Here is a 144179-nt window from a genome sequence, read left to right as displayed (position 1 = left end):
TACAAATAAAGGTATTTCTTTTAAGAATCGAGGAAAGGTACAATGACCTCCAAATCAACTGTTCAGTCCCTGAGTTTCTTACAAGAACACTGGGGAGATGCAGGAGAGAACATTTGTAACAGAAGATTTTTCCTTTTCACGCTATTTTCATTTCTCAGCTGTCATCATTCAAAGCAGTACAGAGTAGAAGGCTGGTTGGATTTTTCAGAAAATGGCAACTTCTAAGCTAAATAAAGCTTGGGAGGCACCATGCTATATTCTAATGATGTAGAATTATTTATTTAATCAAGCAAATATAAAAATTATTTTCTGATTCCCTTCATTTAAGTGAAATTCTTTACTACATTCCTGAGTAAAACAATATCTTTGAGCTTGACTTTCTTAAGATGTTGTTTTAAATTTTAAAAAATCCCAAAAGAAGATGCATTTTCTTTAGTAAAAGCACAGTAATTGATGCTAAGTTATTTTACAATGTTCTCAGCCACTGAAATTTATGCTAGTGCCATATTATAATGTTTTTTATTCGATTTTTATTAGAATGCTAGATTTAGTTATAATTGTTTTATGAAAAAAATATGGTCAATAACACTGAAATATATCACAAGCATAGAAAGTAGTATAAATAGTGTCAAATGCATTATCATTTAAAAATATATTACTCTTTCATTTTGTTCTTGATCAGTCTGGATTAAAGGATACATGAGTGTTTATTCTGAGTAATGCTACTAACAGCCTAATAAAGGAAATCTTGTTTAAATCACAGATTTGTACATTAATTAAAAATACCATTGTAAAACAATGCTCTCATCGTTTCACATATATTGAGAAAATTTTGCAGTGATATAGTTTTTATTAGAGGAAAACTATAAACATTCAAAAAAATTACTTGAAGGCACTGGAAAGTGAGACACAAAACAGGCAGATACTGTGTGGAAGGCACTGTGTTGGAGCAGGAGATAACATAGACTTGGAAAAGGTAATGGCATAGTAAGGCTCTGGTCAATGACATGTGAGCCTCTACAACTCAAATACAAACCAGCAGTTTTACTGCCTTGAAAACTAGAGCATCAAGTTTCAAGTGCACAAAACAAATGGGAAGATAGTGAGAATGGTGAAAAGGAAATAGAGAGGAAAATTCCATATTATGGCATAAACTCTGTCCAAGCTCCTGGCTGATACATTGAGTGGGACAGACCCCAAGCAATCCAAACAAGACTGAAAACAATGCACTGAGATTCTAGCTATTACAATCACAAAGTAGACAGGCATTTAGAATTTGATTTAGCCAAATTAACTGTTTTCTTCAATATTTGAAAAATACAATAGAATGCAGACTATATTTGACAAAACCAAGGATAAAATTAAAAATTTAGATGGGCAGAAAAAAGAAACCATGGAATGTCATCAAAAGCAAATTAATCCTGATTGGCCTTGAATGTTGACTTAGCAGAAGAGAATTTTAAAATAGCTAATACCAAAAGCACAAGTAACAGAAATAAAAATGAACAAGTTATATCCAACTAAAAAGCTCCTACCTAGGAAAAGAAATGATCAACAAAGTAAAAATGCAACCTACATAATGGAAGAAAAATTGCAAACCACATATCTAATAAGGGGTTAACATCTAAAACCTCTGAAGAATTATACAACTCAATAGACAAATAAGAATAATCTGATTTAAAAATAAGCAAGGGGGGCACCTAGGTGACTCAGTCAGTCAAGTGACCAACTCTTGATTTCGGCTCAGATCATGATCTTGGGTCATAAGATGAAGCAACCCTCCCTCTCCCCCATCAGCTCCATGATCAGCACAGAGTCTGCTTGGAGTTCTCTCCCTCTGCCCCTCTCCCCACTTGTGTTCTCTCTCTCTCTCTCTCTCTCAAAAATAAATAAAATCTTTTTTAAAAATGAGCAAATGACCTGAATAGCCATTTTCCCATGGATGATATTCAAATGGCCAACAGGTACATGAAAAGATGCTCAATATCATTAACCATCAGGGAAATACAAATCAAAACCACAGTGAGAAATCTTTCCATGCTTGTTAAAATGGCTACTATCAAAAATAACAAATGTTGGTGAGGATATAGAGAAAAAGGAGTTCTGGTCCATCTGGTGGGAATGTAAACTGGTACAGCCATTATGGAAAACAGTATGGAGGTTCCTTTAAAAATTAAAAATAGAACTACCATATGATTCAGTAATTCCATATATGGATACCTATCCAAAGGAATGAAAACACTCATGCCAAAAGATACATGTATCTCCATCTTCATTTCAGCATTATTTATAACAGCCAAAACAGGGAAGGAACCTAAGTACCATAAATAGATAAATAGATTTTAAAAAGTCTCTCTCTCTCTCTCTCTCTCTCTCTCTCTCACACACACACACACACACACACACACGAAATATTATTCAGGCATTAAAAGGAAGGAAATGTTGCCATTTATTTTTTGAATGGACCCGGAGGGCATTACGCTAGATAAGTCACAGGGAAAGATAAATACTGCATCATCTCACTTATATGAAGAATCTGAAAAAAATTAACTCACAGAAACAGAACAGATTGGTGGTTGCCAGAGATGTGGGGTACAAATCAGGGAATTGGGTGAAGTAGGTCAAAGGGTACAAACTCTAGTTATAATTAAGTTCTGGAAATGTAATATAGAGCATGACTATATTTCACAATACTGTACTGTATATTTGAAAACTGCCAAGAGAGAAAATATCAAGATTTTACCACATACACAAAAAGTGTTAACTTATGTAAGGTAATACATGGTAACTAAGTTTTTTGTAGAAATCCCTTTGCATATATACATATATCGAATCCTTACACTGTATACCTTAAATTTATGCAATATTTTACATCAATATTATCTCAATAAGGCTGGAAAAAAACACTAATATGTGAAAAATGATATGCTTACAGTTTCACAGACAGCTATAAAATAAATTCAAAGTCAATTGAAGGACTTAACAAATGCAATGCCTTTATTACAAGGTGATGGTCTAAAGCATTTTACTTATTTGTCATTTAAAGCCACACTATCTTCAGCCCTAACTATCCAAGTTCTACAGCACTTCCAAGAAACAAGAAATAAATTCTTCCTATAATGCATTTTATTCTTCTTATTATTTTTATTCTTATTATTTTTTAAATTCACATTTACACTGTCATCACTGTTAGCTTTTATCATTTCACAGAGTCTTGCTTGTGCTCTTATTCAACTCCTATCTTCCCCAGATATTTCCTTCATATTCTGGACTAGATCATTCTTTATAAAATATGGCTCCATAGAGCTTCAATTTTTTAAATTAGTCAACACATTATTCTTAAAATAATATTCTACTGAATGTCTAGAATTCTCTTCATCTGCAATCTGATGCCTGCAACCTTATCTCCTGTAGCTCCTTTATTCTAGGCCTCAGAAAAGAGAAAAAAGAAAGGCCGTAATTCCATATATCTAAATATTTAAAAGATGTAAATTAGGCCATACAGTAAGTAAAATATACTTTATGCCTCTAATTATACTTTCATACCAATAAAATAGAAAACTATACACAAAGCTACGTTTTTATGACTTGAAGTAAGCAAGTTATGTTAAAAATAGCCAGTGTAACTATGCTAAAGCTCACATAGGAAAATACGCACTTAGCAAATGAACAAATAGGAAGAGCCAAATGGGAATTTGAGAATTAAAAATACAGTATGTGGGGCAGCCTGGGTGGCTCAGTGGTTTAGCGCAGCCTTCAGCCCAGGGTGGGATCCTGGAGACCTAGGATGGAGCCCCACGTTGGGCTCCCTGCATGGAGCCTGCTTCTCCCTCTGCCTGTGTCTCTGTCTCTCTCTCTTTCTGTGTGTTTCTCATGAATAAATAAATAACATCTTAAAAAAAAGAAAACTAAAATAAATAAATAAATAAATAAATAAATAAATAAATAAATAAATACACAGTATGTGAAAATAGTTAATTTGGTGAGGTTACTGCAGATTGGGAAACATAAGAGTGCCTTTGGAGACCAATCAATTGAAAACACCTAACTGTAAAAATAGTGTGGGGAGGGATAAAAAAAAAATCATACAGCCTCAGAGATCTTTGGGATAAAATAAAATAGTCTAGTATACAGGTAATTATAGAAGAGAAGATAAAGACTGCAATGCAAAAATAAAGAAATAATGGCAAAATTTTTCCAAAATTTGGTCAAAGGCTTAAATTTACACATTTCAAGAAACATAGCAGATCCTAAGAGGAATAAGTACAAAGAAAATCACTCCTAGTCACATCATAATCAAATTGCTGAAACACAAAAATGTCAAAATCTCAAATCAGCCTGAGGAAAAAAACATCACAATACCATTTATTCATTTCTCATTAGAAAAATGAAGTCCCAAGACAGTAGAATGACATCTCTAAAATGATGGAAGGAAAACAAAAACTGTTAGCCAAGAATTCTATATCTAGCAAAAATATTCCTCAAGAATTGAAACAAAAGGGAGTTTTAGCTAAATAAAAATTAAGAATTTGTCATTAGCTGAATTGCATTACACAAAATGCTAAAGGAAGATCTTCAAGCTAAAGGTAAATGTTCCTTGGACCTTTAGAAAGGAAAGAAGAGTACCAGAAATGTTAAATATATGAGTAAATATAAAAGAGCACTTTTTTCCTTCTAATTTAAAACACAAGGCTCATGAAATTGTAGTTTGGGATCTATAATGTATCTAGATGAAATAAATACGGAGGGCAACTAGGGAAATGAATGGGGAGTAATGGATAATTGGAGCTCTACAGTAGCAAAGTTCTTCCATTTTATGTGAAGTGATACAATATTAGATGTGAGTTGATGGTGACAAGGTAAAAAGATACATATTTTCACCCCTACAAAAACTACTAAAATAATACAAAGAGGTATAGTTAAAAAGACAGCAGATAAATGAATACAAGAACAAAGAATCCTACAATATCAAAGATGGAAGAGACTGTAGAGTACAATGTTTGATCCAATGTCAGAATCCCTTTTATAAACATTTGATTGCTCGTTTAGCCTCGATACTGCTCACATACTTCCAAATGAGAAGGCTCATGAAGCACCCCATTGCCCTAATGTTTCTGGTTCTAAGTTACACGTCTATAGAAGAAGGTCTCTTCCTTCACAAAAAATATATATGAACTCTTAATTAAATACCTAAACATCCATTTCTTCTTCACAGTCTCCCCCACCTTATGGCTAGAGAAAGGTTTTTCTTTTCTAGATGAGCTCCTAGATGACTGTATGTTCCCTGTGTCTTCTCCTAGCATCCTATTTGTTTCCTTTGTAACCCTTGACAAAAGTGTAAAGGACATGATTATCTATTAGTTTTATTTGTTTACTGAATGTGCCTGACACCTAATAGGCGCCCAATGAAAATAAAATGAAATGAAAACAAGCATGACGGGACAACTGTGTGGCCATTTGGCAAAAGATAAACTTAGATTTACTTCTCACACCATATGGAAGAATAATTTTCAAAAGGATTAGAATTCTAATATAAAAAAGAAAAGAAAAGAAACCAAACAAGTATTTGAAAACATGAGTAAATTTCTCTTTAACCTTGGTGCAGGGAAAGGTTTTCTAACTATTACTTAAATTTAGAGGGAATATAAAGAAAGAGTAACTTTAACTTTTCTTTATTATTATAGACAAAAATCCACCAAAAACAAAATCCAAGAACAACTGACTAAATGGGAGAAAATATTTGCAATGTATACCACAGAAAAAGGACTAATGGCATACATAAAAACAATCAAACATAAATCAGAACAAGAAACAAATATTCAGTGGGTGTGTATCATGAACCAGATACTCTTTTATGTGTTTTTTACAGGTACTTTTTTTTTTCCTAGAAAGAGAGAACATGAGAAAGCACATGAGTGGGGGAGGAGCAAAGGGAGAAGGAAAGAGAGAATCTCAAGCAGACTCCATGCTCAGGACAGAGCCTAATACAGGGCTGGATCCCAGGACCCTGAGATCATGACCTGAGCGGAAATCAAGAGTTGTATGCCTAACAGACTGAGCTACCCAGGTGCCCCTACAGGTATTATTCTATTTAATTCTCACCTTTAAAAAGTTTATTGTGTAGATAATGATACTAAGGTACAGAGACATTAAGCAACTTGCCTAGGGTCACAGAAACTGGTAAATAGAGTTGAAATATGAATCAAGACCTGAAGGAGTGAAGCATATAGCTGCTCTTAGCTCTCTATATGAATAAGGACTACTGTTCTGGTATCTTGGGGCACAGGACCTCTCTAGTTTGCTTGCCTTTACACTAATTTTCCCCTTCACTGGCCTCTCCATACATCCCTACAGGGATTACCTCTTGTCTTTTCTGATTATTCCTTTCTACAGAAACCTACTCCAGCTAGCTTCAGGGTACCTTCCCAGTTACCAGTCCCATCCTGATCAGGATCCTCATGGTTGCCTCCTGTTGCAAAATGGAATCAATAAAATAGAATTTTTTCAGTGATTACCAATATTTATTTAAATAATAAAATATAAACAATAATCAAAATTATCATTACATATTACTGAAATTATATCCTGGTTGTAAGATAGTTCCCAATGTGTGAATTTCCACATTTGAGTTAGCTCTGTCTGAATTATAGTCTGTATTGATCTTGGTGTATATTCCTGGAGTATATCTTGTGAATAAAAGGGTAAAATGAAGTATCGACATGTTCAGAGCAGCAAACTACCAGCTTTGTTGATAAGAATTTACTATTCTTTTTTTTAAAGATTTTATTTATTCATGAGAGAGGGGAGGGGGCAGAGACACAAGCAGAGGGAGAAACAGGCTCCATGCAGGGAGCCTGATGTTGGACTTGATCCCAGGACTCCAGGATCACACCCTGGGCTGAAGGCGGTGCTAAACCGCTGAGCCACCTGGGCTGCCCAGAATTTACTATTCTATTAAAAAGTTAAATAACTTACTTTTATAGGCCATTGTTTGAAAAAGTCTGGGTTTCTTAATCATGATACAAAGTGGAACACACTGTGGCAATAACTCATAGTATTCAACTTCATATTTCATGTCTTATAATTTCATTGTTCACATATATTGAATATGTATTTGTTCTGTCTTTATCAAATCTTAAGTCATGGGCAGCCCTGGGTGGCTCAGTGTTTTAGTGCTGCCTTCAGTCCAAGGCCTGATCCTGGAGACCAGGGATCGAGTCCCACATCAGGCTCCCTGCATAGAGGAGCCAGCTTCTCCCTCTGCCTGTGTCTCTGCCTCTCTCTCTCTCTCTCTCTCTCTCTCTCTCTTTTCTCTCTCTCTCTGTCTCTCATGAATAAATAAATAAAATCTTTTTGAAGATTTTATCTTCATGTTGAAGATACCATTTAAGTGTAAATTAGTTTCATTAGCGAAGGCATAAAGATCTAAAATGCAGCTGCTATGATCAAGTGGGATATATTCCTGATTTGCAAGGGTGGCTCAATATTCACAAATCAATTAATGTGATACATCACATCAATATGATAAAGGCTAAGAACCAAGGGATCACTTCAATAAGTTCAGAAAACAACAAAGTATAACATCCATTCATGATAAAAATCCTTAACAAAAAAGGTTTAGAAGGAATATACCCCAACATAATAAAGGCCATATATGAAAAAAACGCAGCTAAAACCATTAATGGAGGAAAACTGAGAACTTTCCCTCTAAGGTCAGGAACAAGACAAGGATGCCTACTCTCGCCTCTTTTATTCAACATAGTACTAGAAGTCCTAGCTACAGTATACGAGAAAGAAATAAAGGCATCTAAATTGCCTAAAGTGAAACTTTCACTATTCATAGAGGACATAATACTATATATAGAAAATCATAACAACTCCACCAAAAAAAAAAACCCTGCTAGAACTGATAAATGAATTCAGTAAAGTTGCAGGATACAAAATTAATGTACAGAAATCTGTTGTATTACTGGTGTATGCTAATAATGAAGGAGCAGAAAGAGAAATTAAGAAAACAATCCCATTTACAACTGCACCCCCAAATAATAAGATACTTAGAAACAAGCATAACCAGAGGTAAAGACCTGTACTCTGAAAACTATAAAACACTGTTGACAGAAAGAAATTGAAGACAACACAAAGAAAGACATTCTATGCTTGTGGATTGGGAGAACAAATATTGTTAAAATCTGTATGCTACCCAAAGCAATCTACACATTCAATAAAATCCCTATCAAAATGCCAACAACAATGTTTCACAGAACTAGAACAAACAATCCTAAAATTTGTATGGAACCACAAAAGATCCTGAATTGTCAAGGCAATCTTGAAAAAGCAAAGCAGGGATGCCTGGGTGGCTCAGCAGTTGGGCATCTGCCTTTGGCCCAGGGCGTAATCCTGGCATCCTGGGATCAAGTCCCTCATTGGGCTCCCTGCATGGAGCCTACTTCTCTCTCTGCCTATGTCTCTGCCTCTCTCTCTCTATGTCTCGCATGAATAAATAAACAAAATCTTTTTAAAAAAATAGACACATACATCAACAGAACAAATAGAAAACCCAGAAATTAATTCACAATTAATGAAGTAGTAGTAGTCAATCTTTCTTTAACAAAGCAGGAAAGAAAATCCAATGAGAAAAAGATAGTGTCTTCAATAAATGGTGTTGAGAAAACTGGACTGCAATATGCAAAAGAATAAAATTAGACCACTTTCTTACACCACACAAAAATAAGTCCAGAATGATTTAAGACTTAAATGTGAGACCTGAAACCATAAAAATCCTAAGAGAGAGCATAGTGACCTCTTTGACATTGGCTGTAGCAATATCTTTCTAGATATGTCTCCTGAGGCAAAGGAAACAAATATAAAAATAAACTATTGGGACTACACCAAAGTAAAACCTTCTGCACAGCAAAGAAAACAATCAACAAAAGTAAAAGGCAAGCTATGGAATGGGAGAAGATATTTATAAATAACATATCTGATAAAGGGTTTGTATCCAAAATATGTAAAGAACTGATACAACTCAATATCCAAAAAACAAATAAGCTAATTTAAAAATGGGCAGAAGACATGAACAGACATTTCTCCATAGAAGATATACCGATCACCAACAGACACACATGAACAGATGCTGAACGTCACTCATTATCAGGGAAATGCAAATCAAAACGACAATGAGATACCACCTTATACCTGTCAGAATGGTTAAGATCAACAACAGAAGAAACAACAGGTGTTGGGGAGGATGTGGGAAAAGGGAAACCCTCATGCACTGTTGGGTGGGAATGCTAACTGGTGTAGCCACTGTGAAAAACAGTATGGAGGTTCATCAAACTCAATTTAAAAATTGAACTACCTTATGATTCAGCAATTACTTGGTATTTACCCAAAGAATATAAGAACATTAATTCAAAGGGATACATGTAGCCCTACATTTATAGCAGCATCATTTACAATAACTAAGCTATAAAAGCAGCCCAAGTGTCCATCAGTTGCTGAAGATGTGTTGTATATATGCAATGGAATATTATTTAGCCATAAAGAGAATGAAATCTTGCCATTTGCAATGACATGGATAAAGATAGAGAATATAATGCTAAGTGAAATAAGTCAGTCAGAGAAAGACAAATATCATATGATTTCATTCATATGGAATTTAAGAAGCTAAATAAACAAGGGAAAAGATGAGAGGGACAAATTAAGAAACAGACTTAATTATAGACAGACTGATGATTACTGGAAGGATGGGTTAAATAGGTAATGGGAATTAAGTGCATTTGTCATGATGAACACCAGGTGATGTATAGAAGTGTTGAATTACTAATTATACATCTGAAACTAATATAACACTATGTTAACTAGCTGGAATTTAAAAACTTAAAAAAATAAATTAGACACAGCCAGTATTCTTTTAACAAAAATTAAGATTCATTGATTTTATCCTGAGGGGTTATTTATAAGACTGTGCTAAACAATTCAAGAGAGGGTTGAATAGGTTATAGGCTCACTTCCAGTAGCTCACAGTTTACTTAATGAAGACAAATACATATGCAAATAACTAATAGAACACATCACAAAAGTTATTTGGTTGCTTTAGCTTCATATTAACAAACTGGATACAGTGAGCTCCTTGGAATACCCCAAAGCAGAGGTTATAAATTCACCTTCCATTACTCTATCTGGGACAACTAGTTCACTCCAGTTCTTTACATCACTGTCACTCACAGTGTGGTCCACAGACCAGAGTGTGTGTGACTGGTCCTCGGTGAGATATAGACAAACATCAGGACAAGCATTTAGAAATATCTATAAAAATTTGATAAGGCAATTCTTTCTGATAAATAATAAAACATTGAGGCTTGTATTTATACTACTAAAATTGATATTAACAATGAATTATGGATATTTTATGTAGTTACATTCATCAGTTCTGGAAAACCTTGAAAACTAAGCCAATTATTACATTAGCTCTCATCACAACAGTGATGAATTTGCAAGGATTCCAGCATTCGGTTACCTAAACTGTAAAAATTAAAATGTTGGATGAGCTGTCTTCTTATGTTGACATTTCATTCTATTCACAATTTGGAAAATAAATCTAATAGGAACTAACTAATATTTTCTAGAAAGCTTTCAATTTCTTCATCATTATCTAACTTCTTTAGAATCTAATGTTTCAATTTTAAGGTTGAGTCTACATTATTACATGGGTTTTAAATAGCTTTATTGAGGTATAATCTACATACAATAATCTGTACACTCACTGTAGGTATAGCTTGGTGAATTTTGGTAATTGGATATAGTCATATAAGCTCCACCAAAACTGGAAATCATGAGAATTCAACTATAACAGCACTCCTTGGTAGGGACCCTTTTCCTGACCCTCTTGGGGAGCAAGACCCAGAGCCCAAAGTGAAGATGAGGAGGCATCTTGGCCTTTGCTTCCTTCCCTACGGAACCACCAGAGCTTCAGTGAGCCTTGCCCTTGCCCTCAGCCTAAGCCTTCTTAAGATGTGAATTGTAACTCAGGGACTGTGGCTCATGGCTCCTCTCTCCCTCTTCCATCCGTGACTCTCGGCCCTTTGCTCTGGCACCATTTTCTCAACCCTCCACACCCCATGTCCCTCCATACCCTGTGTCCCAGTACCAGAAAGCCAAGCCAAGACTTCTCAGTCTTTGTGAATAGAGGGACTCAAGCTGTTGCTTAGGCCTGGTTTTTAAGGTTTTTAATTTTATAAAAGAACAAATACAATAAACTTAGCCATGGGACCAGAGGGAAAAAAAAAACTAGCTAGCTAACTCTGTAGCTAACATCATCCAGTCTGCAGGTAATCAAGAAATGTTACAAACCACTACATTCCTTTCACTAATTAAATCCCTTTAAAATCTCTAGGACTGGCAGAAACCTCAGAGCTGGCTTTGGACAGGAGTCTGCCTTCTCCCTAGGTGGCTGGCCTCCTGGATAAAGCTCAAATTCCTTCCCAATCAAAACTCATCTCTTGAGTATTGGCCTATCAAGCTACAGGCAGCCAAACCTGGGTTTCAGTAATACAACTATATGAAGCTCAAGGGTAAAAGCTACAAAAATGGGGAACTTACTTCAGCTAGCTCCCTTCCGTACTTTGACCACATACTCCTGATCAGAAGCTGTCTGTTTCTGATCACTCTTCAATGCCTCTGGGTTGTATAGTGTTTTCTGTGTGAGCCCTCTGGTAGGATCTTAGAGTCTATCATTCCCCAGGGCTAATGTTTTATATTTGTTTTTAAATTTCCTTTTTAGAAATTATTTCATTTTACAAAAATCTTAACCTATGATGACTGGAAATTAATCAAAAATCTGGTTCATTATAGATAGTTTAAGAAGCACAGCTCTAAACCAGAGATTCTCAGGCCCTGCTGTAAACTTATCTGAAGAACTTGGTAAAAAGAGAAATGCAGGGCAGCCTGGGAGGTTCAGCAGTTTAGCACCTGCCTTTGGCCCATGGTGTGATCCTGGAGTCCCAGGATCGAATTCCACATTGGGCTCCCTGCATGGAGCCTGCTCCTCCCTCTGCCTGTATCTCTGCCTCTCTCTCTGTCTCTCAAGAATAAATAAATAAATAATCTTAAGAGAGCGAGAGAGGAGAGGAGAGGAAATGCAGGCCTTATACTAATTCAATGAGCCTGGCCCTCTGTTTTTTTCTCCCTACCCCAGGTAATTCTGATTCACACAAACTGAGGATCAATCACTTAATTAATCCCTATGTAACCTTCAAAATTCTAGGTTTAACCTTGTTCCATTCACTAAAGGCTGCACAGTATACAGAGTGGACTAACCAATCTAACCTTTTACTGGCTGAAGAATTTTTGATGATATGACAGATGTTAGTTTATCACTAAATGTGGTCTTTTCATCCAAAGATTATAATTTGGATAGAGAAATGAATGAGGCCATGTTCTGATAGTACTTACTGGTAGAAACACAGAAAACCTTTTTATATTAGCCATTTAAATGGGCACAAAATATGAGGAACATAATTTTCCTACTGGTAAAATATTTTTTGTATTTTTTTTTCATTTTTTTGGTATATTTTTTATTGGAGTTCGATTTGCCAACATATAGCATAACACCCAGTGCTCATCCCATCAACTGCCCCCCTCAGTGCCTGTCACCCAGTCACCCCAACCCCTCACCCACCTCCCTTTCCACTAACCCTTGTTCGTTTCCCAGAGTTAGGAGTCTCTCATGTTCTGTCTCCCTCACTGATATTTCCCACTCATTTTATCTCCCCTATAATCCCTTTCTCTATTTTTTTATATTCCTCGAATGAATGAGACCTACTGGTAAAATATAAACATTTTTTTCTAAGTTGCTAATATTCTCTCAAATACAACTTCTCCATTTTCCTCTCAATTTAAGCTTCATGCAATGAAAAAAATCTGAAGTCCTATGTGATCCCAGCAATAAGCCGTATGCTTTTCAGTACAATGTACACCCTTTCCTTCCCCCCCTCCAAATGCGTCCCAGTTGCCTACCCAACAGTGATATTTCTACGGTGTGGCTTCTAAACCAGGAGTATTAGAATCATCTGGGAAATTCTTTGACCTGCAGGTCCATAAGCCTTGCCCCAAACCTGCTGAATCAGAAACCCTGGAATGGAGTATTATAAATAAGAGGCTTCCTGGTGATTCTGATACAAACAATAGTTTGAGAATCACTACATTTAGACCATATACCAACCCTTACTACTCACCTTATAGGTGGACTTAAAGATACCTTTAGGGTCCCATTAGGTCCCTAATGCCACTCAAATTACTCATGTTCTCTTTCTAGTCCTCTCCACTTACATGCCAGTGCTCCTGTCACATTTACCCATTTTGACAAGGACAACCTAATCTCCCTCCTAGAAATGTTAACACTGTAAGGAGAGTGGCTAAAGAAAGCAAGCTTAATTAATTAACAATTTAAAAACTTCTTAATACTGGGATTTGGGGTACCTGTCATGTATCTTTATATGCCATAATAGAAGAGAAACTTCTGTGATTCACATTTGAGATTGACCCTAATATAGAGTATTGAGAATTTCTCTCCTGCAACTATGTTAATTTCCTCAGGAAAGTATATATTTCCATCTACCTTTATTTTCCCCTTCTTTCCTTTAATAATTTATCATAAAATAACTACATGGCAAGATTAAAAGAATAGATGGATAAATTCTGTTAACTTAATTCCTAGATTTAAAATAAAACTTCTTTCCTACCTATTAAAAAAACTGTGGTGTTTAGCTAGGATTATGCCTATAGCTATAGAGCACATAATATCTTTTTTTTTTAAAGATTTTATTTTCAAGTAATCTCTACACCCAACATGGGGATCAAACTTATAACCCTGAGATCAAGACTTATGTGCTCTACTGACTGAGCCAGACAGGTGCCTCAAAGCACATGTCTTAGTTTCCTTTAGAACGACCAAATTCTACTCTAAGTTCGAACATACTCTCAAATCAATATAAGCAGGATATCAAGATGACTACAAATTTTGTCTAAATCTTTACTTAGAAATTCCCAAATGCTTCTTTGTATATACATAAGCTGAGCTTTCATCTCAGAAGCCAATTAACATTACACAGAGTTGTGTAAGCAACTGGGGCATAAAACAAAATTTAAATTATATAGTTTAGAGTAAAAAAAGCAAAATTGCATCTATCAATGTCCCTGCTTCCTTTTAATAGAAAAATGATTGAAAGGGATCATCTTAGCATTCACTCCAGGAACCCATGAAAAGGCTGAATTGTAATTTAATTATTTTCCTTTCTAGTAATTAACTGAGAATTTCTAATCATTCAATCTGAGTATGTTTTGATTCATTAAGTATCCTGTGCAAATTTTATTTTCCCCCGATCAGAGTATTAAATCCTCTTAACAGCAAGCACGTGGAGAAACTGATGATTTGATTCCAGTCCATGGTTCTGGCTGCATTGCTTAGGCCAAAGGGAGAGGACAATTTTTGAGCAAAATTGTTTAACAATTGCCTGATTTAGTGATAAATTGGCAGGGTGCTAATTGAGTTACACCTAGGAGGCAGATACTACATGACTCAGGAGAGATTAGGATAGGTGTCCATGAAAACCACAAAGTGAAAGTAAAATAACAAACCCAGATGAATGCTAAAAACACACTAAAAAATGCCATGATAGGAAGTGCTCAAACTCATGTTTATTTTGGCAGAAAATGGAAAAAAGTTTGCTTTGCAGCATATATAACCATATACTGTAAACCTCAGCACTAGGAAAAATGTCCTTCAAGCAGTATTTCTCTGATCAGCTGAAAATCCCTAATTTCTCATTCTCCATCAAGCGTGTTACATATCTCTGAAATAGTAGTATGGAAATCAGTGGTTTGGTAAAAGGATGCTTTATACTTGGATTTTAGTTGTTCTAGAAAGTGATAAAATAATACATAATTATTTTTCTAGTTGTGCCCGTATGTTTTTTTTCCCAAAAGTCTTTGTTACTGAATATGTATTACTTCCAAATAAAATTTTTCTTGCATATATGGAGATTTATCATTTTTATGGTTCTATTTAGGTCATGATATTCTACATATTAGCTGTACGGGACTTGAAACAAACTCAAATTTTAACTGTGTCATTGCAATATACAGTGAGCCAAACAGCAGTGGGAAGCAATGAGAGAGGCACATATGGTCTCTGTCACAAGTCAACTCCATAGGACAAAAGTAGCCATAGATAATATGTAAATGGACAAGTATGGCTGTATTCCAATAAAACTTTAGTGACACTGAACTTAGAACTTCATGTAATTTTCAAGCATCACAGAATATTATCCTCCTGAATTTTTAAACCATCTAAAATGTAAAAACAATTGTTTGTGCACCACACATAAATAGGTGTTTAACTGGACCTGGCCTGTGGGCTATAGTGTGTGGACTTCCGGGATAAATGCAGTGTAATTTAATCCCCTACTGATGGAGAACTGGGTTGATTCTAAGCTTTGCTATAAGAAACAATGCTTGAATAGAGAACAATGAACACATGACATTTATCATCTATAAAAATATCTTTGTCTAATTTGCTCAAAGTAAACTCTTAGCCTAAAGGGTCTTTGCTTTTATATTTTTGATGGATATTCCAAATTGTCAATTTCTCATTGAAGTTGTATCAATTTACACTCCCAGACAATGAGTAAACCTGTTCTCCATTCTCTTGTGTTAAGCTTCTAGGTTTTGTCAGTCTGATAGGTAAACAATAGTACATAAGTATAGTTTTAGTTATATTTTTCTTACTAATAGAATTGGGCTTTTTTGTTTTATTGGTTAAAAGTTGAAATATTCTTTGCTCTGAACTACTGTTATCTTTTTCTCACTTTTCTATTAGGTTGTTGCTCTCATTCTTAATTTCTAAAGGTTATTATACATGAGAAAGGCACAAGTGGTTAACTACAATGTTAGGTATAAGACAACAGAGATTTACTCAGTTTTAGTTACTGGCATTACACTTGCTCTTAGAAAAGTGGCAGGTATAAGTTAGTCATTATCTATAAATGAATTAGAAAATGTTTCCTACTTAGTCATTTGTATTTTGACTTTGCTCATGATCTTTGCTATGCACATCTTTTATTCCCTCCATGTATGTGGTTGAATTCATCCATCTTTTACAGCTTCTACATTTTGAGAGGTATTTAGTAAGACCTTCTCTACTCCAATCTTATGAGATACTTATTTAATATTTTTCCCTACAGTTTTATAATTTTTTCCCTAAATTTTTAACACATTGGGTTTTTTTTCTTGACACATGGTAGCAGAGATGGATTTGACTTTTATTTTTTTCTGGAATACAACCCAGTCTCACCACTTGTATTACACACTCCATCTCTTCCCTTGCTACCTTCCTGCCTCCAGTGTGAAATGCTTTCTTTGCTTGCTCTTTCCCTATATGAAAGCTCTTAATGCCTGCACATCAATAGTATACTCTTGTATCTAATTCAATTTGATAGTTTCATGATTTTAATTTACCCTTAAATGTTTCAAGTATGTGATCATATTAATATATATCACCTAAAAAAGAGTTACTGTCTACCACTTCCTTTTTAAAGAATAATGTCATGTGGTTATAATTCACTTATCATAAAATTCATCCGTACCACCTCATTTTAAAGTTTGTTAAGGTGTAGTATGTTTCTCTCACTTATTATTATACATCTAATAAATGTTAAACAGTGGTGGTAAAAGAGAACTTCCTTATTTCGTTCCTACCTTTAGTCAGGAATGAAGCTAATATCCTACTGGGTTTGATGCTGATTTTGAGTCAAAATAGATGTAGTTTTATGACATTAAGAATGCATTTATGTATTCCCATGATAAATTTGCCCAATGTCTTAAGCATCTATAAATATGATCATGAGCTTGACTCCCAGCTATTACAGTAATTGTATATATTCTTTTTCCCTTATTGTATTTCACTTTTTAGCCCCTCTCCCCCAACACCATCCTAATGAACCTTGTGTTACATATTGTCCCACATGGCTTCTGTGGTCATCTTAGCTGCTTCAGGCACTTTGACTCAGCATATTATAGCTATCATCTACTTTTACTCAAAAAGGAGTTTTCAGGCTTTTTCTCTTTCATTGTTATGGTATAGTATGATGTCCAGAAGGAAAAGGACATTGGCTCACTCTACCATCTGCATATAGGGACTAAATCCTTTCTAAAATACAAGCACTGCTAGACAAAGGTTATATCACTAAATTCCTTGTCCTCAAGTGGACACCGATCCCATTTTTCTCTAGCAGGGAAGGATGTTCTGCTACCCTCAACAATGGTCACAATGAGCCCTTCCTCATTTTCCCTAAATAATAACTTAGGTTAATTTTATTGTTCTCTTGCTATACATTCTTAGTGCTGTTCTTAATACTTCATAAGTAACACCTCACTGTATCTCCCTACAACACTTAAAAGGGAGGCACCAGGGAGGCAGGGGAGAGGGATCTAAAGCCTAAAGATGGGCTCTAAAGCGAGACAATCTGGTTTTGAATCCCACCTTTATCACCTATTTTGCCTTTCTCTTACTGCATCTGGAGCCAGAAGTTAAGGATGCTAATAGAACCTACTTCCAGGCTTGTGAAGAGCAAATGAGAAAATAGACTAGCACCTGTGACATACAAACAGAAGATGAGATGCTATGTAATAGACTAGTACGCAAAGCAAGCTCTTGCCAAATATTTCCTATTATTATCCTAACTTTAATGATGAGAACAGAGTTAAATGGCTTACCCAATGTTCTATGGCTACTAAGTGAAGTGAAGCTACTAAGTAGAGCTGTGATTCAAATCAAGCCAGATGTTCTCCAAAGACTCTGCCCTTATATGCTGTATTAGTTTGCTAGGGCTTCCATGACAAAATACTACAAACTAGGTTGCTTAAACAGAAATGTACTGTCACACACACACACACACACACACACACACACACACAATCTCTATCCGTCTATCTGTTCTTTTCTTTCTCCTCACAAAATCCTATAAGTTCTATTGTTAAATCTATTTTATAGATAAACTAAGTCACATATGGGGTATACATTCTATCATTCTCTACCATCCTCATGCCCTCTTTTTTTTTAGATTTATTTATTTGTTTATGATAGACACAGGGAGAGAGAGAGAGAGAGAGAGAGAGAGAGAGAGGCAGAGACACAGGCAGAGGGAGAAGCAGGCTCCATGCCGGGAGCCCGATGTGGGACTCGATCCTGGGACTCCAGGATCGCGCCCTGGGCCAAAGGCAGGCGCTAAACCGCTGAGCCACCCAGGGATCCCCATGCCCTCTCTCTTTAATGTTTGGTCTTGCACTTCATGGAGCCAAGATAAACCATCACACAAGATTCCATCAGGTTCCTACCTGCACCCATGCACAATCTTCTCTTCCATTTCTGCCCTTGCCATGGAGAGAGCATCTTGACCTAACTTAGTGGGATCATATTTTGAAAATCACCATTTTTCAGCATCAATAAATAATCATAGAAATAAATACATAAAAATTAACCTCAGTGCCATGAAAAGAAAAGAGGTTTGAGAGAAATAATGAGCCAGTGTGTCTAAAGTGCTATAAGAAAGGCAGTGGCACTAAATTAAACTGGAGAGCCTTGCATTGCATGGTTAAGAAGGTCTCTTTTATCCTCACTATAATGGGAAACTATCGCAGGGAATGGCATGAGCCAGTTTACATGGAGACAGATAATTATAACCATGTGGTAAGTGCTATAATTGAGCCGAATAGTGTGAGGGCACAGAGAAAAGGTGAAAACTCTGCAAGTGGAATCAGTAAGGTTACAGAAAATATTTGATCTGACAAATAAAGGGTCGGTTGAGTTTTCCTCAAAGATGACTAGTACTTAATTACAGGATTTGCCTCTTTCATAGCAATAGGGTGCTATTGTTATGTAAATGCATATTAGGCAAGCTACCTTGGGCCTTAAATTCAGATTTTTATTTGCTCAATACACTTAAAGAATGAACTCAATCACAATAATAATATGGAAGTCCTATTTCTAACACAATCAAGGGTGTTAAACAAATAATAAACAGAATTTAAACCAAGCTGGGATCAGAATACAGAAAACAGTCACATTAAGGCAAACAAATGAACATGAGAAAAATAAAGCTGTGGCAACAAAGAACTAGTGAAATGACAGAAACAGATTAAGGGGCAGCCAGGTGTGGATGACAGAACCCAGGACTGGCACCACAGTCCCATTCCTGGCTTTGGACTTTTCCTCAGGATCACTTCCTCGTGATCCTGAGCAGGTTAATGAATATCCCATGGCTCCATTTCCTCAGCTGGGGAACACACAGGTGAGTCTGAGGATTTGTCCCAGGGGGCTTTCAACTTTCAAAGTATCTTTGAGCTGAAACAGAGGGTCAGCTGAAACAGAGGGTCTTTCCTTAGAATGACCTACCAATCTGTGTTACAGGAAAATGGTGGCTAGAGTGTTCATTCTAAGTTGCTTCTTGGGAAAGGCATCTAGGTTTCTTTTCTCTCACCCTAGCCCCTGTTCTGCACAGTTCTCTTATTGGAGAAGTTACAGGAGATTAAAACATTAGCACACATGTCTGCAGAAAGCTGATCTTCACTCTTGTCCTCTAAGACTAGAAAGATAAACCAACTCATTGCCAGGTCATCTCATGTGGAGACCTTTGCTTCTTGTCCCACAACCTGCCTTGGAGACAAACTCATTCACTTTCTTTGACCTGTGAGTGGGTTTGGGGAAGCTGCTTGGGCAGATGTGCAGCTCTATAGGGGATTCCTATTCAGCCCTCTGAATGGATCTGAGGCCCAAATGCCAATTACAAACTTTAGGCTAGCTAGAAACTGTAGTACTCCTCTCTCTTTCAGGACCTGGTGAAGACTTGATTGGCAATAAATGTGATGTGGGTAGCCTTCTATTGTCTGTCTAAATGACATTCTAAATGTACCTCTGGTTTATAAATCTGGGATCACTGGTAAGAACAGCATCAATAAATCCAATATTCCTAATCTTTTCTCCTTGGAAATGAACCTTTTCACATTCCTCAGGTTGTCTGCACTTGGCGTAACTCCTACAAATAACCAATTCTTTCTCACTGTATTAAAGATCTAAGTAAGTTAAATGACTAGAAAAAGAAGTAGAACAAGCTACAGTCACTGATGAGTTACCATGGAAACCAAATCCAGACTGGAATCCACTTCCAGCATCCCTTGGGTTGGTTACTCATAGACTCAATCTGCATGAAAGCAGCAAAAAGAGAAAAGAAAAATCAAAAGATAAATTCTCAATGATCTTTGTTACCATATATACCAAATTATATTTATATTAATATAGATATAGATATATCTTATATAATGGTAAATCTCTTTCAGGTAAAATTTTCACATATCTGTAGCTCCCATACTTCAATCAATTTAGGTGTGGTGAGACAATTTTTAAAAATCCTTTATATTTTAAACAATAAAAAAAATCACAAGTTTCACGTAGCATATTAGTAAGTCATTTTTTAAAAATCATCTGATTACTAAAAGTTTCTATACCATTGCTCCTTTGCAATATTGTGATTTATAGTACACAATTTGGTCGTTCAGATGACTAAAATACATTTCTCATTTATATATATATATATATATATATATATATTTTTTTTTTTTTTTTTTTTTTTTTTTTTTTGCTCCTTGTCCAAAGTTCCTGGCTCACAGCTTCCCAAATGTTTGGAATTCCCTAAGTGTTGACAATGATAAAAATGCCTCATTAACATAATGAGATAGCTTTTGGAAACTTTCAAGGATGGGGACTAGTTGTGAAGGGAACCAACCATGTGATTTGGGAGTTGCAGTTTTCAATCACACTTCCAGACATCTAGGGATGAGTAAAGCACTGGAGATTAATTGCCAATCACCAATTGTTTAATCAATTGTATCTATGTATGAAGCCTCCATAAAAATCCAAAAGAAGAGAGCAGAGATTGGAGAATTTCTGGGTTGGTGAACACTTGGAGGTTGGGGAGAGTGCATGCCTGGAGAGGGAATGGGCTGTTCTTGAGTTATATCCTTTTATAATAAACCAGTGATCTAATAAGTAAAATGTTCCTCTAAATTCTGTGAGCCACTCTAGCAAATTAATCAGAAAGAGGCCCTGTGAACTTCAGATTTATAGCCAGTTGGTCAGAAGTATAGTTAATACCCTTGACTTGTGACTGGAGTCTCAAGTCCAGGAGGAGGTCATGAAAACTTCCAATCTACACCTAGTCAGTGAGAAACACAGGTAGCATCCTGGCATCTGAAGTGGAAAGTGGGCAGAGTGGGGCCAGTCTTGCAGGACTGAAACCTTAACCTGTGCAATCTGATGCTCTCTACAGGTAGATTGGTTGATTTTCTTGGTTTTGTCTATGGGAACCCCCTCTCCCACCATACACACATTGGAATTGGTCTCAGTATACCCATTTATCCACCAACCCAGGTTTTAAGGATTTGTACAATATAAAAAGCTCCAAAGAACATAGTTCTACAGTCGTTCTGCCTTCATAAGCCATATCATTAAATGGGTAAGAAAAAAAAAATCTAGTGTAGATCCTGTACACTGAAATTGAAAATCCTGCCCTATGCTGTTTTCAATATAAAATGGGAAACCTCTTTCTCCATCCCTCCCTCATGTTTTGGAAGACTGTATTCAGAGCTATGTATTCACATTTTAGTTCATATGGAAACAAACATGCCCAATTCCTCTCTTATGCCATTGCTTTTGGAGGTTGTACTGTGCTGTGCTGCTGGGTCATTGTAGAGAAAGTTCATGGTAGAAGAATTCAGGTAATATATTTCCTTTCTGTACAGTGTCTTATGCAGTTGATGCTTCCATCAAGTGATGAGCCAACAACTCCATTTTCACTTTGCCTAAGAACCCCTTTCTGGGTTCAAACTTAGCTAGTAGAGGTTCCCCTGTGGGAAACTGATAACACCATGATAATGAATTTGATTCCAAGGAAACATTTGCACTTTGGAGCAAAATGACTACAGATCATTTTGATGTTCTTTTTCAGTCTTACTATGTAAGAATTGAGCTATTAATTCTTCCCATGGAGATAGACTAATATTTCAGAAATCCTCTCTTTTTTAGATTAGTTTATTTTTGAGTGAGAGTGGGGGGCAGAGGGAGAGTGAGGGAGTCTCAAGCAGAATCCCCACTGAGCTTGGAACCTGAAGTGGGGCTGGATCACACAAGCCCAAGATCACAACACCAGGCACAAATCAAGAGTCAGATGCTTAACTGACTGAGTCACTCAGGTGCCTCTAGAAATTCTTCTGTTACAAGTCCTGTTGGGACACTAAGTACAGAAAAGACTACATCTTCATGATGAGAACGTTTTAAGTATCTTGCTATACTTGTATAAATAATTATATGAACCTGTATAGAGAAACAAGGCAATATCCCTCAGAGTTCTGGAGAGTAAGCTCCAGTAAGGGTAAAAATGCAGCCCAGTTGGAACTTCAGCTGTGACAAAACCCAGCATCTCTCAATTGGAACAGTTGACAACACATCTTCAGACCTTTTTAAATCATAGAGAGATTACTGGAATATTAGCATTCTTGCTAGGAGTCACCTTAGATTTCCGTCAGCAAAATCCCTCTTACTTCATAGATAACTTAAACTATTTGTTCAAAGACTCTCAGGGAGCTAATGAGAAAATCAGGATGAGGAATCATTTCTATGTTCATAGTCTGCCCTTCTCCCCAAAAAACTAAATTCTCATGCCTCAGGTTATGCATGGATTTAAATGGAGTCACCTGATAGTAGGTATACTTGGATGCTCTAACTACGGATCTGGACTGATTGATAAGAACACTAGGAACATTCCTTTAAGAGCTACCAGGAAAATTCATTTTCCACTTGATTATGTATTTAGAAACTAAAGTTTAAACTCCTTCCTCACAACACCCAAAACTGCTTCTTTGGTTCATTCAGTCTAATTTCTTGACTGATATTAAAACCACCTTTCCTTCTTTCTCTCTCAGTATTCTGGTTTGTCAGAATTTAGGGGATTCAAGTTCTAGTCTTGGCATGGTTACTTAATCTCCATGCCATCTTGGGCAGATCATGCATTTCTGCCTATAATCCTATTACCTTATTTAAACATAGTAATATTTGGGTCTAGTCAGAGTTTCTTTATTTGGAATCTAGTCTCCAAATTCAGTTGAAAAACTCTAACTTTAAAAATTTTGTATGCAAAATTGTGAGCATTATAGTATTGAAAGGATTCTAAATTTTATCAGTTAAGAATTTGAACTGAATGATTTCTGCAGTTCATCCAAAATTTAAGATTCTACAAATTACATTATATGATGAAATGACATCTCAATATGCCTATAGAATCCATTTATTTATCTCTTGTTCTCTCCAAATGGTCTTCAGTTTACCTAAAGCCTAAGGGATCAGGAATAATATTTCATAACAACTATCTACTGGTTACAGATTATTAAAAGCAAAAAACCAACTGCAATCACCTTTCCTGTAGCCTATCTCCACAGCTGCCTCCTTGAGCCGCTGCCTAATTTCCTACTGCCTGAGCCCTCAGATAATCACATTCTAATTGCCTTTCTGGACTTCCTCTACCACCTGCTACTAGTATGAAACTGGAAAGAGAAGTGCATAGAAATAGAAGATACCAAAGGGAGCGTCTCATTAAAGTTGGGCAGCTAAATGTCACAGCCACAGAAATTATGTCCAAAGTCAGGGACAAATAAAAATCATAAGAACAAAAGTAAATATCAGTGTCCTACAGCAGGGATCAGGAAATTAGTAAGTGAATTCAGAGTTTGAAATGGATTGTGGCAAGTGATTCAGATTATAAATATGTTAACAGATGACAAAGGCTTGTTTTTATGTTTTGTTGTCTGTATCCCTCAGGGAGAGATATAAGCCTCACTTTAATCCTAGTAAGATCTAATTACAAGTGCTGGTCCCTGCCCTGTTGATCAATAGTAGTAACCAGTACCACTGCTGCCGTTATTACTAGTACTGCTCCCAGTACCAACTTCATGCCTTGCGTTTCACTAAGAGCCCTTCACATATCATTGATTCAGTCTTCACAGCAACCTTGAGGTTGGTCCTACAATATCCACTTTTTAAGTGAGGTCATAAGCTGCAGGAGGGAGTGACTTGCCCAAAGACTCGAGCTCATGACTTGGAGTCAGGTTCAGACTCAATGCCCATTTCTCAAATTTGTTGAAAGGATGCATTTGACTCTTTTATCAGTTTCCTATGACTCTCATAGCACATTAAGATTAACACAATAGAAATTTATTTTCTCACAGTTCCAGAGGTTACAAGTCCAAAACCAAGGTGTTATCAGGACCATTCTCCCTCTGAAAGCTAGGGCAACAACCATTTTGGTCTCTTTCTGGTTTCTGGTGTCTTCAGACAATAACGGGCATTCTTTAGCTTATAGCTATGCCACTCCAATCTCTGTCACCATCTTCACATGTCATTCTTCACTCTTTGTACCTCTGTGTGCCCTCTCCTCTTCTTATATGGACATTGGTCACTGGGTTTAGGAGGTCATCCTAATACAGTAATGACCTCAATCTACCTTAACCAGCTTCATCTGCAAAGACCTTATTTTCAAATAAGGCCATGTTCTGAGCATCTGGGTGGGCATGAGTTTTGGAAGGGAAATTATTTAACACACCATCACACCTTTGTAGATAGTTAGATACATTGTAGATCATATTAATCATTATTAAAGGGCTATCCATAAAGCAATATATTTCATTTTGAGCTATTACATATTCATTGCAAAATGGTAAGAGTAGTATAAGAGAATTATGTATCCCTTGAGTTACCTCACTGTACTAACGTCCTGAGCATCATTCTCCTCTCACTATGTGTGATACTATTCTTTCCAGGAAATAGCTTTCTGAGATGGATCTGGCTATGGTCAGTGTATCAATTTGCATTTCAACTTCAAAGCTCTGAGAAAACTTTAAAAGGCAAGGATTACAAACGTAATGCTGCATTTGATTTACTCTGAGGAAAGATTTTCATCTTTAATAAAAAAATAAAGGCTCATATGTGTTCAAGAAGAAAAAGTGAATAAATAGGTCTAGTCAGTTTTGGCTTCTAGTTCAGATCAAAACCAGATAGCTTCAATAATATGAGACATGAGCTTTCTCCCCATCAATACTGGAACTGTGTTATATGGTTCTTTCAAATGATGTTTACTATCTTACTATGGTGTGTGTTAGGAGAGCATGAAAGTGGCAAAGTACTTCTGAACAAAGATGAGAAAAGGAGTAAGAATTGACCTCCAACACAGCATTAAATGAAAAAATAACCCTTTTTTTTCTACCTCTATTAACTCATTTCCCTCAGTCTTTGCTACTCAAAGATCATACATCTTTGCTTTGAGAGTCAAAACAATTAAATAGATAAGCCTAATCCTGAATCTTAGCCCAGGTCCTTCCTGTCCCTTCAGAGTCAGCAGAGGCAGCAATACCTTCCTGTGGCAGACCTTCTAATTTGGTCTATATATACTTTTGCTATAAAAAGGTCTAGCATATCAAACCTCTGTAAATGTTATCTGTTCTCTGTATCCTCATTTTACAGATGATAAAATGAAGGTTCAGGCAAGGCATTCACAAAAATACACACACTCTAAAGACTACTTTTATCTAAGTATGACACATGAAATTAAAATAGGTAGAAAAACTGGCTTTAGTAAAGTTTTGCCAAGAAAGAATAATAACTTTATCTTTTATTCTTAACATTAAATGAAGGCACATGACTACATAAGATGAAAGATTAGATAGAATCCTGAACACTTCAAGATTTATGGGATCTTTCAGTGGCAAAGATGTAACAATGGCAGAAAAAAAGATGAGTTCAAAAAGCATTACACATTTTGTGTCCTATCCCTGGAGCCCATGTTCAAGTTCAAGGTCAGTAAGACTTTAGTGGTTGCCATGTTTATTTTTTTTTATTTTTTGGTTACCATGTTTAAACATCAGGATGCTCTATGAGTTGTCATGTGTATTGGCTGAGTATCCACAGTGGCTGGATAAGCATTAGAAGACAGTCCCAATGGAATAGATGTGATTCTTTATATCATTTTTTGTACCATGTCTTCTCACCAACATATAGATTTGAGATATTATACTCCAGAGGTCAGGTGTGAGCCCTAGTTTAATGACAATTTATTATATGTTGTGGGAACCTGTAGTGCTGGGCTGCTAGGAGCCTAGACTGGGTGCAAGGACAATAAAGGACAGGCTAAGGAGGAAGGGAGTGAGCAGAGAAAAAATGTTGACAGAGAAAAAGTGTTGAATGGGGTGGGGTTGAGGGGAAAGAACTGAAATTAAGCCTATACCAAAACTATAAGAACTAGGCAAATGCCTTGTCAATTCAAAGACCTGAGGGAGGGAGATGTAAACTTTATGAAAGTGAAGAGGTCACAAAATCTGAGTACACAGTGCTCAAAATGCAAGATAATATATGATAGCTACAGGGAGATTCTCTTACATTCTAGGGGCACAGCTCTAAGTATACTATAGACACAGCTCCTCCTTTGGCTATGAGGATGAGAGAACTAGGAAAGGTCCCAAGCCTACTTAGACATGTTCTTACAAAATTTCATCTATTTTCAAAGAATTTTCACCCATAGGTTATCTGATAAGACTATTACAGCTTTGGTGATTTGATATGGCATGAACAACTACAGCTACTTTTATTTATTTATTTCAAGATGTTTACTTATTTATTCATGAGAGACACACAGAGAGAGGCAGAGACATAGGCAGAGGGAGAAGTAGGCTCCCTGCAGGGAGCCTGATGTGGGACTCGATCCCAGGAACCTGGGATCACCACCTGAGCCAAAGGCAGATGCTTAACCACTGAGGCCCCCAGATGCCCCTACATTTACCTTTAGATAGGAAAATAACGCACAATTGGTTTTTAATTTCCCTTTTCAGTCAATAAAAAACTGCCAATTTACCCTTATGTGCTAGACTAGTGGCAGGTAGATTGTGAATAAAAATATAAACTTGGCTCTCATGAACTATTACTATTACTATTGAGGTTACCTGGCTAGTCAGCAAGATTTGTAGAGATGATTCGATCTTCAGATTCACATTTTTGTTTTCATTACATCCTCTTACTTCTTAGTTGAATACATAATTCTTTTTTTTCTTTTTAATATTTTATTTATTTATTCATGAGTGACAGAGAGAGAAGAGAGAGAGAGAGAGAGAGAGAGAGAGAGAGAGAGAGAGGCAGAGACACAGGCAGAGGGAGAAGCAGGCTCCATGCACGGAGCCCGACATGGGACTTGATCCCAGGCCCCCAGAATCAGGCCCTGGGCTGAAGGCGGCGCTAAACCGCTGAGCCACCGGGGGCTGCCCTGAATACACAATTCTTAAAACTATTTGATAAGTAATGTATTAACTACACTATTAGCATAGAAACTAGTTTCTGGTGTTAACTGTTTAACAGGAGTCTGACTAAAGAATGTCCTAGAGATAATGAAGATATTACAGGTTTAATTCAACTACTTCCTATAGAATATGTTATGATTGATGATCTAGGGTAGAAAACAAAGCAAAAAGTGTCATTTATCTTTTTAAATTATTTATTGAACAATCATGTTGACTGTGGGGGTCATGATAAACAAGTAAGCATGACTTATGCCATCCTAGATTTTTAACTAGTGGGAGAAATATTAAAAAGTAAATCCCTCTACTTTAGAAGTTGATAATAATCATACTTATCAAGACACCTAACTAGGGCACACATAACTTTTCTAATAAAAAGAGATGAATTAGATATGCTGGCTACTACAAGTCAGCACATGAGAAAACAATCACAGTTTAGAAGAGCCTAGAAGATATAATTATAGGATTATTTGCAGAACACTGCATGAACTTGCATTCTGATTTCATGTCATAACACCATGATTGAAGGCTTCAATGTCAGAGTCAAATTTAGATCTCCCACTTAGAGATTATGATAATCAGAATCTTCTGTCACTGAATCCCAGAGTATTTGAAATACACTGCACTCCAACGGTGAGGTGGCAATATGAGGAGAAACAGTAGAGCATTATATCTCTCTTTTCTAAGGAAGTTTAAATTTTTTCCCTAGGTTGATTTTTTAAAAAATCAACAGAATATGTCATATTTCATCTCAAACTGCTTTACATGTTTTCTTACATGTTTAAGAAAAATTCAATATAACACCTATGCAGGCAAGGAGGAAGAGAAAGGAGCGTATGCATTTAAAGCCCACTTCTGCTATAAGTAAACTTTCACACTTCTTATAAAATGGAATGTAAAAACTTGTACATTCTTTAGTTGTGAATTAATGAATACAAAGAAAAACCCTAACATAGAAAAGCCCTGGCATAACATATAAACCCTAACATAGAAAAGCCCTGGCATAACATAAGCACTCAATAAATATTCCAAAAGGAATTTATCATCCTGTAATGGTGTGAGGTAGTAATTAAACTGCTTTGCTAAATGCAGGCCAACTTATCCCAAAATTCAGTAATCACTGACGTACTTTCCCCACTGATTTTTTTTAATTAAAAGTTTTAACTTACAAAAGCAGAATATAATCAATGTGAAAATGTCAATTAATTCAACAAAAGGAAAATTTGCCACTTTCCCCAAAAGAATTCTATACCTGTGTCTTAGAGTATTTTATAGTATTTAAATAGATTAAATTATTACATGTGTATGCATGCACACATATTTTCTTCTTTCAGACATTGGGTTGAATTATATTTACAATTCTGTGGCTTGCTTCTGTCACTCAATAATGTACCTTAAAAATCTTCCCATGAGGGCGCCTGAGTGGCTCAGTGGTTGAGGATCTGCCTTTGGCTCAGGTCATGATCCTGGAGTCCTGGGATGGAGTCCCACATCAGGCTCCTCGCAGGAAGCCTCCTTCTCCCTCTGCCGGTGTCTCTGCCTCTGTCTGTGTCTTCATGAATAAATAAATAAAATTTAAAAAAAATTTTCCGTGGCAGTGTATATAGATCCTTTTTTTAACATCTGCTAATCTGTATATGCGTGTGCATATATTTAGAAATATTTTTAAAGTAATCCGTATTTATTTTAAAATCCCAAAACTGTACTGAAAGTTAAATGAAAACTAAAGGCTCTTTAAATTCCATATCCCATGGGCAGCCCGGGTGGCTCCATGGTTTGGTGCCACCTTCAGCCCAGGGTGTGATCCTGGAGACCCGGGATTGAATCCCACATCGGGCTCCCTACATGGAGCCTGCTTCTCCCTCTGCCTGTGTCTCTGCCTATCTCTCTCTCTCTCTCCCTCTCTCTCTCTCTGTCTCATGAATAAATAAAAATATTTTTAAAAATTCCATATACCAATTCCATACCCAGAACTAAGTGCTCCAAATAGCCATTTCAAACTATATGTCTTAACAAAGATGTGGAGAAAGAGGAACCTTCATGCACTGCTGGTGGGAACGTAAATTTGTGCAACCACATTGGAAAACAATAAAAAGTTTCCTCAAAAACTTATAAATACCATACAATCTAGTAATTCCACTATTTACCCCCCAAAAAGAAAACTAACTCAAAAAGATATATGTATCCCACATTCACTGTAGCATTATGTACAACAGCCAATATATGCAAACAACCTAAATGTCCATTGATGGATAACTGGTTGAAGATATATATGTACACATACACATTTATGTATATATAAGGTTATATACACATACAGACACACATACACAAAGTGAAATATTATTCAGCCATACAAAAGAATGAAATCTTGCCATTTGTGACAACATGGATGGAACTTAAAGGCATTATGCTAAGTGAAATAACAAACAGAGAAAAACAATTATTGTGTTATTTCTCTATATATGCCATATCTAAGCAATTTTTTAAAAAGACTTATAGATAAAAGAAAACACTGGTGGTTGCCAGAGGTGGGAGTGGGAGAAGTGGGTGAATCAATTTAGCAGGTTTTTTTAGTTTAAATAAATTGAACAATAGGGCAGCCCAGGTGGCTCAGCGGTTTAGAGCTGCCTTCAGCCCAGGGCCTGATCCCTGGAGACTGGGGATCAAGTCCCACATCAGGTTCCCTGCATGGACCCTGCTTCTCCCTCTGCCTATGTTTGCCCCTCTCTTTCTCTCTCTCTCCATGTCTCTCATGAATAAATAAAAAGAAATAATAAATGGAATATTTCAAAGATTTATTTATTTATTTTAGAGAAAGTGTGTAAGTGAGCAGAGGGAAGGGCAGAGGGAGGAGGTAGAGAGAGAATCTTCAGCTGACTCTCCACTGAGTGCGAAGCCCAAAGACACAGGGCTAAATCTCACCAGCCAGAGTTCCTGACCTGAGCCAAAATCAAGAGTCAGATAAACCGACTGAGCCACCCAGATGTCCCTAAATTGAATGAAATTTTTAAAAATGTTTATAGAATAAATGATTAGTTATGTGGAAAAACAAAAGCAAAAAGTGGACCCTTCTCTCACTACCACAGATAATATTAAATCTGTGATATTTGGGGGATCCCTGGGTGGCGCAGCGGTTTGGCGCCTGCCTTTGGCCCAGGGCGCGATCCTGGAGACCCGGGATTGAATCCCACATCGGGCTCCCGGTGCATGGAGCCTGCTTCTCCCTCTGCCTGTGTCTCTGCCTCTCTCTCTCTCTCTCTCTCTCTGTGACTATCATAAGTAAATTAAAAAAAAATCTGTGATATTTTAAAAAAGCAAAACTACAATATTTCATAAGACAGTATCTTTATGACCTTCAGAAAGTTAGGGATTTGTTAAACACTATACAAAAGTGCAAACTATAAAGGAAAAGATTAACAAAATGCATTTACCCATCAAAACTTCAGAATTTTGACCATCAAAATCAATATAAAGAAACTGAAAAGAGAATTATACACTGGGAAATGATAGCTTTCAATATTTACAAGAGGCAAAGTATTAATCAATATTAAAAAAAGAGAATTCCTACAATCTACAAGTAAGGAAGAATAACCAAGGAAAAAATGAGGAAAAGCCTTAATAGATACTTCATAGAAAGGAAATCTAAACAACCAATAAAAGATGCCCAACCTGACTATTAATCTCAGAAATGAATATTAAAACCACAATGATGGGCACCTGGGTGGCTCAGTGGTTGAACATCTGCCTTTGGCTCAGGTGGTGATCGCAGGGTCCTGGGATCAGGTCCTACATCAGGCTCCTCGCAGGGAGCCTGCTTCTACCTCTGCCTATGTCTCTGTCTCTCATGAATAAATAAATAAATAAAATATTAAAAAAAAAAAAAACAGGGACACCTGGGTGGTTCAATGGTCAAGCACCTGCCTCTGGCCCAGGGAGCGATCCTGGAGTTCCAGGATCGAGTCCCACATCGGGCTCTCTGCATGGAGCTTGCTTCTCCCTCTGCCTGTGTTTCTGCCTCTCTCTCTTTTTCTGTGTCTCTCAGGAATAAATAAATAAAATCTTAAAAAAAAAACACACACACACACAATGACAGATCATGTGTTGATGTGGATGAGCACTAAGCAGAGCACTTATATGGTATTTCTGATGTGTACAAATTGGCATAACCACTTTGAAAAATAATTGAGCATTATCTGTAAAATAACAAAATATCCATTTATTTTAAAAGTCATCTTAAATGTCTTAAATATGGCATACTGAATTCTCATGCTTATATGGGCTTCTCTTCGGTTTCTATTTCTGTACATATTGTTTTGATCACTCTAGAGTGAAATATGTTTTTAAAGATTTTTGTTGTTGTTGTTATAGAGTGAAATATATTTTGATTACTAAGAAGGCATGCCTTCCCTTCAGTATTCTCTTTCAAAACTTTCTCAGGTAAAATTTGAAATTTGCTTTTCCAAATGAAGTCTAAAATCAATTTTCTAATTCTACCAACACCACTGAAAAAGGAGAGAAGTTGGAAAATGATTGTTTTGAACTTATATATTAAATCAGAGAATAAACTTCAAAAATATTGAGTCTTCATATGAAGAAGTGTGGCATATTTTTCAATTAGTTTAAACCTTCTTATGTCCTTTAAGTTCATAATTCTTGCATTGTGCATTTACTCCTACCTTTGCTTTAGATATTTAATAACTTTTATTGCTATTGTGAAAGCATTTTATCCACTGCTTTTAACTTTTTTAAACTTTTTTGATATAACTGAACTAAATTATACATAAAGTGTGCAATTTGATTAATTTTGACATATATCTACACCTGTCAAATCATTACCACAATTGAAATAATGAGGATATCGAAGACATGCCTAAATTTTCTACGTTTTTGTAATCTCTACCTCTTTTTTATATCCTCCAATATGCTTTTGTTCACTATGCAACAGTTTGAATTTTCTAGAAATTTATATAAATGGAATCATACCATATATTTCTTTTCTTTGACTTAGTTTGCTCAGTATAGTTATTTTGAAATTAATCCACTTTGGAAGTTTCTTAATGAGTTAAACATACATCAATAGTACAACCAAGAAATATACCTAAAAATTTGTCCAAGAGAAACAAAAACAAGTTCCCCAAAACTTGTTGTAGGGTTTGCTTTGGAATTGTTTAGAATTTTTTCAGTTCTAGGGACACATGCATTGCTCAGTTGGTTAAACATCTGACTCTTGATTTTGGATCAGGTCATGACCTCACAGTTGTGAGATAGAGTCCAAGTCAGACTCCACATTCGGCATGGAACCTGCTTGGGATTCTCTGTCTTTCCCCATCCCCTCCAAAAAAATTTTTTTGCAGTTATATTCATAAAAGAAGTTGTTACTCACTTTTCTTGTAATGTTTTTATCAGGTTGGGGTACTAGAGTAATGTTCAGCAAAGAAAATGAGTCTCAAAGTATTTCTTCCTATTCATTATTATTGAAAAGTTTGTGTGCAATGAACTATATTTCATTTTGTCTTTTAAATGGGTGAAGGGGAGTGTGAGATACAGGCTTCCAGTTATGGAATGAATAAGTCATGGGAATAAAAGGCACAACATAAGGAATATAGTGAATGATATTTATTGTAATAGTGATTTATGGGGACAGATGGTAGCTACACTTGTGGTGAACACAGTATAATGTATAAATCTGTCAAATCAGTATGTTTTACATGTGAAATTAATGTAACGTTGTGTGTCAACTAAAACAAAATTTTAAAATATGATTGATTATATTTCTTCTTTCTTTGGTAGAATTTACCAGATAAAAACATTTGGGTCAGAAACTTTATAGGCAGATTTTTAACTATAAATTCTAATTATTTAATAGATATAGGAACATATAGGTTATTTCTGTGTCAGCTGTGGTGCTTTGTGTTCTCAAAATTTGTCCATTTCATCTAACTCATAGAATATATTCCTACAAAGTTATTAATAAGATTTCCTTATTAACCTATTTAATATCTACAAGAATCTCTAGGAATATCATCTCTCTCATTCCTGATAATAATTTTTTTAATAATAAGGAATTTATTTTATAATAAGGATTTTATTTATTTATTCATGAGAGACACACAGAGAGAGGCAGAGACATAGGCAGAGGTAGAAGCAGGCTCCTCACAGGAAGCCCAAAGTGGGACTGGATCCCAGGACCTAGGGATCACAACCTGAGCCAATGGTAGATGCTCAACCACTGAGCCACCCAGGCACATCCCATGATAATGGTAATTCTTGTTCTTTTACTGTATATCAGTCTGGTCCTACGTTTATCAATCTCATTGATCTCAAAGAACTAGGTTTTGGTTACATTGATTCTTTTGAATTTTTTTTTTTGTTTTCTTGATCATTTATTTCTGTTTTGATCTTTATTATTTCTCTTCTCCTTATACTGGGTTTGATTTACTCTTTTTCTAAATTCTTCCTAGTAGAAGTATAGGTCATTAATTTAGGGCCATGTTTTAAATCTAATATAGGCATTTTAGTGCTATAAATTTTCCTCTAAGTACTTCTTTAGCCACATCCAAACAGTCTGGTATATATTTTTTTTTCATTTAGTTAAAAATAATTTATAATTTTTCATTGTATTTTTTTCTTTGACCACTGTGGCATTTAGAAATATTATTAAATTGGGGTGCCTGGATGGCTCAGTCTGTCTGACTTTTGATCTTAGCTTAGGTCTTGATCTCAGGGTCATGAATTGGGTCCCATGAGGAGAAAAAGAAAAACAAACAAATTAAAATGTTATTAAATTTTAAAATATTCAGGGATTTTCCAGAGATATTTCTCTTATTTATGTCTAATGTAATTCCATTGTGTTCACAGAATTTTAAATTAATTGAAAGTTGCTTTATGGCAAACATTATAGACTTGCCTATTTTTCTTGAGCTCTATCAGTACTTGATTCAAGTATTTTGAAGCTCTGTTTTTAGATACATAAATATCTAAGATGGTTATGTCTCCACCATGTAACAATCATCTTTATCATTATGATAAGCTCCATTTTATCCCTTGTATCTTTCTCTGGCCTTAAATCAACTTTACCTTACATTAACATAGCCACTCCAATTTTATTTTGCTGAGTGGTACATCTTTTTTTAAAATCTTAAGTTGTTTTTTTCTTTTCTATTTCATGTATTGTTATTTCTTTTTATGATATTTTAGATATGTCTTTTTCCATCTTTCTACTTCTCATATATTTGTATTTTTATATTTAAAGTGTGTTTCTTGTAGGTAGCATACAGTTGGGTCATGGTTTTTATTCAACCGGATAATCTTTGCCCTGGGTTATATAGTCTAATTACATTCAGTATGATTACTGATATAATTAAGTTTAAATATATCATATTGCTATTTGTTTTCTTTTTGTTCCCTGCTTACTGCCCTTCTAACATCTACTTTAATAATTTTTATTATTCCTTTTAAATTTTATGGCAAAATATTCATGTCATATAATTTACCATCTTAAGTAATTTTAAGTAGAAAGTTTTATAGTATTAAGGATAGTCACATTGTCATATAGTAATCTCCAGGACTTTCTCATCTTGTAACTCAACTAAAAAATAGGCAAAAGTCTTAGACATTTCTCAAAAAAAGATCTAAAAATTACCAATATACACACAAAAAGATAGTCAACATCACATTAGTTATTAGGTAATGTAAATCAAAATTATAGGGGTGCCTGGGTGGCTTAATCTGTTAAGTGTCTGCCTTTGGTTCAGGGTCATGATCCCAGGGTTCTGGGATTGAGTCCCGCATTGGGCTCCCTGATCAGTGAGGAATGCTTCTCCCCATTGCTCCTACTCTCTCTCATATTCACTCACGTTCTCTCAAATAATATTGTAGAAAAAAATTATGAGATACCACCTCATACTCATTAGAATGACTATTATGAAAAATGAATAAACAAGTATTGATAAGGATGTGGAGAATTAGAATTTTTACATACTGCTAGCGGAAATGTAAAATGGTGTATATGCTTTGGAAAACAGGTGGTAGTTCCTCAAAAAATTAGCAATAGTATTATCAAATTATCACATAATCTAGCAATTCAATTTCTAGGTAATACCTAAAAAAATTGAAATCAGGGTCTCAAACAGATATTTATATACCCACATTCATAACAGCATTATTCACAACAGCCAGAAGAGGGAAGCAATCAAGTGTCCACTGACAGATGATAGGATAAAAAAAGGTAGGATATACATACAATGGAATATTAGCCTTAAAGAGGGAAAATAAAGTTCTGGTAAACTACAACAAAAGTGTATCTAGGAGACATTATGCTGGGTAAAACAAGCCAGTCACAAAAGGGCAAATACTATCTAATTCCCTTTATATAAGATAACTAGAATCATCAAATTTATAGATACCAAAGGTAAAATGGTAGTCAGGGGTTGGGGGAGTGGGGAATGGGGAGCTATTACTTAATAAGAATGGAGTTTTATTTTGGAAAGTTGAAAAGCATTGGAGATAGTGCTGGTCATGGCAAAACAATGTAAATGTACTTAATGCCATAGAACTATACTCTTAAAAATGATTAAAATGGTAAACTTTATGCTATTAATATTTTACCACAATAATAAATAAGATTTAAAATTTCTTAGAAAAGAAATGGGCAATGGATAGGAACAGAAAAATCCCCAAAGAATTATAAATATCTAATATGCATATAAATTATGCTGTTTTATTTTTTTATAAATTAATTTTTATGGTGTTCAATTTACAAACATACAGAATAACACCCAGTTGCTCATCGTCAAGTGTACCCTCAGTGCCCTCACCATTCACCCCACCCCCCACCCTCCTCCCCCTCCACCACCCTAGTTCATTTTTACAGAGGTTTGGAGTCTTTATGTTCCTGTCTCCCTTTTGATATTTCTAACACATTTCTTCTCCCTCTTCCCTATATATTCCTTTTCGTTTTATTCATATTCAAATGAATGAGAACATACACTGTTTCGTCCTTATCCGGTTACTGTGGCAAGTTAAAAAAAAGGGTGTTGCCTGAGTTCTTCTCTGGGATTTTGATGGAATCTTGTCTCACATTTATGATCTTTCATCTATTTTGTGTTTCTCTTTGTGTATGGTGCAAGAGTGTGGTTACAGTTTCATTCTTCTGCATGTGGGATGTCCAATTTTCCCAGCACCAATTATGATGAGAAGTCTTTCTTCGTGGATCGTCTTTCCTCCATTATCGTATATTAGTTGACCATAAAGTTCAGGGTCACTTCTGGGATTCTATGTTCTGTTCATTGATCTATATGTCTGTTTTTGTTGCAGTACCCACACTTGTCTTGATGAACACAGCTTTGTAGTACAACTGAAATCTGGCATTGTGATGCCCCTGATATGGTTTTCTTTTTTAAAACATTCCCTGGCTGTTGGGGTCTTTTCTGATTCCACACAAATATTAAAATAATTTGTTCTAGTCTTGAAGAAAGTCATGGGTATTTTGATAGGGATTGCATTATACGTTGTAAATTGCCCTGAGTAACATTGGACATTTTCACAAATATTAATTCTGCCCAATCCAGTGCATGGATATTTTTCATTCTTTGTGTCTTCCTCAATTTCCTTTCAGAAAGTGTTCTGTAGTTTTTAGGGTATATTTGAGAACATTTGAATGTATATGGTTCTCCAACCTTTTATTTTCAGGTTGTAGGTGTCTTCTGTATAAAATGTGTCTCTTGTAGACAGGCAAATAGATGGGTCTGTTTTTTAATCCTGTCTGAACCTCTGGCCTTTTGATGGGGTCATTAAGCCCATTCACGTTCAGAGTTACTTGAACTTATTCTTAAAGGTGAGTTTTAAGAGTCTTAAACTTTTGCAGAGCTGGTGTTGGAGGTCACATATGCTTTCAGTTCCTGCTGTCTTGGAAGCTCTTTATCTCTCCTTCATTTTGAATGAGATGCTTGCTCGGATAAAGTATTCTTGGTTGAATGTTTTTCTTTTAGGACCTGAAATATATCTGCAGCCCTTTCTGGCTGCCAGGTCTACTGTGGGATGGTCATGCAGTTACCCTACATATTCCTCCCCATGAAAGTCAGGGACTTCTTGTCTCTTGCTTGCTTTAAGGATCTTCTCTTTATCTTTGGAATTTGCAAGCTTCACTATTAGTCGTCGAGGTGTGAAACGGTTTTTATTGATATTAGGAGGGGGATTCTCTATTTCCTGGATCTGAATGCCTGTTTCCCTCCCGAATGGGAAAGTTTTCAGCTTGGATTTGTTCAACTAACATATTTCGGCCCTCTGTCCCTTTTGGCGCACACATCGGGAACCCCAATTAAACGTATGGTTTTTTCTTCCTTAGAGTTCATTTATTTGCTTAATCTGTCTTCATGGATTCTTTATTGTTTATCTCTTTTTTTCCTCGTTTCCTCTTTGCCATTAACTGTCTTTCTATGTCACTCACTCGTTCTTCCACCTCGTAAACCTCGTCGTTTAGGACTTTAGTTTGGATTGATCTATTCAATTGAATTTTTAATTTCTGCCTGATAGGATCTAAATTCTGCAGTCATGAAGTATCGTGAGGGCCTTAAGCTTTTTTTCTAGGCCACAGTAGCTGTAGAATAGTGCTTCTGATTGGCTTTCTGACAGTGAAGTGTAATCCTGATTTTGTAATTAACTTGTGGGAGAGAGGGCTTTTCTGATTCTTTCTTTTGAAGTGGGTTTTCCTTTAGGTCATTTTGCTCAGTGCAGAGTGGCCAAAAAAAAGTTGTCTTGGAACACGGTGGTGGACGTCATCCCACTGTCTCTATAGTGGTCTTCTGGGGGAGGGGCCTGTTGCGCTGATTCCTCAGGTGTTAGCACTTGGGGGAGCTGCTGGCCCCTGCCTGCTGCAGGGTCAGCGGGGGTTGTTTACCAAGTGGGGCCCCAGGAGGAACAGTCGCAGTTGCTATGGCAACTCTTGAAAGCCTGGATTCCAGCCTCCGCAGAACACGGGGCTTGGGCGGGTTCGGGGCCCTCGGCTCTACGTCCGCAGGGCCTGGAGGCTCGGTGGCGGTGGCCGCTGATCGCTCAAGCTCCGGGCAGGAGCGTCCTTGCTGTCCTGGGCCCCTCCCGGCCTCTGCCTGTCCCGGGGGGAGGCGAATCCGGGCTGTGTGCCGGCGCCCTGTGTCCGGAGGCCTGCGCTGTGGGATTCGCGCTCCCGCCCGCAGCCCCTCCGCGGAGCCGCTCGAGCCCTCCGAGCTGCTCCGGTCATGGTCCCTCCGTGGCGCTGCAGCCCTTAGGGAGCTCGGAGCACTCTCTGCGCTCGCAGGTGCCGGTTAGTGTCCCATGGGAGCCCGAGGGCATCCCCGCCTCCTGGGTCCGGCTTCCACTCCCTGCGTGCCCCTTCCGCACGCCGGGAAGGTTGGTGCAGTCCTTGCTTCTCCGGACGGGGCTCTCCTGGTCCTGGGGGACACTAGCCCCGGCCTCAGCCGGCGCTCGCGGGCCCCTCCCTGGCGGCCTTTTGTTCCTTTATTTTTTTTTCCGTCTTCTACCTTGATAGAGCGCGCAGCCTTTCTCACTGTAGCGTGTCCAGCTGGTCTCTCTTACATCTCAGGGAATTCGTAACAAATCAGGATGGGGTTTTGTAGAGATTATCCTAGGTAATTTAGTGGGGACCTCGGTGTTTGGGGACCATGCTTTTTCCGCCATTCTTGCCCCTCCCCACTCTTGCTGTTTACTAATGAAAGATATGCAAATTTTAAAAGCAACTTTAAGACCAAATTTATATATCATAAAATAAAATATTTAGTGATCTTATTGTATTTAGAGGATGTGACACAACTACCACTACCCAGTTTTAGAACATTTTTATCATTCCAAAAAGAAAATCTATACCAATTCAGTCACTCACTGTTCCCTCTACCCCCAGTTCCCAACTGCTAATCTACTTTTCATCTTTGTTGATTTGCCTATTTTATACAAATGGAACAAGACAATGTGTGATCTTTTGTATCTGGCTTCTTTCACTTAGCATAATGTTCCCAAAGTTCATCTATATTATAATATGTATTGGAATATACTCCTTTTTAAGGCTCAATAATATGCATTGTATGGATAGACCACATTTCATTCATCCATTCATTAGTTGATGGACATTTGAGTTGCTTCTACTTTTTTGCTACTACTACTACTATTACCATAAGCATTTGTGTAGAAGTTTTTTTGAGGATATTTTCATTTTTCTTGGATAAATATCTAGGGATGGAATTATAATAATGGAATTATTATCTCTATGTATAATCATTTGGGAAACTGACAGTTTTCCAAAGTGGCATTTTATATTTTCCCCATTGGGGTTTTGATTTCTGCATATCCTCTTCAACACCTATTATCTGACTTTTGACTCTTGTTTTCTTAGTGGGTCTAAAGTAGTTTTCCACTGTAGTAATTTCTATTTTCCTAGTGACAAAAGATGTTAAGCATCTTTTCATAAATCACTGCACCTCTACAGTTTGAGAATCACTATTCTTATCCTTGATTCTCTACTTCACTTTTGGAAACTTCAACCTGTCCAAAGAAATTTCTTTGGTCATTGAAAACTTGACCTCAGAGGCATGAGACTAATTCCCATGTACTGAAATGGTGAGGATTTCAGGCTCAAGAGCATTGTCAAGAGATGGCTGATTTCTAGAAGCCAAATGAAAACTTCAAGTTGATAAGCACATAGGCCAAATAGAATGTGTGGAAGATCTTATTCCAACTGCTTTGTTTCACCATTGGATACTCACTTGCTCAGTAACCTCCCAACTTGTTTGTTGGAACTTTGGGCTTTTTCTCTTTTGGACTAAGGCTACCTCTCCCCTTGGAGCTGCCATAACACAGGGACATGGGACAGTATGCCTTCAGTTCCTCAAGCCATTTAGTCAATGGAGCTCTTCCAAGATGGCAAAATGATCACTGTTACATAATATGAAATTCTTCTAAGGAAAAAAGACTAGAAAACATGTATTGTAGAGCAGAATGACGACCCTAATAAGATCCTCTAGGGTTTTGATTTTGCTGATGTGTATGAGGATGATGCTAGTATTTGAGAAGTTCTCCACTGTACCATATTCAATCCAGTGCACATTATTTAATGGATACTATTTACTTCTTTGCTTAAAGCTGAGCCAAGATGTTTTTGGATCCCTAGGGCATCTTGACTAAATGGTAGATTGGCTGTGACTATTTTTCAAAACAGCAGGTCAAGACCCATTAGAGGGCTGTGAAATCAGTTTAGTAGGTCATGACTTAATCCATTTTTTTAAGGAAATAGAATAGAATAAAAAGATATATATTATATTGCATGCAATAAAGATAATAATCATTTTTTTTTTTTATTTATGACAGGCACACAGTGAGAGAGAGAGAGGCAGAGACACAGGCAGACGGAGAAGCAGGCTCCATGCACCGGGAGCCCGATGTGGGATTCGATCCCAGGTCTCCAGGATCGCGCCCCGGGCCAAAGGCAGGCGCCAAACCGCTGCGCCACCCAGGGATCCCGATAATAATCATTTTTAAAGACATTTCAGCAGCGTGCTTATTTCAGCAGTTTGTATTCAAGTATCATTATGTATTTCTTATTGTGGGTAATAGTTAAAAGCTTTTGAAAGCTGCCATTCTGTCTTTACCATGATCACATTTTAACGCAAAACAGATTGTCCTTATGACAAAACTAGATGCCTACACAGTGATTGACAGGGGTATGTAGGAAGCCCTAAATAAAAATTTACTCTCCCAGAGTTTTATAGTGAATTAAATTCCTAGCCCAACCAAAATCAAAATCCATGGGATAATGAATAGTTAATATGTCAGGTAGAACTGTGGGGTGGTTTCCTTTCTTTACTATCTGATACAAATTGAAATCAAGAGAGACAATCATATACTCTACAAAATTACCTAGTCTTAGATAAGGGACTTGGGAAAAGCAACATCATACCCTGTCACTTTAACAGGATCCAGAATAGATTTTTTTAGACCTCTGAAGTAATTACCAAGATTATCTAGGTCATCATGCCATACTAATAAAGTTGAGTGACCCTTTCAAAATGATACAACTTATGGGAGAATATGAAATAAAACCAACTCCTAATTGACTCCAAATTGATGTTCTTTCTACTATGCTCTCCTGCCCTAGTTGGCAGCTGTCTGATAGAAACAGCCTTTATTGTAGAGTAGATATCTAGGAAGAACCAGGGAAAGGGAGGAGACATATAGAGCAGGGAAATAAAATTCCACTAAAGAAAATTTAAATAATTTGACAATTTTATTAGGACTCTCAGATGAAAAACTTGCTCTTTAGTTACCATATCCTGGGGGAAAAATCATGAGATTATCATACCTGGGATAGGAAATACCTTATAGAGAATACTGCCAGACTCTTCTTAGACCTGAGAAACTGAGGTCTAAGAGAATTGACTTGATGAGGGTCACACAGCAGCCTGGATGGAGAAGGACTTTAATCCCAGTGATCTAATCCCCAGTGTATGGATTTTTTTTTTCATGGTATCATGCTTTTTCTTCTCCATAATGACAAATGAAAAACAACAACAAAATGCCCCAAACCTGTGAGAGGCCAAAGGAGACCTGAAAGTATTGATAGGAGCTCCTCTTGAAAGACATCAGCAACTGCTAAAGATAACTGGCTTTATAAATGTTTGCTCTAAAGCAATGCAAATGTTCTCAGAAGGATAAATCATTTCCCATTTCTTAAACTTTATTTCGCAACCACTCCTTACCTCCTAACGTGAGGTAGGTAGCATTTGCATGCTGTGCAAAGCAAATGCATGGATTTTGGTACAAAAGCGGTTTATGAACTTTGGATAACTTCCTCCTATATTGACATTTTACTTTTGAATTCTTGGATATCCATCCCCTTCTGTTAGAAAAAAAAAAAAGGTCTCCAGAGGTTGGCTGGGCTTACAAGAGTCCTTCTAGGAAATATTAGTCCCAGATGGCACAAGTGTTCAATACTGGTGGTAAATGTTATTACTAGTTGTTTCAATAGGTGAAAAGGATAAAAATGCTTGAGTTTTGCAAGCTAGACTTCTTAGCATCTCTTTTAGTGGATGACTTCATATACTGTAATAACTTTTATGCCTGATGACTCCACACTCAGATTGGAGATCATAATAATCTACCCTGCTTTAATGGTTTTGTAGAGCCTGTCAAACAGAACTCCTGGCAAGCAGAAACTTAATGACTACACTTAATGGAGACATTATTGATGAAAATGCAGGAATATCTCCTGAACAGTAAGTCAAACGTATGCAATGTTATACGTTTCCAGAAGATTGAGAATTAGGTTTACAGCAAGATAAAAATGAAGTTTGTAGAATTACAGAGACTTGTATTCAAATCTTAGCTCTGCCATTTACCTAATACAGATTCTTAGAAAAAGTACAAAAGTACTTTTGTAAGCACAAAGGTAACTTACCTAGCTCCCCCAATTATAAAATATGGATACTAGAGCCCTCTTTCATTTTATTTAAATATTTGGAATAGGTAATATATGCTCTTGATACAAAATATATGAAGCAAAAAAAGAATATTCATGACATAAATTTTACTTCCCTCCACTGTCCCATAGCCACTTAATACGTCCGCCTGGCATAACCATTAACTAATTCATGAGTTCCTTTTTGGACGTATTGTATGCATTTACAAATGCACATGTCTACACAACACATATTTTTAAGTTGTATCTGAATACCTAGCTTTTGTGTTGTCATTAGGCACAGAGGTAAAGTTTATAAAGCATCTACCTCATGGTTATAGTATTAGAGGATTCTTGAAAGTACTTTCCAGAACCACTTATAAAATATAAGGTTTATTCGTGCTCAAACTCAAGGAGCAGTAACTGGGAGGAAGCCATCACCCACTGAGGAGGAAGAACATAGACATATCACTCAGCTGACACACTGCATGGTACTGATGATGCTAAACCATCTGTTCCTTTTCCTATCACTGCCAGAGTATCATAAATTATCTTTTGCAACAATCAAATTCTACCCAGCCTTCGTGGTGGAAGGAACACCTTAGACCAGATAAAGTTGGGGACAGAAAACTGGTTCAAATTATTTCTATTAAAGGAAATAGTTGCAAAGGAAGTTTGGGTGGAAGTTTCAGATGGAAATTGGAAATTCTGCTTAAGATTAACATTAAGTGAAGTTTAATAACTCCAACGTCTTTGAATTCAACTTATTGAAAATCTCAAGAGATGCACAGACAAGGATATGGCCTTAAAACTATTGCACTTTTGAATTGGAAGTTCTTTCTGTATAGATGGCATTATTGTTTCTAACTCTTACCTTTCCTTACATTTGCACCCTGTGACATGTGGTTTTTCTAGAGGTAGAAGGTATTGCACCACCTCCATGACTATGGTTTTAGTTATACAACATGCTCCAGCCAAAAGAATGTCATTGAAAGGGGCAATGGTACAGTTTTGAGCTCAGGTCTTAATAGGTATGTATTCAATGTTTCTATTTGCTCCTCTGGGCTTGTTTCCACCATCATGAGAGGACAATGCTCCTGGATAACTTAGTAGTCCAGGAAGGGTAAAAGTCACATGGAGCATCAGAACTGGATCCTAGCGAGGAGATAAGCCATGATTGGATCTGTTGAGCCCCAGCCAATCTGAAATTCACAAATGAGAATGTATGATGGTGTTTTCATTGAGTGAACTTTGCTATGGCTTGTTACACAGCATTATCATATCTATCGCTGACATATAAACGCTCTTGGATCATTACCTTCCAAGGGGAAGGAACTTTTCTATGTTTCAGCTTAGTATAGTAAGAGGAACATAATATGCACTAATAATTCGTTGCATTGTATTGATCCTAATCAATATCTTATTTTCAGATAAGAACTACACCCTCCTGAGTTTAGAGAGGCCAAAATTTTGCATAATATGATTCAACTAAGGGGAAGGAATTGTAGAATTGGATATTCCTCTTTATCAAGTTAGGGACAATGACCATAAAGCAGGGTTTCTCAATCTTGTCACTACTGACATTTTGGGTTATCTTTAATCGCCACCCCACGTGTAAAACCAAAAATATCTGTAGACATTGCCAAATGATCCATGAAGAGTAAAACTGTCCACCAGTTGAGAACCAATGAATAATCACCACTTATGACTATAAAATTTTAAACTGTTTTTTTTTACAGTGAGCTACATAATGCTTAAAAGAATGCAAACTAAAACATAAAGCTAAATGATACTTCACTTATACAAATTTTATCACATGTATTCAAGAAACTGGACGTGAAAATCATTAATCAATTAACATCCAACATATAATTCAAATTAATAATCTTAATCAGCCACATGCTAGAGCATAAGAAAGTTCTTTGCAGTTAAAACGCTTTTATAAAGCAAAAGTCTAGAAGGCGGTTCTTAAGAATCCATTTTGACCTCCCAATTTTCTGATCCTTTTTATCTTTTTCCTTATTACAACTCAAAGAATCTGCAGGGCCAACAGAGAGTGAGAAATTTCTTTTTCTTTGTCAAGTGTTTCCCGACTCTCGACCAAGATTCGTAAGTTTTCTTGGCTCTTTCATCATTAGGGGATATCTGATCATGTGGCTTCCATAAAGCATGGGAGCAGCACTTATCTTAACACACAAACTAACTCACTGGTTCATCACATACATTTCTTATCCTATCAACTACTGATATCCTTATTTTAAGAGTTCTTTCCTACCTTGGGTGCCTATTAGCTCTTCAGAGGGCTTCTACCATGCACAGATGCTTAGCCTCACCCTAGACCATTTAAATCTGAGTCTCTAGCAATAAACACTGGTATTTTTAAAAATCCTTATGAAATTTCGGTGTGCATCCAGGATTGAGAACTACTATTCTAAAACATATGTTATATGATGTCACATTTGTGCTCAGAATCACCCACCATATCAAGATCACTACCCAAAGTTCTTACCACAGTCTGAGGGTTCTATATGAGCTAGCCCCTCTCTCTCTGACCTAATCTCCAACTTCTATCACTTAGCCACACTAGCTCTTCCTCACACTTGAAGTAACACCCTTATCTCAGGAACTATGGCCTTGATGGTTCCTCCTCTTGGGACATACTACAACATGGGTTCACATAGTTCATAACTTGACTTTGTTCAGGTGTCTCTTTGAGTTTCACTTCCCCAGAGATGCATTCCCTGACCTCCCTGTAGAAAAGAGCACCTCATTACTCTCTCTGTTTCAAGCTTACTGTATTTTTTAAACACTAATGTGATTTAGATGTGCCTGTATTTTTGCTCAAAAGCTTTCTTCACATAAAGGCAGGGACTGGTCATGTTTTGGTTCAGTTTAACATGCTCAGCATCTATATCAGTGCCCAGAACCTAAAGGTTCCCAAAAAGTATTTGCTGAAATATTAACAAACAAGAATCATAAAATATATTCACATTTACCCTATTTTAGGCACTGAATTAGGTGCTTCATCACACTATGACCTCATATCATCCGCAGGGTAATTCTCGTTATCTTTAATTCATAATTAAGAAATTTGAGAATAAAAAAATTCAAGAAAATAACCAAGATTAAACAGATATTAATTTCCAGGGCCATGATTAGAATTCAGAATTTTTTCACTCTCAAATTCATTTTTTCTTCCAACACTGACAGTAGCCCAGTCAGATGATGACACTGTGTGCTAATATGAGCAGTCCCTTCCCTGGAGTCCCTTTTTTGGAAAGAGTGCAGTGGAAAAAACTCAGGCAGTTGAGCAACTTGGGTTATTGATGGCCACCAACTAACTTTGGGACTGTAAGCAAAATTCTGACCTTCTTTGGCTCTAGTTGTCTTACCTGTAAAACAATAAGTTTGAACAACGTGATTTTTAAGAACATTCCAGTGCTTGGGAATTCTAGTGGAGACAAGACTGTACTTGTGCTATGTCCAGAGACTGAAGAATCACTAGAGGAAAGTTTACAAAGATCCAGATTCAGGTCAACACAAGGACCTGATTTCTAACAAATACCAGCTTTCTGAAATGTGTCAAGTCTCTGTCACTATGAGGTTTAGTCCTATCTTTGGGGAATACTCTAAAGAGCTTTCTGCTTTGCACTATGGGTTGAACTTAAAAACTTCTGAGTTCCCTACTGATTCTATAATGCTCTATTTTTTATGTAAAACACTGTATTTATTAATTAATCACTACTTTCTGACTTGCTATCCTATCACAGCACAGAGAAATGGCCTGTTTTTATCTCATCCTGAGACCTGATTACTGTGCTTCAGCAAGTATGATAGAAATCTCAAAGCAGACTCCCCATGTTTTGTCATTGCAGGGAAGCAGTCACCATGACTCTCCTTTTCTTATCACTCATTCTGCATATTACCCATGAGAGAAGTGCAGCCAATCAGCATGTAGATTTTCCAAAGAAGAAACTGACTACTCGGATCCTGGCAGTTGGTTTTATTATCCTCCAGAGAATGTGTGCAGTTGAAGTTCCCCATGAAAAGTCAACCAGTGGTGGGAAAAGATTCTAAGTTGTTTATTTTTAAGTGAGAGATTCATCTTCAAACAGCTTTTAGAGAAAGCTTGTCACTAAGGACTGAACTGAATTTTCCATTTCAAGCCTTAATTCTCTGAAGGACTAAACTGTTTTTCCTGCTGCTTCTCCTTCCAGAAATAAACAAAATGCCTACAAAGTAATGTCTATGGTAACACTCATAAGATAGCAGGTTTCATTATAAAATAACAGATGAGGTCTTTCTGTTAAGCTCAAAACAAACTGAAGAAACTCTGCAAGCTTATCTTTTGATGAAGATGATGAAGCAGACCTTTCATTTTTTTATAATTCATGCCCTCAGTATAACTTTACCTAAAATTGATATTTTAGGAGTTGGAGCTAATAACCTCAACTCTACTCAAAAGTGGTGAAATTTAAACTTTGATGTCTTCTGTTCTGCAGAAATGCTGTTAGAAGCAAACCAAGTCTTCAAAGAATTATTTCCCAAAGGCAAAATTGCTGCTGACACTATTTAAGAAATATACTTAGATTTGGTTCAGTAGGGTTAAATAGACACAAAAATAGGGAAATGTTTACGAGAGACATAAGGAAAGAGTATGCTTGATAACGAATTATCAGTTCATCCATGTTCATCCATCTCCTCTTGCTGAGGAGATTCAGAGAAGATGATGGTGCCAAACATCAAAAACCTCATTCAGGGGCACCTGGGTGGCTCAATTGGTTAAACATCCAACTCTTGATTTTGGCTCATGTCATGATCTCAGGGTTGTGACATTAAGCCTGTGTCAGGCTCTACATTTGGTGGGGGAAGGGGAAAGAGTCTGCTTGGGATTCTCTCTCTCTCTCTCTCTCTCTCTCTCTCAATCTCTCTCTCCCTCCACTCCTTCCCCTGCTTGCTCTCTCATGTTCCCCCCCTAAAATAAATAAATAGTTCCTTAAGAAAGAAAAGAAAACCTCATTCACTCATCAGCTCCTCAAACTGCCTTCCTTCCCCTTTACTCCCATAACCCTGATAGAAAAGAAAATTAAGTCAGACACCATGATATTGCAACACACTTATGTTAAGTGTTAAGGAAGCATTCTGACTTAATCTTCTCTGGCTCCGTTACTTTCCTGTCATTTACTACAAACAGTGGTTTAAAAGACATATATTTATAATCCATACACTTTATGGGTCAGAAGCTTGTATGGATCTCACCAGGCTAAAACCAAGGTGTCAGCAGAGCTGTATTCCTTTCTGGAGCTTCTGAGGGAGAACCTATGTTCTAGCTCTTTCAGGTTACTGACACATTTCAGTTCTTTGTGATGTAGGACTGAAGTCCCCACTTCTTTGCTGTCAACTGAGGGCCATTTCCAGCTTCTGAAGTTCACCTGCATAACTTGCCATTTGACTTTTGGACTGAGTCACAATTTTTCAATGGAAGATACCTTAGGAATCACATTGTTTGACCTACTTTTTGTCCATGGTAGTATACAGCTCTTCTCCATTAGTACCCTTTCCCACTTACTATGTTGTCTACCACATGACTGGACAACTGCCACTGATGGATCAAGTGCGATAGCATTCCTTAAGCTTTATTTTCTAGGTTTAGAATCTTTGCAGAAATACTTAAATAAGCTTATTGGGGTTAATTCTTTTTAGGCATTTTCTTTCTTTGAAATTGGGATGATAAAACAATCAAGGACACTCAGCCCTACTATCTTGTCCTGTGGCAAGATCAGAAGGCTGTATTTCTGCTTCAGAGCTATTCAGACCTGAAAAGACTTAGGCGCTGAGAGATTCTGGCACTGGGACATACTCTGACCTGTTCCAAGCCTACTTCTTTTAGGATTGCTTCATTTCATAAGAAAAAGTACTCTTCCTAGAATGGTCATTCCTTGACACTAGAGTGATAAGATCAGAAGATTGAGCATCAGCAGGAACTTAGAAAATGGCTTCCAGCTGGCTCCTTAGATTTGTTTTGCATCTGGATTCAGCCAGCTATTATAATAGTTGAAGGAGCGTCTCTCAGGTCAACAGAATCCAACTAATGAGCTACAACTACCCAGTTCCATACTGGTTTGGGGACCAAGACCATCACTAATAATGAATGCATTATTTTCCTGGTATCATTCTCTCTCTCTAGATCTCAAACAGTGTTAGGCAGCCAGTATTGATATATTCAACATTTCAGTATCCTGAACATTATTTCAAATTGTCTCATCCTATCATCCTTCATTTTACAGATTGGAAACTGATATTCAGAGATGCAAATTCATTTAGTTATGATCACCTTGCTGGCTCAGGGCAGAAGTGAGTATGGGGCTCAGCAGACATTATACACTGTTTTCTCCACACACTGTTGAATGAATGAATGAAGAAATAATTGAATACGTTTCAATCACTTGACATGGTGGAAAAATCTATAATTTTGGTTAAGTAAGATTTAGATAACTTAGCAAGTGAAATGATCCCATTCATGGGTATCACTGTTGAGCTTTGGAACTCAAATATATCTGGAAGTGCCTAACCTCCCAGGGTGGGAAATCTCTTATCCCTGTGTTTTTAAAAACGTAGTGCTTTGCCAAACACCACTCTCCAGTCTAGGAAGAAGCTCATCCATCACACTCTTAGCACACTTGAAAGGCTTCTCACAAAATTGTAGAGCTAAGATAGCTCCTGATAACTTTACCTAAGCAGAATAAATTTAGGAGAAAAGAAACCAATTCTGTTCCCCCAGTTTCACAAAAACAAATGAGAATGCTTCAGCAACACAGTTTCTACCAATGTTAGTAATAACTATGGCTATTTCTAAAATAATATTTTGATTCAAAATTATAAGCTAGAAAAGAATCTGAAAAATAAGAATTGTCCCATGTATATGAAAGCAATCACTGAGAGAAAATGTAAACTTCTACATACCTTTTGCATCTTCAACTGTCTACATAAACAGAATAGAATGAGGCTGCTATGGAAGTCTTAACACCTCTGCAAACAGGTAAAAACTTTGTCAGCCATAGCTGTCCTTTTGTAACACAAGCTTTGTTTTTGATTTGCTAGAGGCCCCACAGTTACTGATTTCCTCTTCATAAAGCATAAAGATCACTGAATTTAGGATTCCAATAGACATGGATTTCTCAAGTGGGGCCATCTTACCACCCAGGGCCTTTGCACAGGAAAACTCCTCTTCCTAAATGTTTGCAATACTAGCTTCTCCTTATTTAGCTGTCAGCTCACATGTAACTCCAGAGAGGCCAGCTACAATCTTATAAAAGCAGTCTTGCTCCATGCTCTTCTGTAACTGCATCTCATAACCCATTTTACCTTCAGCATGACATAACAAAGTTATACATGGGTGCTTGGAATAGAATCCATTTCTTACTATCTATAAGTTACTTAATCTTTGTGGGCCTCCCTTAGTTTCCTCATTTAAAATAGTATAACACTCCTTACTGGACAGGGCTCCTTTAAGGATTTGATGACAATACATGTTAAACACTTAAACCTGGGGCTAGCAAAGACTGGCAATTCAATAGATCTTAGCTGTTCATATTGTCAATCTGAAATTCCTTATTTACTTTATGTTTGCTTTTCCCCTGCCCTCCCACTTCCTTGGAAGCTCCCCAAGAGGAGAGAGCTGGTCATTCTAATTCACAGATGTAATCCTCATACCTAGAATAGTGTCTGACACATAATGCTCAAAGGATTTGCTGAGTGCATCAATTACTAACCTGGGGTAAGTCCCAAATTACATGAGCCTCAGTGTTGTCATCTGTAAAAGGAGATAATGCTTTTTTTTAAGACTTTATTTATTCATGAGACACACACACACACACACAGACACAGGCAAAGGGAGAAGCAGGCTCCATGCAGGGAGCCTGACGTGGGACTTGATCCCAGGTCTCCAGGATCAGGCCCTGGGCTGAAGGCAGCGCTAAACTGCTGAGCAACACGGGCTGCCCCATGGCTTTCAACCCATATGTTTTTGAAGCATCAAATGAGAATTGATGTCCTTATTTCTCGAGCCAGAATACATGTATCCCAGGAATACTTTGGAATCCTTAGACTATGTAAAGCTGAACAAAACACAACACAGTTCCTCAGAGGTTTGGTTTTGCAAGAATATTCAGGGGGGAAACAATTTTGATTTTTATAGTCACAATAGGATAATTTTTCAAAAAACTTTTCATTTGTATTTTGATCTTTCTGCATTTTCCCCTGCCCTATTATATGAAAGAAGTCCGGTATTTTTATTTCCTTATTTCTGGAGTGTGTCTGTTGCTGGATGAAAATAGCAGCTCACTTTTGTTCTCATAAAAACTGCAAGTTAAGGATGATTATCTTGAACAGGTCAGAGGGTAAGTAGATGTGAGGAAAGGAAGAATGATTCCTCCATGGTATGGAAGAGATTCTTTTTGGTGGAGTGAAGAAGGTAAAGGGACACAGGTCCATATAGAACTGTGAGAGTAGGAGGGCTCTCCAAGGTGGAAAATATTAGATTCTGGGACCTGGAGATAGCTTTAAGGGACAAAGAACCCCAGTAATGATTGAGACTAAATTTCCCACCAGCCAGGCAACCTAGACAGTCAGAGGAGTTAAATAAGATTTAGAGAAATAAATGTATCATTTTTTACACACAAGTTATAGAATAAAAATCACTTCAGCACAGCACCTCAGGAAGCCTCACAGTGCTTCCTGAAATCCTTATACTATCAGCAAAAAACTGCCTTTCCATGCCAGCCTATATTTTTGTTTTTGAGTATGTGTATGTATAAAGAAGAATATATAGCAGGCCAAGACTCAAAAACTTAATTTGCAGTGACTGATTGGAAAATATGCTTTGGAGTTCCTGGAGGCCAAATATCTTAGCACTAACAATGTAACAGATAAGCCACTTCCATGAAAGCGACTAAACTCCTATGACTGGCACTGACAGAGAACCACAAGTATCCATTAGGATAGCTATTTGGGAATTTCTTGATGCTCACAAACTAGTTTGACAGGTGTTCTCACCACATGAACCAGATCTCTTATGTATTATGAAAAATTACAGTATCCATGGTAAAATAAGTCCTATAGCATTGACTGTCTTTCTTCCCTTAAAAAATTCCTTTGATTAGTATATCCTGGAGGTGATAAAAGAGGTCAGCCAAAATAAAGATCCTTTCAATCTACCAATAATAGAAATACTTCTTGAAAATGGGCTCAGAATGGCCACTACAGCCTGAAAACATTGTGCTTAATTATCTATAAGTAGCATTAGGGCGCGTTTCTCCTCAGTGATGAGGCTGTGAAACTCAAACTTACTAAGGAAGTTTATAATAAGAATTATCATTATCTATATCTATTTAACTACATGATTCTGGGCTTTTGAAAGACTTGACACCAAGATACGGAAGAGAAATTGCCTGAATGCTTAACCTGTTGGTTAATGTTTAATTTGCTCTAATTTGCTTCACTTGTTCCAAATGGGAAGCTTCATGATAACATCTTACCATCAACCTAGAAGTATAAAACTATGTTCCTCCTAGTGGGACACTTAAAATAATATTTCAATGCACAGAGTAAATACATATTAAGGGTTAGAATGCAAAATATATACAAATTTGAGACTTTAAAGGAATTTCTTGCCACATATTCAGGAGTCTACTGCTGTTTCCATTGAAGTGGTATTTGTTCACCCACTCACTTTTATGAATACATAAAAAAACTGAATATGTAAATGAACTTTAAAAGTAAAAAATAAATGTTCTGCAAGTTCAAGATGCTTTTATTACACAACACTATGCAAAGGGATTTCTGGGGGAGTCCTTGGGTCCTGAAGTTTTTTCTGTCCTACAGAATGGGCTCTTGTTTTGACAGTGTGTCGGGGCTGGTATTTGGTGTTATACACAAGAAAACCATGTTGGTTGGTAAAATATTGATATATTGGCTGGTGAATAGTTGTAAACCCAAGTTCCTCTTGCCACCTATTCCCCAGAGCCCCACAATGTCCCCGATCCAGCAAATCCTTCCATCGGGGTTTCTGACTACCCCAAAGGCCTTTGTTCTTACCAGACAGTACCCATGCCATAGAAGTTAAGTACTGTGAGCACTTTCCATTTGTTATACTCTTTATTTTCCTCCTATGTTGGCCTTGAATGCCTTCTGTTCTTTTTAAATTTGCCTTTAGGATGAACTCCAGTCCTCATCTCAGCAACTGCCCTCCATGTCAATGGCATATAGCGATTAGTTAAGGCAAAGATGTGTCTCACCCACCCCAGCCTTGAGAATTTGACTAGAGTTACTGAAAGAGATGCATCTACTTTCCATTGGGATATAAGTGTGGTTAGATGTAGACAGAGGCTCATGGGGATCATCTTTGCTACCCCAGGAGAGAAGCGTAATGATGGATTGATGGTAACACAGAAAAAGCCAAATCCAGGGATGGTATTTGAGGCTGGCTAGATCTAGCCCTGGACTTTTTAGGGAAGGAGCCCTGAAACTCATTTTGCTTGAGTTGGGATGTCACTTGGACACCTTTCCAGGTGACATCCCCATTTCCAAAGTGAAAATCCTAATTTTTCTCCACAGGCTCTTAAGCCCTTATGACCGGTTTCTTCCTCTTCATCCAAATCTCTACTATTCATTAGTGTTAAAGTTATAGGTTAAGGTATAACCAGAAAACACCACTTAAGACTGATTACATCCCTTGTATTTGCAAGGGAAGCATGAAGTCTAGATACGTTTAATAGCATCCGGGATAGAGAGACTGCAAAGGGAAGGACAAGGGAATGCCGGGAGAGAATTTAAACTGTGCCACAGAATTACCTGATGTCCACCTGGGCAATTACATGTTGCCTAAATGAACTGCTGGATACTAAGACACATAAAGCAAAATGGTCTCATGCCGAGGGAACAGCCTCTGTTCTCCACTATCTTATATCGAAAAGATAATGTGGAAAGAACAGGAAGTAAAATTAATATTTAGAAAACAGAAATTGAGATTTCTAACTACTATGTTTCCATCCAAGGAGAGTTGAAGTGAGGAAGAACAAACTGTAATGACTGTTGTGATTTGAGTTTTACTCTGCTTATGCCATTTTGCCATCGATTAACAAAAATAAAATGGATTGCAGGAATAGCTCTCAAAATGTGGTTTCTGTTCCAGCAACATCATTGCCTGGGAGTTTGTTAAAAAGGTAAATTTTCAGGCCCTACCTCCAGACAAATTGGAACAGAGACTCTGGGAGAAGGTGGGGATGGGGGGGGGGTGGAGCAGTGAAGACTGCCAGATATCTGTGCTTTAATCAGCCATCCAGGTGATTTAGATGCATGTGAACATTCGAGAAGAACTGCTTCAGCGTTCTGGTAAAAACTGGTAAATGTGAGCATCACCTGGGGGAATTTTTTGAACTCTCCAGAGAGCAAGTCAATTTTTATCAGAATCCCTTAGGAGTGGGAATCAGGTATCAGTGATTTTTCAAACTCCACAGGCCGTTCCTAAGTTCAACCAAGTTTGAGAACCACGCTTAAGGGTGTCATTGGCTCATGATAACTGCCACCTTTGGGGAATCCTAAACCACTGTGTTCGATCTTTCTGGCAATCTAAGTAGGAGCACAGGCTGAGAGGTGGCAGTGAGGTTGGTACAGGATCCCAGAGAACTAGAGCCCTGCAGTGCACATACTGTCTCAGTGTGCTCCTGGCTCCCCTCCATTATCCTTTACCACACTCTTCTTTTGCTTCATGGCATTTATCCCTATCAATATATATTTTTAAATGTTTATTAACCACTTTCCCAAGTAAAACTACAACCAAGGGGGTGGGGCATAGGTATTACCTTTTTGGCTCACCATTGTTTCAATAGTGACTAGTTTAGTGCCCGGGATACAGTTAAGCACTGTAATATTTGTTGGCTGATTGAAAATGCTTTGACAAAACACATATCATGAAAGAATAACTGAGGGGAGCCCGGGTGGCTCAGCGGTTTAGCGCTTGCTGTCCGCCCGGGTCATGATCCTGGAGACACAGGATCGAGTCCCACGTCGGGCTCCCTGCATGGAGCCTGCTTCTCCCTCTGCCTGTGTCTCTGGCTCTCTCTCTCTCTGTGTCTTTCATGAATGGATGAATAAAACCTTTAGAAAAAACAAAAAATAACTGAGGTTCTTCCTCAGCCACTGTGTTTCAGTGACTTGGCTGCCCATAATTACACAAGTGTCCAAGTCAGTGAACTTTGGATATAGAAAAATACATCAAATTTACCTTTTTAAATAGTAACATCATAAATTGAGTCAAAATGCTTAATTTTTCATTTATTTGAATAAGTAGGTTAATCTGAACCTTTCTTGTAGCCTAACCCCTTTATATTAATAAGCCTTTCCTTTTTAATATCTTTTAAAATCTCGCTTTAGACAAGAATCTTTGTGAAGAAATTCAGGTGACCTTGGTTTATTTTCTCTGTCATTCACAAAGTTCAGCTTAAGGTTCTTTCTGGCGTGGCTAAAGTGATCCATCTTTTGCATAACTGAAGAGAATTACCATTGGGTCATATATCAGAAGCAGGTGGGAAGTATCTCATATTTATTACCTGCCATCTTTTTCCTTAAAAATTCATTTTTCATTAAATCACTTAAAACCATAGAAGTTAATAAACTCACTCATGCATTGCATCCCTGAAGATTAGATCATAATGTTCAATCAGTAACTAATGATTCAGTCTTGAAACTAGTAACGAAAACATTGAGTTATGAATATATGAAAATGTTAAGACACACCTTGCTTAGTTGTGCTTTTACTATCACTTTGCCCTACTTTACAAGAACATGAAAATAGCTTATATAAAACATTTCCTGTAATAAGAGTTCAATACATTTTATACCCACCAAAGAAAACTAAAATTAAGCCAAAAAACTGCTCAATTCCTCACAAGCAATATTATAAGCATAAGCACTAACCAGGAAGTGTCCCCAGAAGATAATTCAGCTTTCCTGGCACCTCCACATCATATTCTCTCATTCTGTTAAAATTTATATTTCAAGTTATAAAAATCCTGATCAACGTTCCTAAATCGCTTCCAAGTATTTGTCCTGGCCACTCGAACCAGAGGCCATACCACAGACACAGAAGTCAAGATGATTCCTCAGTAAGTTAACCTTCTGAGGCTAAAATGAGAACACTCGCTTATTGAATACAAAGAAAAAAAAACAGAGGATGAAATATTCAATACCTTGGGTTTAGGACCTCATGGACAGCAGGCTTGCGTACATATTTAATGTCAGATTAGAATGCAAAGCATCATACCTATGTACTGCATGTGAGCACCGTTTAGAGTTTAAGAACAAGATGAGATAAAAAATGTGAAAGCAGCTCAGAAAATGAAATGATTGGAAAGGCTAGAGGAAAGCATTAGTCATACTGAGCCAAGGCCATACTCAATTTTTTTAGACTATTGTCCAGAATGCCTACATACCTCAGTTCTTATGTCCACTTCAAATCTGGAGAAAAGCAAATTGAGAAAAGCAAATTGAGTTTAATTTTTCAAAGAACCTACTTTCTGAAGTCTTCTGGCCAGCAGCCTGCTGCGTGGGCTTTCTGAGACCAGAGGCTGTAAGCAAACGCTGAAGCATCAAGTGCCTGCAGGTGCGGACAATACACAGACACACACCTGTGTCTACGTGGGCCTGCTCCCACTACAGGGAATAGGCACTGTCTAGAGGGGAGGCCTCCCTGCAGAGCTGAGCCAACTTACTCATTGCATCCTGCTTCTGACAGCTCAGCCAGCCTGATTCCTTTTCATTCCCTTTCTCTCTCATGTCACCATTCAGCATTAGGGGAGACAATGACCTTTCATGTAATTCCTTGCTACTCAAATTATGGCCCATAGACCAGCAACATACACATCACCAAGGAACTTGTTGAAAATGCAGAGTTTCAGGCCCCTCCCTGTCCTTTGAGTCAGAACCTGCATTGTACCTATATTTCTGGATTTTTTTTCCATTTTTTTATTGTGGTAAAATATGCATAATGTAAAATTTATCACTTTAACCATTTTTAACTATACAGCTCAGTGGTATTAGATAGTTAATATTGTGCAACCATCATCACCATCCATCTCCATCACCCTGCAAAGCTGGAACTCTATACCCATTAAGAAATATACCCATATTAAGAAACAAATTTCTTATTTATTAAGAAATAAATCCTTATTCATCCTTCCCCCAAGCCCTGACAATCAATATTCTACTTTCTGTCTGTATAATTTTGACTACTCTAGATATCTCATATAAGCAAAATTACAATTGCTAAATTCATGTAATGAAGCTTTTGCCCTATGTTTTCTTCTAAGAATTTTATAGTTTAAGGTATTACATTTAGGTCTTTGATCCATTTTGAATTTTTTGTATATGGTAATAGGTGAGATTCTAACATCATTCTTTTACATATGGATCAGCACCAATTGTTTTACAATTGTTTATAGCACCAATTGTTGAAAAGGTTTTTTTCCCATTGACTGGTCTTGAAATCCTTGTCAAGGACCATTTGATCCTATATCTGAGGGTTTATTTCTGGGCTTTCTATTGAATGGGTCCATGTATCTGTCATTATGCCAGTACCACATTGTTTTGTTTGTTTGTTTGTTTGTTTATGTAAATTCAATTTGCCAACATATAGTATAACACCTAGTGCTCATCCTACCAAGTATCCTCCTCAGCTACCCCAACCCCTACCCACCTCCCCTTCTGCAACCCTTTGTTTGTTTCCCAGAGTTAGGAGTCTCTCATGGTTTATCTCCCTCTCTAATTTTTCCCACTCAGTTCCCCTCTTTTCCCATATAATCCCTTTCACTATTTCTTATATTCCATGTATGAGTGAAACCATAGGATGATTGTTCTTGTCCAATTGACTTACTTCACTCAGCATAACACCCTTCAGTTCCATCCATGTGGAGGCACTTGGTGGGTATTCATCTCTTCTGATGGCTGAGTAATATTATAATATATATAAATCACATCTTCCTTATCCATTCATCTTGTGAAGGATGTTGTGGCTCCTTCTACAGTTCAGCTATTGTGAACATTGCCGCTATGAACATTGGGGCCACATTGTTTTGATTGCTATAGCCTTATAGAAGGTTTTGCAATTAGGAGGCATGAATCCTGAAACTTTGTTCTTTCTTTTCAATATTGTTTTAACTTTAAAGGATCTTTTGAGATTCCATGTGAATTTTAGGATCATTTTTCTATTTCTGCAAAAAAAAAAAAAAAAACCTCATTGGACTTCTGATAGGAATTGCATTGAATCTGAAGATCACTTTGAGAATAGACATTTTGACAATATGAAGCTTCCCAATCCATGAACATGAGATGTATTTCCATTTATTTATGTCTTCTTTTATTTCCTTTAGCAATGCTTTATACTTTTCATCATATCAGTCTTTCACCTCCTTGGTTAAGTTAATTCCTAAGTATTTTATTCTTTTTGATGCTGTTGTAAATGGAATTGTTTTTGTAATTTCCTTTTCAGATTATTCATTGTTAGCATATAAAAATTCAATCTTTTTTTCTATTGACTTTATATTCTGCTACTTTGCTGAATTTATTTTTAATTCTAGTAGTTTGTGTTTTTCTGTATGTGTTATCTTTAAAGTTTCCTTCATTTAGGATCATATCATCTAGAAACAGATACTCTTAGTTCTGTCTTTCTGGTTTGTATGCCTGTTTCTTTTCCATGCCTAATTGCACTGGCTAGCAATTCCAGTACTATGTTGAATAGAAGTGGTAAAAGTAGACATCCTTGTCTTGTTCTTCTCCTTAGTGGAAAAACATTGGCTTTTGCCATTAAGCATGATGTTTGCTGTGGGCCTTTTGTATATGGCTTTCATTATTATAAATAGTAGTCTACCTCTATTCCCATTTTGTTGAATGTTTTCAATAGGGATTGCATTGAATGTGTAGATTGCTCTGGGTAGCATAGACATTTACACAATATTTATTCTTCCAATCCATGAGCATGGAATATTTTTCCGTCTCTTTGTGTCTTCCTCCATTTCTTTCATAAGCGTTCTGTAGTTTTTAGAGTACAGATCCTTTATCTCTTTGGTTAGATTTATTCGTAGGTATATTATGGTTTTTGGTGCAAATGTATATGGAATTGATTCCTGAATTTCTCTTTCTTCAATCTCATCATTAGTGTATAGAAATGCAATGGTTTCTGTGCATTGGTTTTATATCCTACCATGTTGCTGAGTTCCTGTATGAGTTCTAGCAATTTTGAGGTGGAGTCTCTTTTGGGTTTTCCACATAAAGTATCATGTCATCTGTGAAGAGTGAGAGGTTGACTTCTTTGTCAATTTGAATGCTGTTTATTTCTTTTTGTTGTCCAGTTGCTGAGGCTAGGACTTCTAGCACTATGTTGAACAACAGTGATGAAAGTGGACATGCCTGTCATGTTCCTGACCTTAGAGGAAAAGCTCTCAATTTATCCCCATTGAGAATGATATTCTCTGTGGGCTTTTTGTAGATGGCTCTTAGGAAGTTGAGGTATGTTCCCCCTATCCCTACACTGTGGACAGTTTTAATCAAGAAAGGATGCTGTATTTTTGTCAAATGCTTTTTCTGCATCAATTGAGAGGATCATATGGCCCTTGTCTTTTCTTTTATTAGTGTGGTGTATCACATTGATTGATTTGCAAATGTTGAACCACCCTTGCAGCCCAGGAATAAATCCCACTTAGTCATGATGAATAATCCTTTTAATGTACTGTTGGATCCTATTGGCTAGTCTTGGTGAGAATTTTGGCATCCATGTTCTTCAGGGATATTGGTCTTTAATTCTCCTTTTTTGATAGGGTCTTTGTCTGGTTTGGGGATCAAGGTAATGCTGGTCTCACAGAATGTGTTTAGAAGTTTTCCTTCCATTTCTATTTTTTGAAACAACTTCAGTAGAATGGGTATTACCTCTTTAAATGGTAAGATAAAAAAATAAAAAATAAAATAAATGTTTAGTAAGATTCCCCTGGGAAGCCATCTGGCCCTGGACTATTTTATTGTTTTTTGGAGGTTTTTGATTATTGCTTCAATTTCCTTGCTGGTTATGGGTCTGTTCAGACTTTCTATTTCTTCTTGTTTCAGTTTTGGTAGTTTATAAGTTTCTAGGAATGCATCCATTTCTTCCAGATTGCCTAATTTGTTGGAATATAGTTGCTTATAATATATTCTTAAAATTATTTGTATTTCCTTGGTGTTGATCATGATATCTCCTCTTTCATTCATTATTGTATTAATTTGAGTCCTTTCTCTTTTGTTGTTGATAAGTCTGGCTAGGGGTGTATTAATCTTATTAATTCCTTGAAAGAACCAGCTTCTAGTTTTGCTGATCTGTTCTACTCTTCTTCTGCTTTCTGTTTCATTGATTTATGCTCTAATCTTTATTATTTCTCTTCTCCTTCTTGGTTTAGGCTTTATTTGCTGTTCTTTCTTCAGCTCCTTCAGATGAAAGATTAGCTTGTGTATTTGAGATTTTTCTAATTTTTTGAGAGAGGATTGTATTGCAGTGTACTTCCTCCTTAGGACTGCCTTTTCTGCATCAAAGGTTTTGAACAGTTGTGTTTTCATTTTCATTAGTTTCCACGAATTTTTTAACTTCTTTAATTTTCTGGTTGACCCATTCATTCTTCAGTAGGATACTCTTTAACCTCCAAATTGAGTTCCTTCCAAATTTCCTCTTGTGATTATGTTCAAGTTTCAAAGCATTGTGGTCTAAAAATATGCAGGGAATAATCCCAGTTTTTTGGTATCAGTTGAGACCTGATTTGTGACCCAGTATGTGATCTATTCTGGAGAATATTCCATCTGCACTCGAGAAGAATGTATATTCTGTTGCTTTAGGATGGAATGCTCTGTATAGATCTGTGAAGTCCAACTGGTCCAGTGTGTCATTCAAAGCCTTGGGGATTACATTCAACATTCTAAGTTATAACATTCTAACTTGAATTTATGTCAGCTTGACTTCAATAAAATACAAAAACTCCGCTCCTTTACATGTCTGCCCTTACCCCTTTCTATTGTTGATGTCACAAATTTGCATCTCTATGCATAATGTGCCCAGAAACATAAACTAATAATTCTTTTAAATGCATTAGTCTCTTAAATTATGTGAAAAACAGAATTTATAGTTATAAATCAAAGTCACAAAAATATTAGCTTACAGACTGATAATTGCTTTTTAAAAATATGTAAGTGTATTAAATCATGGAGAAAACAAAAAGTGTAGTTACATACTATTGTTACAATAACACTTTTATCTTTGTTGAAAGGTGGATTATAATGTGTTTTGGTATGTTATCTTTGAATTATCTTACTTGGAGCTCAAGGAGCTTTTTAGATGTTTACATTCATATCTTTCATCAAACTTCGGAAGTTTTCGGTCATGACTTATTCAAACATCCTCTGTCTCTTCTTTTCCTGGAACTCCCAAAATGCATATCAACATACATATTTGATGCATTTGATACATCACTTGACGGTGTTCCATAGGTCACTTAGGCTCTATTTATTTTTCCTCATTCTTTTTTTCTTTCTGTTCCTCAGACATGATAACTTTCATTGTCCTATCTTCAAGTTTGCTGATTCTTTCTGTTCAAATCTGCCTTTGAATCCTTCTAATTGAATTTTTCATTTGAGTCAATGTACTTTTCAGCACCAGAATGGCTTTTGGTTTCTTTTAAGGCTTTCTCTCTATAATGGTATTTCCATTTTTTTGCATACATTATTTTCTTAATTTTTCTTCACATCTTCTTTTAGTTCCTTAAGAATCTTTAAATCAATTGTTTTAAAGTCTTTGTCCAGTGTATCTGCCATTAGGTCTTTTTCAGACACAGCTCTTGTCAATTTATTTGTTTCCTTAAATGGGCCATAATTTTCTGTTTTTGTATGCTTTGTGATTTTTTTGTTGAACACTGGACATTTGAATTCAATAATGTGATAACTTTTGAAATTAGCTTCTCTACTTCCCCAGAATTCACTGTTTGTTTGTTTGTTTGTTTGTTTTGGCGGGGGAGGTGTTTTTGTATTGTTGTAGTCTCTCTGAGCCTAGGATCAGTCTGAGGTATAAATTTAAGATCTTCACAGGTTTTCATGACTTCTTCCCTTCTAATTTTCCCCATATATGCAATTGTTTTTGAATATCCCAGTCTTTAATGTTTGGTTTCCAAGAGGGGGAAAAGACCAATACAAAGGGAGATGCAAAGGGCACTCTTCCTTTAAGTTATGTGGAAGTCACTTCAGCCAGAGGAGGAGGAAGTGCTTACAACAACGAAGAGATATAGAACAAATGACTGTCCATCCACCTTTTTGTCTGTACCCCTGAGATTGGAAGTAGTAATCAGTTATTAGAGCACAGATTCTTAATATTTGGAAGATGAAGTCATTTTTGCCCTCCCTGGCTCTTGAAAGCTGTGTGCAGATTGGTTATTTTCGAGGAACATGTGTGTAGCTGCCTGCCACGTGGCTGGGGTTGGGAATGAGTTAGCCATTACTGTTCTAGGAGATGTAATTGACAAAACTATGCACAATTTACCATCTAGGCCTTCCTTTAGAACATGTAAGCCTTCAATGTACTCCAGAGTTCCAAAATTCTGGCAGAAAGGTTCTGCTAGTGCAACTATTGTCCAGGTAGGAAGATAGATTCCTAGTGTTTCCCAGTTCACCATCTTCCCAGAATCCTCTTAGAATCTGGGTGATCTCTATGCACATTTGAGTTTGAGAAAGCTGCTCTGAGTCACATTTGGCTCACCATTGGCTACGGGCCCTTTTCTTTTCTGAGCACATTTTCTCCATCTCCAGGCTTGGATGAAAACTAGCTTTCCTCTTGGTGGTGATATTTTATAACTTCCCACAAGTAAAGTCTTACCTTTGTTACCTGTCCTTGGACTTCAAGGACAACAGATTGTTTTGTTGTGTAAAGACCACTCTATTCAGTGCTGCTTCTGTGCCCAGGCACTGCTAAATGCTTGTACATACTTTACTTCATTTAAGCCTAACCATGAACTAGTATAAACAATGGTGTTATTATTTCCATTTTATAGAGGAAATCAAGCTTCATAAAAGTGCAATCTCCTGAGTAAGATCATTCAGCTAGTAAGTGTCAGCAGGGATTTGAACTTTAGTATATCCAAGTCCAGAGGCATTACCACTATTGCCTATCTCCTCATGCCCACTCCAAATTGAAATTTGTTAGCTCTCCTGCAACAATTCCATTGCCTTTTCGATTGGTTTCTTTTACTACTGTAAGAGATGATGACAAATTTAGCAGCTAACAAAACACATATTTATTACCTCACAGTCTGTAGTTCAGAAGTCCCAAGTGGTAGACTGGTTTCCCTGTTCCTGGTTTCACTTGGCTAAATTCAAAGTCTTAGACAGATCAAGACTCTGGAGGACAACTTGTTTACCGACTCATTTTTACCAACTCATTTACATTACTGGCTGGATTGAATTCCATGGGTTATAGGATGGAGGCCCCTATTTTCTTGCTGGTGGTTGGCCAGAGGTCATTGTAGAGGCCTCTACATTCCCAGTTTTTGATCCCCTCATCTTCAAAGTCAGCAAGAGTAGGTTGAGTCCTTCTTATTCTTTGGAACACTAGAATTCCAACTTCAGACTCAACTTTTCTATTCTCAGATACAGAAAGTTCTCCACTTTCAAGGACCCATGTAATTAGATTGGACCCACCTTCCAAAATCTAGGATAGTCTCCTTATTTTAAGGCCCTTAAGCATAATTTGATCTGCAAAGGCCCTTTTGTCTTGTTGTATAGACTGTTTCCACATTTCAATTTTTACGCCATGGACATCTTTGAGGAACCTTTCTACCTAGCATACCTCCAAGCTCACACCACTTAATTGTATCATCCCTTCCTCTCCTTGTCATGTTATTAATATTTTCATTTTTCCTATAGCTACTTCAAATTGTGGAATCTGGCTCTCTGACATTTTCCTCCTGTCTCATTCCTAACATCACCCTCCAGCGACAATTCTTTCTCACTACCAAGCATTTTCACTTCCAATCCACACTTCATGGTCATACTTGATTGTGCTGCTACTGATAGGGAACCTGTAATAAGAAACAGGAATTTGTTCCCAGATGCATATGGGTCTCCATTTTGATCACAGAACAATGGATTTGTATTTGATAGTTTATGTATGCAAAATGAATTTAAATCAAATTTTAAAAAGTATGAACAATACCTGATAACAAAAGATATGATTATACCACATCTGTCAAAACATGTCTGTAAACGTATTTTTAAAAAATCAAGGGTAAACAATTTCATAGACTTGGATATCAGAGTTTGGTAGAAAGGAATATGATTTTAAAATGAAACCTTTTAACAGTCCTATGGAATGACAGGAATCGATTTTGGCATCATCATGTGAGTTCCCCTGCTGCTTTTAAAAACATACTAAGCAGGGAAGGAGGTTCAGTGTCCATCGAAAGAGGAATGGATAAAGAAGATGTGGTTTATGTATACAATGGAATTATTACTCAGCCATTAGAAATGACAAATACCCACCATTTGCTTCAACGTGGATGGAACTGGAGGGTATTATGCTGAGTGAAGTAAGTCAATCAGAGAAGGACAAACATTATATGGTCTCATTCATTTGGGGAATATAAAAAATAGTGAAAGGAAATAAAGGGGAAAGGAGAAAAATGATTGGCAAATATCAGAAAGGGAGACAGACCATGAATGACTCCTAACTCTGGGAAACAAACTAGTGGTGGTAGAAGGGGAGGTGGGCAGGGGGTGGGGGTGACAGGCACTGAGGTGGGCACTTGACGGGCTGAGCACTGGGTGTTATTCTATAAGTTGGCAAATTGAACACCAATAAAAAATAAATTTATAAAAATAAAAAGTAAAAAAAAAACCATACTAAGCTGGAGGTCAGTACTGAATTTGGTTACATCAATATGTTTTTAGAGAGAAGGAGTATGATTTACCTGCTATATAAAACCCACTTTCTTCATTAGGGATAGAGAAGTGAGCCATCTTCTCAATGAAGTCATGTATGATCTCAGTTAAGGAGGATCCATGGAGATCCTGTCATACCTAATGAAGTTAGGATGATGCTTCATTTTTCTCTGTAACTTGTTGCCTTACTGCATCAATTTATCCACTGTAGCTGTGAAAGGCAACCCATCCCTCTGTTCCTGGACTGCTGCTAAACTGCCAGCTGGGAACCTTTGTATTTTACAATAGGAAAAAGGACTTCTTTTAAAAATGAAGTTTTTATAAATTACTTGTAAAAATAAAATATTTGTGTCTCAAGAAAAGATTTTTTAAAAATTTGGCTTGATTTTACTTTCCTGAATCCAATCACATAGCCAAATAATTCATAAACTGTAAGTGGATAACATAACATGGAGTTCTTATTAAAAATTTACATAGCATGGAGAGTCTCCTGACTTGTTAGGTTTGGAGTAATCATCAGAAATCTGAATGTTTAATAAACACCCCCATCTAATTCTGTTAATGAGCATCATAAGTGGACCCTGCTTTGGGGAATATTGTTCAAGTGTTCCTTTTCCAGCTGCCATATCAAACTATGTAAAGAAAATGGAAAGGGGGCTGTCAAGGGGTAAATAGGAAAGAGCATCAATTTTAACCTTCAAAGAAATTTTGGAAGCATTTCTAAAAGTCAAATTTTGTTTTTCATTAAGAATTCATAGCTGCTAGAAACTTGTAAATCTCTAAAAGTCCTTCATTGATTCAGGTGGAAATGTTTAACAGGAGCCAAAGGGTTAATAGGACCCGAAGTTTGAGCTATGTCCCCCAAATCTCCCTGAAATGGGCTTCTATCCAAAAGGCTACAATAGTAGTTTACCCTCTTCTCATTGTTCTTCTTGTAAAAAACTAAAACATCAAAAGAACAAAATTACATATTCTCAGTGAATGGTCATCCTAATCATTTCAAAATGCAAATGATTATAGAAATTGGAGCAGTGGTGATAATCACAAATCACCAATGACAATGTAGTCATTGAAAAATCATTGAAGCCAACTACCCTTTCAAGAGTTTTAATTTGCAATCAAGTCAAGAGCTATTCTAGTGAAGCAAGAAGCTGTTTGAGGAACAGAAGTTCAACTTAAAGTGGGAAAGCAACACAGTAAGGGTGCCATGAAAAACATCCAAGAGCCTAACATGCAAAGTCAATATATCAAGTTTTGCAAGTTTTTGCAAATTAGGGCACCCTTGATGAATGTCCTTCAGGTAGTCTTTCTCAAATAAGTGACTTAAATCCTTTTAATGAAATATAAAACTGAACAAAGGAAGTAATTCTTCAGTCTTAACATTGGACTTACTTTCAATGATATATTTAGCATTTATTGAGCACTTTTTGCATGCAAGCTCCATGCTATGAGGTTGGGAATGGGAGATTATATAATTAATAAGACATGGTGTGATGCTCTCAAAGGGATTCACAATCCAGTAAGGATCTAGCTGTGAGTAAGTATTCCCCAAACAGGAACAGAAGGAATATGAAATGAAATCAGAGTTAGGAAAGAGAAGGAATAAACATTTCCTTGAAATTCCTTCTTACCTGGCACTGTGCTAAATTCTGTACATTTGTTATTTATTGTTGGTCAAATACAAGGTTATCCTTCCCTCATTTCCTAGAAGCAGATTGTCCTTCTGGGTCAGAGTTAGTTAGTCATGAACTCATTGGAGTGGACACATTTAAAACACCCTCTTTCTGGATTGCAAAAGGATTATTTTCTAGACTAACAAAATATGTTTCAACAATGTCTGAAAAAAATAGATAACCTGTCTTTTCCTTGCTCTTGATAGTCAAGGATGGTTTTCTGTTTTTCCAGCTTTCTGTTTTGTCACTAAAAATTGTAAATAATTAGAAATTCTGTTTCATTGACAGCAAGTCTACTGACAGCATTAATAACAGGTAGAATTCAGTTAGTGTTGAACAACTCCCATCTCATTTCATCTTTGCTTATGAAGTAGGAAAGATTATTCTCATCTTACAGATGATGAAACTGAAGCTTAAGAAATTAAATAAGTTGTCCATGGTTCTATAACTAAAAGTGCCAAGCTGAGAGTCAAATCCATATTGCTAACTCCATAGCCTGTGCCTAGCCACTCTGATATATCACTTTAATATACTATATATTATGTATATGACTACTTCTAGCAGAAATTCTTCACTGTATGGTCATCATTTTACCCTTGAAGCAAACAACAAAAATAACCTTCAATTTTTTAAAGACTTCCTCATTTCTATGTACATGGTTTGTTTTATTATAAAATATCTCCTTATGGAAAAAAAAAGGTTTAGTTAGTATCCAATAGCCAATAATACATTCAGAATTCAAAAGAAAGAACATAGCCTGTTCTCAGTTCTGCTACTTCATACTCATAATGCCCAGAGGATTCTCCTGGTACCCTGTTTCCTCACTAAACAGGTGTTCTCCAATGAAGTACCTAATGTGAAGTCAAGGTGAAACTAAACCTTGCCTTGACATAAAGGCACATCAAGAGCTAGTCCCAATCCAGAGCTTGTGTCTTAAGTTTTCCTACACTGCTCTTCTCTTCAAGCCAAATGCTTGTGCTACAGGGGCATAGTTAAGTTTGTGTCTGTAGCACGTTGCTACACTCCCTCTGGATATGGCTTTTTGGAAAGAGACCAGTTCTCCCTGTCCTTTCTCCAAAGTACAAAACTGAGTACACTAAGCACAGAAGTATGCAGTCTTCTCATTCCTCTTGATGCCTCCTGGAGACATGATGTTACTATTTCTAAAATCACAAGGTCTTAAGCTACAGGATCCCAAGTCTTGAATGCAAACACTGTCCACCTGCTTCAGTCAGAGACAGAGTGGAAATTTTTTTAAAGATTGTATGTATGTATGTATGTATGTATGTATTTATTTATTTATTTATTTATTTATTTATTTATGAGAGACACACACAGAGAGAAAGAGAGGCAGAGGGAGAAGCAGGCTCCATGCAGGAAGCCCAATGTGGTGGGACTCAATCCCAGGACTCCAGGATCATGCCCTGGGCTGAAGGCAGGTGCTAAACCACTGAGCCACCCAGGGATCCCCCCAAAGTGGAAAATTTGAGTGGAACCAAGCAATTTAACATGCTGCTTCAATTTCCAAATTACTGAGAGAGTAAACTTCATAATACTTATTTACCTCTTATGATGAGACAATAAAAATTTTGGGCTTTTTATGAAATTCCAAAACCCAAAGAAATTAATATTTTATATTCTACTTGCATTGCACAAATTAATGGGCTTCCCTGTTCAGAATAAGCAATGAGACTTTGTCCTAATTGGGAGGAATCCAAAATGTTGTGAAAATTTTTCTGGTCCCTCTTCAATTTATTTTAATTTTTGTCTGTTGCATGGACTTGAAAATTAATTTTCTGAAAGGGCAGCTTTATATATTATTGTGAGTTTCTCAACTAATCTTTCTATTTGGCCAAAAAGTAAAAAACTGGTTGATTACAAACAGGCAAATAACAATTTCTCTTATGGCAATTACTCCTTTTGATTAAATATATTGCTCTGTAAATTATACTTGACCTTCTCATTACTCAAAATGAAAGTCCTTAAATATCCTTTGAAACAATATATTCTGTTACTTTCCCATAATCTTAATAATAATGCTAACGATAATAATAATAATAACAGAATGAACTCATTTAATTAAATGACATACTCTATCAATTAATCCAAATGGTGAAACATAACCCTTTTATCCTGTTATTTTTAATTTTTTAATGCTTTATTTAAATTCAATTTAGATAACATATTCTGCATTATTAGTCTCAGGGATAGAATTTAGTGATTCATCAGTTGCATGTAATATTCCATGCTCATTATATCAAGTAATGCCCTCCTTAATGTCCATCACCCAGTCATTCCATTCTCACTCACCTCCCTTCCAGCAACCCCGTTTCTTTCCTAGAGTTCAGCATCTCTTATGATTTTCTTCGCTCTCTGTTTTTATCTTATTTTTCCTTCTCTTCCCCATGTTCATATGTTTTGTTTCTTAAATTTCATACATGAGTGAAATCATATGGTATTTATCTTTCTCTGACTACTTTCACTTACCATAATACCTACCCTCTAATTCTATCCACATCTTTCCAAATGGCAAGATTTCATTCTTTTTGATGGCTGAGTAATATTCCACGGTATATATATACCACATCTTTATCTATTCATCTGTCAATGGACATCTCAGCTCTTCCGCAGTTTGGCTATTGTGAACATTGCTGATATAAACATGGGATGCAGGTGCCCCTTTGAATCACTATGCTTGAATCCCTTTGGATAAATACCTAGTAGTGCAATTGCTAGGTCATAGGGTGGCTCTATTTTAACTTTTTAGGAATCTCCATACTGTTTTCCAGAGTGGCTGAATCAGTTTGCATTCCCACTAACAGTGTAAGAGGGTTCCCCCTTTTCTACATCCTCACCAACATCTGTTGTTTCCTGAGTTGTTAATTTTAGCCATTCTGACTGATGTGAGGTGGTATCTCATTGTATGTGTGTGTGGGTTTTTTTTTAAGATTTTATTTATTTGACAGAGAAAAAGAGAGAGCACAAGCAGAGGGAGCAGCAGAGGGAGAGGGAGAAGCAGACTCCCCGCTGAGCAGGGAACCTGATATAGAGGTCAATTCCAGGACCCCAGGATCATGACTTGGGCCAAAGGCAGACAGTTAACTGACTGAGCCACCCAGATGCCCCTCGTTATGGTTTTGATTTGTATTTCCCTGATGCCAGGTGATGATGAGCATTTCTTCATTGGTCTATAAGCCATCTGTATGTCTTCTTTGGAGAAATGTTTGTTCATGTCTTCTGCCCATTTCTTTACTGGATTTTTTTGTTTTTTGGGGGTGTTGAATTTGAGAAATCCTTTATAGATTTTGGATACTAGCCCTTTATCTGATAAACACATTGGCAAATATCTTCACCCATTTCATCGGTTACCTTGTAGGCTTTTTTTTAAATTATTATTATTTATGTATGATAGTCACACAGAGAGAGAGAGAGAGGCAGAGACACAGGCAGAGGGAGAAGCAGGCTCCATGCACCGGGAGCCCGATGTGGGACTCGATCCCGGGTCTCCAGGATCGCGCCCTGGGCCAAAGGCAGGCACTAAACCGCTGCGCCACCCAGGGATCCCCCTTGTAGGCTTTTTGACTGTTTTCTTTGCTGTGCAGAAATTTTTATCTTGATGAAGTCCCAAAAGTTAATTTTTGCTTTTGGTTCCCTTACCTTTGAAGATGTGCCTAGCAAGAAGTTGCTGTGGCCAAGGTCAAAGAGGTTGCTGCCTGTGTTCTCTAGGATTTTGATGAATTCTTGTCTTTCATCCATGTTGAGTTTGTTTTTGTGTATGATGCAAGAAAGTGGTCAAATTTCATTCTTCTGCATGTGGCTGTCCAGTTTTCCCAACACCACTTGTTGAGGCATGTTGTTCTTTTGGTTTTTGTTTTTGTTTTTTTGGTTTTTTTTTAATTTTTAAGTTACCTTTTAAAGAAAGCCAGAACAATTGAATGATAAAATGTCCTACATGGTAAGCCTCTGCTGCTGAGGGCATATTCAGACAGCGGGCAATTTTAATTATGAAGTTATATTTATTAGGATTACCCATAGAAGCATATTTCCTGCTGTATTCAGTTTGTGTGAAATGAATTCTTTGGACTGATCATTTTCTCCACATACAAACATATGTTTTCATGGTGATTGAGATGCAAAACGGATTTTACACATCCACTTCCTTTGTAAAGAAGTGGACATCTCTAATGAACATTTATTCAGAGAACATATCATGATACAAAAAAAGAAAAATCTAAAAAGAGTAACATAGGGTTCAGGGTTTCCCCAAGGGTGATACATATGGTGCCAGTAATAATATAAAATCATTACAGATACTATATAGACAAGGTTTTTTTGTTTTCATTGTTATTTATTTGACTACCTGTTAGAGAAAGTATAAAATGAGTTCAATAGCTCATACTCAATTTTTATGGCCTCAAATACTTAGAATAAGTAACAGGTATGAACAGTTAATTGACTTAGCTAAGAGAAACATTAAGAATATAGTGTTGAAGTGGTTGTGAAATAAGGCAAACATTTCAAGCTGGCATGAGAATAACCAGAGTAAACATGGGCAGAATGGTATACAGTGATACAGTGATGCAGAACCACACAGTGGCATGGGACCCTGGCTCAGCCACTTAACAGCTGTGAGATTCCACATTTGTAAAAGCCTTCCCATAAAGAGCCTGCTCAGAGAATGTTTAAAACCAACTGGAAGCTTTTAGCATGGTGCTTGCTGGTCATACAGTAAGCCCTAAATGAGTGACAGGTGTAATTATTCATCTCAATAAAAAGTCTCTTCTCAAGGACTCACCTACTGACAACAGAAACCAAATCCCTCACACTAGGTGAATATGGGCCCAGAATAGTATTGTTAGAAAAATCACATATAACTGTTTAATTTTTTAAAGAATTCTCAGAGGCGTCTAAGTGGTTCAATGAGTTGGGCATCCAACTCTTGATTTCAGCCCAGGTTGTGATCTTGGGGTCTCCATGTGTAGGGCTCCATGCTCAGAGCAGAGTCTTCTTGAGATTCTTTCTCTTGCTCTCCTTCTTACCCTCCCCCCATTCTCTCTAAAATAAATAAATAAATATTTTAAAAGAATTAAAAAATAAAGAATTGATTAAAACATGCAAACGAAGTGGCATTTAATGATAATTTTTGCTTTTCTATGCTAAAATATGTGTGTACACTATTATACAGCATTAACCTTTAGTTCCTTTTACCTAGGGACTGTGTATTTTTATCTGACAACTTCTACAGTGTTAAACATGGAGGTTTCACCTATTTGGCTCTTAATAAAGAACTACGGAGATGACTGGCTATTATATATCTTCACTAATTTTTAAGATTCCCTTATCTACCATGACTTCGGAAAGCAGTAAATATTCACAAAACATTCAACTTTTGGCTAGATTTATTTTGTATCCCAAGTAAGAAAAATCCTCATTATTTCATAATACATTACCAGGACTTCTTTATATATTCTCAATATTATTATATTCCCTGTGCTTTGTATATCTTCCTATTTCTGAAATCATACACACAAAGTCCTAAAACATCAGCAACAACATCTGATTACTGTAGGCCCATTCATCTCTTCCTGCTCTACTGATTCACAGACCATGAGTTCCACCTGAAGTATAAAAAAAAAATTCTAGATCTATTCCTATATCTGTACTGGGCACTTCATGGGTGATCAATAAACGTTTGCTCACTAGTTGGTTTTCTAAGCAGTCAGGGGTAAATTACTCAGAGAGCAATTTCACATTCCTCTCCTGTGTGCTGACCCCACCCTACTGCCAGAGAGTCAGTTGTTAATAATCACTGCTATTTTTTAATGTTTTAAAATAATTTTTAGATGGACAAAAATAATTGCAATAATACCCTTTCCTTCCCTAAATCACACTAAAACTCAGGGGGATCCAAATTAATGGCTAGCATCATGGGACCTTAATTAATGTCATACTAATTGATTTTTAGGTGATACTTGAGCTGTAAATATGTATTATACTTAAATATCCTTTAGGATTATAAGGGCAGACCTTTATATTTTTAATCCTCCCAACACTGTTTCTGAAATATGGCCTAAAATGAGCAAATGAGGCACTTTAAAGAGAATTGTTTCTATTCATTGAAGTATGATACATAATAGTAATTTGGAGATAATCAAAATCTCATTGATAGAAAACTGGAGTACCTATTCCATGGAATATGCCATGTATCCCTGAATATGAATGATGCAAATCCATGTATATTCATATATCAAGTTGTCCATGATATAATGGACAACCAATAAGAAGAAAGTATGAATGGGGGTGCCTGGGTGGCTCAGGTGGTTAAGCATTTGACTCTTGGTTTCAGATGGAGGTCAGGGCTGTGAGATCCAGCCCCACCTTGGGCTCCATGTTGAGCATGGGGTCTGCTTAAGTTTCTCTCTCTTCCTTGCCCCTTCCCCCTCTAGAAAAATAAAATCAATGAAAATTAAAATAAAAAATACATTTTAAAATAGAAATAAATAAAAATATTTTATTAAAAAAGAAAGTATGAATGTGGTATGAAGTGGTCCCTGAGGAGTAGAGTGGGGAGAAGAGGAGAAGGGCCTTCAGTTTTTATTTTATGTATCCCTGTTGTAAACTTTAATTATAATAACTTTAATAAGCATTTTCATTTTTATAACCTTTTTAAAAATAACAAAATGTTTTTTAATAAAGGTAGTCTTAGACTAGTATTACCTACAGCTTGGATTTATTGCCATGCTACCAGAAGTCATTGTCTATACAGCCTCCTCCTTTATTTGTTTTATTTTCCCAATTTGATAACTCTAAAAAGATGTGTTGCACTACTATGTGTGATAGACCACTAAACAGAGAATAGACCACTAAACAGAGAATGACTTAAGAGTAGCATTGATTGGTTTAGGTCTAAAAGCAAGAGTTTGAATCTTAGATCCATTATTTGTAAGCCCAGATTTTGGTTATGAGGAATAGAAACCTATCAAAACTACCTAAAGTCAAGGGACGGTTAGGTGAGAATATAGATCATACCTCTAAATGTATCACAGCTGGAGCTCCCAGGAATTGCTGGTTGGAGCTATGAAGCTATTGGAGACCCAGGCAACTACTTTCTCTGCTCTCCTCTCTCTCTCACACATGACTGACTGCACACTTCTGTTTTCTACTTTATTCTTTTCTCTGCAAAATGGTTTCTTCTTCATTTTCATAGTTTTGGTGTCAAATAACTCATTTGTCCATGACTTTTCTTGCTGTAAAATCTACTTAGGCCTGGGCTCCATGGGACCTTTCAGCTTCTCAGAATTCTTGGATCTCTTGTTTATGACAGATCATAAGAATTAAATGGGATAGCATTTTGTTTAAAGACTCTCCTGTTTCTTGATGTGATATATAAAAGATATCAATCTTCTTTAAATATCAGTGTCTTCAACTGCAAAATGCAAGACCTATAGTATCAACATCATAACATTTCTGTAAAATTCTTAGTATAGTGCCTGCCATATAACTGCTTCATAAATGTTAGATTATGTTATTGTTACTGTTATTGTTGTTAAATCCATCATGATTATTATTTTAGGGAAATAAACAGAAAATGAATGACCTGCTTCATCCAAGTGGGCATCCATGAATGCCTCCATTTCCACATAGATTTTTGGAGCAGACGATATTGTATTATCTGATAGAGGAGTGTACAAGCAATAAACCTGACAGCTCTGTAAAACAAATCATCATACATCAACAGTTTCTCAAGGCCAGGCAACAATAAGAAAAGACAGAAGTGCTCTTATTCATGTTTAAGGTAAGGGAATGTGCAGTTAAATGAAGATAGTGATAACATCATTTAAAGCAAAAGCTATCAAGATACCTCCATTAATCATTAGCCAGGAGCTTGCTCCTAATGTAAAGGAAAAAAATATGCTGCTCACAGTCCTCTCTGTGTCTTGGTCCAGTGGAAAAGAGTTTGATGAAGCACATAACAGGTAGGTTCCTGCCGGTTATCAGACACACAGGGAATTCAATAATGAACCTTGTTCAAACCATCAGATGACCCATTTCCTATCTACAAATGAGGAAAGCCTGGCATGAACTTTGGAGATGTGGCAACAGACATACAGACGTGTTTTAATCTCATGTTTCTTATGAAATTAGCAAACAATGTCCTTAGTGATACTCTAAACATAACACGCCAGCATCTGATTAATGAAACATGTCAGCTCAACTATCAACACTTAACATCTATTATGCTCAATGACATTCGTGTCTTAGATCTCAAAATAACAGGTGTTTCAGTGATGAAAAGTCAAGACAAAAGTGTGAAGCTAAGGCTTTCACATACTTTTCTTTAAATTTTGCAGCAACACAGTTTTTGACAGAGGGCTTCTGACTGCTCAATTTGATGGCCATACAAACTTATAAAACCTGAAGTGTCGAGTTTCCCAGGGGACGACATAATGAAATAAATGCACTCATGAATATGTATGGTGGAGGAGGCCATCTGTTCTCCACCAACCTCTTTTCTTTCAACAACTCACAAATATCCAGCCCCACTCCCATGCCTACCCCACTATCCAGAAAAAAAAAAAAAAAATCTTCATCTGAAGATTTTAAAAATCAGTATTGTTTCATCTCAGGCAAGAAATATGATTGTAATAGAATTACTTTTATTGTCAGATTAAAAATGTGTTAATAAATCAAAGAGTGTTGTTCAACTGTGAGCTCTGAAGTCCCTTGTTGCTCGTCTGTCCTTCAGGAATGAAGATTCCTTACTCTTCACCAACCCTGAAAGCCACATGAACCTGCCTTTTTGGCTACAAACATGAGAACAGGAGAAACATCAATAGCAGTAGAGGAGGTAACATTCCATCATTTGGGGGCTTTGGAATTAGCTCCAGTTGCTGTATGTTTAGGTTCAATATTAAATACTTCCATGATCCCTTTAGAATCCATTATTCATTGATATTTTTGAAAACAGAAGATGAAGCCAACCTTACCGTTCAAAGGTGATGGAAAAGAAATTTTTAAGAGATAAGAGGAAGAGATGAACTTCCTAAAAAAAAAATTGATTGCAAAATGATTAAATTTTTTTGGTCAACTGAATCATAACTGAAATGCATAAAGAACATTTGTGCATTATTTATAGGATTCTTTTGGTAAATCTTTTATAAAGTGAATACATATGAAAAGAATAATCACTCCTAATTCCTCTGCTTTGCAATTTCAACTTTGTGACTATCTTGCCTTCTTTGAGGAATGCTTCTAGCCAGTCTCTGTTTCAGAAGAAAAATGAATTAAGGTTAAACTCTTCTCACAACAAAATAGAACTTAAAAAATTGAAAAAGTAAAAGAAAAACATAGTCGTAGCAGCCCCTATGCTTTATTAAATTTTCTCAAACTACTCTTTGAGAGATAGTCTGTGATAAACTGTTAGTTATATCAGAAAACAGAAAACCAAAGGACAATATCATTAAATTCCAAAAGGTAATAAGATGGATTGGGAAGAGCATATATATTCTGAAATGAAAAAAAAAATCAAAGCTTTAATCCTTATTCTGTTTAGTTAATAGTATGACCTTGGGCAATCTGGCCATGGTTTCTAACACTCTACATTTTTATCCGTTAAATCAGAATAGTAATACCAACCTCATGATGCTATTAGGATGATATGATAAGGTAATAAATATGAAAGCACTCCCTAAACAAAAAAGAACTTACTAAAATAACCCTGAAACAGATGTTAAAGTGAATTAATTTATAAATTACATTCCTAATAAAAATAAAATGTGTTTACTCATCACTTCTCACCATCAAGATGGTCCTCTCTAAATTGTCATTTATATTGCCTAAAACAGCTCCACTGAGCTTTGCCCTCTTAGCCCGCTACAGTAGCAAGATACTGAAAATAAACTGAAGTGTTATATTTGTCGCCTACATTTAGGAATCTTAGGAATACCAGCACCGCATCCAAAGGAGTGCTACCCAAGTGGGAGAGAGCTCTGAGATCACCTTGCAGAGATCTTCCACATCTCTGTGGTCAGCTGCCCATCCACGAGGTCAAGAGATTGGATGACATCCTCTCAAAGTTCTCTTCAGGCTCTGAGATTCTGTGATGCTTTAAGAGAGCTGTGTGGCAAACAAGTAGGAGGCAGGGACTTACCAACTGGCTGTGTGGTTTTAGATGAAGCAAGTTACAGAAACTCCCTGGGCCTCAGTTCTTCAATCTGCAAAGGGAGGAGATTGAGCTGTATATCTCCCGAGGTCCTTCTAGCTCTGACATTGCATGCTGTTGTAATAGAGTTCAAATGGAGACGGGGATTTGAGGACAAACTGCTGGGTGCCACATAAATGATTTCCAAAGGTTTAAAACAATGTAGTCAGGGCCTTTATAATTAAAAATGAAAAGTCTCAGCTTGTTTTGTAGCACTAAAGCAGAACTTGAGATTTGTGTAAGCAATAGGATTATTTTTAGATTAAGGGTCTAGAGAAAACTTGTCACACGTCAATCTTTTAAAAATGCACAGTGTCATGTTTTTTCCCAAAGTTTTCCTGTAAGGTTTAATTAGCGAAATACATACAGCGAAATATTAGTTTCAGGCATTAGTGACTTGTTTTTTTTATTTTTTAAAAAGGCACTTAAAGAAATGCTACATCATTGGAATAATGTCAGATAGGTCTATAAAGCTTTTCACAATTGGAACATCACAAATTTATTTCAAAATTTTAAATAATAAAGCTTTTACCCAAGGGAGATGAAACTGAAGGTGAAGCTTCAGTTCCAAAGAGGTGTCAAACTTTCATGGTTTGATGATTTGTTTCAATCATAAAAATCTTTCTAAATTATATTAAATCAGTTTGCAGAATGCATATTTGAATACCATGGTAGATCCTACGTAAAACAAGTAAGTTAATTTAACACAATGTTTTATGACAAAGGGATAAATGACCTCTCCAAAAATAGATACTATAGGCACCAAGGGACTTTGATAAGCACAAGAACCAGCCCTAGGGTCTCTACTCCATAATAATCTGGACTCCATGGCACACACTGAAAAAGAAGTTGTCAAAAGATGCAAATGGTGAGTAAAGTCCATGGTAATATTTTTTGAATGGGCTAATAATTACTTATTTGGAATATATGTATTGTGTCATTGAGTAAAGTCTTTGTCAATCAAATACTCTTAGTAAATAGATACAGAATGCAATTCAAAATTTAGCATTGAGGGCAGCCTGGGTGGCTCAGCAGTTTAGCGCCGCCTTCGGCCCAGGGCATGATCCAGGAGACCCAGGGTCGAGTCCTACATCAGGCTCCCTGCATGGACCAGCTTCTTCCTCTGCCTGTGTCTCTGCCTCTCTGTCTCTGTTTCTCATGAATAAATAAATAAAATCTTAAAAAAAAAATAGCATTGAAATTGAGCCAGACTTCTGTCAGGAACTGCTCAATTTTATTCATTCTACTCCAGATTCATTATAAAATAAAGTAGACAGGGATATCTGGGAGTAGCTTCTTTATTCCCTTGAGACCACGTTTTATTAGCTGTTAATTTACATAACAGGTTTATTAGCTGTTAATTTACATAATTTCTCATTATTATGAGAAATTTACATAACATAAAATTCACCTGTTGTAAGTTTAATTTAAAAAAAGTTTAATTCAATGCCTTTTGGTAAATTTAAAGTCATTCAAACATCATCAGAAAAGATCCTTATGCTCATTTGCAGCCAATCCCACTCCTTGCCTGGGCAACTACTAATCTGCTCTCTTTCTGTAGACTTACCTTTTCTGGACATTTTGCCTAAATAAAATCATACAACATATAGCTTTTTGCATATGTCTTTTTTCACTTAGCTTATTCTTTTTGAGGTCCATTCATGTTGTACATGTATCAGTATTTACTTCCTTTTAACTGCTGAATAGTATTCTATTGCATGGATATAGTATATTTTCCTTATCAGCTGTTCATTGTTGTTTGGTTTGTTTCTACTTCTTGGCTATTATGCATAATGGTGCTATGAATGTTTGTGTGTGAGTCTTTGTATGGAGATAAATTTTATCTCCCTAGGGTAGTTATATAGGCGGGGAATTGCCATGTCATACAGTAAGAACATATATGACTTTTTAAGAAACTGAAAAACTGATTCTATAGTGGCTGTACAATTTTACTTTACAGAGGTGTAAAGGAATCCAGGTTCTCCATATCCTCACCAATTTTTAAAGAAAGTCACTTTAGTGAATATGAAGTAGAATTTCATCTTGTTGACAATTTGCTTTTTCCTAATAACTAATGATGTGGAATAGCTTTTTCATCTGCTTATTAATCCTTTGTACCTCCTCTTTAATAAAATATCTATTAAAATCTTTATCCAATTTTAATCAGGCTCTTTGTCTCATTATTGAGTTGTAAGAGTTCTTTATATATTCTGCATGCAAGTCCTTTATCAAATACATTCTTTGCAAATATATTCTTCTGGTCTGTAGCTTATCTTTTCAAAACTGTGTCTTTTGAAGCACATAAGTCTTTAATTCTTATTAAATTTGATTTACTAATTTCTTTTGTGAGTCATGCTTTTGATGCCCTATGTTAGTAGTCTGTGCCTAACCCAAAGTCACAAAGATTTTCTTCTAATAGTTTTTGAGTTTTAGTTCTTACTTTAGGTCTGATCTATATCAACTTAATTTTTGTATATGATATAGTCCAATAAGGGTATAAATTCATCTCTTTGCATGCATATACCAAATTGTACCAGCACTATTTGTTGCAAAGACTATCATTTCTTCCAATTAATTTTCCTTTGCCCCTTTGTTGAAAATCAGTTGACCATAAATATAAGACTACTTTTTTTTAAAGATTTTATTTCTTTATTTGACAAAGAGAGAGCAAGAGAGCACAAGCAGGGGGAGTGACAGGCAAAGGAGAGAGAGAAGCAGGCTCTCTGTTGAGCAGGGAGCCCAATGTGGTGCTCAATCCCAGGACTCTGGGATCATGACCTGAGCTGAAGGCAGAGGCTTACCGACTGAGCCACCCAGGTGCCCCAAAATTACTTATTTTTAATGAGGCAAATGGAATAGTGCTTAAGAGTATGGGCTTAATTCTGCCTTTCAGTAGTTGTTTGGCCTGGATCAAGTTACTGAATCTGTGCATCAGGGTTCTCCTCTGTAAAAGGAGGATAATAATAGTACCTACCTAGTTCCTGGGGCTGTGCAACGGATTAAATGAGATAATATATGTAAAGTACTTACATGGGGACCTGGAACAAAGTAGTAAATACCCAAGAGTAGAGAGCTGTCATTATTCTTTTCTCTGGGGGCAAAGACAGAAGAACCTGGTTGGCTTCTTTGTACCTTGGAATACAAATTGAACCCACCTAGCCAAAATTTAGAGGATGGCCTGCCAGTATCTCCTCCAGATATTTAACTTTTACCTGGTCTTTTTGTCTTGCCTTTTTGAGTCCTCTTATTTTTTTTTTTTTTCAGTTTTGTTCAAGTGCCAATGTGCCTTTTAAAAATACTCTCTTCTCCAGATTCCCTTGCAGCTCAGACTTGTTTTGTGACACAGTTTTGGCCAATAAGATATAAGCAGAATAAATTGCATGGGATATCAGAGAAAGCTGTGGCTTTCCTGACAAAGAATAGATGAACTCAGCTGGCACAGACTACTTCCTCTTCAACCGTTCTTTTTTATCCTGCTTGGAACATAGCCATAGAGGGAGAGCAGCCATCTTGCAGCCATGAAGCTGAAATCTTCATGTTAACAGTAATGGAGCAGAAAGTGAAAAGCTGACTGGATCAATTGTAACAAGGCTGGATTGCCTTCTGGATTTCTTGTATTGTCTTGTGATATTTGTCATAGCTACTAGTAAGGGAGTACCTACTATGAGCAAACTATTTTATGTACACTCTCTCTAAACATGGTAAAAGGTCCTGTAAGAGAAGTTTTCCAGTCTCCATTTCACAGATGAGTACATTAGAAATCAATTAAGTTCCAATAAGCCGTCTGAGGACAGACATTTGTCAAGAGGTAGGGCTGGGCTCAAACGCAAATATGCCAGTTAGCAACCTGACACACCTTAGGACAGGAGCCAGCCTGGTGACTCCTCTGTATCACACACTCAGTTTGACTCCTTTCTTCTAGGAAATGGACAAAGTGTTTCCTCTTTTTGCCTTGTAAAACTTAAGGCCAAGTCTTTACATTTTAAATGGACAATTTTTTTCTTCAGGGAATTAGCATTTAGCTGCAAACACACAAAGTTTCTGCTAATTGTTTTAATCAAAATGGTCAAGCAATTGACTATGGATTGCTGTGTGGGCTCCACAGATTAATGGTTAGTAACAGAGTAATTTAAAGTATTTAGGAATTCACTTCACAGAAATCACCCTTAGGTGGAAAGTAATCCAAACAATTTCTCCTTCTTTCCAGCTCAGCTGGTTGCCCTTTATCTCCAAAGAATATTAATTGCACCTCTTATACCTTTTAGACTATGAAAGATTCTAAACATCTTTTCCATAACTCAGGTGGAGTGGAGTGGCTTTAAAAAAGGGTGAATTAGAAACCAACAAATCTTTTATTATTGCTGTCTTGTTTTGGTTGGTTTTTAAGAACAGTTTCCGAATCAAATATCCTAGGAGATGTTGATAAAAACCTCAAGAAAAATGTTCCCTGGTCAATTTTGGAAATGCTCTTTCTTAGAAATACTTAACTTACATCAGCATGTGAAAGTTCTAAAACAAAAACTTTTTAATTTTGTTTAACCCAATGCCTTCCAAATGTATTCAATCTAAGAATTCTTTTATTTATAACACATTGATATTTGTAGTAACAGAGTATTTAGAAATTGATGTTTTAGGAGAAATAAAAGACTAACCCAGTTCATCTGTTTATTCAATCCATCTAGGCCAGGGGTCACCAAATTACAAAAGCTGGCCTTTGATCTTTCTTTATAAGGATCAGGAGTTAACAAAAACAAAAGCACCACGAATATGCAGTGGAGAACTATATTGTGGCTCAAAGGCCAACAATGTTTTCCATGTAGACCTTTATAAAGTATATTCCCCCATCTTTGCCCTAGCACATTAAAATTTTAAAAATTAAATCCATATATTCTGAGAGTATAGAGGATGGTTAAGAAAAGGGGGCAGCAGGTGGAGGGAAGGAAGAGACAAGCTTAATGTCTAAAATGTAGTAGGTGGTGTAATGTGAGAAGTTAACCCTTAGGACCATGCAGAATAATTTTCTACCATCTCCTACAGGCAGCTCATCAAGTATTCTCGCATCCAGAGTAAATGTCTCTAGTTCTTTCATCTTTCCTCCTGGTCACCTTGGTCCTTTGTCTCTAAATATGTTTCAGTTGGTTTATATCACTCTTCAACAATGATGCCCAGACCACCTGTTATTCTGCTGAAGGCCCCTGGTGGCCAAGCAGGACTTCATCTCTGTCTCTCAGATCAGAGGACACAAAGAGGCCAACTGAAAGCCCAATTACACACAAGTGTGTTTTGTGAGGCCTGCTCAATGTTTTAAAATATAGAAAAGTCACAGATAAAAGTCCAGACTTTCAGTCTTCTGTAGAGTAAAAAGTAAGTGGCCGCATAAGCACTTCATTCTTCCATGCCACAGTCAGCTGGAGCTGGGTGGAAGCTACTCTCCTTAGACAGAAAAACCCTCTAGTTTGCTACAGTCCCGATTACTCCCTAGGGTTGATAGCAAGACTATGCTCCTCATTAGCACTTCCTGCTTGGCCCCAGAGGCATTTGAGTCTGTACCCTATTTTACCCCCGGTGGCCTATTTCTAGAAACATTTGTTTAAATATCTATATATTTTGAAATTATTCATTAGCACAGAATAGGCCCTTAAAAAAGTGGTACATCGGCACAAAGTTGTGATGAGGGAAAAGCTTAGGAAAAAATCCAGAGGCTAGTTGCCTGGTGGTCTAGACTGGCCTCAGTGACAAAGTGCACAGCACAACTCGGGTCAAGTAGGCAGGTAGTACTAAGAACCAGGAAGAAAAAGAGGGTAAAGCCTAAAGGTGGAGCCAATTGTAAAGAACACTGGACAAGAAGAAAGAATACCTGGGTTGTATTTCTCACTTCCAACTAACCCACTTTGTGTTATTGGGCAGCTTGCTTAGCCTCTTTGGGCTTTAGCTAGCATTTCTACAAACTGCAGTAACATAGCCTTGCTACCCAACAAAATCACCCAACAAAATCAAGTCAAAGATGCAGAAATACTTTAAGATCTATAAAGCGCAACACACACGTAAAGTATCATTAATTTTCCTACTTTCCAATTTGGCCTAAGACTGACCTAGTAGAAAAAAATCAAAAGCAAAAACAAAACAACCAAAACAAAAAATGTCCACAAAATGAAGAACTAAGTGCCTCTTAGAACTAAGACACATCCATCTCTTACACTGCCAACTGTGTGCTGTTAAAAGGCACAGATGGACCCAGTATGAACTGCTAAAGATGGATAATGATAGGCTCATATTCACCAAGAATTCCAGACCAACTAAGCTTTTTGGCACAAGACACCAGCTTCTTGGACTCAATGTCACAGGTGAGGAGTTGAGATTTTCTGGCCACCACTGAGATCAGCTGTTTTATAATGGATCATTCTGAAAGGGTCCCTCAGTACCTCAGTTTTAACTCTGTTAACAAAGTCCTCTTAACCTTCCATATGAATTCAGTGCTACAATAATTCTCTACCTGCCTCCTTTCCACCTGAATTCACATCTTCTTGAGGTTGGTGCCAAGGACAGATACATCCATATGAACCACTCCCTACCCTCCTAGGAGGGAGTCAAGGATGCACTGTGGCCTGTTGCTGCAAAAGAAGAAAAGGAACTAAAAATCAAAGCAGGAGAAAATATTCCTATTGGGGACCATTAGAGCTTAATACCCATCCTGAAGTCATAGATTTCAGCATGGGAAGCTATCTAGAGGTTTTTCCTGAGTGTAATTTCGTTTGATAATTTCCCCATGCCCAAACCATTGATCACATTAGAATAACTAATGATAGTTGAGCCCGATTCTTTTTCTGCATAGTTGATTTCAGAAATAAGGTTTTAATGGAAGGACTGCACTATAGCTGAAAATCTGTTTTCATACTAGTTCTGTAATCCATATTGACAGTTCTTTGCAGGAGAAGAAGCGATGATAATGGAAGGCCAATTTGGACTCGGAGCACAGAAAAATGATCCACCATCATCAGATCTGACAAAAAGTCAGACTTTTTGTTTTAAGAGACTGTACTCAAGTACATAGATACACTTTTTAAAAAATTATTTATTGATTATAAAGAAGAGAAAGGAGAGGGAAAGAGAATCCCAAGCGGACTCCATGCTGAGTGAGGAGCCTCACACAGGGCTCAGTCCCATGATGCTGAGATCATGACCGAAGCTGAAACCAAGAGTCAAACGCTTAATCAATTGAGCCACCCAGGCACCCCCAGTGGTACACAATTTCGCCCTGGTTGTAGAAAAGAGAATCAAACATCCAATAATGTAACAGAGTAGAAGCTAGATGACCTTCTGGGTTCCTTCCAAATATTCCACTTTGGTGGCAATATTTGCTGTTTTGGCCATGAATAACAATCTTGGTCCAACAAATGGGTCAATGGGTCAATTGATATTGGTGGGGTCCATTCACATGGTTCAAATATTCCACTTTGGTGGCAATATTTGCTGTTTTGGCCATGATAACAATCTTGGTTGGTTTGCACTGAATTAAGCCAAGTCATATAAAATAAGCAAGAAGTGGCTGCAGTGTGATTTGTATGGTTGTGCAGATGTTCTCTGTCCTAAATGAACATGTCCACCATTCTACCAGGCTGAAGTTGAAAATAACAATTTAAGAGAGTACCAGGTCTGGTTTGCATTTCTAACAGAAGTATGGAGAAAAATGTTACAGTCAGGATTTTCATTTTCAGCCAGTGAAAGGGAAAACACGTGATGATTAATTTCATGTCTCAATCTGACCAGGCCATGGAGGGCCCAAATTAAACACATTTCTGGATGTGTCTTTAAGGGTATTCTTGGATAATAGTAGCATTTGAATCAATGCATTAAGTAAAGTAGATTGTCCTCCCCAATATAAGTGAGCGTTATCCAATTGATTGAAGGCCTGAATGGAATAAAAGTGTAGAGAAAGGAAGAATTTGCAACTTTTTGCTTCTTGCCTGCCTGCTTGAGCTAAGACACTGGTATTCTCCTTTCTCTGGGGACTGAAATTTAGACTATTGGCTCCCATAGTTCTTAGGCCTTTGGACTTGGACTAGAATTACATCACCAACATTCCTGGGTCTCTAGGCTGCAGATGACAAATTGTAGAATTTCTCGGTTTATACAAGCCAGTCCTTCATGATAAATCTCTTCCTATAGATATATCCTGTTGGTTCTGTTTCTCTGGGAAGTCCTAACTCATTCCCAGGCAGACTTTCTTTAACTAAAACATAAAACATTAATGAAAGGGAAAGATAGTATGGGTAATGATTATGATAGTAGTTTCTATTATATGTCAAATAGTACAACAGGTATGTTCCATAACAAACCACTCTAAAACAAAGTGGTTTTAATAATGGCCATTGATTATACCTCACAGGTGACAAATGGGTCAATGGGTCAATTGATATGGTGGGGTCCATTCACATGTGCTTGAGTTAAATTGGGTCTCTGCTCTGGGCTAGGCTTAGCTGAGGGGACCTTAGCTCTGGAAACTGCTCTGCTCTACATGTCTCCATTCTTCCTCTAGGACAAGTGGATAGTCTCTTAATAGCTGTAGCACAGGTGCAAGAGGCAGGCTTAATCAGTAAGTGCCTTTTCATATCTCCACTTGTATCATTTCTGCTAAGTCTCATTGCTAAAACAAGTCACATGGTCGGTCAAATACAGAATCAGGGGATAGAATCAAGGAATCATCTTCTCTTAGAGAAATAGCAAAGTCTTATGACCAAGCTCATGGATATAGGGAGGAGTCATTAATGCAAATGACTACAACAAACATCTTTTTTCCTGGCCAATCTGTAACTGTTCCTACTTCTGAAAAGTGCACCTTAACTCTCCTTTAGGAAACCACTCTTCAAACTTTTGGTCTCTGTGTGCTTGGTTTTCACTTCTAGCTCTCAAGGATGGCATGACTCAGTTGTGCACAGTGACAAACTTCTATCCACTTTGGCCACAGTCATTGATTCAGAAATAGGCATGTGACCCAAGCCAGGCTGCTGAAGTCAAATTCTGGGAATTTTGTTGGACTTATTGGGAAAGAGACATCTCATTTTGTTAGGAATTTCTGAGAGGCTAGAACGTGAGTCTAGATATTCTGGGAGCTGTCTGGCTACAATGTGAGGAGAGCCTTGAGAAAGGTGTCGATCTTTCAGTTCAAGGAAAATGGTGAGTGACAGAGCATAAAAAGGCTGAGTATATACAGCTGATATCCCCCAAACCCCTGGTTCCAGCTGTGCCTAAACTGTCACTACTGAGATTTTCAGGTATGTGTCAACATTTCCCCCCTTTTTTTCCCTAGACGAGTAGGAGTTAGGTTAGATAGAGATAAAGCTGTTATGGAAGTTAAATGTTGAGTAAATTCTTTTGGCCAGGAAGATTATGGCAGGATATTTAAGAGGTCATTTGAGCTAAACACAATCTCATTTAATGCTTTGATTTTTTTTTTTAATGACTAAAGAACCCTTTCAATTCTTTTTCCCTAGAAGAGATAATTTACACTAAAGGGTCCAGCAGCAGCAGCAGACACATTTTGAAAAGTGAGTAGTTGGACACCTCTTTCATTTCTACTTGGCAAGTTTTAGCATGGAAATGAGATCTCTCCAGTTAACACCCTAGTTAATTTTCCAGTTGGTCTAACAATGTATTTAAGGAAGTTGCTTCCTAAAAGATTAGTTGGGCCCCACTGAATCAGGGAGACAATGTAACCCAATTGCTAGGCAGCTAATCTATTCATTATGTATATTTTCAAAATTTTTTCCAAGGACCAACTGAAGCGTGAGGGATAATATAGCTTTCTTAAGCAATTGCTTTCAAGTTCTGATGAAGAAAGTTCCGAGCACAGATTTCAACAGTCTTTCTCAAAGTTGTCATATTAAAGTCAGTTTGAATTATATCTATAGTTGCCTTTTTGATGCTTCTTCTCCCAACAGAATTCATATTCCAGTCAAGGTGACCCACACTTGATCTTGTTCACATTTGGACATCTTTCCTTATATTCTGTTAGCTTTCTAAAATATCCTCTAGGGCTGAAAATGCAATACATTACAAAAAAAAAAAAAGAACCCTTCACAGAGTTCCATATATCATCCCAACTGTTCTACTCAAATGTGTAATAATGACTATTCCAATGTTTGTGCTGATGCTAATCTTAGAGACGAAAGAAATATCAAGGGGGAATACATGTACACATTTGCAAACGCTTCTCGAACAACCATGGTAACAATTCCCACAGCAACATTAATATCCCAAGCCAACACAAAAAGAATAAGCACAAATACTTTCCTGTGGCATACCATAACCCATAACCCATTCTGAGACATAGAAGCATAGACCTGCGTGTGTGTATTCTTTAAACTCAAGTCGAAAATCAAACACTTACCCAGCAAACTTCATTGACATGGAAGACGGAGTCGGTAATCACTAGCCACACACTCAACTTCCTAAACTTAAATATCCTGATAATCACCTTCATACACACACACACACACACACACACACACACACACACACACACACACCTAACACACATTCTGCCAATCTTAGTGCTTTATCAGTTTCCCATATTCTATATTCTTCGGAGTATGGGCAGTCACAGTGCTTTTGTTCTGGACAGCCCTTTTCATGTTGGCAACAATGCTGCCACATTTAGAAATAAGTCATTTGGCAACAGGTATTGTTTTGAAATATTTCAACTACAGTTGGATTCACTTTACTTGCAATCATACTCAGAAGATAATAACACTGCAAAATGCCATTGGAAAGGTCTTATCCCAGGTTTCTCCACTTTCCCATTCAGATCCAAGAGGCAGAGTAGTTAGATGAATGTAAATGAAGATCCCTTTCCTGATCTCATCTCCCTTTTTTTTTTCTTTCTTCCACTTCTCAATATTGGGCCATTTTCTGCCAGGTGCTCAAGAAACACTGGTGAGCAAAACAGACCTTTTATTCATGAAGTACTTGCACTAGTAAACCTCTAACAGTAGAAAGTGTCTCTGACAAGAGGACAAGCTTCTATGGGAATATGCAGCCAAGCAATTGGACACACCAGTAGGTCTGGGAAGGTTTCCCTGAGGCAGGAATAGTTGAGTTAAGATCTGAAAGAGTGAAAGTCAGCCAAAAGCATTCAAGAGATCAGAGCAGCAGGCATTAATTATCTGCAGAGAGATAGAAGATGGCAAAGTCGGGAGTGAGAGAAACCCAGTATAACTGGGAAGCAGAGAGTATCACATAGGATTTTGCAGGCAAAAGAAAGGATTTGGGGATGCCTGGGTGGCTCAGGGGCTGAGCGGCTGCCTTTGGCTCAGGGCATGATCCTGGGATCCAGGATTGAGTTCCACATCGGGCTCCCCACAGGGAGTCAGCTTCTCCCTCTGCCTGTGTTTCTGCCTCTCTCTCTCTCTCTCTCTCTCTCTCTCTCTCTCTCTCTCGCTGTGTCTCTCATGAATAAATAAATAAAAATCTTTAAATAAAAAAAAGAAAGGATTTTAAGAGGATTCTGAAAATAAAAATTGTTGAGTTGAAGTAATGGTAGATAGGTAGGGAATGAGCCATCGCTCAAGAATAGTTTTTATTACTGTAAATTACCCAGGTATTTTCCTTTTTCTTTTATTTAAGGTTAAGGTATAACTGACAAATACAATTGTATTTACTTAAAGTTTGTAATGTGATAATTTATATGCGTATCTATTGTAATCATTAAAAACATTACCAAATCAAGTTAATTAATATAACCATCACCTCATATTATTATTATTGAGAACAGTTAATATCTACTTTCTTATCAATTTCAAGAAGACAATAGAGTATTATTAACTATAATCACCAGGCTGTACATTATAAGATTCTAACTTATTTATAACTAAAATTTTTATCCTTTGACCAACATTTGCTCATTTCCTCCACTCCCAGCCACTGGCAACCACCATTCTACTCTCTGTTTCTATGCGTTCAATCCTTTCAAAATTTTTTCACATGAACCACAAATACTATATACAATTTGCCTTTCTCTATCTGGCTTATTTCATTTACCATAATGCTACCCAGATTCATCCATGTTTTCTCAAATGGAAAATTTCCTTTTTTAATGGCTGAAACAAATGTTCCACTGTGTGTGTGTGTGTGTGTGTGTGTGTATAATTTTTCTTCATCTATTCATTTATTGATGGACACTTATGTAGTTTCCATATCTTGGCTATTGTAAATAATGCTACAATAAATATGGGAGTACAGATATCTTTTTGAGATACTGGTTTAATTTCTTTTGGATTTATATACACAGAAGTGGGATTGCTAGATCATATGAGCATTCTATTTTTAATTTTCTTGAGGGAACTCCATATTGTTTTCCATAATGGCTATACTAATTTACATACCGCCAACAATATAAAAGGGTTCCTTATTCTCCACATCCTTGCCAATACTTGTTATTTTTTGTCTTTTTGGTAGTTGCTATTCTGACAGGTATGAGGTAGTAATGCATTGTGGTTTTGATTTGCATTTCTTGATTATTGGTGATGTTGAGCATCTTCTCATGAGCCATTTGTATGTCTTCTTTGGAAAATGTTTATTCAGATCTTCTGCCCATTTTTTAATCAGTTTTTTTTTTAGTTTTGTTTGTTTTTTGTTTTGCTATTGTGTTGTGTGTGTTCTTTATATATTTTGGGTGTTAGCATCTTATTGGATATATGATTTACAAATATTTTCTTCCATTCAGTAGGATGCCTTTTCATTCTGTTGATTGTTTTATTTGTTATGCAGGAGCTCTTTAGTTATATGGAGCCCTACCTGTTTGTTTTTGCTTTTGCTATTCTTGCTTTTTGTGTCAGATTAAAAAAAATAATCACCAAGACCTATGTCATGCAGCCTATTGTCTGTGTTTTCTTGTGGAAATTTTATGGTGTCGGGTCTTACATTCAAGTTAATCTATTTTGAGTTAATTTTTGTGTATACTGTAAGATAGTGATCCAGTTTCATTGTTTTGTATGTGGCTGTCCAATTTTCCCAATGCTATTTTATCAAAGACACTGACCTTTCCTCATTGTATAATTTTGGCTTCTTTGTCATAAATTAATCAACCATTTGTGCATGGGCACAAATGTCTCTTCTGGGCTGTCTATTCTGTCCCATTAAACTATGTGCTGTTTGTATGCATATATTATACTGTTTTAATTACCATAGCTTTGGAATACAATTTGTTTTTTTAAAAAGATTTTATTTTTTATTTTTCATGAGAGACACAGAAAGAGGCAGAGACACAGGCAGAGGGAGAATCGGGTTTCCTGCGGGGAGCCTGATGTGGAACTCGATCCTCAGGACCCTGAGATCACTACCTGAGCCAAAGGCAGATACTCAACCACTGAGCCACCCAGGTGCCCCTGTAATACAGTTTGAAATCAAAGTATGTGATGCCTCCAGCTTTGGTTTTCTCTTTTTTTTTTCTCAATTCTTTTTGGCTCTTCAGGGTCTTCTATGGCTCCATATACATTCTAGGATGCTTGTTTCGTTTCTGTGAAAAGTGCCATTAAAATTTTGATAAGGATTGCATTGCTTTTGTATTTTGCTTTTGGTAGTATGGAAATTTTACAATATTAATTATTCCAATCCATGAGTACAGAATATCTTTCCAATTATCTATATCTTCTTTGCTTTATTGCATTAATGTCCTGTAGTTTTCAACATACAGATCTTTCACCTCCTTGGCTAAGCTGATTCCTGGATATTTTATTCTTTGAGGTGCAATTGTAAGTAGAATTGTTTTCTTAATTTTGCTTTCTGATAGTTTGTTATTAGTATAGAAACACAATAGATTTTTATGTATTGATGTATTCTGCAACTTTACTAAATTTTTTATTGAGTTTTAAAGTTTTTTGATGAAGTCTTTAGGGATATATGTATATATCATCATGTCATTTGTAAATAGTGACACTTCTACTTCTTCCTGTTCAACTTGGATGAATCTTATTTGTTTTTCTTGCCTAATTGCTGTGGCTAAGTCTTCCAATACTATGTTGAATAAAAGTGGTAAGAGTGGGCATCCTTGTCTTGTTCCCGATCTTGGAAAGCTTTCACCTTTTTACCACTGAGTTTGATGTGACCTGAGGGCTTATTATACATGATTTTATTATGTTGATGTGCATTTGCTGTATACCCACTTTGTTGAGTTTTTATCATAAATAGATGTTGAATTTTGTTAAATGCTTTTTTTGGCATCTATTGAGACAATCATGATTTTTATCCTTTTTTTGTTAATGTGGTATATCACATTGATTTGCAGATGTTGAACCATCTTTGCATCCCTGGGGAAAAATCCACTTGATCATATTATGTAATTGTTTTAATGTATCATTGAGTTCAGTTTGCTAATATTAGCTATTATTAGCATTATTATTGCTAATAATATTTTGCTAATATTTTAAAGGATTTTTTTCATTAATGTTCACCATAGTTGTTCTGTAGTTTTTTTTTTGTAGTGTCTTTGTTTATTATTAGGGTAATGTTGGCCTCATAAAATTAGTTTGAAAGAGTTCCCTCCTCTTCTTATTTTTGAAGAGTTTGGGAAGGGTTAGTATTAATTCTTCTTTAATTAAATGTTTGGTGGAATTCACTAGTAAAGCTATCTGGTCCTGTGTTTTGTTCCCTGGGAGGTTTCTGATTACTAATTCAATTTCCTTACTAGTAATCAATCAATCTGTTCGCCTTTTCTATTTTATCATGATTCAGTCTTTGTCAGTTGTATGATTCTAGGAATTTATCCATTTCTTCTAGTTTGTCCAATTTGCTGGTATATAATTGTTCATAGTAGTCTCTGATGATTCTTTATATTGTTGTAATATCAGTTGTAACATCTCTTTCATTTTTTATTTTTAAAGATTTTATTTATTTATTCATGAAAGAGAGAGAGAGAGAGAGAGAGAGAGAGAGGCAGAGACACAGGCAGAGGGAGAAGCAGGCTCCATGCAGGGAGCCCAACATGGGACTTGATCCAGGGTCTCCAGGATCAGGCCCTGGGCTGAAGGTGGCGCTAAACCGCTGAGTCATCAGGGCTGCCCCCAATATTTCATTTTTGAAAGCCCCCTACTATTGCATTGCTAATTCCCCCTTCAGATCTATTAATATTTGCTTAATATATTAATATTTGCTTAATTTGTAGGTGCTCTGACGTTAGGTGCATATATATTTATAATCGCTATATCCTTTTGATTAATTGATCCCTTTATCACTATATTAATGATTTTCTTTGTCTCTTGCCACAGTTTTGGACTTAAAAGTCTATTTTGTCTGATATAAACATAGCTACCCCACCTCCTCTCTTGGGTTCTAGTTGCATGAAATATCTTTTTCCATCCTTTCACTTTCAGCCTATGTGTGTCCTTAAACCTAAAGTGAGTTTCCTATAGGCAGCATACAGTTGGGACTTTTTTTTTTTAAAGTAAGCCATTCTATGTCTTTTCACTGGAGAATTTAATCTATTTACATTTAAAGTAATTATTTACCAGTAAAGATTTACGAGTGCCCTCTTATTAAGTTGTTTTCTGGCTGTTTTGTAGTTCTTTTGCTTTTTTCTTCCTCTCTTGCTATCTTCCTTTGTGTTTGATGATTTTTCCATAATGACACTTTTTTTCTTTTAATCTTTTGTGTGTCTACTATGTTTTCTTGCTTTATGGTTACCATGAGGCTACACAAAACATCTTATAACATTCTATTTTAAGCTGGTAACAACTTAGCTTTCATTGCATACAAAAACTACACTTCTACCCCCTCACATACACACATTTTATGTCTTAATGTCATAGCATATATCTTTTTATACTTACATCCATTAACAGATTAATGTAGCTGTAGTTATTTTTAATATTTTTGTCTTTTTAAAAATATTTTATTTATTTGAGAGAGAGAGCAAGTGAGAGATCATTATCAAGGGGAGTGGGTGGCAGAGGGAGAGGGGTAAGCCGACTCCCTGCTGAGCAGGGAGCCTGATGCAGAGCTCCATCCCAGGGACCCAGGACCATGACCTGAGCTGAAGGCAGATACTTAACCAACTGAACCACCCAGGTACCCCTATATTTTTATCTTTTAACCCTTATAGTTAAATGATTTATACACCACCATTACAGTATTCAAGCATCCTGAATTTGACTGTATAGTTATCTTTATAGGTGAGTTTTATACTTCATATGTTTTCATGTTACTTATTAATCTCCTTTCATTTCAGCTTGAAAAACTTTCTTTAGCATTTCTCATAAGGCAGGTCTAGTGGTGATTAACTCCATCAGCTTTTGTTTGTTTGTGAATGTATTTATCTTTCCCTCATTTGTGAAGGAAACCTTTGCCAGAGAAAGTAATCTTGGTTGGCAGTTTTTGTTCTTGTTTTCTTTTGGCCTTTAATTATATAATCACACTCTCTCCTGGCCTGCAGTTTCTGCTAAAATATCTGATGATAACCTCATAGGGGTTAACATGTATGTGATAAGTTGTTGTTGTTTAACGTTTGTATGGTTGCTCTTCGGAGAATATACTAGGAAGGGAGAAAGAATGAAATCAAGAAGAGTAATAGAGGCTATTTTAGCAATCCAGAAGGCAAGGATGATGGCTATAGCCACTTCCAAAATACTTTAAAAGTGTCAACAACAGGATTTGTTGCTTAATTGTATATGTAAGGAAAGAGAAGGAAAAATTCAGGAGGACTCCTTAGGTTTTTGGTATGAGCAAATATTTGGTCATCAGTGTCCATGAGGAATGGTGGAATAAAAGAGAAAGAATAACTTTTGGATCTAATTCACAATTAATATACACATTTATCAGTGCTTTTCTCATCTCTTTCCCCTGAGGTTATCTGCAGAGAAAAAGTATTAAACAAGCAATTGAAAGGATTTGATACCTTCAGGGAGAGATGTAATAAGACATCTTATTGCTATTAGAATGTTCCACTGAAAACAGTCAGTAACCTCCAGGCCACTGACACATAACATTTATAAAGGGCTTTTATTTGTGGCAGAAGATAGGGACATCCTCCTTTTTTCAGTAGATCGTCTGTCTGTAGTATGAGAGATGACTTATGAAGGTGCCCTCATTCCATAAAATTAAGTTACATTTTTCACCTATGCAACTGTGATTTTCATGCAACTTAAGTTTAAAAGCATCTTGTCTACTTTCCTAGCCCCACTGCAAAAATCCTACAGTGATTCGCCTCTTGTGTGCATCTCCCAAGTTGGAAATATCAAGGTAACAGATGTGACACATTAAGACTTTGTTAAATATAGTGAGTGAAGGGATTAAATCCAAATTCCTCAGCTGACAACATGGTCTTCTAAACAACTCAGGAATGGTTGGCATTCAAAGGTTCACTGAATTAACTTAATTGCCTCCCCTATTTCCATACCCGATTCAATATTTTATTTTGAGAGGGGTTTTTTTGTTGGTTGAATCAAAAATTTGATTCTGAAATGTTCTAATTATATTATATCTTGTGGTGAACTAACTTTGAACTCTGTTACCTCCTCCCAAGGCACAGGACTGGCTAAATTCATTAATTGTCTTTTGATTTCATGGACCATTGAAATGTCAGTCCTTGTGGGTCCCTGCTGAGTGGCTCAGGGTCACCAGTGCCCACAGGGTTTATAATCTTCTTAATTTCAATTATTCCCTCCTTGTCTCTGTAAGCTTTTGGAAGGCTTCCTCCTGGGTTTGCTTTTTCTTTGCTTAGAACTGAGTTTCCTCTCCTGCTAGCTCTTTCCACAACTGCATTATTTTTCTGTGCCTTATTCTTTCCCTTGCCAAATTATTAATATTTTCAGGATCCCTTTGCTTCATGCTCCTGAAATATATTTAGCAGTAGTAATCAAAGGCCAACCTTTCACTTGCTATGAAAATAACTACTAGAATCATTTAACCCAGAAAAGATCTCTGCTTCTGGAGTAAAACAGCCTGGCATTCAAATCCCTGTCCTGCACTTTCTGGCTGCATGATTCTTGATGAACTATTTAAATCTTTTTTTTTTTTTAGGATTTTATTTATTTATTCATGAGAGACACACAGAGAGACAGAGATTTAGACAGAGGGAGAAACAGGACACCAACAGGGAGCTTGATGCAGGACTCAATCCCAGGACCCTGGGGTCACACCCTGAGCCAAAGGCAGATGCTCAACTGTTGAGCCACCCAGGCATCCTGATAAACTATTTAAATCTTTCTAAATTTCTTTTATCTGTAAAGTAGGCATGAGGACAAAGCCCATAAAGTATTATTGTTGGTGTTTAATGAAATAATATACAAAAAAACTTAACAGTACCGGACACATAGGACACATCCCTCAAATGTCTGCTATTATTGCTATTATTATTATTATCATCTAAGGATGCTGTGCAGTTTATATGTATCTCATTTGCATCCAAGAAAGTACTGAGCTCAATGACCAGCACTCATTAAGCATTCAATAAATTTCAAGTATGATTACTTATGAATCAACTAGAATCACAGTATATGGTAGAAGAGATTATTAGATAATTAAAAATTATGTAGGTCAACCCTCTCACTTAACAGATGAGGAAACATTTTGAGAAGGAGAATGAGCTGCCAGAGAAGGCATGAAGGACAGCTCTGGACTCCACTGCAGGTTCTTTTCCTGGTCACCCTCAACCCTGAATAACAAGAAGTGAACAGAGAGGATAATTTTTAAGTTGTTGAGTGGTGGGCAGGAAAGAAAGAAAAATGTGTAAAAAAACTGTAAAATGGATCTAGTAGAGAACCTTAGAACAGATATGGAAAGAACACAGTGGACAATGTTTCCAAAAATTTGCAGGCATAATCAGAGCCTCTTAGAAATCACATCTGACAATAAAAATTGGAACAAAGGAGAGAAAAGTTAGAGACAACAAAAACCTAAATGTAGAAGTGCAGGGAGTTTTGTAAAGAGCTTAGGGACATAAAGTGTTACACTGTTGTGAGCTTGGTCCTGAAATAAAAGAGCGGCTTATATGCAGATATTTTCTGAAGAGCCTGGACCAATTTATCACCTGTGAGAGCCTCCATATTACTTATGATGGGTCCAACAAAGAACTCTTCTTTGATGATAACTCTTACTCTTGCTGCTACTAAATATGCAAGAATGTGATTCCATCTGGTTCAAGATCCCAAGCATACTGGTTGGTTAGGGAAAGGGCAAATAACCATTGGTGACAGCAATGGAGGAGGGAGTCCTAGACAAGGCCCAAATGGGAATTTTAATATAGAATTGCCAACCCAGTGTCACAAAGGGATCCTGGGCTTCCTTGTGGTTTCCTTATCATGAAAGGAACATTTGCTTACAAGTTTGCAGATGCAAAATCCAGAGGGAGGGACTAGAAAGTAACAAAGGTATGACAAAAGGCATAGATTTAGATGGAAGTTTACTAAGGGCTTTATGACTTCAGTTTGGGTCCTGCTATATCATTGTCACAGAGGATCTCTGGGGTACTCAATCCAGTTAGAGTATACCAACTCCCCTGTGCTTTGCCATATCATGGGCTTCTTATGTCATGCAAACTGCCTTCCTGTGGCAGAAAGAATCTACACAAAATGGAAAAGAGTTTGGGCAAAGGGAACATGTTTGCTGGGAGAAAAACAGGCTAAAAGTTTAGGGAAGACTAAGCAAAACCCTTTTAGGGACACAAAATGGGCTTCAGTTTCCAGCTAACATTGACAATGGGGAAGAAATAACTCTCAACACTTCCACTGCTTTTGGATCTCCCTTTAAAGAGATGATTTTCTTTCCAGCCTATGTAGCGTATCCTTAAAATGGTGCTGGCATGACTGAGGACAAAGAAAATTAAAATATGGATTGTGCCTCAAGAATTTAAGAATGTCAAGTCTTTAGGTTTTCAAGTCAAACTCCTTTTTAAATATATACATTAAACACCTCTTAGAAGTATTCAGCACCACTAAGCAGCTAACTTGCATGCCATTTTCTTGGAGTCATGGAGGAGGTCAGCATACAAGAAATTCATACTATTTCTCAACCGGGACATGTCCTGGAATCTTGTAAGGGTCACAAGGAGATGAAGAGAAGAATGCTAGTTTCTGAATGTTTTGGCTCAAATTTTATAGTCTGAAGGGAAGAAAACCCCTGGCGCTTATGCCCCTCTGACACCATCTGTACCCAGAGATTCACCACTAAGCCCAGGCATGGCCTGAACATCCTTTCTAGCATCATATTCCAGGCAGTACTAACCAGTCAATAACATTTGCAGCAAGAGATGCCTGCCACACACCACCCCCAACCAGGGCTAATCCACACATTTCAAATATGACTTGGAGACAGAGGCAAGATTAGGATCCAATTTGTTTGAAATCCACTTTTAGTGCCTTTATACCTTAATTCTGCTTCTTCTCTTTTTTCTTGTGCTGATGAGGACCCCCCCACACACACCAGCTGCTTTACTCATGCAATATCCTTTGATATTACATATAACGCAGATCTAGGTTTAATTCACAGGATGGACAGTGTTCATCTTGTAGCTGAGAATAAGAATGAAGATTTGAAAGATGCACTGAGGTCTACTGGCCCTGAGAGTATGGATCCTGGCAGGCTAGCTTTAGCTGTTGTGATCATCCTATCCCCATCATTCAGCTTAACTCAAATGGGTTAAGTGCTGAAATATCAGCCCATGATGACCAGAATTTAGTGTACCTACTTATAAAAAGGCAGAGAATAATGGGAAGAATAAGGTCTTTAGAGTCAGTTAAAGATAAATGGCAATCATCATCTTTCCCAGGCTAGCTGTGTGACCTTGCACAGACTGGATGAACTCTGTGAGGCACACTGCCTTCCTACTAGAAATGGAGCTAATAACACTCACCTGAAAAGCTTGTGAGATCAAATGAGACACTACATGGGAAATGCCTTGTCTATTCACTAAATCATAGCAGGTGATCAATAAATGGTGGCTATCAATATTATGATTGTGATTTTCCCCATATCACTGAAGACAAAAGGACTCCACAGAAAGTAGGATACAGATAAGTGATATTTTAAAATGAGAATTGGGGTGCATGGGTGGTGCAGGCAATTAAGTAATGGCTCTTGATTTTGTTTCAGGTCATGATCTCAGAATTGTGAGATCAAGTCCCATGTTGGGCTCTGTGCTCAGCACAGATTCTGCTTGAGACTCTCTCTCCCTCTGCTTCTTGTCACCTCCATTCCTCCTCACCACTCCCTGACCCCTCTCTCTCTCAGATCAATAAATAAAAATCTTTATAAAAAATAAATAAATAAAATTAGAATTAAGAGCAAGGGGTTTATCTGATCTCTGAGGTGGAAAACAACTGAAAGGAGTGGAGGATCAGAAAGATCCCAACTAGAGGTACAACTGAGCATAGCCTGATTGACTACAAGGGCTGGTCCTGGAACTGGAGTGACAATGGGACACAGAGCTACTGCAGATGCTGAGGAAAAACCCAGCCTGGCAGGCAGTGCAGACTATTAAAAGGACCTAGCAAAAAATGGGTCATAGAATAAGCAAGAAGCAGACTCCTGAGCTTCTGGTGGTAGAGGGGAAATCTTGGCCAGAATCACCAAAGGGATTCCAGAAGGCAGTCTGCATCTGGATACTCTCTGAGCAGGCAGTAGGATCCCCGGGCAGACAAGGGTTAAGGGTGACCTCAGGCTTTGGCAGGGACATTGTGAAATCTCATAAGGGCCTCTGTCCTAGAGGAACTCCTGTAGAAAGCATGTTACGATGGTGTTATTTCAGTTTCCAAGGTCAGAGGCCAAAGGCAGGACTGACTTATAGATGGGGATCAATTTGCAGCTACTTGTGGGAGAAAGAAGAGGCAAAGTATTGGAACAGATAGGGTCAGAAATTCATAGTAAGAATTTTAGGGCCAGAGAAAGCTAAGTTTAAGATAATAGTTGGCCTTTTGTCTTAGGAACTGAGAGACCTTAGACATATTGTTTTTTCAAAGCCTCTAAATGTTCATCTGTAAAATGGGGATAAGAGCTAGTAGACAGCATCACAATGGTGACTGTATGAAATGGATGTAAGTAAGCTATGTTTCTTCACAACCCTGCCTAACACTGATTTAGATATGAACTTTGGTTTATATCTTAATAACTATATGGGAAAAGACACATAATATATGATAATATATAAAACATTATAGCTATGGCCCATTCAACAACGGGTACTATACATGATAATAGCCTCCCTCCATGTGTGTATCACTTTTCAGTTGATGGTCTTTGCACATCCATTGTCTTGTTTGATCTTCACACTTTGTGAGGTAGGCAAAATAAGAACAACAATAACATTTTAGAAACAAAACGTTCAGCTGTTTGTAATAATCATGTTTTTGGGATCCCTGGGTGGCGCAGTGGTTTGGCGCCTGCCTTTGGCCCAGGGCGCGATCCTGGAGACCCGGGATCGAATCCCACGTTGGGCTCCCAGTGCATGGAGTCTGCTTCTCCCTCTGCCTATGTCTCTGCCTCTCTCTCTCTCTCTGTGTGTGACTATCATAAATTTTTTTAAAAAGTGTTAATAATGATGTTTTTTATTTATTAATGTACACAAAACATTAATGTTTTATGTACTAATCATGTTTTTTACTTTCTATATTTTATGATGCTTTAACATCTTGGGGCCTTGTGGAACCAGGGAAGGACCACTTTTCCAAGGGTTAGCTAATTTTGGGAGACTATAAACAACTTTCCTATAACCTTGCGTCTCATGTGCAAACCAACCAACCCAGAGCCTATACCCCCAACCACCTCCTTTATTTAACTTTCACATACCAAGCCAACTTTCCTTTTGTCCTAAATCACTCTAGGGCCAAGTGCCAGACAATTAGGGACTGCTCCTATATTCTAGAGTCTGCTGAAATTTTCCAACTATCCAATCCTAAACTTACTTAGCTTGCTTATCTCACCTCACCCATTCCTTCCCACAAAAAATGCAATAAAGACTAAGTTTTGCTCCACTTCCTATGCCTCCTGACCAACTCTGGTACTTCCCCCATGTGGTCCTGTATGGTATAGCATGTCCTTTCCTCTTGGGAACCATGGAGCAACAAATCATCTTTTCAATGGCAACTCTCTCCTGATCTATTAACTTCACCATATCTGAATAAAAACAACATCCCAGATACAGATGGCCAACAGACACATCAAAAGATATTCAACATCACTCATCATCAGGGAAATTCAAATCAAAACCACAATGAACTATCACCTTACCCTGTTAGAATGGCTAAAATCAAGAAGACAAAAAACAAGGAATGTTGGTAAGGATGTGAAGAAAAAGGAACCCTAGTGTGGTGTTGGTGGGAATGTAAATTGGTGCAGCCACTGTGGAAAACAGTATGGAGTTTCCTCAAAAAATTAAAAATAGAAGTACCATATGATCCAATAATTCCACAATTGGGTGTTTACCCCAGCAAGAATGAAAACACTAATTGAAAAAAGATATATGCACCCTTACGTTTCTTGCAACATTATTTACAAAAGCCAAGACATGGAAGCAACATAAGTGTCCATCAATAGACTAATGGATAAGGAAAATGTGGTGTGTATGTGCAATGGAATATCACACAGCCGTAAAAAATGATGAGATTGTGCCATTTGAGACTATATGCATGGACCTAGTGGGTATTGTACTAAATGAAATAAGTCAGACTGAGAAAGACAAATACCATGATTGTACTCACAAATTCAATCTAGAAAAAATGAATAAAGAAACATTAAAGCAGAATCAGAACAATGAATATAGAGAACAAACTGATGGTTGCTAGAGGGGAGATTTGGGTAAAATGTGTGAAAGGGAGAAATAGATATAGGCCTCTAGTCTTGTAATAAGTAAGCCATGGGAATAAAAAGCAGAGCATAAGAAATACAGTTAATGACATTTTAAAAGGGATGCAATGGGACAGATGGAGCTATACTTATAGTGAACGTAGCATAACGCATAACCTTGTCAAATCACCAAGTTATACACCTAAAACTAATGTACAACTGTACTCAAAAGAAACCCCCCCAATATCCCAGATACATATAAAAACAATGTTTAATCAAATAAGGTATAGCACCAGAGTATTAAAACAAATTTTACAGCCTTTAAAAACAATGAAAAAGAGGCATTGTGTCCAATTAAAATGGAAACAACTCAACATTTCAAATGAAAAAAAGGGTCATAGACAGAATAAACTTTATAGTATGATCTTATTTAAGGAAAAAGTATATTTTTTCTTTACATGCACATATGCATGTGTGTGTGCAGCAAGGGGAAAAAAGGATGTACATTCCTCTACTAGCTAAGGCTACAGCTGAAACAGGGATGGGCTGAAGCGAGTGGTAGAAGGATGTTGAAGAAAGACAGTTTTTTCTTCTTCTGCATATACATGTATTCTCTGAATGTCTAAAACAGTGCTGGCTTCATACATTACTTACATAATAAATATAGTAAAATAATTATTCAACACCTAATTATTAATATGTACATAGTACGATCACATAGAATGGGTCTTATTCAATCAATGGCTATTATTTGGATATTATCTGGCCAAATCTTTCTACAAAAGGGAAATGAGGAGTTACCAGCTTTGGGCCATAATGGGATTTTTAGAGCTAATCAGCTCTGATGAACTATTAGGGAAGGGCTTATGCTTGGAAACCAAAACTTTCAAAAAGGCATTTGTTATCATTATCTCTTTATTCCCTAATATAAGATGATTCATTTTCTTGCATCCATAGTTTACAAGAGACTTTTGAATTAAACCTTAAAAGCTAATTTCTTTCTATACTCTGTCTGGACCTAGCGTTCGATGCCAATAAAAAATCTCAGAGCAATTTATTTTCCTCTATAATTTCCAAGTAGATCGATACAAGAGTCCTTTATTGCTGCCGTGGCTTCTATAGCCTTTGATGGTGAATCGTTACAGAAGGAGAGTTCTGGGATCCACAGATTGGAAGTGGCCAGACTCCATTTTTCATGTGGTTTCTGTGGTTTCAAATGAGTTTGGGACAGAGAAAAGAGAAACTAGCTTCATACTGTGTACTCCACAGAGTTGAAGAAATGAGCTACTGAGAATTAGAGGGTTGGGAAAAGGATCATGGTTGAGTAATACTGCAGAAGATAAGTGTAGGGTCTGTGGCCTGACCAGCTTCCAATTTTACCTCTACCCTTTTTGGATGTGTGAACTTTTACAAGGCACTTCACTGCTTTATATCTTTGTTTTCTCTCTGGTATAATAAGAATAATAATAGTATCAACATTATTTAATTATTAAAGAGAATCAATGAGATGATACAAATTCTATATAGTGAGTGTTCAATTTACATTATTTTTCTTACGTTAAGACAGTACACACTTAGTTTGATAGAATTTGTGCCTTCAGTCAAACTCATATACGTATTAAGCATCAACTGCATGGTAGCCTTGATCTCTGCTCACAATTTCTGCTTACAGTCTCTTGAGGAGATCAAACATATTCTTGCAAAAACTCAGATAACCATACAAGGTTAATCTTTTAATGCAGGGCAAAAATGGGTTGCTGGGCTATTCCATATTAATTGTTTGAGTAATAAAGGGTATAGGTTCTCAGAAGAAGGAGAAAATGCGTTATAGGATTTACCCTAGGTCTTGGGTCAGATTTGTTCAGACAGAGAACAATGTAGGAGGTATTTTGGGTGAGAAAACAGAAAAAGTGAAGTATACAGAGGGTGTATGAAGCAAAAAGCAAACCAGTTTATATGGGAAAAGAGTTTTGAAATAATTGATTTTAGTATATCCAAAACTGATCAAGAAATACTCTAACATTGATCATGTTCTTTTTTGAAGACTTGATCTCATTCAAATGAATTCTGAAGCCTTGCTGTACTTAAGATTGTGTCTTAGACACTTGTTAGATTGATTATACATTAAAGCTAAATTCTTAAATCTCTACTATCTAGACTCACTTAGATGGGAACCAATACTAACCATTAGAATAAAATTCAAGACCTAAGGCAGTATTGCACAACACAGTCCTAGCACAGTATTTCCTAAAATGGGTCCCTAGACCACCATCATCATCACCACCTGGGAACTTGTAAAAAATGTGTATCTGTGAGCCTACTACTGATTCAGAAAATCAGCAGGTGGGACACAGCAATCTGTAGGTGATTCTGATGCAGTTAATGACAGTTATATCCCGTTCCAGTCTATTTTTTCAAGTGCACTTATTTAATATTTGTTTATTGGTTAGCACAGTAAGCTGCTCCATTATTACCTGCAAAGAGTATTGAAGCTCTCCTATCAACCTCTATTTTAGAGAAAATTCTTAGAAGCAATATATCCTAAGTAGATCTGATATGAGATTTTTTCCAGCAGTAAGAGGAGGAAAAAAACAGACAAAAATAATCAAATGATCATTTTAATAATGTAATTTTGCTTCTTGTAATGTGGCTCAATAGAATCACCATGAAGGATTTTTTTTTTAAGAATAGCCTGTGTAATTGGAGCATTATGGGTTTTTTGCTGAAAATGCTTTAGCTATAGATGGCCACATCCCATTAGCAAACTTACTTAGAGCCCACAGGAGCTCTTTGACAGGAATATGCTATCATGGTGGTAGTAAAAAGCATAACAATTGATTTTAATTATTTGAACTCCCATATCCAAGTGAGGGATTGATCTAGAGGGTTAAGATTGTGCTAGTACATTCGATGTTCCTTTCTGAAATTTTCTTTTTAGAGAATGATTTTTAGCTGAAAACAACAAAACATGTGAAAGAGAAAAACACAACAAAAAACAAAAACCTAAAACTTAAAGGACAAGAATCAGCACAAGTTTAGCTGGATCCCACTATTAAGGTGCCATGGGGTAGCAGAGGAATACCCCAAATATATTTCTTCCAATTCTTGGTACTGAGACTTGAACTTCCTGTTTTGTGGTATCTGAATATCATTAAATCTAAACATCGTTAGTCCAACATTTCTTCTAGATACGCTGTTTTATATTTTTGAAGAAAACTATGAGGCCAGACACACCATGAGGGCAGCTTGAGTGAGCCATTACTGCTAAAACTAAAGTCCTTACAATGGTCTATCAGCCCCTCTGTACTCTGGCTCCTGACTATATCTTTAGAACCTCATCTACTACAATTCTCTGCCTCATTTTTGTCCCAGCCACACTGGCCTTTTTACTATTCCTCAAATCACATACCAAATATCCTTCCAACTGACATTTTGCTCTGTCTTTATATCTGCATGATTCTCTATATTATTTCCTCCAGCCCTTGGCCCACATAAGACCTCCTCAGATCATCTTTCCCTGACCATCCTCATCTAAACCTCCAGCCCTCCCTATCCTCCTTTCCCTATCTTATTTTCTGTACATATTATATAATTCCCTTAATTTTGTATATTGCCAATTTCCCTCTCCCCCACTACAATATAATCTCCATGAAGGCAGGAGTTCTGTAAATTTTGCTGATTACTGTATTCCCCAAGTCCTGGATCAGTGCCTGGTGGACTGTAGACATTCAATACATGTTGATTAAATTAAGGGCTTGTGAAGGAAAGGCTGAATAGAAATTAGTTACAGAAAAATCTAGAATTTCAATTTTCCTATTAAGGTAGACAAGGGAAAATATCCATGGCTATTTGTTCAAAAGGAACTCTTTAATAAAAATGTAACTCTTCACACAAAAATTAATTGGCAGGATTTAGCACCTTAACATCAAATGCCAATGGTGACTATAATACAAAGAAGTCAGCATTAAAACACATCCAGGACCGCCAAGGAGATAATCAAGTCTCTACCATAGGGTATCCCTGGGTGGCGCAGCGGTTTGGTGCCTGCCTTTGGCCCAGGGCGCGATCCTGGAGACCCGGGATCGAATCCCACGTCAGGCTCCCGGTGCATGGAGCCTGCTTCTCCCTCTGCCTATGTCTCTGCCTCTCTCTCTCTCTGTGTGACTATCATAAATAAATAAAAATTTAAAAAAAAAGTCTCTACCAGCACCTATTGGAAACCATTTCTCTGCCTTTGAGTTCTAGAATAGTATCCTGAGGGCCATGTGTCTAGAAGGACTGTGGAATAGACTTTCCAAGCAAAGAAGATGCTGCACCCATTCCATTCCCCTGTTATAGAGCCCTGTACCTCGAGCTGAGAATTGGCTGTCCTGGGATGCCCAAAGTGCTTCTTGAAAGATACTAGATGATTCACTTGGGTGTTATCCTGCATCTTGGAGAAGAGCAAGGAAAATTCTTATCTTCTTTGCAGCAAGGAGAGGACAGATTTCACCCAGATCTGAGTCCTCACCCTAATTCCACCACCAGCTATGGATGGCCTTGGGCAAGTCACTTTTCCCTGAGCATTAGTTTTTCATCTGTCAATGAGAATAATAATAACAATAGCTATCAAATACTGAGAACTTTATAATATTAAACACTTTTAATATGCCATCTGGTTTGGCATATTCGTTGAAGAAGGCACCGAGGACAGAAGAGCCCCCCTAGTGTGTATTTTAGATCACAAAGAAAGGCAGAGCTTAGCTTAATCTCAGGAGAGTCTGACTCCAAAACCTAAGCTCAAAATGACAGCACTGTAACACCTCTCCTATGGAGCACAGAAGTAAATGGGGAGCAAATGGCATCCTGAACAAGAAAACACTTTGAAAATTAAAGCACATTCATCATTGACATTTTATTAGTAAGCATGGTCGAACAGTCTACAACAGAGGGATACTAATGTGAGGTAGCCCTGTATTTTCCCTTGAGAATTAGTGGAAACCTTTTCCATTTACCTTCTGTGGACTATTTATTGTCATTCTGATCACCTTTATTCAAAATCTCATCAACACTTATTTATTCTCTGGTTGCTTAAGAAGTGGATTTAGAGATGCTGAGTAGCACCAGATGGGTGGGGGGGTGGGGGGAAAAACTGACTTTTATGGCTTCTGTCTTCCCTTGTAGCCTATGGGCAAGTTGGACATCATAGGTTAAATATAGCCCACCACCTACTTGTAGAAGAATTTTAGACAAACCACCTAACTTTAGCCTCAGTTTCCTAATGTTCAAAATGGCAACAATGATTCCTACTCCCTGGGCTAAATTGAGGAACCAAGAGATGATAAATGTGAAGTTTTGAGCTGGGAGGAAGCCCTTAGTGACTGCCTGCAGGGAACTTGCACCCCAGCGTTGTCCTAAGTCTCATGCCACAAGCATTCTTTGGCATCTGAACCATGTTCTGCCCTCACATAGCACAAACCAGCACCACTATATATCAGTGCCCCCTCCTGTCTGTGCTCAGCAGCCTCCAACCCATGGGGGTATGTAAGAGTGAACAGTTCTGAGGGAATATGCTACCTTCTCCGAGAGGGTCCCCGGATGAGCCCTTGCTGCTTAGTAGTAGTAACTGACTCCAAACCTGACTTCCCTCTCTTCCCTGTCTCACTTCCCTGCTCTTTCATTGACTTAACCAGGACCACTTCGCACATAAGCTACTGGAACCCAAATTTAAACCTGCTTTTGGGCAATTCAAACTAAAATAATTAATAATAATAATAATAATTCCTGACTAAGTTTGTGTTAATCAAATGTGCTAAGCAGAATTCTAAGGTAAGCCCAAGATTCCCCGCCCCATGAAATACATGATCTGCACAGTTCCCAAGACTGAATTTTACCTCCATGATTAGGTTATATTTTATGACCTAGTCAACCTTAATATGGGGAGATTATCTGGGTATTCCCAACCTAATCACCTGAGACCAATTCAGAGCTTTCTCTGGCTGGTTGCACAAAAGGAAGCCCAGAGAGATTCAAAGCAGGAGAACGATTCAACACATGCATCCTTACTATCTTGCATATGGAGCAAGGAATACAAGTTGCTTCTGGGAATTGAGAGCTGGAATTCCACAAGGGAGTCAGGGATCTCAGTGCTACAACCATAGGAACTGAATTCTTCCAAGAATTCATCCTTCCCAAGTTAAGCTTGGAAGCAGATATTCCCCCCATGGCCTGCATACAAGAACTCAGACTAGTCAGCACCTTGATTTCGGCCTTCTGATACCCTGAGCAGAGAGTCCATCTGAGCCCATTTGGACTTCTCACCTCTGACACAGGGAAGAAATATGAGTATTATTTTAAGCTTCTAAATTTGTGGCAACTTGTCACACGGCAATTGAAACTAACATACCCAGCAGAGATAATTACCTAAATGTCTAGTCTGGTGATAAAATCAGGTGCTATTCCTCAAGAAATATTCAAATAATACTTCATAAATAGTATGGTGTATTTATCCACAATCTTTTCAAAACACCTCAATATTTCCTTAGTTTTAGTTTTAGTTTCCAAATCACTTCCATGCTAAAAAAGGAATATGACAATACAGGCATTTCAACACTTAAACAATAGATCCTGATGGGACATTTAAAATAAATTAAACCATAACGAGGTCAATATAAGGGAGAAAAAAAATATCTTCCTATGAGGGTGGGGGTAGGAGGAACAGGTCCAATGATGTAATGTCTTTTAGGGTACCACCTTATTACTAAATTAAGCTCCTGATACCTACATGAAGAAGCCATGAGTTTAGGAAGAAATGTTAAGCCTCTCAGTTTGCTCTGAATTTGCAGCAATCCCAGTCTGCAGAGGTATTGAGAACAGCACAGTTCACTCCATGGCCACTTTTCCTACTTCTAAGTGCATATGCTGATACCCAGACTCACCAAAATGGTGTATATTCTAATGAAATCAGAAATGAAAAGATTGTCAGATGTGCTTTCCCTTGCTAGAGGTCCTCAAGCTACCAAGCCTTGATGCAGTCAGGAGCAATGCTGGGCCCAAGGAGTGTAAAGAATCAGCAAATGCAAAAGATAGCCATAAAAACTGGAGAAAATGAAGAGCCACCAAACAAATGTGGTTAATATGTGCTGAGCTTATGCAAACAAAGAGATAACCCACAGGGCCATGGGGACTGATGGCAGCCCAGAAATTTACTTTCACCTGGTTGGTTTCCATCATTCATGTTTGCTGTTGGCTATAGTTTGTGATTTCAACCTTGGAAGTTTTACTCTTTTCAAAGGGTCACAAACTACTGAAACACATAATGTTGTTGTGCAGGGGCATTTGGAAGGGAATCTAGTATTAAGATGATTTTTTTCAGGCTCAGATGATGTGACTGAAGCCCAGAGAGAAGGGCCTTGACTAAGCACAGCACAACAAATGAGTGACAGAGCCAGACCTGACTGTAGGTTTCATTACTTCTATTTAATAAACACTGGCATTTCTTCTCTCCAGTTCTCTCAGATATTTAGAAGCACTGATAGGCCTACTCTTCTAACCACCTCCCCACCTCCATACATCTACTGTACAAGTATCTGCCAGAGTAATGCTTTAAAATAAGTACCATATCATGTCATTCCTCTGCTTCAATGGCATCTCATCATCACAAAATAAAATCCCAGACTTTTTACACTTCAGGGTTTTAAGGTTATATTATCTGTGTCCTGCCTGCCATGTTGACTTTTCCACCCTACTTTCCTTGCTCATAGCTATTCCACACTCATCTTCTATTCATTAAGTGCATCTACCTTGCTTCAACCTCAGGACCTTTGTACTCGATGTTCTTTCTGCTGAAGATCCTTTACAGTGTTGATTCTTTCTTATCATTTGGATCTCAGCTATGATAGCACTTCTTTAGAAAAGCCTTCGCTGACCACCCAGTCTAAATCACCCCCACCTTCTAGCAGTCACTTTCTAATTCCAGTATCCTGTCTATTTTCTTCAAGCACTTTTCACAGTTTGAAGTCATGGTATTCATTTGTGATTTACATGTTGTCTTCTCCCACTAAAATGTAAATTCCAAAAGAACAGGATCTCATTTATAATCTTCATAAGCATCTTGTATCCACAGTATTTAAAATCCTACCTACTACACAGAAAGTCTTTAAAAATCATTGGCTGGGCAGATGAATGAATGAATGAATGAATACTATAACTGCCATCTGCCATAATGTATATGATAACCTCTATTAATCAGAATATTTATCTAACCAAAATAGAGTAGCCCCTTCCTAAATATCTCAGAAAACAGAATTTCCAACACACTGATGAGTGTTACAGCTAGCTACCCCAATGAAATCATCTAAGAAGCCAACTGAAGAGGCCTATATAGAAAGCAAGAAAAACAAATGTAATTTGTATCCACTGGGAACTGACTATCTAGGATAGAGCTGACTAATAGCAAATGATTTACCCTTTTCTTTGGGTTCTAGAGTTGAATTTGTTTATTTTCCCCTACTGTGCTAAAAGCAGATTCTTTTCCTCTCTCTTCTTCCATGGACTCAATGAATTTGCAAAGGAGATAGGATCTCCCTCCTTTTGCTATTCCTTCAGGGTAAAAGATAAAGCTTTTTCCCTCCATGGAAACACAGAGTCACTTCTCTCATAGAGCTTGTAACTGACTCACTGAATACTGCAGCCAGAAAAGGTGCTCTTATTAAAATGTTTCCTATATTGTGTCAAAAGCCTCTTCATTCTAATAAATTGTGTTTTTTCTTAAATTGATATGTCTAGGTATTATATCTCAGCCAATATTGTTAATACCATCATATGTTCATGTGAAAGAAAATATGTGAACTATTAATGTTTCCCAATTCCTGCTAAGTTATATATTTAACCTTTTAGGGAGTATTTAGGCTTTCTTCTGACAAAAAAAACTTTTAGAGATATATCGCCCTCAAATTGAAGACAATCACTAGTAAAAAACCAGCAGTTATTTTTGCTTCCTACTTACTTTTTGCCCTTCATAAAAACTCATCCCCAGGGAGCTGACAAATAAAGATAAATTACCAGTCTAGAGCATTCTAACTAACTAAGGCACTGTAGTCACCTAAATGAATCTCAAAACGTACACTTTGCTATGTTAGCTAAAATTTCTCCTCTCTTTGTCTTCTACTACCTGACCTAGAAATACATAATACCAAGAAAAGATTGTAAAATACAGGTTTATTGTCATGCTGACTGTACTTTTGGATTTAATGATACTCCTTGCCTGGAAAAGGGATTGCTCTATGCCTGGGAAAGTCTGTGATGCAAGTTCTGCACCTTCTCTACCTTACAGAAAATTCCTCTTTTCCATATAAAACAGCATATATATGACTTTCAATCAATTCTAAACAATGTGATAGGGTCTGATCAAATCACATATCCACCTAATTTATTTTAAGGACTGCTATTATTAAATACAGAAATACATATCTAATTATAACAGAAATCATAAAAGCTAACATTTACTTAGTTTTTATTATGTGCTAGAAGCTCTTCACTGAGCTACATACAATGTATCATTTAATCTTCACCTTCATCCTACAAAGTGGATTTTTAAAAAAGATTTTATTTACTTATTTTAGAGAGAGAAAAAGAGAAAGTGGGGGAGGGCCAGAGAGAGAGAGAATCTCTCAAGCAGACTCAACTGCTGAGCACAGAGCCTGACTCCAGGCTCAATCTCATGATGCCAAGATCATGACCTGAGCCAAAACCAAGAGTTCGATGCTTAACCAACTGCACCACCCAGGTGCCCCATAAGGTGGATATTTTGCTACTGTGATGATGAACACACTAAGAACAAGACATTTGAGAGACAGATTGCTTAAGTTCATAACCCAACACTGCCATTTATCTGTGACATGACCTTATTTAACCCCTCTAGGCTTCAGTTTCTTAATCTGTAAAATGGAAATTTTAGTAGTTATCTACCTCATAGGGTTTTTGTGAGTAGCAGATTATATTAAAAAAGAAATAACAGGCTTTAAAGAGTTAATGTCACTGCAGAGAACATTACACTAGAGTTTTCCAAACTTTGGGCATTTTTATACCATATACAGAATTTGGGCCACACTCGAATGTACCATTCCATTTTATTATTAAATATTTAAGACTGCTATTTACTTAATATTGCCCCTTTGCAGTGCAATTCTGACACTATCTAGAGTTAGGTCAAGTTCCAAAGCTAAGGGAACAGTGCTCCACAAGACTAGCTCTCCTTCAGGCACCAACCACAAGCTTCAGGGATCCCAAACAAATTCACTCCCACTGCCTCTTCAAATTTGATAATTTGCTAGAATGATTCACAGAACTCTGCACTAGGCATATGATTACAGTTCTACTATAAAGAATACAGTCAGGACAAGCTAAATGCAGAGAATCAGAGGACAAGGTATAGGAGGATCCCAAACACAAAATTTTCATGTCCTCAGGATGCACATTAATATGTATTACCAACCGGGAAACTCAGCCAAAGCTCAGTGTCTAGAGGTTTTATCGGGGTTATTACACAGCCGTGAGTGACCCACTGATCACATGACTACATTCAATCTACAACCTACCCAGAGGTTGAGTTGATATCTCTTGTCTTAGAGCCCCAATATTTGATACATATGGTTGGTTTTAGGGTTTTTTTTTGTGTGTTTCTTTTTTTAGCATGGCACCTATCTTGAAACTATCTAGAAGTCCATTGTGAGCCATTTTGTAGCATAAACTGGAAAACCCACAATGAATAACAAAAGCATTTCTATCACTTGGCAATTCCAAGGATTAAGAAGTTATCTCTAAGGAACCAGGGACAAAGGCCAGCCAAATTCTTTATTATGAAATACTTTTCAATCAACTCACTTTTTGCCTGAAATAAATGTGTCATCATTGTAAGCAATAACATAATGTAATCACAGGTTTGATGTGCTAGTCATAACTTTTCTAATATATAATAAGAGAGATAAGTAACTTAAAATTGAAAATGTTTATCTGCATGTCATCCCAAATCATCTCATATCACCATTTATGCATTTATTTTTTAAGAGCTAAGTTTGTTACATTATTTCCCCCAACAAATCCTTATTATTTTATTTTATGTGTTAGAAGTGTTCCATATGTAAGTAAAATTGGATTGTGTGAGCTATGAGGAACTGTCAGAGTCACATTGTCCTTTCTTTTCATTTTATTTTTTTTTTATTTTATAAATTAATTTTTATTGGTGTTCAATTTACCAACATACAGAATAACACCCAGTGCTCATCCCGTCAAGTGTACCCCTCAGTGCCCGTCACCCATTCACCCCCACCCCCCACCCTCCTCCCCCTCCACCACCCCTAGTTCATTTCCCAGAGTTAGAAGTCTTTATGTTCTGTCTCCCTTTCTGATATTTCTCACACATTTCTTCTCCCTTCCCTTATATTCCCTTTCACTATTATTCATATTCCCCAAATGAATGAGAACATACACTGTTTGTCCTTCTCCGGTTACTGTGGCCAAGTTCAAAAAGGGTGTTGCCTGAGTTCTCCTCTGGGATTTTGATGGAATCTTGTCTCACATTTAGATCTTTCATCTATTTTGAGTTTATCTTTGTGTATGGTGCAAGAGAGTGGTCCAGTTTCATTCTTCTGCATGTGGATGTCCAATTTTCCCAGCACCATTTATTGAAGAGACTGTCTTTCTTCCAGTGGATCGTCTTTCCTCCTTTATCGTATATTAGTTGAGCATAAAGTTCAGGGTCCACTTCTGGGTTCTCTGTTCTGTTCCATTGATCTATATGTCTGTTTTTGTGCCAGTACCACACTGTCTTGATGAACACAGCTTTGTAGTACAACCTGAAATCTGGCATTGTGATGCACCCAGATATGGTTTTCTTTTTTTAAAATTCCCCTGGCTGTTTGGGGTCTTTTCTGATTCCACACAAATCTTAAAATAATTTGTTCTAAGTCTCTGAAGAAAGTCCATGGTATTTTGATAGAGATTGCATTATACGTGTAAATTGCCCTGGGTAACATTGACATTTTCACTATATTAATTCTGCCAATCCATGAGCATGGAATACAGGCATTCAGATCCAGGAAATAGAGAGATCCCCCCCTAAAATCAATAAAAACCGTTCAACACCTCGACATTTAATAGTGAAGCTTGCAAATTCCAAAGATAAAGAGAAGATCCTTAAAGCAGCAAGAGACAAGAAGTCTCTTTTCATTTTATACACATGGAAACTAAGACCCAGCACAGGGAAGTGATACATCCAAGTTCACACAGGTAGGATTCCACCTCAGTCTTTTGATCTCCAATACAGGGATCCTTTTACTACTTTAAGTGAGCTCCTTTGGAATTGCTCTAAGGGAGAGAAGTTAGGGTAAGCCTGGCATGCTTTGTACTAAATACTGATGGCATCCTAAGCAGGGTGCAGTGTGTAAAGTGCTGAGGATGGTGAGTTGGGCTGACCAGCTCTCCAATCCATGAACCAAGTTAAGTCAACTGGTTTGCTGCCATTCACGGACCGATTGCTATTTTTTCCCCCGGTATTTAGTGGACACTTTCTTGTTATATCCTTCCTTACTCCAGCCTGCAGGCTTGGAGAAACCCATTTGCAATATCTCCTATTCATCTATTTCAACATGAACCTTAAAAAGCACAATGTGGTGAACATGAAACTGAAGAAAAGCTGGCATAAATAATTTGCATTTAAAAAGCAAAAGGGCAATCATCTTAGGAACTTTCCTCAATCTTGCTAAACAACTCCACTCTGCACAATAATGTTATTTGTCATTTGCCTAATGGGAATGATAAAGTGAGGGCAGAGACAGGCATCTATTTGTAAGATTCAACATTGATTTTTTCCCCCTTACATATGTGCCCAGACGCAGTTGTGGTGAATGATCTTTTAAAAATTTAAAAATACATTAAATAGATGAATGAGCCTCCAATAAATGTGTACATGAAGAGTTCTTTACTTGACACAGCTTTCTGCCATGAAAACTAAATGCATTCCTGGAATACACTGCAAGTAATCTCTTGACAGCTACTATTTTGGACAGTGATATTTTATACCCATGTTTAAAGTAAACTCTGATATGTTTTGACTCATTGTTCTTTCTCTTTTTTTGTTCACCCAGTATCTAAATCCTGCGATGATCCTTTGCAAAATCTCCCTTTGTCGTCCTCCTTGCCTCTCCTTTTGTCATCACACTGTCCAACCTTCCTTTACTTTGTTTCTGGATAACAGAAGAAAATTCTGAGCTGGTCTTTCCGGATCCAGGGCCTCCTAACTACTCACTTCTCTGTGCAGTGATGCTCTTCATCAGTCCTTGAGGTCATTAGGTCACTGCCCTTGCTAGAAAGGCTGTATACTGTGCTAGGACTCAGAGGAGCTGATCTCAAATCCTGACTCTTACACTTATTAGCTGTGGAACTTTAGGCATGTGAATTTATCTTTCTGAGCCACAGTTTACATATCTGTGAAAGGAGGATGAATTGCATACCTCCTAAAGTTATTATGAGAATTAAATGAAACAACCCATGTAAAGTGTTTAGCACAATGCCTGGCATGTTGTAAATGTCCAATAAGTGGTAGCTATAAAAAGCTATGTTATCTATTGAACCAAGCCTAGGGTTTTTTAACTATATTGCAAAACTCTCCAAAACCGAAGCCATCTCCCATGCCTTTATGTTTTTGTTATTTATTTCTTAAGCAATGTAACCAATGAATGACTCAGTCTAAGCCTGAAAAGACTGAAACTCTGAGCAATTTGTCCCCAAGGAACTATGTTCCTGTTACAAAGCACATGCAAGGCACCCCAATATACCATTTTATTAATTTCCATTCAGTCCCAGGTTGGCCAAGCCTAATTACCAGTGTCAAGGAGTCACCATTTGTCACCCCAGATGAAGCTGCCTGCTGATCATGTTGGTAGAAATACAAACCTCCTGAGTCTGATGCTAGTCCTACCAAAGGATGAGCTCCAAGATCATCAGAGTTCAGAATCTTTGCCTGGCTCGTGAGACTTAAACCTTCACACTGCTCTGTTTTCATATGTGCTGAGCCTCTCTCCCCAGCTCAACTATGAGTTGCTTGAGGATAGAGAAAACCTCTCATATATCTTTTGTCATTTCCAGGGATAAAATTCACTTTATAAATGACATAAAGGAGTTGTTTTGATTTGGTCTTTGGTCTGAAACACAGTGCCCAAAGATAGAGTAAACCAAGCACTATTTCGTTCCTGACCTTTCCTACTCCTTCCATCTGAAAATTTAAGTGAAAGGACAAAATTGTGCCTGATGAGGAAACTTTCAGTTTCAAGTAACAAGAACCCAATTCAAACTAGCCTTAGCAAATAATAATAATAATAATAATAATATTTAATAATAAGGATTTACTGGCTCACTAATTAAAAATTTGATGCAAGCAAGTCTAAATTCAAGCAAGTCTAGCTCTAATGATATCAAGAACTTGTCTCTTTCCATTTGCCTGATATCCTGAAGATCTCCAGCAACTCCAATCTTACCTCCTATCATCCTAACTAGTAAAAAAAAAAAAAAAAAAAAAAAAAAAAAAGTTTCTCCTTTCCAGAATTTAGGCCCACTGGTTTGACTGGCTAGTCTTGAGTCCCAAGCCCTCTGCAAAACTATTTATTGTATTTGGGAGAGAGCAGAGCTCTGGAGTGATAATCTCCTCCTAATTGAATGCAAATGAGTGAAAGATAGTTCCCTAAGAAAAAACTAGAGCTGTTCCAAATAAAAGAGAAATCCACATTGGCTAGAGAAAGAAGATATTTATTAGGCCATCCAAGGCTCTAAACCTTGCAGCTACCTTTGGAGCCCTTTAGCAGCTTAAAGACTGGGTCAATTCCACTGACAAATCCTTAGGGCACACTTCCCTCTGCAGTTAGAGTATCATTTACATAACATATCCCAAGGGTAAATTGCTCCTAAGTTATACATCTTCCCTGTTCGTGTTTGTAGTGTTCCTGTTTGGGTTCTTAGGTCCTTGAAGAGCTGATCTGTTAAAGCTGGATCTCACAGGACACTGGCTCTGGCTGGTCTAAGGGCAAATAGAAGAGGATAATAAAAGCTTAACTGGAGCTTGAGTTTTGCTACAATCAAGTCAAATGTTCCCTCTCTTGATGTCACAGGGTTCCTTCTACTTCCTTCTTTTTTTTTTATTTTTTTAATTTTTTTTTTATTTATGATAGTCACAGAGAGAGAGAGAGAGAGAGGCAGAGAGAGAAGCCATGCACCGGGAGCCCGACGTGGGATTCGATCCCGGGTCTCCAGGATCGCGCCCTGGGCCAAAGGCAGGCGCCAAACCGCTGCGCCACCCAGGGATCCCCCCTTCTACTTCCTTCTGTATATTTCAGTCAGTCCATCATCAATTAACATTTATTAATTGCTTATATGGGCCAAGCACCAGGGTGAAGGTAATGTGAAGGCATGGAGGTACAAACAGGAGATTTTAAAGATCTGCAAGTAGAGTGGTAGGGGAAGGCTGGTGTTTTGGAGGTGTGGGTGGGAAAAGAGAAGCGGTATGAGATGAAGCCAGAGGCGGATAGATGGAGTAGATGTGTAGATGGGCCAAGTACATTCCTCTGCAAGAAAAGTCTTGCTCTTTGGTTGCAGGTAGTACAATCTGCAGCTGGACTCCCACGATCAGCACTTTACGGTGGCCCTCAGTTACAGAGAGTTGTTTTTCCAAGTTTTTATTCCTGGGGCAGCCTACAGGGGCTAAAGGCCTGCTGTTTGCGGCCTAAAGGGGAACACTCTGATAGACAGAACTCCTCCAGAGCCTCCAATGCGTAGGTTAACCAAGGCCATGTCAAGCCTGCGTCATAGTTTGACTTCTTTTCTTCAATACTGCTTTCCCTCCTTATTTTCATTGGCATTGCTCTCCAGTAAATATCTGGAACCCCAAACTCCATCTTACTTCTGCGAGCTCAACTTAGACACCAGTATGGATCACACCACAATAAGTTTTGTATATAAAGCTGAGCCTGTACCTTTGCTCAAGAATTTCATAAGGATGGGATGCCTGATGGCTCAGCAGTTGAGCATCTGCCTCTGGCCCAGGGCATGATCCTGATCTGGGGATCGAGGTCCGCATCAGGCTCCCTATGAGGAGCCTGCTTCTCCCTCTGCCTATATCTCTGCCTCTCTCTGTGTGTGTCTCTCATGGATAAATAAATAAATAAAATCTTTAAAAAAAGAATTTAATAAGGAGAATCAATGCATGAACTATGCTCTATGAACTTTTAGTATCTCCCAAAGTTTGAAATAAACACCCTGACTTGTTACAAAGGTGGGAAAACAAAGAATAAAAACTACTCTATTGTATACATTGAACAACTATTATTGAGTGCCTGTTTAGGGGAAAAACTGAGGCATCAGAGACACATAAAGTAAAACATGGCACATGGGAGATAGTCCCTGAGAAGTTTCAAACTGGTTTTGAGAGTACATGTGAGCCAAAGAGACAATGTGAAAATGAAGATCTAAAACACACTATTGTAGGATGTGCTTTGTATTAGTTTCCTAGGGTTACTGTAACAAAGTACAAACTGGGTGGCTTTAAGCAATAGAAATTTATTTCCTCACAATTCTGGGGACTAGAAGCCTAAAATCAACGTTCAGCAGGGCCATGTTCCTTCTGAAGGTTATAGGGAAGCATGTGTCCTCAATTCTTCCCAGCTCCTGGTATTGTTGGCAGTCCTTGGCATTTTGGGTTTGCCTCTATCATCACATGGTGTTCTCCCTGTGTGGTTGTGTCTCTGTTTTCTCTTCTTATAAGGACACCAGTCGGGATCCCTGGGTGGCGCAGCGGTTTGGCGCCTGCCTTTGGCCCAGGGCGCGATCCTGGAGACCCGGGATCGAATCCCATATTGGGCTCCCGGTGCATGGAGCCTGCTTCTCCCTCTGCCTATGTCTCTTCCTCTCTCTCTCTCTCTCTCTCTCTCTCTCTCTCTGTGACTATCATAAATAAATTAAAAAAAAAAAAGGACACCAGTCATATTAGAATGGGGCCTATCCTAAAGTGATATGACTTCATCTTCACTTGATGACATCTGTTAAGACCATATTTCCAAATAAGGTCATATTATGAGGTTCTTGGGGTTAGGGCTTCAACATACCTTTTTGGCGAACACAATCAAACTCACAACAGGCTTCAATAAGAATGTCATTGCCTAGACAGGTAATCATCACAATGGTTAGAAGCACCAGTTTTAGAGTCAGATAGTCTAGTGTTGAAATTTTGGCTTTCCACTTACGACATGACATTGAACAAGTTACTTTCCTCTCTAAGTTGAAATGACCTTATGTGTAAAACAGGAATGATAGTAGTATGTGTTCACTAAGATCCCTCTCTCCTCTTCCTCCAGGCACACTCCCTACTGATGTCATACATGGTCATTTGATTTTCCGTGGCTGATTCTAACAGAAGTGATATATGTCATTCCAGTGTAGAAGTACCGAAGAGTTTAGCACCCCATTCTCCTGGCTTTCATCCCTGCCATGCATTAACTCATTTAATCCTACATCTACCACAGGAGATAGGTACTAGGATTATCCTTTTTCACAGGTAAGGAAATTAAAGCACAGCAAGGTTGAATAACTTGCCCAAAGTCATAAAGCCAGGAGATGGCAGATCAGTAGTTGTACTCACGCAATCCACCTCCAGCCTGAGCCCTGCCCTAGACTCACATTCTTACACAAACAAGTACAAACAACAGAGCATGTTGAGAACTTTCCAGGACTCTCTTGGAAGGGAAAGCAGAAGTAGAGGAAGATGCATCTTGCTTTCAAGATGCCCCAGGGTCAAATTACCCATTATCCCAGGAGAGTAACAAAATGCTTTTCGGTCTCATCTGCTAAACTCAGGCAAGCTGGATACAAAACATTTGCAACCTAGGGACATCGTTTTGTAGTGCCATCATGAACAGACCAACACATTTGGTTTTAGCTAGACATTTACAAAAAAGCAGGGCACACTGCCTTGAGACTGAGCACACACATAGGAGTGACAGATGCTGCCCACGAAGGCTACAGGCCCTTGTTCTCCAAGGCTGCAGGAGAGAGGGAGTGATGTAGAATTTCTCTGGAACTTAGAAATGATGGATTTATAACAGCCCCCTCAAATTGATTCCATCTGAGTTTATGTGGGTTTGGCCCTTGTCCCTGCCTTCCCTGAAAAGCCCTAGAATGGCAGGTAATGAGAGCACAAAGCCTTTTCCAGAGCCAAGTTCTATTTGCTGAAATCACCCCAGGATCTTGGAGTCAGAAGACCAGATGCATATTTTACATGCCATGGTTTCCAGGGAGAAACATTTAGAATGGCCCATCTGTATTAGTGTATTAGTTTCCTAGGGCTACCATAGCAAAGTATCAGAGACTAGGTGTTTTAAACAACAGAAACTTATTTTCTCACAATTCTAGAAGCCAGAAGTCCAAAATCAAGGTGTCAGCAGATTTGGTTTCTTCTGAGGCCTCTCTGCATGTCAGGCAGATGGTGACCTTCTCACTGTGTCTTCACATGGTTTTTCTACTGTATCTATGTGCTAATGTCCCATGAGAATGCCTACCCTAATGACCTCATTTTAATTTGATTACCTTTTTAAATAACACATTCTGAGGTACTAGGGGTTAGGATTTCAACATATGAATATGAAGAAAACAACTCAGCTCATAATATCATCCAGTAGAGCAACTATAGATCTTTAACTAAAATAAATAGTTCCACAACCTCTTAAATAAGGGACATGGTTCTGTATCATTCTGGATGGAAGATTATTACTCGAATTTACAGCTTGTTTTGTTCAATCACCTATTCTTTCTTTATTGTGAAAAAGGAGTGTATTAGTGAAAAAGCTAATGCCCTTTGTGATAGTGACTTTGTGGTCAGAATCAAATAGAGGTGGCTACCAGCTGGTCATACTGAACATACATGTTCACATATGAGTAATTTCATATCCAATAATACCTTATATTTCCACATAGCCCTTCACAGTTTCAATTACTTTTATCTTAATTATCTCTTTCTATCTTCACATCATGTTATAGGTTAGGCTCTGAAGATCCCCAGAAAGAGGAGATAACTCATTTCACATCACACAGCTACATGGAAACAGAGTGGGTGGAGGCAAGAACACTAGTCTCTGGAATCCTAGTAAAACTCAGTAATTCAATAAGCATTATTATCTGTTTTCTGGATTTTTTTTTTATTAAATGGCCACTGCAGTTAGAGGCTTATAGCTACAATGGCAAATGGAGTAATGGCTCCAAATAAGAGAAATTGTTCTTTCATATGTAATATATATTTTTTTCAGAAAGATTTATTTGGACTTGATAGGCTAGGATTTCTCAGCCTCAGCATTATTGACACTCTGGACCAAATAATTCATTGTTGGTGAGAGCTGTCCTGCACATTTTAGAATATTTAGAGGAATCTTTGGCCTCTAGATGCCTGCAGCACACACCCACTCCTACACCAGCTGTGACAACCCAAAATATCCCCAGGTATTGCCAAATGACCCTTGGGCCCCAAATCATCAATGGTTGAGAACCACTATTCTAAGTCAAAGGGAAACTATCCCTGCAAATGTTTAAAAAATATACATAATTAGGGCACCTGGAGGGCTCAGTCAGTTGAGTGTCCAACTCTTGATCTCAGCTCAGATCTTGATTCCAGGGTCATGAGTTCAAGTGCTATGCTGGGCTTCACACTGGAGCCTACTTAAAAAAAAAAAGTATATATGATTAACATGTACTTTTACAAACCAACTTAACCATCATATTTATACTCAACTTAGGTTCAGTATTCTATTCCTACTTCTCTGTCCAATGACCACCAAATGGAGAAAGCAACTTCTTTTTTTTTAATAAATTTATTTTTTATTGGTGTTCAATTTGCCATCATACAGAATAACACTCAGTGCTCATCCCGTCAAGTGCCCCCCTCAGTGCCCGTCACCCATTCACCCACACCCCCCGCTCTCCTCCCCTTCCACCACCCCTAGTTTGTTTCCCAGAGTTAGGAGTCTTCATGTTCTGTCTCCCTTTCTGATATTTCCTACCCCTTTCTTCTCCCTTCCCTTATATTCCCTTTCACTATTATTTATATTCCCCAAATGAATGAGAACATATAATGTTTGTCCTTCTCTGATTGACTTACTTCACTCAGCATAATACCCTCCAGTTCCATCCACGTTGAAGCAAATGGTGGGTATTTGTCATTTCTAATGGCTGAGTAATATTCCATTGTATACATAAACCACAACTTCTTTATCAATTCATCTTTCGATGGACACCGAGGCTCCTTCCACAGTTTGGCTATTGTGGCCATTGCTGCTAGAAACATCGGGGTGCAGGTGTCCCGGCGTTTCAATGCATCTGAATCTTTGGGGTAAATCCCCAACAGGGCAATTGCTGGGTCGTAGGGCAGGTCTATTTTAACTCTTTGAGGAACCTCCGCACAGTTTTCCAGAGTGGCTGCACCAGTTCACATTCCCACCAACAGTGTAAGAGGGTTCCCTTTCCTCCTCATCCTCTCCAACATTTGTGGTTTCCTGCCTTGTTAATTTTCCCCATTCTCACTGGTGTGAGGTGGTATCTCATTGTGGTTTTGATTAGTATTTCCTGATAGCAAGTGATGCAGAGCATTTTCTCATGTGCATGTTGGCCATATCTATGTCTTCTTCTGTGAGATTTCTCTTCATGTCTTTTGCCCATTTTATGATTGGATTGTTTGTTTCTTTGGTGTTGAGTTTAATAAGTTCTTTATAGATCTTGGAAACTAGCCCTTTATCTGATACGTCATTTGCAAATATCTTCTCCCATTCTGTAGGTTGTCTTTTAGTTTTGTTGACTGTATCCTTTGCTGTGCAAAAGCTTCTTATCTTGATGAAGTCCCAATAGTTCATTTTTGCTTTTGTTTCTTTTGCCTTCGTGGATGTATCTTGCAAGAAGTTACTGTGGCTGAGTTCAAAAAGGGTGTTGCCTGTGTTGTCCTCTAGGATTTTGATGGAATCTTGTCTCACATTTAGATCTTTCATCCATTTTGAGTTTATCTTTGTGTATGGTGAAAGAGAGTGGTCCAATTTCATTCTTCTGCACGTGGATGTCCAATTTTCCCAGCACCATTTATTGAAGAGACTGTCTTTCTTCCAATGGATAGTCTTTCCTCCTTTATCGAATATTAGTTGACCATAAAGTTGAGGGTCCACTTCTGGATTCTCTATTCTGTTCCATTGATCTATGTGTCTGTTTTTGTGCCAGTACCACACTGTCTTGATGACCACAGCTTTGTAGTACAACCTGAAATCTGGCATTGTGATGCCCCCAGATATGGTTTTCTTTTTTAAAATTCTCCTGGCTATTCGGGGTCTTTTCTGATTCCACACAAATCTTAAAATAATTTGTTCCAACTCTCTGAAGAAAGTCCATGGTATTTTGATAGGGATTGCATTAAACGTGTAAATTGCCCTGGGTAACATTGACATTTTCACAATATTAATTCTGCCAATCCATGAGCATGGAATATTTTCCCATCTCTTTGTGTCTTCCTCATTTCTTTCAGAAGTGTTCTATAGTTTTTAGGGTATAGATCCTTTACCTCTTTGGTTAGGTTTATTCCTGGTATCTTATGCTTTTGGGTGCAATTGTAAATGGGATTGATCCTTAATTTCTCTGAGAAAGCAACTTCTGAGTCCAATACTTAACTCCTGCATGCCCAGTTGCTTCACCTATGGTCTTTTGGTCTCCTCATTTCTTGAGCGCTTACAACTCTTGAATCTGTGCTACTCATTTTCGTTCAGTAACACAAAATGGGTTTGAATTCTTAATTGAAAATTTTTTTTATTTTTTAATTTATTTTATTTTTTTAATTGAAAATTATTTAACAGTGGTACTTATATCAGCAACTCAAATATATATATATATATATATATATATATATATATATATATATTTAAAGGTGGGACCTAACTACTGAACCCTAAGTATCATGATCTGTTTATCTTAGAAAGTAAATTCTAATATATGCCTATGCACCACCCAAAGAAATTCAACAGCTGAGAATATTTTCAAAAGAAAAGCAAGACAGAGCTGTGAGGTAAAGGTAGAATAATTTGGTCTTGCAAAACAATCTAAATTTTTTTTAAGTTAAGCGTTAGATAAATCGTATATGGTAGTGGCATAAGAAGCCAAAGAAATGAATGGTAAAGGATGCATAGCAATCATACTTCAGTATATAAGAACATTTAATAGAAATAATAATGACCAATAAATGTAGGAAACTAATGTTATTAATATCAAAGAAATGCCAATTAAAACATCAAAAATACTCCTTACAACTATCAAATGGCATATTTTAAGCAGAAATTTGTAAAATTATAATACTAACCAAGAGAAGCATTCAGGAAAGTTGACTTTGTAATTAACTGGTTTCTGGATTTGGATAATAAAATAATACTTTTAACTAAATAATGAAATGTTTTTTTTGAAATATTGTTAAAATAATAAACATAATTCATTTTTTAAAAGTGTAACCATAAAACATGCTCTGTGTGTGTACTTTTTTTCTAAGGATTTTATTTATTTATTCATGAGAGACACAGAGAAGCAGAAACATAGGCAGAGAGAGAAGCAGGCTCCCTGTGGGGAGACACATGTAGGACTCAATCCCAGGACCCCGGAATCACAACCTGAGCCAAAGGCAGATGTTCAACCACTGAGCCACCCAGGTGCTTCTATATATATCATGGTTTAATCAATCTTTATCATTAACCGCCAGAGGGTTTCTAATTTTTGTTAAAATAAGTGATAATATGGGGCTCATGGGTGACTCAATCAGTTAAATGTCCGACTCTTGATTTTAGTTCAGGTCATGATTTGAGGTCCTGGGAACCATCCCCAGGTTACACTTAACAGGGAAACTACTGAACATTCTCTTTCTCCCTTTGCCCCTCGCCCTGATCATACATGCTCTATCTCTCAAATAAATAAATAAATAAATAAATAAATAAATAATACACTAATTAATTAATTTGTTTATTTTTTAAAGCAATAATGCAATAAATATACCTATAGATTATTGTTTGTATACATCTCTATTGCATTTCTGGAAATCAAATGATTGGGTCAAAGCTCATGAATACTTTTAAGACATTTGATTGTTCTTGGATTCCCTCTATTCCTAACATATCAACTCATACTCCTTGTCTAAGAGTAAAAAAGTATAATAGCTTACTTTGTTTCCCCACCCACATCTCCCATGACTATTTCTGTGATCATATGTGAATGTGCTAACACTAAAAGTTATCATTTTAAAATTTCTGCCAAATAATTCTCTCCTTAATAGATGAAAAATAGCATATCTTGATGTTTAAGTTGGATTTTTTATTATTAGAAGTTGGAGCCCTTAACACGCACATTTTCCATTTATATTTCTATTGCTTGTTATCTGTCCAATCCTGAAACTTCAACATGACATTTTGATTTGAAGTGCCTTCCAATATATTTTAATATCTAGGGAGGCAAGTTTCCCCTTCATTTCTCTTCTTGTTCAAAATTTTCTTGGTTTGTTTCCAAATTTCTCTCTCTCTGTTCCTTTCTTCTGTTTGTCTTCTCTTGTGTCCTGATGGCTTTCTTTAGTGTTATGTTAAGACTCCTTTCCCTTTTTTCTTCCTGTATTTACTAGAAGTTGCTGCTTTGTGGTTACCATGATGTTCACATATATCATACTATGTATATAACAGTCCATTTTAAGTCGATAGCAATTCAAATTTGAACATATTCCAAAACTCTACATTTTTACTCCCTCCACATACATTTTTTTTAAATTTTTATTTATTTATGACAGTCACACAGAGAGAGAGAGGCAGAGACACAGGCAGAGGGAGAAGCAGGCTCCATGCACCAGGAGCCCGACGTGGGATTCGATCCCGGGTCTCCAGGATCGCGCCCTGGGCCAAAGGCAGGCGCCAAACAGCTGCGCCACCCAGGGATCCCCCCTCCACATACATTTTATATTTTAAATGTTACTTTTTACTTCTTTTTAGTTTATATATTCCTTAACTAATTATTGCAGTTTTAGTTAACTTTATTACTTTTGTCTTTTAACCTTCTTAATAGCTTATAAGTGATTAGTCCACTACCTTTATTATATATAATCTTTTTTCCAGTGACATTTTTACCTTCATATGTTTTGTTTTAAATGCCATTTCTTTTCAGCTTAAAGTCCCTTTAATATGTCTTGTAAGACAGGTTTAATGGTGATAAAATCCTTTAACTTTTGCTGGTTTGGAAAACTCTTTTATCTCTCCATCAAATCTGAATATAATTTTGCCAGATAGAGTATTCTTGGGTGGGAGTTTTTTCTTTTTTCCTTTCAGTACTTTGAATATGTTTTGTTAGTCCCTTCTGGTTTGCAAAGTTTCTGCTCAGAAATCTGCTGACAGCCATATGACGTTTCTCTTGCACATAACAATTTGTTTTCCTCTTGCTGTTTTTAAGATTCTCTCTTTATCTTTATCTTTTGATGTTTTAATTATAATGTGTCTTGGTGTAGCCCTCTTTGGGTTCCTCTTATTTGGAACTCTCTAGGCTTCTTGGATCTGGATGTCTGTTTTCCTTTCGGGGGTTACAAAGCATTTTAACCATTATTTCTTTTTTTAATTTAATTTTATTTTATTAAAGATTTTATTTATTTATTCATGAAAGACACACAGAGAGGCAGAGACATAGGCAGAGAGAGAGAGAAGCAGGCTCCACACAGGGAGCCTGATGCGGGACTAGATCCTGGGACTCCAGGACCACTCCCTCTGCTGAAGGCAGCCAGTTAACCGCTGAGCCATCCAGGGATCCCCCCATTATTTCTTTAAATAAGTTTTCTACGCTTTTCCCTCTTTCTCCTCCTCCTGCGTCCTCGATAATGCAAATGTTTTCTGCTTGATATTGCCCAAGAGCTCCCTTAAGCTATTTTCATTTTTTAAAATTCTTTGCTCTTTCTTTTTGCTGCTCTGAATGAATTCCACTGCTTTATCCTCCAGCTCACTGATCTGCTCTGCTTGATGCAGTTTGCTGTATAAACCCTCTCGTGTCTTTTTCAGTTCAGTTACTGTATTCTTCAGCTCTGTGACTTCTGTTTGGTATTTTCTTATGTCTCCTACCTTTTTGTTGAAGTATTCACTATGTTCATTTATTCTCCCCTTGGGTTTGGTGAGCATCTTTATGACTATTACATTTATTCCTTAATGATTATAACCATATCATTAAGGTATTTTTCTGATGTTTTGTTTTGTTCTTTAATTTGGAACATATTTCTCTGTTTCCTTATTTTGCTTGGCTCTCTATGTTTGTTTCTGTGTATTAAGTAAAGGTTACTTCTCTCAGTCTTAATAGAGTGGTCTTATGTAGGTGATGATCATTCTCATTCAACTTTGCCCTAGCTCTTGCTCATCTCTTGAACCTTGTGATTGTCTAAAATCACATGGTTTATTCTTACTATGTCCCCATTATTGGGAATATGTTAAAACCCATTAGTGATACAAGAGGAAGACTCTTATTTAGCACCTACTTTCAGGCTGAATGGAAGCCAGACTCTCAGGCAGCAGCTTTTAAAGTGTGCATGTATACAGACATTTCTCCAAAGGAGACATAGAGATGCCCAAAGACACATGAAAAGATGCTCAACATCATCATCATCAGCCAGATGTAAATCTAACACCTGTTAGAATGGCTAAAATAAAAAACACAAGACATGGCAATGTTGCCAAGGATGCAGACAAAAAGGAATCCTTGTGCACTGTTAGTATAATGCAAACTGGTACAGCTTCCCTAGAAAAAATGGTATAGAAGTTCCTCAAAAAATTAAAAATAGAACTATCCTATGATCCAGTAGTTACACTACTGGGTATTTACCCCCAAAAGCAAAAACACTAATTCAAAGGGATACATGCACCCATTTATAGCAGCATTATTTACAATAGCTAAACTACAGAAGCAGGCCAGGTATCCATGGATAGATGAATGGATAAAAAAGATATGAGATATATATCATGGGATATTACCCAGCTATAAAAAATATGAAATCTTATCATTTGCAACAATGTGGAAAGTATAGAAAGTATAATGCTAAGGGAAATAAGTCAGTCAGAAAAAGACAAATACCATGTGATCTCATTCATATGTGGAAGTTAAGAGACAAACAAATGAACAGGAGAAAGAAAAAAGGAGAGCAAGACAAACCAAGAAACAGATTTTTGACTATAGAAAACAAACTGATGGTTACCAGAGAAGAGGTGGTAGATGGGGAGATGGGTGAAATAGGTGATGGGGATTAAAGAGTACACTTATCATAATTTTAAAAAATAAAATAATAAAATAAAATAAATGAAGTATACAAATATACACAGTCCTATGGAACCACGATCATAATCCCTGCTAGCCTCCAGACCAGGAGATCTGGAGGTGTCCCCTGGGTTACAGTTGCAAAAACTGAGACTCAGATGAGTGTATAAATTACTTTTTGGGAAGTTGAGCTTTAGAATGGCCAAAGGGTTGTGCAAGGATGGTGTCTCCCTGCTTACATTCCCTGGGAGCACTTCCTTACTCTCTGTGTGGGAAACCTGAAGCTTGTCCCTTAAGCTGAAGTTCCAGGCCAAGTAAATAAGACTTTCTCACAGGAAGACTGAGGTGTGTTTCAGCCTGCTGTCTGTGTAGTACCCTGGGGGTGGTAGCCTGCCAAGAAGCATCTTTCCAATTGTTTTAGTCCCTTGGAGCTCCGGAATGCCAGCCTTCTTGGCCATCACAGCCAGGCAATCAAGGGGTGTCCCTTGTGTGGGTTGCATGTATCCACTGTCTTTAGAAAGGCAGCTGGAGAGTGTTGGGGACAAGGCACGGTTGTTGGCTTCAGAAAGGCAGCAGGAAAATGTCTTGACTGTGCCTGCCCGAAATCTTCAGCGACACAGCAGGAAGAGTTCCTTGTCTGTGTGTGTGTTGGCTTTAGGCCAGTAGTGGGAGAGGGCTGCCACTGCTAGCACTCATCAGCCCTACCCAGGGGACAAGGGAGTATCAGAAGTGCCCACGCTTGCAGACTTTAGCTAAGGAGCAGGAGAACTCCATGACCACTTGCACTTGCCCATCTCATTAAGGAAGCAGGGAGGTACTACAACCACCTATACTCTCAGGTCTCAGCAAGTGCCAGGACCATTCACTCATGCCCAGATCATCAAGGTCGTGGGAAAGTACCATATTTACCTTACTCACCTGTGCTGGAGGCTATGTGGAGAGTGCAACAATGACTTCTACCAGCACTTCCATTTCTAGAGAGTATCTCAGCTATCTCCTGCTCCCAAGCCAATGCCCCCGGATCAGCCAATAAATCTTCCTCACATATAGTTTACATACTTTTCAAACTGTTTTTTTTTTTTCACTTGGTCTCAGGGTGAGTAATGCTGCTTAGGAGCCAGCCAAGGGGGGTAATCTCAGGTTTCTGCAATATTTTGGGACCCCCAGATGTCAGCCCCATTGGTTTTCTAAGCCAGACGTCCTATACAGATTCCAGAGGCTGGGGTGCTCAGCGTGGGGCACAAACCCCTTACACTTGTGGGAAGAGCACTTGCTTGGTAAGATCTCTCTCTACTGTGTGCCATGGTACCAGGGGTAGGTTTTTTGTGCCGCTGTGTCTCTGCCTCTCCTACCTTCTTAATGTGGTCCTTTTATCCCTTATTGAGAAAAAACAATTCCTCCAGTTTCAGGTTAAATTCAGAGGGAAATAATCCTTATGTAGCTACAGATTTGTGTATCCAAGGAAGGAAGTGAGTTCGGGATCTTGCTGCCCCATCATCTTGGAGCCCTTCCTCTAACATGTATATTTCTTTATGAAATATTAAAGTATTTATAATATTCACTTGCCTATCCGTGTGTTAAAGCTCAGTATTTGATCCCTTGGTTAAGTTTTTTTGTTTTTTCTCTAGGAGGGATATGTTACTTTCTAAGTTGATTCCTGGGTCTTTAGTATTTGTCATGCTATTTTGAATATCATCTCCTATGTTAACAAATTGTCTAACACATTATTACTGGTACAGAGGCAACATAATTTTTAAGGTATTTATATTATACCTCATTTTATTTCAGAATTTAGTTCATATCCCCAATAAGTTTTTACATTTTATTTGATTTTTATTGATTCAAGATAATTTCCTAACTGCTATTTAACATTTCTGTAAATTAAAATCTGTATTATGATGGAAACAATATATTTTTAAAAATGAAGGCCAATTTTTCCATAACCCCAAAGAGTGCAATTGCCAGTCCAGAAAAACATTTAACAATCTATACATCAGTGTGGAGAGTACAAAAAAAATCATTCTAATACCTGTCTTCTCCATACAATCTACTTCCTGTTTTTTGCAACTCTTTACTCTGAATTCTCTAAATCTATATTTTTTCCAAGACATTTCTTCTTACTTCTGACACTTAACCTAGTGTTAATTATTAATATGGAAGGGCTATTGGATACTCAATAAAGAATTACTTATTCCATTACCTTTGAACTCTATCAGAAAAAAAAAATCTCTCAAGGAGAAGTGGTGAGTTGAAGAACCCATCTGAGAGACAAGTCAGAATGGTATACAAAAGGACTACACTAGAGCTAGAATGAAAAAACCTGGGTTTGAGAATTTGACTCCATTGTTTACTATCTGGATGACTGAGGATAATTTACTTAATTTTTCTCAGTCACATTTTCATCTATAAATTGGAACTAAATAATAAATAAATAAAGTAGCAAATAAAGAATAAATAACAATAATCATAATAACAATAAACTCACTTTCAAATCCCTAATGCCCAGCATACAGTCAGTGCTCAAACAATGCCTGTTGAATGACTGATTTGTCACCATTCTAATTGGTCTATAGATAGCAGGGATGGAGTAAATATTTAATGTTGTAAGCCTCAGTGGAGATAATAACATAAAAACATCCTGTGAACTATAAAGCACTCTACAAATGCGAGGGGTTTTTACAAGCCTAAAGGAACATGATAGTTTTCACTCTTAGAAGATAGAAAATTTCAAAACACCATATTTCCATCTGCTACAATAAGATGGTAGCAACAGCAATTTCAGCATTGTGTTGTAAGACCAAGGTTTAAAAACTAGGCTTCATGCCCAAAAGCTCCCATGCAGACATGGGTGCGTCTTCCTGACTAAGCAAAGCAGCATTGAGAAGCACTAAGTGGGGAGACAGAGCTGTTCAGAATTATACTGTGACCCAGAAGTAGCCCTCCAGGTGAGCTGTGGACTCCCTCTACTTCCTCTAGGCCCTGGGAAAGGCAATGTCAGAAGACGAGATGAAAACATATGGATAGAGAACAGCAAGCTGACAGCTGAGGCTCTGTTTTATAATAACACACAAAAGTAACAGCTATGCTAGTTAAAATGGGATTACTTTAAAATATATTCATATATATATACATATATATACACATACGCGCACACACACACACAGACACGTCTTAAAAACTGGGATAGAGAAGTTGTCTCAAGAGGCAGATCAAATCAGATGAAGAGTCAGGATTTTGCAAGCTCTTGTCCATAACACTGATGCACAACACTGAAAGTTGGGAGAGGACCAAGATTCACCCCTTCTATGCCAGGGTCCTAACCAATGAATGCAAGAAACTGACACAATGCATTAGCTACGAGTACATAGCCAGACAAGCACCCAATGACCTTCAAATGAGGGGGAAGCGTGGTAAATGGCTTTGGAGAATGTAGCTTTGAGTTCAGTGAATAACTCTTAATTCCTTCAGAAACCTGGATCTTGGCGTCAACCCATGTGAGGACAGCTGGATCTGCAGAGGACATGTGTTCTCGCACTCAGTTGGTGAAAAGAAGAGAATAGCTCGCCCCAAACATCAGCAGCATCAGGATGCAGCACACAACAAAGCAATAGATGGTCTGGTGCTGCCTTTTTAATTTAGTCATCCTATCCCCTAAGAAATGTGGTACAGTGAATGTACCCAGATTTGATCAATCATATTATTTATTCCTCCTACATGGTGAAGAATAATGAGAAAAAGTATGGGGACAGAACTTCCTTCCTCAGTGAATATTAAGGGAGAGAAATACTATACTTTCCTTTAAAAATCATTATTTGTATCTGCTTTATGTCTAAGCGATACACCAAAGAAATTCCATGTAAATAATATGTGAAATCCACGTATTGGAGATTGCAGTGGCTTTAATAAGTATTCTATATTCAAGGCAATAATATAATCATTGGCAATTGCTCACATATTGATACAACTGTAAATACCTAGGTTCAGAATCTAAGATACATAATCTTTTACCAAGGAATAAATTATCAAAACAGCATAAGAAGTTACTGATTAAAGAAAGATCATGTTATTGTAACCACCCAGTCCAGTTTTTATGCCCAACTGTAACACCTTCCTCATTTAGACATCATTGATTTGCATTTTTTGTAGTCGTAATTGAACCAAAACAGGGTTGTATAAGTCAGAAGGTAATGCTTGGAGACAATCTCCCTCATATTAACAAAGTCCAGAGATACTTCGAAGAACCATTAAGCACTTGAGAAGTCCTGAGTCCTACACATGATAAGGCCAGACTTAGACCTCAAAATGACCTTGTGATTTATAATGAAATCTCATTTTATAGATGAGAAAGGTGAGCACTGGGAAGTGAAGAGATTCCCAGAGCCACAAAGCAGCAGAATCAAAACCAGATCTTCCAGTCACAAATGAGAACTTTTTCTACACAATGTTATACCCTCACCCTGCTTTATTTATAACAAAATACTCTTATTAAGCATATTCTTACATTTAATTTGGCCACACTCTATTGGCCCATATTTAGCTGCAGACTTATGCTATGAAGCTACATTTCTTGTTAACTACTCCACAATTCAGAATTTCAGTGAAGCAGAATGGTCTTCCCATTGGAACATCTGCATTGTTTGCTGTTATTATTTTGTTTGACCATTTTATATTATTATTATCATTATTATTATTATTATTATTACTATAGCACATTGCTTAAGGAATTAAAAATTAAAAGATAATGGTTCTTATTACTACTTATTTGTAAAATAGAAAATAGCTCTAGAGAAAATGCTCATTATTTGCATAGATTCTCCTATGTAAATCTCAGAAGGGACACATGGATTTTCTATGTGATTGATATGATCAATGATCTACATTGTCTTCCCTACCACATAGAATCTCAAGAGATAAGATAAAGCAACAAGAAGAAACAATTTCATATTAGGCAGAGTATGCTTTTTTGGTGCTCGAAGACCAATTCCAATTTGTGTGTGTGCATGGTGCTCCAACAAATACAAACAAGCAATTCTCAGATACCAGTAGAGTGTCCAAGAATTCAACTTAGTTCAACTTATTTCTGACACTGTCTACCCAGAAGTCCCATCAGATTCCACAGGTTAAGGGGTCAGTCCAAGATTGTCCCTCTCCCACATCAGACACCAGTCACTAGACCCAGGCTTCTAACTTCTGGTTGCAGATTGGGGGTTCAAATAACCTCCTTAGGATTTATTAATTTACTAAAGCCGCTCACAGAACTCAGGTACACTTACATGTATTAGTTTACTAAAGGTTATGCGAAAGAATACAAATACACAGGCAAATGAAAAGATACGTGGCTTGAGGTCCTGAATAAAAGAGCTCCTGTCCCACTAGAGCTTGGAGTCAGGCTCAGTGGCCTAAGGGAATATTCTGTTTCCCTACATGTGTAAGCTCTCCTGAAAAAAACAAACAAACAAACAAACAAAAAAAAAAAAAACAGCTGTCCTCTTGGGTTTCTTCAGAGGCTTCATTACATAGTCATGATTAAGTCATTGGCTATTGGCTGATTGAACCTCCACCCTCTCTATACCCCAATGAGGGCAAGAGGATTGTGGGACTGAAAGTCTGGACCTGTTAATCACATGGATGGTCCTCCTGGCAATCAGTCCCCTCTCTTGGGTGGAGACCAAAAGCAACCTTCAGTAATAACAAGATACCTATGTCACTTGTATGATTCTGAGGCGTTTTCAGAAACTGTGGTTAAAAATCAAATATATCTTCAGATGACCAACATATGTTTTTCTCTTTTTTTTAAAGATTGATTGATTGATTTGACAGAGAGAGAGAGAGGACAAGTACAGGGATCAGTTGAGGGAGAGGGACCAGCAGGGAGATGTGGGACTCGATCCCAGGATCCCAAGATTATGACCTGAACCAAAGACAGATGCTTAGTTGACTGAGACACTCAGGTTCCCCCACAACATATATTTCTTATAAATCATTATATCACACATGCTAAACGGATTTAGGTCAAGTTCTACTGTCTGCTCATCTTTTTTTCTCTATTCTTAGAGGTAGAAATTCCTAATGATGGGGAAAATTGTCCTTAAATGTAAGTGCAGGGCCACCCTAATCCTATTATGTTAGGCTCCTCATTCCCCAATCACAGCTTCCACTCTTTCTTTTATGATGCCTAGAAACACCTCCAGTAGAAGTAACTGTGTGTAGCCTTCTAGCTCAAAAGTACTTCCTATTCTCTTTCTTTATCCAAATCCTTTCACCTTTGAGTACCCAGCTCTAGGAAACCTTAGTTCTAACATCAGTTCTACAATTTACTAACTGTGTGAAAAAGGACAAGTCAGGCAAATCATTCAATTGCTCTGACCCTCCTTTCCTGAGCTAGAAAATAAGATAATAACAGTATCTTCTCTATAGAAAGTCACTTTATAGAAAATGCATCACAAAAATACTCACCAGCATTAGTTGGGTGATGGCAAGTGATGTTTTAGATTATTATTTTCTTTCCAGTAGAGACACTTTACTACTCCAGCAGGAACATTTCAACCTATATGAGGAAAGCTGAGTTGGCTGGCACTATAATTTCTAGATCATTCCAGGGACAGTTTAGAATGTCTTGTGGTTCAGTGACTGAGAAGTTGCTCTGGTAAACCACCCTTTATCTAGCTCTGAGAATAGGGCTGCATTGGTTTCTGAGAGCTGTGAAAACAAAATATAAAAAAAAAAAAGAAAGAAAGAAAGAAAGCAGCAATTTATTGTCTCATAGTTCTAGAAGCTAGAACTCTGAAATTCATGTGTCAGCAGGATCATGCTTGCTCTGCTGGCTTTAGGAGAGAAGTCTTCCTTGCTGCTTTTAGCTTCTGGCATGTGGCAGCAATCCTTGGTCTTCTTGGACTATAGATGCAGCACTCTTACATGGCTCCTCTCCCATGTGTCTTCACATCATCTCCTTTCTATGCATTTCTGTCTCTATATCCAAATTTCCCCTTTTTATAGGTATATTAATCATAGATTATTAGAGCCCTCTCTAAAGACTTAATTTTAACTTGATTACCTCTGGAGACACTCTTTCCAAATAAGGTCACATTCTGAGGTACTGGGGTTAGGACTTCAACATACCTTTGGTTGGGGAGGAACAATTCAACCCATGACAAGGGTGTAACATAAAGTTGACATGGTCATACAGTAAGTTAATGATCACATAGTAAGTTGACCATCAAAATAGGTCTATTATTTTTATTATATTATTGCCAGCATTCTTCAGCATAGCAGTGTATCTTCTCTACTTTATGCACATTAGTCTTTTCTCTTCAAATGAACTTAAGTTCATTGACAAGAAAAGCTATGTTTTATTTATTTACTCTTATATTTATATATTAGTCTGCTAGGGCTGCTGTAGCAGAAGACCACAGACTAGGAGGCTTAAACAACATAAGTGTATTTCTTCACAGTTTTGGAGGCTGAAAGTCCAAGATCAAGGTACCATCAGGTTTGGCTTGTGGTGAAATGTTTCTCCACTGAATACATATGGCTGCCTTTTCGCTTTGTCTTCAAGTGATCTTTTCTCTGTGCATGTGCATGACCGGTATTTCTTCATCTTTCTAGGAGGACACCAGTTCTATTGAATTGAGTTCTCACCACTATGATCTTATTTATACTTATTTCCAAGTATAGTCACATTGACCATTAGGACTTCAACAAATGAATTTTGAGGGACACAATTCAGTCCATAACAATGACATTCTGTCCTAAGCAGAGGTTTAGCTATGTGGTAGTAATTAATCAATATGTTCCACTTAGCAAAATCTTCACATATTCACTAGAAGAAGAGAAAAGAAATTCTCAAAAGACTATGTGGTGGGAGAGTATTCTCTACCTGAATTATTTTTCTCTATATGTCATTTCTTTGAAGGACAAATATGACGTGAACTTCTAGATAAAGCAACACCACAGAACTATCTAAATATTTGTTTCAAGTCAGGCATTTTGCTGAATCCAGAGAAGGATCTTGAAACAAAATTTACACTTTCCAACCAATCCTTAAGTCCTTATTTTGTTGATGGTAAACAATATACGGGTTGAAGGCAAAGCATAAGCCTGGTCTCTTTTTTGAAATTTCCAGAGTATTACAGTAAAGCTGCTGCTTCACCCTCTAAAGGCATGTGTAGAAGGCTCCTTTTCCCAAGACACTGTAAAGACTGACCTCCAGAACACTATCCTCTTATGCTTTGAAAGACACAGGACTGGCCACAACACAAACTCCAAAAAAAGGTATGATAAAATCCATGCATCCTGCATCCAGCTCACCAGGAACTCTGGTCAAGTGACATGGTGTCCTCTCACAGGTCTGCTAAGTGGCAGACCCATCAATGTCTGTGCAACCTGTGAGAAGCTGGGACTCTCTCATCTTATTATAACTGCCAGACACTATCTCTCCTATCTGAAAGCGGGGTGCCAGGAATTCTGCTGTCACAAATGTCCCATGAGTGGGGCCTAAGCATTTCAAACAGTCTTCATAGTAATTTATCCTCTGTTTGGATGTGGGAGGAGGGAGGAGTGGATCTCGGGTAGGTTTTCTAGAAACTTGATGTCTTGTAGAAAGTCATTTTGCTCTGATCATTCCTATATTCTGTGACCACCCCATCAACATTTACAAATTTAAAGTGGATTATTTTGAAAAAAAAATTTTTAAGTGGATTATTTTGGCACTCTGTTAGTAGCCCAATAACCATCCATCCATCCATCCATCCATCCATCCATCCATCCATCCTTTTCTTAGCAAATCATTTATCAAAGGTAACTACTGTGAGCTATACCTGATACCAGGCAATGGGACATAGAGGTGATCCAAAGAGACTGAGCCTCTGTCTTCAAGGAGGCTACTGAATTGTAGATGGCCCACCTCCAACTAGAATTGAAGGCAGAAAAAAGGTCTCCGGAGTCTTTTGTATTCACCCACAGTGGCTGAGGCAGGGTTATGCTCACAGCAGGTGCTCAATAAATAACTGGTGAGTCACAAACCAGATGTTCAGGGTCAGCTTTGTTGCCTGGATAGCTGCTGATTTATGACTCCATATGGTGACCTTCTCTAACCTTCTCATTGCCTTCTCTCAGTGCTGCATCCTTCTTCCCTCTGCATCTAGTCCTCCATTTCTAAGAGCACAAAACATGCTCCTTTCCCCTTCTCACTCTTTACATCCTGACTAGACCAAGTAGAACAGAAAAAGTGAAGGAGTTGGGGAGGTTTCTTCCTCTGTTCATGCAAGCTACCAGACAGACTGGCTGGGCTGTTTCTCCAGATGAAATACAAAGTTAAAACCATTCCCAATCACATTAACCATTGTCAGGAAGAAGCTGATTAGTTTCAAAGCATGATAATGCAGAGAAAATCCTAATTAAGAGAAATGAGGGAATCTAACACATATCATCAGTCATTGTGCTGTCATCCTTACTCATATAACAAGAGGTGGTTTGTGCCAAGAGTCTGGCTATCGCTTTTGAAAGAGAACTATTTATAATTAGAGTTGTGTTGAATATTTAAAAGTTGCAAAATTACCATGTCTCCAGGGGAAAAATGTCTGCGGAACCATGCAACTGCAAATCCAGAAAGATTTCTGATCCATTTAAGAGCTTCCAATTTTGTATTAAACAAGGAAAATGGGCCATAGCAATTAAAAGAAACCTGCGTTTTATAAAACCATCCAGCTAATTAATTGTCATCTCAAAAATGCTACTAAGCTTATAGAGTGATGATGAATGTCACATTTAATGATTATTCAGTAAATTGAAATTTGAGGTTCATTTTTTTTGCAGATTTTATAGACTACTTAATAAATAGTTCCTCCTATGTCCAGCGCTATTTATCTAGTTCCTCTAGCCATCCAATACTGGAGAAAAAAACCCACCAGAAATGAAGCTCTAAGTACCAAAATAGCTATTATAAAGCCCATGTGCTTTTATTCAGTGGGAAGCCCTCAGAGCCTCACTGAGGCACTTTTTTTTTTAAACTTTATATTATAAAAAACTTCAAACTACAGAGAAATAGGGAGAAGAGTATAATGACTCACTCTACCCATCACACAGCCTGGACAAATATCAACTCATGGCTAATTTAATTTCATCTATACCCTATCTACTTCCTTTCTCAACCTTAAGCCTTAATTGTTCCAAAAATAAATATGGTTAATATAATGGTTATATTAGAGATGACATAATACTGTGAAGAATCCAATACAGTGCCTTGCACACACTTAAGGAAGCAGTGTCAGCTATTATACCTAAAACGTTTAAAGTAAAAATATTAGCAGCAGTATAAGAAGTAAATTCTCTGGAAATTTCCAGAAAATAGTCTATTCTCTTGGCTTCTGTGATGCCAAGAAAGCCTTTCTGGCTGCTTGCTCCTTCTTAATCATCATTGAAGGCACCTCTTGACACATGACCATTAAATGTTTGAATTCTTCAAAGCTTGGTCCTAATTCTAACTTGCTTTTTCTCCCCCTCTACAGTCTCAGTTTTTTGTTTATCAACTCCCATGTCTAAAATCACCATCTATATGCTTGCAACTCAAGCCAGATCTTACTTCTTAGCTCTGAATTTATAACCAATTCCCTGACAGACATCTTCACCTGAATATTCCAGAGCATTTATGAACTTGTCCAGAACTTTGTTCCTATTTATCTCTGTTTTACATATCTATTGCTACATAATGAATCACTCCAAACTTAATGGTTTAAAACAGAAAATTAGGGATGCCTGGGTGGCTCAGGGGTTGAGTGTCTGCCTTTGGCTCAGGGCGTGATCCCGGTTCAGAGGATCGAGTCCCACATCGGGCTTCCTGCAGGGAGCCTGCTTCTCTCTCTCCCTATGTCTCTGCTTCTCTCTCTCTCTCTCTTTCATAAATAAATAAAACTTAAAAAATAAATAAAACAGAAAATTATGTTTTTTCATGATTCTGTAGGTTATTTGGATGGTTTTCATACTCCATGTGGTGCGACTAAGGTGCTAAGAAGGCTGGAAGTTCCAAAACTCACATGACTGGTGGCTGATGCTGGCTGCTGGTGGGAAGTTGGATGGGGTGTTGAGTCACAGTATGGTTTGCCTCCCCATGAGCTTTTCCATGTGCTCCCTTACAGATGACAATTGGATTCCAAGAAGGAGCATTCTAAGAGATGAAGCCAAAGACTGCAGTTCTTTGAAGATCAAGTTTCAGAAGAGTACAGCATCACTTCCCTTTCACTGTGTTCTATCAGGACACAGCAGGTCAAGGGACCAACCCAGACTCAAGGAGAGGGGAAATAAATCCTATCTTTTACTGGAAGAATAGTAAGGTCACACTGTAGAAAAGCAAGCCAGATGGAAGATATTTTTGCAGCCATCTTTGGAAAACAAAATTCTCTCTGTGTTCTTCTTCCAGAGTTCCCCTTTTCATAAATGGTATTACCATCTACCCAAATGTTCTCACTATGATTACCCACCTTTACCCTCAACCTCTACATTTCTTCAATCACTGAATGTTTACACTTTTTCTTCTAATTCCTATTTCCTTCTCTCTGTATCCACTGTCACAACTTAGTCCAAACATCATCATCCTCTATCTGGAAACCTGAAAGAGACTTTCAATGGTTACTCCATTTCCAGTTTGGCTATCTTTACTCCATTCTCCCTATAATGGAAAAAAAGATCAGTTGTCCCATTATAACCTGTAAGCATCTTTTCACTGCTGTTAAGTAAAATTTGAGTCTTTAACCTAGCTAATGAGGTCCTGTATGAACTGCCCCCATCTCCATACACACAATCATTCTCTTATGGTGGCCAATTGTATTTCCCAAATAAATCACAATCTTCCCTATATCAGGGCCATGCCCACGCTGTTGCCTTTATCTGAAGTGCCCTTTCTCCCACTCTTGGCTCAGCTAATCTCCACATCTCTTTCATGTCACAGCTAAAATATCATTTCCTCAGGGAAGTCTTTTCTAACCATTCATATGAAGTTAAGTCACTATTATGCACTCTCACAGTTTGGAGTGCCATTAATTTGTAGTACCTATCATAGCACAATTAAAGAATTTTTCACTAAATTATAGTCGATTCTGGTCATTGACAGCACTTATGCTCTATAAAGTCACCATGAACACTAAATTAGCAAATACTGAAGCATGGCTCCCAGGGGAAATACAGGGTTAGGTTCCTGCAAATCTCTGGTTATTACATTTTCATCAACTGCTCAATACATAACCTTGTTTTATGGTGTGTCTGTTTAAAGATACCTCATTTAGTGTATATTGTTGATTCGTTAGCACTGAAATCAGGGTCAATGGCACCATAACCATGATGAAAGGAAGCTTATCTAATATGTTAAGGCACCTCACAGCCTTCTTGTGGTTTGAAACACTAAACAGCATGTTAGCACTGAGCCAAGGGGCCATTTTAAACAGAAAACTCACTAACAAAAGTACAAAAAAATATATAGCACTAAATCCACCTTGAAAAGGATACTTTTTTTTACAGTATATAAGCTGAAACAAGAAGGTTAAGTCTTACTTAACCTTGGCTGGGAACATGGGGGTTGGGCAACTCAAATTCTTTGCTTCTCTATGCATGTCTGCAAATGATCATGAAAATATTATATCGATCTGGGGGGTTATAAACATATTTTAGTGAATAGATGAATTTGCAAATATAGAATCTGGAAATAATGAGGGACCAATTGTCTTAGTTAAATGCTTCCCTTGCTAGGTCATAAACTTCCTGAGAGTAGAAGTCTTACCTACCTTGTGCACTGCATCCCACCATGTCAGATATATAGCAGGTACACAATAAATATGCCCAATTAATTAACTTATATCATTATATTTTTCCTTTCAGGATATAAAACTCAATTCTTAACTTCAAATGCCATATAAAGAAACAATAGGATGTGCTTGGTGAGAGTAAAAGGAATATGTAAAGACCAAAGTAAGGTGAGTTTTTGTTAAATTTGAGTAGGCTTGGATACAAGACAAGTAGGGACTTCTTTAACTGGGCTGATGAGAAAGGGAAGCTAGGTATGGGTGAAAATCAAAGGATGAAGGAGACTGACCAGGCATAGGAATGGCTCTTGGTAGAGTAGTTGACAATTCAAAGTACAGGTCCAAAACATAGAATCTCTTTTGAAATTGTTCCTGGGGCCAACTAGTCCTCACAGAAGGGTAAGAGAATCAATGAATAAAAAATTGGATGAGTAGATGTTTGAATGACTAAGGAAAATAGAAAACTGAAGTGATCAAATTTAATTAGCACAATACTATGTCATTTGTCTAAGCAACATCAAATTCCTCTGGTCAAGGGTGCAGTGGAAAAATCATTTTGGATGCAAACTATATTCATAGGAGAACTACAGGCAGTGGTCATGAGTTATGTGTGTATGATTTAGCTCCTGGGAGGAAAGAGAGCATGATTTAAGCAAGGTGTCAAGGCCTGACTGAGTAGTTACGATCCTAAACAAGTTGCAGTTCCAGTAAAGAACTGGAGTGATTAGAGAAGGAAATCAAAGCAAAGCTATAGCCACACATCCTAGGCTGCCACAGAAAGAACATGCTAAGGCTTAGTGGACCCATAACCTCAGGTGAAACAGATTCCAAATTCAAAGCAACAAGTCTAATTCCAAAGCCCATCCTTAGCTTGGGCTAAAATCATACTACTCACTATCACAGGGATTGAGTGAGCTGAGCCTTCAGTGGGACCCATAGGTCATTGTGGCTGAAAGGGACTGGTGAACAGTTTTACTATTTTGAAATATTCCATAGTACTAAATGAGCAAAAGACTGAAGGACTGACTTTGAAAGATTTGGAAGATACATTTATTTCAACCAAGATTTATTGAACACCCATTAGGTAGAAAACAAAACAAAACAAAACAAAACCCAGGAATGTGGAATTGAGGAAAGATCAATGCAAGATGAACGTGTCCTTCATCAAGTGTGTGAAGCTTCAGAATGCAAGAAATAGCCAATTACGTTAATTTCCTGAGAGATTCCAAAAGACTACAAAGGCTGATGATTTTCTAATTAGCATCCACAGGACTATTGCACAGAAAATCATTTCAAGATATACTAATGGTCCTTGAGAAATAGAAAATGAATGGGAAAAAATGCTTTCAATGAAAGCTCAATCAAAACAAAAGAAACTTGCAGATTTGAAAGTGTTCCATGGGATTCCATTTGCATGCGTATGCACAATGTAATCTACACTTGTGCATATCTAGATTACATAGGTAAGCACACATAATTACAGGGTTTGCCACAATAAGCACTGACAGACACCCGAACAGTCCCACAGAGAGACAACTGAACAATTTATGCTGAAGAGCTAAGTCTGATTTTCCTTACTCTTACTCAGTCTGGAAGTTTAGCCTCACACATGCTGATTTTGCTCCCCAAAATAACACACTTGAAGAGAAAAATCACAAAGAAAAACCTCATGGGTTAGGTAAGATAACCAGCTGAATTTCTTAAGAAGTCCTTCTACTTCTTCATTAAAATAATGCTACTTACTTGGAATTATTTTGCCTTTAGAAACAGGTCATGGTTTTGAAAATACACAATAGTGTTTTAAGACAAAAGAAAGGTTGGAGAACTATGAGCTGCATTAGAGTGTTCAGTCTAATGCAAACCCTAAACGAAACAAGTTATCTCTGATTTGCAGTCCTTTGAGTCCGTTTCTCAGCCTATGCACATATATTACATACCCTCTGGCTTACATACACATGTGCAGGCATACACACACATGTAGAAACTTGTTTACCCACAGTTTGATCTTCGGCTATTACCTGATTTGGACCCTTTGGAAACTACCAGAAGTTGACGAATAATCTTCTTGTGTGATTTCTTTCTATCTCTGGTGGTAAATGTCTGTAAAATTGTGAGGGACAGTCATTAAGCTCCTTCTTCCTTCCTCTTTTTGTCTTAAGACATTTAACTTCCTCTCCTGCCAAGATTGTTCCCCTTCTTTTTCTTTTTTTTTAATATTTTATTTATTTATTCATGAGAGACACACAGAGAGAGAGGCAGAGACACAGGCAGAGGGAGAAGCAGGCTCCATGCAGGAAGCCTGATGTGGGACTCGATCCCGGGACTCCAGGATCACACCCTGGGCCAAAGGCAGGCACTAACCCACTGAGCCACCCAGGGATCCCCTCCCCTTCTTTTTCTATAGCTATCTCCCAAACCCATTTCTCTAGTTACTAATATCCACTGTAAATCTAAAATGTCTACCAGGACAACAAACATTGGTAGGAATGTAAGATTCTGGTCAAGGCCCTACAGACCTCAAGTACAGTTGCCCCTAGAACAATAAGGGTTTGAAGTGTATAAATGCACTTATATGTGGATTGTTTTCAATAAATACAGTACAGTACTATAAATGTATTTTCTCTTCTTTGTGATTTTAATAACATTTTCTTTTCTCTATCTTACTTTGTTCTAAGAATATAGCATGAAATACATATTATATACAACATATATATTAATCAACTATTCATGCTATCCTGTAGACTGCTGGTAAACATGCAATTGGTAGTTAAGTTTTGGGGCAATCAAAAATTATACACAGATTTTCAACTGTATAAAGAGTCAGCATCCCTAACTACCACATTGTTCAAGGGTCAATTGTTCTTAGGGACATGTGGGCAGAAGATCACCAGTGGTTAAAGAAGTAGAAACTTTGGGTAGCTTTTTCACATCCCTTGCCCTTACTATGCCAGTCTATACTGACTTCCAAGTCCCAACTTTGAGGCATTCTCCACCTCTTGAGCACTCTGCCATCTAAGTGACATACTAGGAAATTAATGCACACATGGAATAGTCTTCTGCCAATGTCTGACCATAGTTGGTGTATAATTACCCAGTTCTTTGGCCTGCTGGGTAGCAAAACTCTGGGATATGTATTCTCTGGCCTCCAGAATTTCCCCAACAGGATTAAACTCCAGTGGCCATAGTAAATTAGGCTTGATGAATATCCTTCTTTATTGTCTGCCTTCCTTTTATGTTTTATTTCCCCAATCCCTCCTGGGTTATCTTTATACCATAAACTGCTCATATCAAGTCCTGTCTCAGGGTTTGCTCTGAGGAACAGAAAGTAAGAAAGCAGGTAACATCAGTAACATAGGGTGGTAGCATGTACAAAATTTGGTTCTTTCAAATTTGTTCTGGCAGAGAAGGCACATAAAAGATTTAATAGAGAATGTTCATGACAATGACACGCAAAGATCCAAGTGAAAATGCCTGTGGGGGAGTGGGGTTCCATCAGAGTAAATTAAAGAACATTAAAAGAAAGAATGGTGAAGGCACTTCACAAGGCTGCTGAAAATGAGAAATGTTCAATGGAAATCTTGTAAAATACCATAAAATTAGATGATCCACACTCTTCAAAGCACTTGAACAGCAAAGTTTTCAGAAAGAACAAACCTGGAGTTCAAAGTTAGAAAGAACAGGAAGGTCTAATGAACAGTGCTAATTATCATTTTTCCTAGATGGTATTATAGAGGAAAAATTAAGGTATATGTTTGGTGAAATCCAAGCCAATGTCGATTAACCCCCACTTACTTTTGCTCACCTCAAATACTACTCCTATCTTATTAAATGGGCCACAACTATTCTGTTGCTGGTAATTAGGTTCAGAGTTTGTGTCACAATTGTAATGGATTATTGATTGCCTCCTAAAGAACTTCATAGCTCCTCAGGCTTAGAATCCATTAATGAATGCTGGAACTGATAAAGTTGAGTTTAATTACCTACAGTATGTCTTGTTAGACATTAAACTTGCATTTTTTATTATTATTTTTTTGCTCAGTTGAAATTTTATTTTAAGCCTTCACAAAATACATGTCTTAGTTGTACTTTATTCTTCAGAAGCCATGGGCATCAATGAAAATTTAATTTGGAAAAAAAATTGAGCACATTTTTCTTTATGATTCATTATTTTATATAGTAGTAAAGCCGTATTTGTGCCTGACTGGGTATTTGTAGGGAGATGTGAAATCTGATTAGGTATTCTCCATCATGAGGGCCTTCTTCCTTGTTCCCCAGCTTCCTGCTACAGCCCCACACTTGGCCACTGCTCTGCCTGAGAGGACATTATATACCATCCCTTAGGAGAGGCAACTGTGTGAATGGCATAGGGGTCAGACTGGCCACAGACCCATAAGCTTGGACAGAAATGAAGCAAACCTTTCACCCCAGCTTCCTAATCTTAACCTGTTCCAGATAAGGAGTTACCTATTTGAAGAACATTCTCAAGGCCTATTTATCAGTCAGTGGGCTTGATGTGAAGCCTCAAGTATTATATG

At 37.4% G+C, this 144179-nt stretch overlaps 1 long non-coding RNA gene across 1 annotated transcript; it reads right to left on the bottom strand.

Annotated features, from left to right (window-relative positions):
• Window positions 1-75532: 75532 nt before the first annotated feature.
• On the bottom strand, window positions 75533-133534 carry LOC129521470 (uncharacterized). Its single transcript, XR_008666817.1, has 4 exons — window positions 133313-133534; window positions 120138-120238; window positions 76697-76760; window positions 75533-75589 (listed from the first exon to the last, which is right to left on the bottom strand). It is a non-coding gene; the product is annotated as an uncharacterized LOC129521470 (long non-coding RNA).
• Between the last annotated feature and the right edge of the window lie 10645 nt (window positions 133535-144179).

This window comes from Nyctereutes procyonoides, unplaced genomic scaffold, assembly GCF_905146905.1.
Source record: "Nyctereutes procyonoides isolate TBG_1078 unplaced genomic scaffold, NYPRO_anot_genome, whole genome shotgun sequence".
Lineage (NCBI taxonomy): Eukaryota > Metazoa > Chordata > Mammalia > Carnivora > Canidae > Nyctereutes > Nyctereutes procyonoides.
The sequence above is the reverse complement of the archived record's forward strand: the minus strand, read 5'-3'. Positions and strand labels throughout refer to the sequence as shown.